Source organism: Argiope bruennichi, chromosome 1 (genome assembly GCF_947563725.1).
Source record: "Argiope bruennichi chromosome 1, qqArgBrue1.1, whole genome shotgun sequence".
In the NCBI taxonomy this organism is placed as follows: domain Eukaryota; kingdom Metazoa; phylum Arthropoda; class Arachnida; order Araneae; family Araneidae; genus Argiope; species Argiope bruennichi.
The window spans coordinates 146232644-146354539 of record NC_079151.1 but is presented as its reverse complement, the minus strand read 5'-3'; the positions used below and the strand labels follow the sequence as shown (position 1 = coordinate 146354539).

Below are 121896 nucleotides of genomic sequence, written 5' to 3'. Positions count from 1 at the left end.
TATTTATACACATAAAAGCTTGCGAACATCGTAGAAGCAAAATAATAATAATAATAATAATAATAGAGTATCATAAATGTGAGTGAAAACTAAGTTTTAAAACAGAAAATACCCTTTTATGATAAAATTATATAAATTATTATAGTAAACTGTTTTAGAGCAATAAATCTTCAATTTTAAAGAATTTTCAATTGAATTTTTTGTTGTTATTATCGTGAATATACTTTTTTTAGATGTAATAATAGTAAAACCATCGAATTAAAACGAAGTTCCTCATTATATAACATTATATAATGAGAATTTAAAATATAAAGAAATTTCCTGCTCCATTTTCCGCATTGAAAATCTCTTCTTTCTTTTGCAAAAATCAAAGCAGTCATTACCTTTTCAGTCACATCGTATTGCCGCATTGAAGAAAGACAGTCATTCTCCATGGCCGAATGGTCATGGCGCTGGTCTCATGATCAAGAGACCTGGGTTCGAATCCGCTACAGGCAATGCGATTAATAGTATATGTAAATACTTAATTCCTTGATTTTATGTTTTCCTTTATTTCATGTTCCATAAGGTACTGGGCATTTCTTTAGTTTACCAGGCAAGTGTTCTGGACTTTTCTTACTGTCTCCAGAAGAGTATGCTGGAACTTTCTCTGCTTGTATAAAAGCAGAAGATTTGTCAGTTACTGTGTTCTGAGTTCAGTTAATAAATTGGTTTAGTTTTACCTCTTGTGCGTGTCATTGAATTCTATACTATAGTTCTGCGTGACATTCTTTGGTGGAGGCGCCGGGTAACGATTCCAGGAAACGAATTTACGACGGAGCGATCGCCTTAAAGGCCTTGAACCAGAATTTGGACTTTAAATCCCACCACCCAGAAAGACAAGGAAAATGCCTGCAGAACAGGAAATTAAACCTGTCATCCTGACATCTGCACAGCCACAATACAGAAATCCATCCGTATTTAAAGGAGACGTGGGACAAGACCCAAGCAAATGGTGGAAGGAATATGACAGAGTATAAAAATTCAACAGATGGGATGACATGACTTTTCTACCAAATGTGTTCTTTTTCCTGGATGGCACAGCAAAGCAATGGTTCGAAAATAATGAAGAGAAATTGATTTCTTGGGATATTTTCAAATCAATGCTAAAAGAGGCTTTTGGAGAAACACAGCACTATGTAAAGAAGGCAGAAGAGGAGATAAAGAGTGGAGCTCAAAAATCTGGCGAAAGCACGCAGTCGTACATCTAAAGCGTGTTAGGGTTATGCCATCAAGTCAAACCAGATATGTCAGAAGGAGAGAAAGTGTCTCATCTTATGAAAGGAGTCGCCGAAGATGTTTACCAGGCACAACTGACGAAAGAAATAACCACTACAGAGGACTTTATTAAATGGTGTAGAAAGATCGAAGAGATACAGCAAAAGAGAATCCGGAGTAAGAAATTTGAAAGGCTTCGATCAAGAACGGAAACCAACTCAATGTTAAACACCGAATAAACACAGGCGACCACTTACCTGTCAGTCAGAGAGCTTACAGAGTGTCCCCATCCGAACGCCGCATTATCAGTGAGGAGGTAACCAAAATGTTAGAGAAAAACATCATTCAACCATCAGAAAGTCCCTGGTCATCTCCAGTCATCTTGGTCAGGAAAAAAGATAGAAACTGGCGTTTTTGTGTTGATTATCGCCGATTCAACAAAATTACCAAGAAAGACTTGTATCCATTGCCACATATTGACGACACCTTGGATTGCCTGAAGGGGGCAAAATATTTTTCGTCTATGGATCTCTACTCCGGTAACTGGCAAATAGAAGTTGATGAAGCCGATTGTGAGAAAACGGCTTTTATTACACCTGAGGGATTATACGAGTTTAAAGTGATGCCATTTGGCTTATGCAATGCTCCTGCAACTTTTGAAAGGATGATGGATAATCTTCTGCGACATTTAAAATGGGCAATGTGCCTTTGCAATTTAGATGACATTGTGGTGTTCTCAGAAACATTCGATGAATATCTTTAGAGTTGAATACCGTCCTTCAGTGTATACAGAACGCAGACCTTATCCTTAATCCTAAAAAGTGTCGCTTTGGAGCACAAGAGATAAAGATCTTGAGACACCTAGTATCCAGTGATGGCGTATGGCCGGACCCAGAAAAAGTAAAGGCCATGAGTGACTTTCCCGTGCCTAAGAAATATTCATGACATAAGAAGCTTTCTGGGACTTTGCTCTTACTATCGCCGATTTATCAAGGACTTTTGCCATAAAGCCGAACCTCTACAGTTGTTACTGAAGGGGGACACAAAATTCTGTTTGGGACCTAAACAAGTGGAAGCTTTTAATACCTTGAAGAAAGATCTTACCTCCGATTCTGTCTTAGGCCTTTATGACGAAACTGCACCAACGGAACTTCACACCGAAGCGAGTGGATACGGAATCGCGCAGTATTAGTCCAAATCCAAGATGGGAAGGAAAAAGTAATAGCTTATGCCTCGAGCACTCTGACGAAGGCTGAGAAAAACTATTCCACAACTGAAAGAGAATGTCTTGCGGCCATATGGGCTATAACTAAGTTTCGGCCATATCTCTTTGGAAAGGATTTCAAGATCGTCACTGACCATCATTCCCTGTGTTGGCTGACAGAACTAAAGGATCCCTCTGGAAGACTCGCTAGATGGGCGCTGCGACTCCAAGAATACGACGTATCAGTGGTGTACAAAAGTGGAAGGAAACCCAAAGATGCTGATAGTCTGTCCAGAAACCCATTAAAAGTCTTTGTTTCATGGTATGGGGACTCCATAGGTGCCACTTTATTCACTAATCTCTCAGAAGAACAGATGAAAGATCCGGTATTGGCCAAAATAATAAGAGACCAACAAAGTACCAAAACAAGTAGGCTGGGAAACTTTGAATTAGTCGAAGGAGTCCTCTACAAGAAGAATTTTGATACGTCCGGGAGGAAATTCCTACCAGTGATCCCGAAGCATTTACGGCTCAGTATTCTAAAATCTCTTCATGACGACCCTGGACATCTAGGATTCACCAGGACATATGACAGAATAAGAAAGCGATTTCATTTGTCAGGTTTGTACAGAAATGTTCGAAGATATGTGATGCACTGCCGAGAATGTCAAAGGAGAAAATCTATTCCTCAGAAGCCACCAGGTCGTCTCGTGCCTATTCCACCTGCTGCTGCTCCTTTCCATCGCATCGGAATCGACCTTCTAGGACGATTTCCAAAATCTGACGACGGCAACAAATGGATTGTAGTATGCACCGATTATTTGACACGGTACGCAGTCACCAGAGCTTTACCTACGGTGGAAGCTACACAAATAGCCAAATTCCTACTAGAGGACATAATCCTGAAACATGGAGCTCCACGAGTTATCATTACAGACCGTGGACAAGTATTCCAGTCCAAGCTGGTGTCCGATATTAATAGACTGTGGAATATCACTCATCGAATGACTACAGCCTATCATCCGCAAACAAATGGCCTCACATAGCGGTTCAACAAAACGCTAGCAGATATGCTTTCTATGTATGTTGATGTCGAACAGAAGAACTGGGACCAGATATTGCCATTCGTCACATTCGCCTATAACTCTGCCAAGCAAGACACGACAGGTTTTACGCCCTTGTACTTACTACATGGACGAGAAGCTGAAACGCCGTTGGGTACGATGTTTCCTCTCTGCCCCAAGGAGTTTAGCCAAGAAGACGATTACGTTAGCCATCTGATTAATAAGGCAGAAGAATCGAGGCAATTAGCTCGTACACGAACTCTCGAGGCTCAGCAGAAAGATCGCCGGCAATTATGACTCCAAACATCGGATGGTGGCATACGAATCAGGGGATTTGGTGTGGATTTTTATTCCAGTTCATAAAAAAGGGCTTTCTGAAAAACTCCTCAAGAGGTACTTCGGCCCTTATCAAGTTTTGAGGCGGTTGTCTGACGTCACTTATGAAGTAGCCGATTTCGATCCTAATTCTAGAAGGCGGAAACCAAAGGAAGTTGTCCACGTTTTACGCATGAAGCCATACCATGACCCAGAAGAACAAGACGACCAACATTCTTGTAAAATAATGGAGGTTCCGGAAAGAGACATTTCTCAAGAGACTACTCATTGTGAAGACACGACAACTTATACTGGCCTTGTGACTCGATCGAGAACTACAGCCACACGATGAAATGTCATAACATCGAGGCGCTGTTCTTCGAAGGAGGGAGCAATGCCGCATTGAAGAAAGACAGTCGAATCTCAATGACCGAATGGTCATAGCACTGGTCTCATGATCAAGAGACCTGGGTTCAAATCCCGTACAGACAATGCGATTAATAGTATATGTAAATACTTGATTTTATGTTTTCCTTTATTTCATGTTCCAGAAGATACTGGCCATTTCTTTAGTTTACTAGACAAGTATTCTGGACTTTTCTTACTGTCTCCAGAAAAGTATTCTGGAACTTTCTCTGCTAGTATAAAAGCAGAAGATTTGTCAGTTACTGTGTTCTGAGTTCAGTTAATAAATTGGTTTAGCTCTACCCCTTGTGTGTGTCATTGAGTTCTATACTATAGTTCTACGTGACAGTATTATACAGTTTTCTACAGACTGAGAAAATTACTAAAAAAATTTTTATGAGAAAGTCCCGCGTGGGGGGGGGGGTACCTTGTAATTGAGGATGAGAAGCTTTCGGGATGGTGATTGGTTCTCGCCACCCTTATGGGTATACGAAAGGGTGGGGGTGGCTACCTCCTATCGATGACAGGTTGTACTTCCCTAAGGGAAGGGTTGTACCGTGTCCAGTGATGGCCCTTAGGACTTAACCACTGCTCCTGCCAGAGTTGCAGTCGCGGCGGTCCGGTCATTCAAATTTTTCCGTGTCTCTTCGGGCGAATCGCAGTGATGTCTCATAATCACTATGATGATTATGAGAAAGTCTACGCCATTTACTAAATGCCACCATTTTAACCTGTCCTTTTTTTCTTTTTTTTGATACGTAGGTGCTATTTTAATTCTACGAATACCTTAACTCCGATGAAGGTTTTTTTTTATATTATCACTACATCTTTTCAAGTATTTAAAAAAATACTTTACGTATCTTTTAAAAAAACGTGCATCAAATTGAATCATTACATTTTTTTTATAAAGAAAGATGGTATAAAAAGTTGTATTTAAAAACAGGAATAGTTTTAAAATTTACATTAATAAAAAAAAAAACTATAGTTGTATTAATATTAATTATAAAAATCCTACAGAATAAAATTGGTTGCTAAAATGGAATAAGGATATTTTTATCTCTTTGGAATAATAATTTTTCCAAACAATTCAGAATAAATTCTCGAAAGTAAAACTACCCTTCAGAGGCCATGAAACCTTCTCCCCATAACATTCATTCTTAAAGCTTCCTACAATTGTGCAATTGAGTCCATTCATGCAAAGTTACAGTGGCATGAATAATTATAATAGTGCGGGTTCTCAAAGGAGTGCTCGCCTTTCGACTTCTGATATATTTACACAATATGGAATATTATACGCTTCGTAGTACAATGAAGACAGCCATTTAAGCATTTTTTTTCGATTCGGAAACAAAATTTTATGCAATACTTGAATTTTGGTAAAATGCAAGATAAAATATATTCAAAAACATTTTAGTAAAACGTATACACTACTACAATTTCGGTAAAATGCAAGATAAAATATATGCAAAAATACGTTAATAAAATGCATGCAGCAATAGAATTTCGGTAAAAAATGAATCAATAGCTGCAATTTTGGCGTTAACTAAGTCTTATTTATCGAGTATAAGTTATTGTGTTAAGCCGACTGCATTTTAAGAATGTTAAAAAAAAAATTATCTGTAGAAGATCTAAAATGGGGAAATGTGTCAAACTCTCGAGAATTGCAATATGTATGTTGCATACTTTACACGCTAGAAAGTAAGAAAAAGAATAGCTTTTGAATTTTTTTAACTCGATTTTGCACCCACTGGAAATGCATGCCGGGCATTTGTTCTACTTACATGTTACTTTAGTAACGTCACTGAACTGAACTGAGAGTCAGTCAGAGTTGGTCAGCCGATTGGACCCATTGGGAACCTAAGTGCATTCTTTTGTGATCTCCACATTATTTATAAATTATTAACTGAACAGTATAATTTTATACTGCCACTGAAGGAGAATGGACGAAACGTATAATCAGTTTTCGGAAAAATTAGAAGTTACAAACCTTATAATTGGCTCAAGGTGGGAACCGACGAAATTTTATCTTTCAAATGAGCTGCAATGAAGGAAATAATGAGTCGGACATGTGCTTTTGTACAAGGTCTGTCATTATAAATTCCACATTAGGAAATCGAAGCACATTTTCAAAAGATACCCAGTGGGTAAGAGATTCAAACTTTGCAAAAGATATTTGACAGATTATTCACATTTGGTTGTTTTCGATAATTTGTTAAAAATTAAATCGTATCTATAACCATCTCCTTTTTCAAACCTCGCTGGAGATATTTTTTCTGACAAGCGTCATTCGTTACTCATTTTTTTAAATGATGGTCAAAATGAACTTCCAATTTTAAATTGAATTGGATTAATGTTTGAAGGCATTTCAATTCATTTTTAATTTCAAAGCTAACACTTTTAATTCAGATCGGATGGATTTTAAGGTTGACACATAGTGACAGTAAATATATGTATGTGTGATAGTAGCTGTTTAATGTGCAGTACACTCCCCAGTATCCGGCATCATACGGCGGAAGGGCAGCCCGGATAGGCCGGAATTCTACGAACTCATCTCTTTGTCTCCCAATATCAGAAGACAAAGTTTTTAAACGAAAACTCACTGTTATAATATATATTTTCTCACTTCTTATTGAGAACTAAGCCCTCCATTTTTCTAAAGCCCCGTAGAATGTGAAGGCGGCCCGGTGAAACATAGAAGCAGTTGCCGGTAACGTGTCGAGTTAAAATAGAAGGCTCTGTACTGGTAGTTTATGCGTGCTTATATAATGCACTGCACATATCAAGAATTTATTAGAGAAAAAGTAAGTTAAATTTATAAACTTTTCACATTTTAACATAAATTCTGTAATTACGATAACTTAATTACGATAAATGAACGATTAATACGATAAAAATACTATTACTGTAACTTAATTACGATAAAAGAAAACTAGGCCGGATAATCGTGAACCGTATACTCAGGAGTATACTGTATATTTATTTATAGTAATATACAATATAAGTAAAAATTTTTAATGAAAGCTCCTTAGATAATTTTTGAGAGACGATTGTAAACTTTAAAAAAAAAAACAACTTAAGAATGAATCGCCTCTTAAATAAACCAATTAATTCATTTAGGAATGCTAAAAAACCTCGATATAAATGTTATCGCAAAATTTTATTTCAAAATTGTTTAGAAAAATCAGATAATGAGACAATGAAAAATAGCATTCAAAGAATTTTTTAAACGTTGTATGAATAGCATGAGACATTTTATCTTGTTTCTACAACAGTGTGCACTCCGCCGAGCTCAGATGTTTGCAGTTTTAAACCAGAAAATCAACTCCTGCTCATCTTTCATAACAACATTATCAGGACCTGAAAATAGAAAAAACAGTCTTAGATTAAATATATTTTCATTCATTTCATTTAAATTTAATTTATAAATTTAATGAATAATAGCTATAATTTCTTTCTTAGGAAAGACTTCGAAAAAGTTAATTATTATAAGATTTTTCTCAAACTTATTCAGCTTTCAGGTGCTACATACTAGATTAATGCCGCATTCTCAATTCACACGAATTCTATATTTAGAAGGCATTGTTGCAATAAGTTGCATTTGATTCTGTATATTTATTAATTTTTTATTAAATAAGATGATTAGCATTACATCATGTTGTTTCTTTTCTAATGTCCTTATTTAATTAAAAAAATAATTTTTTATCGCTTTATATTCGTTTTGAAAAATCCTCTAATTTTTACGAGTAGGGTACAAATTTTCCCAGAGTGCTTGAGTTGTGAATCAGTCTCTGAAATGTGAAACATTTAGCCAAATATTAATCTGTAATCACATTTGAAAATATGCAAAATAACATTCTGAAATTTAAATTCTTGATGATAATTTGAGTAAGATCGCCAAGGTGGTATTTGTAAATTAAATGAAAGCGCAAAACGAGAATATTCCCCTGCTTCCTACTTTGTCTGTTTAATAATTCAACCCTGGATAAGCACACCCCCCCCCGTCGTCAGGGTTCGCATGAGAGATCATGAAGGGTTTAGGTTTAGTTATATTAACGTCCCATTTTAAAGCAAGACTAGGGCTATTTTGGGATGGACCTCGTCATTTTAAACCGCGGTCAGATGACGAGGACGACACCTGAGCTGGCAACCTCCTCTTCAAGCTTCCACATCACACCAACGGGTGGACGTTTGGCCCCTATGGATTTAACGTTCACTAGACCCATTTATACGACAGTTCTTCGATGGAAATGGGTCTCGAAACTGAAATCCCTCCAGTTCCAAAGCCGAGACCAGGTCACCACGGCCTTTGCACGTGTACGAGAAACGATGCGGACTTCCGAAATGACGCCAGTCACAATCAATATTATCAAACTTGCATTACCGCAATTTTGTGCAAGTGCTGTCAATAATGCTGTGATTAAATATGTCGTGTCTGCTTCTGTAGAGTGCTTCTACAATCCTAACTAAATTTTTAAATATCTTGTTGCTTGTGCTCTGTCTTCACTCGAAGCCTGTATTATGAGTTCTGAGTCGACCTGTGTTATTGAGTCGAAACGACGCAATCAAAAATTCTTCTAAAACCTGAATATCACTTACCGGTAGCGAAATGCGTCAAAGTCTCCGTTTCATTGTTTGAGCCCACATACAGCAACCAGAATTTCCCTGTTTCTGGATCATTTGAGATGTTTGCTATCTTGTGCACATACATCTTTCCAAACATTACTTTCCACTCAAATCTGGAGGAAAAGATCCATGAGAATGTATTAGTTACTGCACAAGCGGAATGCTTCAAAATATGAAATTAAATGAATGCATATATTTCTCTGAACGTGTCGCTGTTGTTGTTTTTTAATAAGAAGAAATGCTTATTCGTTTACGATTCATTTTAAAGCGTTTTCAATATTTTACAATTTAAATTATTATCAGAATATCCTGTCAAACTATTAAAAATTCAACGAAGGAAAACTGGAAAATGGATTTCCTTCTAAATCCCTTGATGCACGAATTTATTAGCTGACTCATTAGATAGCACATCCTATATTATGAGCTTTTCGTTATTTCCATCCATATGACAAAATAAAGGACACTCGAGTTACTTAACGAAACACGGTCATTTTTGTCTTTTAAATTTACTTTGAACTTAAATGCAGATTTAAATATGCAATTTTATATATAAATCTGTAATTCTGTCCACTTAAATATAAAAAAAATGCAATAGGTTGTAACATACTCAAATCTATTACACAAATACATTATTTCAACTTATCCAAATAAATTTTTCATAGGTGCCAAATGATTCAGTGTAGTCCCAAATGAAACGAAGACTAAAGCGATAGGATCTGAAATCTGTTTGTCCAAAGCAGAGCTTCGATATGCCGAATGGCACCTGACTTTCTATGGCTGCAGTAAAAATGTTCTGAAAACAGCTGTCGACACTTAAGTATGCTTGAACGTTATTGCAAACAAAGATTGCGTGGGGGATATCTTTTAAAAAATCCCTTTGCAGCCATTTCTTAACATCAGTGCATCGCTTTTAACACAGATCATGCGTTTTTTCATGATTAACTATTACTGGAGATCGGAATAAAAATCTTTTATTAATAAAAAAATTACTTAATTAATTATCACGAAATCTGCTCTAAAATCTTCCTCGTGTTTCAACATTAGTGAGCAAAATTTCAATTACTTAAAGCATAATAAATATTCGAACAATAGTGACGATTATAATTATTATTTTAAATCATTTATTGATGGATGCGTAGTGTAGGTGTCACATGCGAGCAAATAGACGATTGTTTAGAATAGACAGGTAAATGCAATGTGCTCCTAAATAAAGGTTTTTTTTATATTTGTTCATGAAATTTCTTAAATCTTCTATTTGTCTGTAAATTTAATTTAATTATAATAAGAATATCAATTGTACCAAACAATTTTTAAAATTTATAGTTTCCCAAGAATTTGCAACTTGTAAAAGGACTTTTGAATTCCATAATATTAATTATGTTTAATTCAATGAAATATTGCGAGTGACAGGTTGGAAGCAAATAAAAAATATATTCTTATTCTCTCTCCTACTGATATATCTTAATCCAATTTAACCCGAATGAATTTCCTAATTTTTATCTTCATTTAGCCCTTATTAACTTCATTCTAAAATGTTCTCTTATTTCCTAATCCAATTCCACTTTTTTTATTTAATTAATGCGGCCCAGCTCTATAATCTCTCTCTTAAATCGGCAAGTTCCCACACTCCGAATGAAGGGATAAAAATCTGTCGATCTCAACAAATTCTTTTAAAAGATACCTATATTTCCCTTACCTAAATCGACACGTATAAAGATATATCTATCAGAATCTCATAGTATATAATCATCGGGAAAATATTTCGTTCTCTTTCGCTCTTGTTTCGTGCTGTAGATTGACGTATCTCGTCGCTTCTTGCGTGTACATAAATTATGCCTCTCGGGATGGAATAAAGTGAAGTTTAAAAAATTCAAAGTGTCTTTTGTCTCTTCAAATATATATTGTATTATTCATAAAATAGGAATGGCAATCCTTAAGATAAAGCATTTATTCCTGTTTCGGGTAAGGGAATAGATATGAAGTTCATCATCAGGGAACTGATATGAAGTAGCGGCAAAAGACGTCACTGTATTGGCATATATGACATTACTGTTATATAATTGACTGCTACATTTTAGTTTATTCTCATATAATGTGAACTCTGAATTGAAGCCATGATTCTGTGCTATAAATGTTGTTTTCGATTGTTTGTGTATGTATCCTGCTCTAATAAAAATACTTGCATTGAATCCTTTCGACTGTTGCATTCAACAGTCATATGCATAAATCTGATAGGCGTAATTTAATGCTTTTAACAAAAAATTATACATATAACAGCTTATTTAACATTTCTAACAACAATGCATAATGACATAAGTTTCAGTTAATAACAATCATAAATCCGCATGATCCTTCATATCATTGTGTTTATGAACGAAATTCAGAAGAATTTAATCTTCAGTTGCATACAAATTAATTATGAATTTCGTATTTCTCTTAAATGGAATTTTTTGGATACTTTTATAGTCCGAAAATTTCTTATAACCAGAAATGATATTTAAAAAAAGGGAACACATTACTTGTATTTCTGATCTTCAATTTCGGCCAACTGCATGATTTGAAAAGCCGTGTAATTTTCTGGAACTCTCAGCGAAATGGTGTGTACAACATCCTTTTTATCCCCTATGTATAAAGTGTACTGCACGCGCATTTTGGGTCCAAGGAATTCATTCACTGCTGAAACGGGATCTGTAAGGAATTGCAGAAATGTCACGTGGTAGTATCAAACATCTCAGTAGGCTGCTGTGTCTCATTTATTCACCGTTTTAACCTCACCCTATAAGTATAATTACATACAATCTATCCACAATATCATATTAAAAAAAAAGAATGGTGTCCGATATAAATGAAGTCCAATAAAAATCGTCGTTTGGAAAGTGATGGTGACGTTTCTACTCAAAATTTATTATTGTTACTATTTTTAATGCTATTTACGTTTCCTGAAATGCTTACACTAATAGATCCAAGATATTTTGCGTAAAGACATAAACAAAAGTCTTTGAAATTTTTCCCAGAATTATTTAGCTACAATAATCCTTCATTTCAATTTCATGAGCAAAAAAATTAAGATTTAAATTTAATTAAACATTAGCTCCTTCGGTTTAAAGGCTTGATGGAGTTTATGGGCGCAAGAACCATTTTTGATTAAACTGCGTCAAACATATGAGGAGAGTTAATCTTATTTTAAAAGTTTGGGTCTAAATTGAGTTATTTTCCAGGACTTGTCAAATCTGTAAAATCTACTAAAAATAGTAACATGGTACAGTCGAAAAGTTATTTAAGAATCACATGAAAAGTAAAAGCCAATCATTTTTGAAACGGTCAAAAGATGGAGATGGGGAACTTTATGAAGAATACCTTTCATTTGATGTGGGGAGAATGAAAGCAGCGAATGCGTTCATTGTTAAATTGTAGACATTCTAGTAAAATGTGAAGAAGCGTCATAGGACAATGACATACTGTACATCGGGGTGCGTGTTCACCCAGCAGCAAATATTACGTCGAGCCGTGTGCGGCCAATTCTTAATCGGGTAAGAATTGTATTAAGTTTTCTATTAGGCAAACAAGGCCAACAGGTGAATAATTCCTTCGGTGGCTCTCTATTCACCTAACCGTATTAACGACAATAATTTAGTGATGTCAAATAATACTGAAGACCAATCATAACAAAATAAAATTTCATTTTTGATTATACTTGCACAATAAACATACAACATTTTGCACATTGCTTAGCTATGTGCTTGCAAAGAGAAGAAATAAATTAGCGAAATCGGTCCTTTTATTGAAGTGGGACTCTGTTAAAAGTTTTATTTTGCAATATCTCTCAGAAAAAGGGAATGCAGCAAAAGCAGGCGACCAGCGGTGATGAAGGGGTCAGGAGCTTTCATATGAAATAAAAATAAATAAAATTAACGCAGTGCCTGTTGTTAAAGGATTCTTTAAAGATTTTTCTCTATAGAGAATGTACGTTGAAGTAGAGTAGAGAATTCTTGTGAAAATACAATGGAAAGGGCAAGTGACTTTTGATAACCTATCTAAGAATTATAAACTTTCATATGAAATGCAAGTTGGTGACATCGATACAATGGTTGTAGTGAGGGATTCTGTCAAGATTTTGCTCATACAGAATGCATAATGAAGCAGTGTTTATGCGAATTTACTCGAAAATAGGAATGTGGGGGGGGGGGCAGCGACTACTAATGACATGTTATCGGGTCATGAGCTTTCATATAAAATAAAAACTGATAAAATCGTACAGATGATCAGGGCTGGGGTAAGGTTTTTCTGTTTTAACAATCATTTTAACTATATAAATGGAATTATCACAATAATTTTCACAATAATAAATGGAATTATGACAATAATTTAATAATAATAGTACGAATTTTCAAGTCAGAATCATAAATATTTGTTTTTAAAATCTTTAGATAAGGTTTAAGGAAGCCGGATAATCACGAGCAATTCGGATCAATTGGGAGTGTACTGTTTATCAGTATCGCTTCTAATTTGTATTCTAATGCGATATCGGAAAACTCATTGATTAAGATCGTAGTATGAGTGGTCAGCAAACGTTTCCGGTCTCATCATCGTATTTCCTGTCTTGGGTTTTCACATCGAGATGTCTAAAATGTCGCAAATTTAGGTTAATTCGACGAACCGTGAAGTTTGGATTGACCAATGCAAATCTGTCTCATGATTTTTTATTAAAGTCAATCGCAGAAATCATCAAACGATTTCAAAGACTAGAAGATGACGTAAGCTGTGAAGTAGATTTTTAAAATTTTTAAACTTTTATAGTCAAGTTAGCAAAAGTAAAAGTACAGTAAAAGTTTATAAGCCATCAAATTGGTCTGACAGAAAGGATATTATATACGAAACTGAGAAGAGAGAAATATATTATGAAATGGGAAGTAATAATGGAAGAAATCCGACCAGCTCGAAGGTACACAGAAAACCTTGAATGACCGAACCGCCGTTGTAGCAACACTGGCGGGAACTGTGGTTGCTTCCTAAGGGCCATCACCGGCCACGCTACAACCCTTCCCTAAGGAAGTACGTTCCTTCATAGATGGGAGGTAACCACCCACATCCTTTCGTATACCCACAAGGATGACAAGAATCAACCACAAAACCCGAAGCTTCTCATTCTCAACTATGGGGGTTGCCCCCCCCCCCGTGGAACTGAATTGGGAAGTAGAAACTCAATAGATCGGGAGGAAAGAAAAGAGATCCAGTTTTGAAACTGGACTCATTAAAAGTGAGTCCATCTAATCAATGGAGTGGCAAAGGTGAACGGATTTCTCAATCATTTTCAAAAGTAATTTCTTAGACTTCTTTTTCATCGACTTATGATATTTTTTTATAAAAATAAGAAGAAAAAAGTGATGATGGAAAAAATATTCTCTCTTAATATCGTCTTTCAAAACTGGCACCCCAAAAAATTTAACACCCCATCCATCTCCGATCTCCCTCCGACGTTAATGATGGCAAAATTCTAAGTACATAACCCAATGGGGGATTTAAGCATTTTGCGGTTCTAGGCAATACAAATTATGGCTCCCCGTCTTTAATAAAACTTGTTGATTTGATTGCACATTTCAACATATTTTTATCCTAATCAACGAAGTAAGATTTATTTTAAGATATCTCTTTATTTTAGAAATTTTACTGAAATATGCAAGACTTTATTTATTTATTCATTAATTGCTACGACTCATGCATATGTTGCATCCATGTTTGTACGCCATTGTATTTAGACAAGTGCTTAGTATTTATAAATACTTTTATAACTAAGTGACCATAGTGAAAAAGATGAGGAACTCAATCAGTTCTACCTGATAATGTTAATATTATATGATTCAGAATTCCTTATTTCTTATAATTAATAAATTTGTATTTTTTACTACTATTTTTTATTTGATAACTTAAAAAATGACATTTTTTTATTGATCTACTTGTGACTCTCCTCGGACCAATGACCCTAGGCAGTTGCCAAGTCAGATGACAATGTAGCATTTAAGAAAGAATTTGTTCAAGTAATGACTCGATTGGATGACCATTAAAGAAGCATTGTGAACTTCAAATATTAAACAGATTTTACCTATTTTTTATATTTTCTCAAAGTGTTATCAATAAACAAATACTGTATTTTCTCACTCTTTGCGAGACATTGTCCTTAGTAAAGAAAAAGAAATGCATTTTTCTCGATACCTTAAATCAGAAAAATTTGAACTTGAAGTATAATAATATATAAACAAGAAAAAAAAAATCTTCTCAGTATTGAAGCCTCAGTTTGAACGATGAGATACAATTCGAGCAGCATTTTTAGGTTTGGCCATTTCAATATTTTACTTATTGAAGATTTTACTTATAAGTATCAAAAAATCTTAGACAGAGTGAAGCTTTTAAAATTTTGAAATCAAAAGAACAAATAAGAATTACTTCATCAAGTCCGAGACTCGCAATTATTTAAAATTGTCCAGGGCGATTCAATAAACTATGAAAGATTCTGCTGTAAATTTAAAAAATAAATTTAAATTATACACGGTAGAACATTCTAACCACAGAAAAAAGAATTTTTTAAAATTCAATTATCTTTTATTTTTTTTCTTTTTCAAGAAAAAGAACTGGTGCAGAATTTTAAAAAAAATGCAAGCTAAATGTAAATACGTTATATTTGCAAAGTGAATGATACGTTTGTATTTTCTTTTTCTTTTATGATGAGTCGTATCACTGATTCAACGTGATATTAAAATAATTATTCCCCAATCTTTACTGAGAAAATTATAGTTGAATTTAATTGAAATTATCGGAACTACACGCATGGGCGCTCTCATGGCGCAGGAGAAATTCATTCGGTTCCATACACAAATGAATGAATGATGGGTATACGCAAAGACCTGTTATTTCCTTTCTTCTATATAAAAAAGAATTGTTTGCATTCTTCCAAGCATAGCAGTAATAATAATATTTATCCAAATAAAGCTCATGGCCATGGGAAATCGATAAACACAGACATTTCTCTTAAGAAGAAATGAGGTGACTAAATAAATACAAGATGACTAAATTAGAGACCAACATGGCAACGCCTTCAATGTGTACGGGAAAGCAGGATTAATGCAATAGTCTGCCGAGAGAGTAATCTCTCCAACATTTTCTCACGTACTCTCTAATAAAGGTATTACCTTCTAGGAGACACGGCACCGGTGTACAATAATTACGAAATATTAACCTTTCGCGTGAATGGAGCATTTTCACTGAATTTATCGTGGGATTCTTCATGAGTGTTTTGGCGATCCATTCCTGGCAGGCGGTTAAAAGTATCCGAAAATCGAATGTGTGCCTTAGATGCATTTTTCCAAAGCAATTGAAACAATAAGTTGACACAAAACTATATTGTAGTCACAGAATTCCACACGAGATTTGATATATTAATGTCATTGTGCTTTTGATTTATAGCGTTTACATATTTCTGAAAATACAGACAGAAAGACGGTTTATTCCTTGTTGAATTTGGCTCAAACTTTGGTAGGTGTCTGCTCTATAAGTGTTTAATCTGTGAACCGAAATGTATCCTTCTAGCTCTGTTCGTTTTGTAGTTATCGAATCATTTTATATTCGAACAGCCTGGTCGAACATTCGGCAGACTTTCTCAGAACGGATTTTGTCCGAATTTTGATAGAAATTTACAAATTTGAATCAAGACCGTATACCAAATGTCACCCTAACTCAAAAGTTTTTTTTTTTGAGAGAGAGAGAGAGAGAGGAGTTTATTTGGAGAGACAGCAATTTTCCAAAAAATGTGTTTTTCGGATTCAGGGAATTCTGAAATGTGGAAATTCATTAAAATCTCGAATTCGAATTTTTAAATAATTACAATACTTTCTCTATACTTCGCATACAAAGTAGTAAAAATTGACATTTCTCAGGCCTCTAAGGAACCATACCCATTATAGATAGAGAAAACACTCTACCAAAGTAGCGAGATGACGCAATGAATCAGCGTACCAAATTCTTGCATAACTGGGACGCGGATAATTTAAGTGGCGCTTAGCATATATCAGAATATTTTCTGCTCATAGTCGTCAACAAGGGATTAAAAAACATCTATGGCGTCAGGGGGATGATGTTACTCTTTTCTCTCCCTCATTATATTTATTATAAAGAAGTGGTATAATCACTCTAAGGTACTGTTTTATGCCATTCTTTAAGATCAGCACCTGAGGCACGCACAGGGTGATCAAGAAATAACAGGTGGTGTTCGGAACCTTGTAGTGTGTTATGTACTGGATGAAATATAACAAAATTTGACCACCATACACATTAAAGTATGCGATTTCGATTTATCAAAAAAAAAAAAAAAATATTACCAAAAAAACGCCGATAGGGGAAATCCTGGCGCTGCAAGCGCATATTGTGTGGAAAAAGAATACATAACTGCCAATGGAAACAGTAAATAGCAACACACTAAATACCAATGAAAACTTTTATTATAGCAACTTACAAATTTGGCTCAAGATGACCACCAACTTGATGTTTCAATAAGGTATGTGGTACACGAGGATTTCGATAGTGGCCTATATCATATTCGGCATTTATTCGTCTGGCATGTAACGATATTTGATCATTTAAAGTAGCAATGTCAGGAACATGTCCTTCATACACAACGCCTTTAAAGTGTATCAGAACACCCCACAACCAGAAATTGCTAAAATTCAGATCAGTGTCATCAGTCATTGGGTGTTATCTCACATGGATAAAATTTCAGGATCTTACGCAATATCTTCTGCACCGTCGAGAACGGGATATCTGTTTGTCGTGATATTGAACGTGTACTGCTGTTACCCTGCTTATTAGCTATCGCCTGATCCATAATGATAGTTGCACCTTCTTCAACTTGTCCCTGCTTGATACCTTTACGTCCTTGGCTTGAATTCTCGCACACCAAGAATTAATGTTTCAAATCTTTCAACTATTCTTCCTAAGTTAGTTATGGTCATCGGTCTTCTGCGTAACTGTTTTAACCGCCGGTATTCACGAAGGCAGCACTGGCATCTTCATCTCGCTGATAAAATAGCTTGATTAATAAGGCGCATCCACGTAGTGACAACGCAGAATGACATAAATTCCCGCAACACTTCCTTTTATCTTCTATGTCATGTCACAAAGTACCCGTATAAGCAAACTATATAATAAAATTTTTGATCGCAGCTCCAAAATTTCCCCTATTGGCGTTTTCCGGAACTAATTTTTTTTTCTTTGATAAATCGAAATCACATACTATAATGTGTATGATGGCCAAATTTTGTTATGTTTCGTCCAGTACATAACACGTTACATGGCTCCGAACACCTCCTGTTATCTCTTGATCACCCTGTATATTCCCCATAGCCCCTCCACTTCGCTATGCCACTAATGCTAATACAAATTCATAAATAAATGTTCTGTCTCTATAGCGACTGGTAAAGAATTTATAAAATGTTCCATTGTTTATGGAGAAAAGTAACAAAGACCTTCTCCTTTTGTAGAATTTGCATATTAAAAGATTTTAAGTGATCACATTAGACACGTTATTGTTAGTTAGTATTTCTAATAGGAAATCAAATAATTGTTGAATGTCGCATTCAGATAATCATAAACTAGTTCTATCATCATAACACAAAATAAAATCTGAATATCATACCTTCATCGTTCTTCCTGGGATTAGCAGAACAGTTCACCTTGTATACATCCATGAGGCTTTTCCCGTTTAAAATGGGTAAAGTCAAATACACTGACAAGAAATCGACAGACGGAGAATCCAACTCTTTCATCAAGTATTGAATCGTAGCGTTCAACGACCAGTCTTTGCTGCCTTCTAGCCCGCTAGAAATGAGAGCCTGTGATGCGAATAAATTATTTAAAAAAAAATCGAGATCAAGTGAGAAAAATTAGAAACGCAGTGTCAGAGGAAATTGCGAAGAAAGCTCGAAAAATCGTTTCTTATAAGAGCAAGGAAGTTTGCATTAGTGATCACTTTATAAGTTCTTTTGATCTTTTTGAAGATTGCCAGGAAATTTTTCAGGCTTACTACATTCAAAAGTAATGCTCATATGATATTTTAAAGAAAAATGATATTTTATTTATTTATTTATTTCACAGACTGTCAAAATGTGAAATCGATTATGACTAGTAAACCATCGGACTAAAATTTTCATTTGTATATTATATATCAATAACTATTATAATATTATATATCAATAATATTTTTAAGTTATTTGCTTTCTTATGTTTATATTGACGTCTGAAACTACATCATTAACAAGTAATATATAAAAAAAAATTTTAAGTCAATTCCAACTTAGGTCAACATTTTTTTTTTTATTTTAGTTACTTTTTATTAAATAATTACAATTAATATAAATATGTATATACATATGACAGAATTACAATATTAAGAGACAAAATAGAGCTTGGCGACACGGCGATGTATTAGGCGACTTTGGCGGCCAAATAGAAATCACTGGACAAATTTAATCAACTAATGAATATTTGAAAAAAAAAACTGTATTAACATCAAGTGTCATCCACTACAAGTTTAAAAAAAATGTATTTCAACTTGATCGGATGAATAAAAAGCATTTTATTAACGATTGGAAATTTGAACAAGATATATACAGAGAGAGAGAGAGAATGTGAGATAGTAATAGGAATTGAAAAAAAGATTCTTACATTTGGAAAAAGGATTAAAAACAATAGCAATTTCAGACATTAAATCCAAAACTTCTAATAGCATTAACATTGGTAACGACTGCTTCGAAAATACCATCCTGAAATTTTCATGTGACCAATTCAATAAACTATTGGGTCTGAGTGGTAATCGGACAATAAATCAAGGCGTCGGCACCAAATTATTCTAGATTCGAGATATAATTTCGCCAGAAATCGGACACATATATGAGCTTGGCGGGAGCTAAATCTGCAATGGAGTATCAACATCATTCCGCTAGTGTAATGTGAAAGTTTGTACAGGAGATGTCGTCTCAGGGATCGTTTCCGGATTACAACTATTGATTAATATTTCGGAGTCCTTTTCACAATAAAAGACTGTTTTAATCTTGGAAACTACTTTTTTTTTATCGAAAATTTTTTATCAGAATCCGTAAAAAATGTGACTTTTTTTCTTTTTCAGAACAGTGAAAAAGAAAAGTCTGTTATGGAAGGAAACAATTTTTTATTAATACTTTGAGTACTGTGTTAAATAACTAGATAATGTTACCGTGCCATTTTTCATTAGGCTAATAAACTCGAACAAAGGCACCAATTTCGAAAGAATTTTATAGTTTCCGTCTTCTGCATTTAAAAAAATTGTAATATTAACTTAAATCAAATTAAACTAATTAGAAGCAAAACTTTTTATCGTATATTGATTAATTACAACGATAAAAATGCTTTATCTATACGGTTATATAACTATATTCCTTATCAAAAAAATACCATAATGTTTGCATTTGATAATAATAGTAATTCCAGGAACGCCGATGAATGAATGAATATTGATTTTATTAATCAATAAGTGTAACTATGTGTTTCGTTTATTTAAACAAATTTCTTGTTATCTAGCATTCTAAAACAAATGATTGGGTTTAATACTGAGACTCACTTATAACACAAAGTTAATAATAAATTTAATAATTATAACAAAGAATAAATTTATAAATAAGAGAAAAAAATTAATGTTCATTTTGTATGATTATTCTATGGATTCATTATGGCTTTTTTATTTGATCTTAATAGAGGAGAATTTTTAGAAGACTGATGAATATGTGAGATACAAAGAAATTTTTTTATTCTTATTTTTCATTATTATCTATATTTAAAAAGCACTTTTCATGTAAACGATAACTATTTTCCAAAATTTCTAACAAGTTGCTTAATAAATATGTTATGAAAGACCAATTAAAATATATCCTTTTTTTTAATCAACATATTCAAATAGTCATCTTTCTAATTATTTAAAAAGAATGATCTCATTAATGTTTAATTCATTTATTAATGTGAATATGTTGGTATGAACTTTTAACACTTTTATTCATCCAGTTATTGTTTAGCTTTACATAAATAAAAAAATAGAGTTTAATAAAAAGGAAAGAATTTGGGTTTCAAATAAGAAAAATAATTCATCAAAATAGGCTCAAAGCGTAATATTATATCTAATGCTGTGACGTTTTCATTTTTTTAATTATTATTTTTTTATTTTAGTGCGTTGTCAGTGTTTCAAAACTTATAATTTTTTTTAATTATTAGTATTGACATAATGGCATAAGCACGTATCTCTTTAATGAAAAACTAATTATGTTCCTTTTGAAATAAAATGTATCGTTTGTCTTCTGAGGAAAAACAAACCAATTCGCTCATTTTATCGTCAGAAACTGTAATTTTTACTAAATGAATGGTCTTTTTCATTACCACTAGTAGGCAAATATGACAGAATTTCCTGAATACTAATATAACTACAATAAGGAAAAGAGGTTAGTATTCGCAAGATTCATTGTTTCTATTTTACAAAAAATATATTTTAAAAAAAGAAAGAACAAAAAAAGTGTACATATCAAGATACTTGTGGATTTTCTGTTTCTTACTTGAGTGATTAAAGCTGTCGTGTGAAGATTTCCAAAGCTCCCGTCCTGCAGTTGGAAGCCTTTCAGATTTTCAGAAACTTGTTTGTATAGCTTTGAAGTAGTTGAGGTAAAAGAGGCATCCGAGCTGCCAGTGCTGTTAGCTTTGCATGATAGAGCCAGAATAGCCATTGCTTGAAGATCTGTATTGAATTTAAAAAATGTTATTCATCATAATAAAAAAAAATCAAGTACACAAAATAAAATAAAAGTAATTTTTAATTAAGATAATGTCGAAAAATAATTTCCATATATATAAAAGAAAAAACTTCGTAAAAAATAATGGATTGAATAAGAATCTGAACAGAATGCATACATTTTTGAAAGTTGTACAAAAGTGGTGCAATCCTAAAAGTCTCTTCACACTTTCAGAAACTACTCAAAAAAAGTAATTAATGAGAAATGTTGACCAAATTTCTTTTATGTATCGTCACTCTGAAAATTTTACACTCCATTCTAATCATTTGTTGCGGGTAAGATCAGGAATAAGTGTGAACCACTTTAAAAACAAAACAAAGGCTTTTATTTGACATGACGAAATGGGTACTAAAGGTTGTTGCCAATATTAGTTTATATATGTACATAGATATAAATTACGCTTACGGATAGTATATTCGGTTGCCCATATTGTATATGGGCAATAGAAAGCTAGCTGGAGTGTTGATGGATAATCACTAAGATTCGAATCTGCACACACACTCTTATTGTATTTATCCAATCGCATGTAGCTAATGTATTTTTCACTCTCAAATTTAGATCCCTTTAACTTTTATAGATTTCAAATATTTTATTGTGTAAGAGACGGTTGAAGAAACCCTTATAAAATTACCGCTCTTCAATAAAATACAATACAATAGTACAATATGTACTTTTAATCGAGTTATGGTCAATAGGGTTTTCTACATTATGAATAAAGACAATTTCATTTGCAACTAATTTTATAAATTTTATTTTTTTAATAAATATAAACTTATGTTTTCTGAAGATTTCTTGTAACAAGTGTAAATATTATTGATTAAGAACTAAACAAATACAGGAGATGAATCACCATAAGTAAGCATTACATAGGTGTCATTGCCATCAGTGATGAGGTTATGAATGGCAAGAAACCGAACACTCGTTTTGTCTACTTCGGAAAATGAATGGCACCATTGTAAATTTGCTCCAATTTGGCGCAGCCTGAATGATTCAGTGGTAGAATACTATGAGCTGAAAGCGACAGTTCGCAAGTATCTGACTGCAGGCAAATTGCCTGAAAATTGTTTTGTTATTGATTTATTTTCTGTTAATTCTTGTTTGTTCTAGAATGTTCTTGTAATTTCTGTATCTTTCTAAATATGGTAGATTCGAGTCATTTTCGTCTTATTAGGTTAGGTCAGGTGTTATTATGAATATTTGGGAGGTATAGAATGTTTAAAGAAGACATAGAATCCGTAATAGTATCGCTCTTGTGGAAAATCGACAACCATTCATCTAATCATTAACGTGTCAATCAGATCAGAGAATTGGATGCTTTATGATTGTTCTTTAACAACTATAGACATTATTGAACTAGTTCGATATTCACAATAATTAGAGCGAGATAACTTGCCAGTTTTACATCATGATGATTCACCTTCTCACAGCATTATCACTATTCGAGAATATATGAAAAATCAACAAATGCAGATCCAGAAACTCATTAGATATGTTACTGGTTTCTTAATTTCAAGGTTAAAACTGCATTTCGTAGTAGTAGTAGTTTATTCATGTAATAAAAAAAATTTTAATGCATCAATATATTTTAAAACTTTTTCTTGAAAAATTCGGCAGGAATGCACAGCAATCGAAGGAAAATATTCTAAAGACTTTGTAATAAATAATGAACTATAAACTGATATCATTTTTATAACAACATTATCTGTACTTTTGATCATTGCACAGTGTGTTCCAAAAGTTCATAATTTTGGATAAGTGGATTTTTTTTATTTATTTTGGAACTAAAAATATGAGTAACAATTTTTAAAATTATTTTTAATTGTTAGAGTTTTGACTCCCTCCGGTGGAGAAAAGGGGAAATTTTGTTCCCCTAACCAGATGTATTCGAGATACCGACGCGGCGACATGTACATACTCTCTCCCCCGTCTTTTGTGTTGTGATGTGTTTGTGTGGTAGCTTAGAAATGTCCGTGTCCATATATGTGTGAAAATAAGCCTATGAAAGTTCAACTCCTGCTTCGTCATTTATGGAATTGTCATGCACTGACTGAACATTAATTATAGATAATATTAAGACAATAATACTATACAAAAATAATATCACTTAGAATTTGTGATAAAAATTAAAATTTTAACAAAGCAAAAGTTTATAGACAACTCCTTTTTTCTTTTAACGTTCACATTTTTTAGCTGTTTTTCCTAATTACTTCAAAAATTTGATCATGAATATTCAAAATTAAAGCTTTAAAAAATTCTTTGCTTTAGAGAAAACCAATTTCGTTCCATTTGCAGCTTTAAGATCTTGAACTGTCGCAAATTGACGCCCATTTAACATATATATCTCTAATAATATTCTTCAGAAATTCTTTATTGGGTTTAGGCCATTACCTACGGCTGGCCATTTCGTAGCAGTTACCTTGTTTTGCATAAACCATTGCATTGTGGAGTTTGACATGTGAATGGAACAATTGTCTTGCCGATATATCTATTAGTCCCCAACCAGTAGCTCTCCAAATAGAAGTAAGTGCACGTCGAGCATTTTCTGGTAATATTTTAAAAAGCCTTTTAAAAAGCAGTTTCGGTAGTTTCCATTATAAGGAAATTCTCCCCATACCATGAATGAAACCCCCCCTTGTCTGCTGAAACACAATTCGTGGTTGCTTGCGAATATTCTACCACTAATACGCCCAACTGTTCAGAGCCTTCTAATTTGCACTTCTTTTCATCGCTGATCAGAACACTCAACCATTCATCTGTCCAGTTCATATGATTTTGGTCCCCCTGAACACTAGCATCTTTATGCCGTTTTGTCAACGTCGGTGCAATTTATTTATCTGCAGTCGTCGATGCACCATGAATTTTGATACTGGAAAGGTTATATTTCTTGAAATTGACCATACAGACTGCTTCTGAGTTGAAATTATTCTGAAAATCCCTCTGCTTCTCGTTTAGTTGGGGTTTTTTTTCTATTTGTGTTCCCAAGAAAGGATTTTTTTTTTCTCAAAGTTGTCATCTTTTGACAGAATTCTTTAAATATCAACTCTGGAGCGTCCAGATTTTCTTGCAATGTCCACGAGCTTTCAAATGCAGTACATTCTCGAGTATCCGGCCTAATGTGGCGGAAGAACAGGCCAAATAACAAAAAATACCGGATAAATCGGAGTTCTATGAACTCATTTCTTTGCCCACCAACATCAGAAGACAAAATTTTTATACCAAAACTCACTGTTATAGTGCGCATTTTCTCGCTTCTTATTGAGTACTAACCCTCCATTCAACACAAGCCCCGTAGAATGTGAACGCGGCCGCGGGTCGGTGAAACATAGAAGTAGTTGCCGGTAACGTGTCGAATTAAAATAGAAGGTAGTTTATATATGATTATTTACTACATTGCAAGAATTTATTAGAGAAAAATAAGTTAAAGGATATAAATTGTTCACATTTTAACATGAATTCTGTTCACTTCAATGTGGTATATTTAAAAAAAACAATAAGAATATCCAAAGAACAATTTAAGAATCCTGTACGAACTGTGCATTTATAATCAAGAACAGCGGCAACAATTGAGGTCCGTTACACATTGATGAAACAATAAACAACTGACAGAACGCTGCTGTTTTTCTGCAACGTCTGCTACTAATGCCTTAGCAATGTCGCCAATGCAATATTTTGCCTTCCTCAATTGATTCGATAAAGAAAACTAGGCCGGATAGTCGCGAAAAAGGATACTCTTTCACCTTTATCTAAGAAAACCAATGAGTTCCTTAAAATAGGCAAATTTGTCTATCAATACTTAAATGTACTTTTAATACCGACTGTCTATATATTTTGGGGACAGTATACTTTTAAATTTTTAATATCAAATTTATGACTGCTTAAAGGTTTTTGTATTTTTATTAGTTTAATACATATTTGCGTAATTTATTTGGTATTTCTTACACGTTTAGTTAACACCTACACAAAAATGAAAAAACGGTTGTTTTTAAACTTTTGGAGCACATTGTATTATATTTCTTGATCAAAATTATTTGTTGAAGCACTCTTTGCTACCCCTTTAAGTTACTGATTCCTGATACCACAGTGGCTTGGTAGTAAGGTCTGGCTGAGGAACTGAAGGGTTTCAAGTTCCAGACCCGATTTCACCGAAGATCCGTCGTGTAAACAGGTCTAGTGCACGTTAAATCCGTCGGGACAGTTCTTCCGCTGGTGTAAAGTGGAAGTTTGGAGATGGTGGTACCAGCTCAGATGTTGTCCTCGTCCTCTGACCACGATTCAAAATTGCGAGGCCCGTTCAAAATATCCGTAGTGTTGCTTTAAAACGAGACGTTAATATAACTAAACGAAACTAATCATGATTTTTGTTTCCTTCAAGAAATTCTATTTTGAAACAGATAAAATTTAAGGAATTTGTTCAGTGTGTTGTAAAAACTTAAGTAATTTGTGCTTAACACTTAGTAAAAAAATTAATTAATTTGTATTTAATAAAAAATAAACATTTAAATAATTTGCACTTAATAAAAAAACAAACCTTTTACGAAAGGATACTCCAAGCTGCTGTTCAGAATGGATCTTAGATCTGATTCAGCTTTCACAGGCCAGGATTCGCGTGCATTACAAAGAGCTAGATAAGAGATCGGATGAGGAGCTTTTGGCGATTCTTCGACCTGTTCTTTCAGTCGTTTTATCAGGTTGTTGCCGTAGAAATCTCGTGGATTGTGGCATGTTACCAGAAGTGAATGGATGAACATGCTTAATTCACTGTTCGTTAATGCAGGTCTGTAATATAAAAGAACAATAAAACGCAAACGGTAATCTCATTAAAATTTAAAGGAAAGACATTATTTGACTATACATCCCAGATAACCAACTTTCCGTTGGGTCATCGTGAAATATTTCAAGTGCTAAAATAAAATGCAATACATTGTTTTTGTATGTGAGAACTGAAAAATCTTTTCAAAGACACACGAAAAAATTAAACGACTAAGCATATTATGTTTTGAAAAATGAAAATGGAAAACTCTTTGATCTTACAAAATTATATTCTTAATTGATTTAGAAAAACTGTAAAAAAATTAGCACTATACCTTGTCACCTAGTGTATCAGAGACGTATCAAAAGCATTTCTTTCAATAATTTCAAGTTCATTCTTTATATTTTATGAATAATATTTCTTAACTGGAAAAACTCCGTGGTCGCGATAAGGCAAAAAACTACAATTAATTCATATGCTATATAAATTTCATATTTAAATGGCTGTTTCACTCATTTTGATTAATCCTTTCAAAATTACTTTCAATTAATACTCGTTGAAATGTTAAGATAATTTTACTGTTCAGTTACATCTATTACTGACGGGTTTTTTTTTTCGAATATTTAAGGGGTTTTTTTTTGGACACTTTTAAATTTATTTTTTTACTGCAGCCTAATCAGTTTAGTTTCAGTCGAATTTGTTGTGTTAGTATCTTTTGATACTTGTTTTAAAAGCTGTCATCTAAAATTGCTGGTATTTCTTTAACAGTTTAACATAATTCGGTCTCGTATTTCAATAATTTTGAAACTTCAGTGCACCCAATTAGGGAATAATAAATCGTTTTTTTTACGGTTTTTAGCGTGAGTTTATTAAATTCAATTCTATTTAAAAATAAATAACTAAACATGTTTAATTTTTTTAAAAATATATGTCCTTTTATATGTATATTAGCATTCCCATTTCCTACTTGCATCTTACTTTGTGAAAAATTATTTACTTGCCGTTTATATAAATATAATATTTGCTAAAATTATATTTTAGTAGCAGATGATATTAAAATGTCTAATTATTACATTTAAATATATTGTTACACTCATTTTCTTATCCAGTTCATTCCATTAATTCCATCCTTACTGCTGAAGCTTCAACAATCCTTCAAGCCACTGGTGACTTCTCAATTCCAGAAAAGATAAATACTGTTGCTGTTTGGCAATTTTTCTATCCACCAAACTTTAAAAAGTGTGCATTTCAAATTACCGAAAGTTATTCATAGAACAGCTAAAAAAATTTTTAATTAGGGAGACCAAAACGGAAAGATTGCATTGGTTTGAACTCAGAAATTTCAATATTTCTTGGAATGAAAAGTTATATTCTCACACAAAAACGGTCAGTTAATATTTTGAAAGGACTGCAGCTGGCGATATTATCACATATTAACAGAAACGCTAGCTTCAAAATTCAGGGTGATTCAAATTAAAGTATCTATATTTAGAACACCCTGACGAGAGAGCCAGTCGACGTAACGTCTTGTATTTAAAGGATATACCTTTCAGACAATAGAAAATTGATTGGTGCAATAAAATAAAAATTAGTTTTAAAAAAAGTAGCTAGGTGAAATGTGGCGCTGCGATCGTTTAAGGTAATGAATATAAAATATGATACCAACAATTAAAGAAAGACTTTCGTTGCAACAGAAATTTCAATGATAGTAACAAACGAAAGACGGAAAAAACTGCAAACAAGTTTCGCAGATAGTTTTCTATGTAATCATCTTGCTTCAAGGCTAACATGTTACAATATGATTCAAAGCGGCATTTAACAGATTGGGAAATTATAACATGTTAGATGTTGCGTGCGTGCAAGAGGATCTGGTTTTTCAAATCCGCCAGATTCCCTATGTTTTCTCCTTCCCAAAGCCAAAAATCACAAGGCGTTAGGGAAAGGGGAACGTTGAGAGCATCTTATAGGAAATACAAGACTGATAATGCGATCCTCGGTAAAATGATGTCGCAACAATTGTTGAGGAAGTAAAATGATGTCGCAGCACGTGCTATATGAGGAGGAGCACCATCTTGGAATATTGTTGTAGTGAGACATTCACGCTGCTGGAGTTCTAGAATGGCAAAAGTTTGCAACATATCCCGATAACACGCTGCGGTTACAGAGCAGATTGTTGGTCCTTTCGGAGTGATTCCCTCAAAGAAAAATTGCCCAATCAAAAAGGTGAAGCTGTCCAAATAGTAGCATACGGTGAATACAAGGGCATTTGTCGAACCTGGTAAGAATTCGCAGTGGACCATATACGACAGTTTGGGGTGTTCACTGTCTCGCACATGTGAAAGTGACCCTTATCGGTCCATAGGATGTTCCATGGCCAATTCTGTTCCTCCTCCATCCGTGCCAAGATAGTTAAAGCGAACGTTTCACGCGCATCGTTACCGACTGTCTTTAACACTTGTAAGCGATCTTATACGGATCTTATATCCTATACTATCCGCATGCACTTCCAAACTACAGTGTGCAGCAACTCCACTTGCCTTGATACGGCGCAAGCATTAGATGTCCCTGGTGTGTTCTAATTGGCTTGATGAACGAAAGAGGTGGCGAAGTCTTCAATCACCTGCGGTATCCGTGTTTTACGTCCACACTTTGCTTTAACAACATGTTGCCGTTTTCCTTGAAACATTTGACCATTCGCCGCTGAGTGCAAGGTATTATTGGAGCCATACACAAAGATTTCTGCCCTTGGTATATGCGAAGCATTTTGGCCTCATGATTGCTTTTTTTGGTAAAATAACTTAAGTACCAACGCACTCTCCGGCAAAGAGAGGACCATCGTCATGGCCTAAGAATGTTTGGAACCTGTACGCACAGCTTTCTATCTGTTATGAATGACCTTTTGTTCCCCTATTATGCAAATTTCGTTATCCTGTGTAGCTCGCAATATCGAATATTCGAATTTCCATCTAGCTAGCAAAATTTGTGCGTTAGTAATAAAATATTGTTGTGTTGTGGCTTATCCCACCTGGTCGACAGTAACATCAAACCAGGTCCATGAGCCCGAACCCCTTCAAACAATATAGCGCAGCCTCAGTTTTATTGAAGTCGACGAGTTTTGATAAAAAGGCTTAAAATGCAGCTTCAAGAGGTCAAGGACTTAGAGGCACCAAAGGCTGAAGTCTGACTTTGCCTCATGCCCGCATTGCATTTAGCTGAGCATAATGGAATAACCTTCACTCCTTAGGTGACCCTACCAGGAGAATACTCTACCTACGTACTTCGCCATTCCGCCCAGGAACACTCCCCCGCCATGATGAGGCAGCAATACAGGATTTTGGGGGAGAATAATGAAATAATGGAGTTTATTACATTACTTCGTGTTCTGTCCTTTATTTTGGTGTCATGTTTCATATTCATTGTTTTAAACCGATCGTACCGCCACATTTCACCTAGCGGCCATTTTTTAACTAATTTTTTTACTGCACCAATCAATTTGCCATTGCCTGAAATGTATATCCTCCAAATATGAAAGCGTTACATCGATTGGTTCTCTCGCCAGGGCGTCTCAAACAGGGATACTTTAATTTGAATCACCCTATATGAACTGAACTTATTAAAATAGCAAGTACCAAGAAGCACTAGAAAAGATTCCTTCTATTTTATCCTTTACTCTACATTTTAAAAATAAAAAAAAGGGGGTCATAATAACAACAAATTTAACTACCCGATCCTACTAAATTAATTTGAATTGGATGACAATCCTTTGACACTCTTCAATCAAGAAAAGGACTACTGACCATATACTTTTTTAATAAGTTCAACTCATAGAACAATCCTGTGGGGTAAGCATACTCTTATGTACAAATTAACATCGGCTGCCAGAGTTTTTCTCCAAAACACAGTTTTTAATAATTCTTTTCCGATCATTGAATATTTTTGACATACTGTATTGATTTTCATTGCTTGGTATTAGCAAATTGCTTTCTTTTGTTTAAGATTCCAATAGGTACAGTTTTAAAAAAATTATAAATATCTAAAGAGTCTTAAGAAATAAATAGCGGGAGAAGGTACCTTAATCTTTTAAGTATAATTTAATACCTCAAGAGCGATGCTATTAACGTAGAAACACTGTTTCTCCCTTGAACAACTATATGTAATCAGATTCTATAAGGAGATTCAAAGAATTTTTACCTCGAACATAGACACAAAAACAGTTTTTTCTTCCTTCCGGATTCTTTAAAATTGTGATAAATTAAAGTTGAGGTTAAAACCATTCATGGATTGAATATAAAAATTCAGTGACTTAGTAGATGTATTTCGTTTTTTCTTATAAACACATGCACATAAGCAAGCAATTAGATTCAGAGGGAACTGCGGATACGGCGGCAAATAAATATGATAAAAAACAAATAAAATCGCAAAAATTAAAATACATCATAAATATGAGTGCTATTCCAATCTATATAAAATATTAAAGCTCCGCTATTACAATTTTTATTTTTACCTCCAAAATTTTGACAAAATAATTTCAAATTTTATACATCGATTCAGACGTTTTAAAAAAAATTTGTTTGCATTTATTGCACCTATTCCTATTGTACATTCCCATACTTTCTAATTTATTTGTCCTCATAACTGTGCAAATCCTTCGCTTGGACAATCATATTTTTATTGTAGGTAAATATTATACAAAAAAAGGCCGGGATAGCCTAGTTGGTAGGGCGTTGGGTACGCATCACATGGGTTGGGAGCTCGAACCGCGTCGGCCGAAGACTCTCCGTGTATAAGGCAGCAGGTCCACGTATAAATCTGTCGTAGCTACAAAGTCCTCCAAGTCGAGACAGAACTACTAGGGGTAGTGGATCAGAGGTGATCATTCTCTGATTCTGGTGTAAATTAGGATCTGCGTATAAAATGTATGAATGAAGTCCGCCCCGTGAAAAGGGCTGTGATGCATGAGTAGCTAAGCCGTACTCTTGGCCTAGATGGCACTGCTGAAATAAGAGAGGCTAAAACTCGGCATAAAGTGGCTGACTTCGTCATGACAAGTGCATCAAGAAACAAGATTATATGAAAAATAATTTTCTTTTCCGTTATTACCTCAGCAGAGCAACTGCAGTTTTTATTTCTGTTTCTTTTGCCATCAACTCTTCCTCCAAAATCGTCCCATTGAAGGTTACATTTGAAGCTAAATAGAGGGCGACAACACCCCTCGGTGTGTAATCGCGCCAACCCCAAGACGCAAGTCTTTCTTTTCTGAGCCAGGAGATAGCTTTCCTTCGAGCTTCTGCTACGCCTGATAGAGACAAAACTCCAGTTTCTGAAAAAAAAATCACACATATTTTTAATGCATTAGAATAATCTACGATTTGTGGCAAAACTAGCTGCGGTAAAGGCAGGAGGTAGAGACAAAATAAATTTATTTATAAAATGAGGGAAACTACTTGACGTAAATTTATGCAAAACACTAAAACTCTATGATGTTTGCAAGCTTTTTTAAATAGTTGTAATTATAGAAATATATGATAAAAATAATTGTAAAATTGGATAATATTTAGAATTATAAAATTCTTTAACAAGAAAGAGAAATAATGATAAATGGGAGAATTTGAATCCTCGTCTATAATAACCTCAGTTTTATTAAATATATTCTAGTCAATTCTGTATTCTCTATTTTATTTTATATACATTCTCATTTCTATTTTACTTTGTTTTCAATATCCATAATGCCCGAATTCGGTTTAAAAAAGTATCTGAGTTTAAGAGATCTTATGTTAAATAAACATAATTTAATAAATACTAACTGTATATATGCTTGAATAGGAATTAAGTGCAACCGGATAAATTCTGCATCATTGTGAAATCAACATATAATAGGAAAATGATTCATTCTTATCAAAATAGAATGAATAAAATCCTTTTATAATTTAAAATAGCATAAAGCGTCTGTTTAAACAGCTGTGAAATCTATTCACATTCTAAAATTGGCCTTTTGTGCGAACTCAAAATGTAGCAACAGATTTACAAATATAATTTCTCTATCAGGAAACTAAAATACCATTAGAAGCAAAAACAAATCTGCTTTCAGGAAAAAAAATTTAGAATAAAAGCAAATATTCCCTTTTTTCTTTTTATCGTTTTTCAAGCCTTTAAATTCTTTGCACAAACTGAAGATTCAAGGTATCATTTTTTCCAATAATTTAACCTTTGGCTTGCTTGAAAAGTCGTAACTTCTGATTCGGTCCTGTTAAAATTCGATTCTGGAGAAATTAATTTACTTTTCTCCATCCAACTGTTTGTTCCCTCTTATCTTTGCAATCCTTGTGATTGTCATGTGATGCGAATTGACTCGACTGCACTTTTGCAATAGCATGATTCTGCGATGGATCACTGGCGTAACAGTATTGATTTCCAGCATCTATTATTGCAAAGCAGAATGTCGATTTGCCGATTTGAGATACCGGTTAACGGAGTGCATGAACTCAAAGGTTTTTCACTTTCACACCTTTGCCAAAAGAGACTAATATAGCAATTGCAGTGACAAAGTTAAATAAAATATACAATGAAAAATTAAGATAAGAAACAAACATGATCAATTTACGAACAGTAAAAGAGAAAAGGGGGGAGGCAAAAAGAAAAGGAGAAAAATCAATTTTAAATAACAATAATATCGACAAAGTCAATTAAGGCTGAAAATATAATATCAAGCTGCGACGAATAAAGCAAAGTAGAAAGAGTGGAGGAGATACAAGATTGTCATAAAAAAATAAAAAAACATGAAAAGGGCTGGGCGTGAGATGTCGAAATTGTATCTGTGGGTTTTAATACTTTACAATATACATGGTGGTTATAATTAAAGTTCCACTTTGAAATGTTCATAAAAGGAAAACTACAGGACCAAATGTTATCAAACTTGGTAATAATTTAAAGAAGGTCATGGAAATTTCTTTTCCACCAAAAAAATTTTTCAAAAATTCACTACCATGGGGGGAATGGCGCTGTATGCAATACCGTTAAAGAAAATAAGGCATGAAGACATCGGTTTAAAATGTGTTTAATCGTTTCTGAAACGAAACTGTTTGTGGGGTTATGTAAAAGGAAGAAGCAAATGATTTATGCAGATGCGCTTTACACGTCATTTGGTTTTCCAGATAAAAGTGAACCTGTTTGTCAGAGTGTCCATTGTTACGAATCGACAATGTCTCTAACCATGCAAGACCATTCTTTTCTCGTTAAATATTATTATGAATGCTATAGCATTGAATGGTGTGCTTTGCAAAGGTATCATTTAGTAAGAGAATAAGCCGAGGCATATGCTGAGAGCTATTGTTGAGAATGCAGTAATAAGATTTAACTTGCTTTCAGAAAATGATAGATGCCATATTGAACATGCTTTGTAACACATTTCAGAAACGATTAAACACATTTTAAAATAATGTCTTCATATCCTATTTTGTTTAACAATATTGCATACAGCGCCATTTCCCCCCTTGTGGTGAGTGATTGAACTTTTTTAGGGGGAAAAAAATTTCATGATCTCCTTTAAATTATTACCAAGTTTGATAATATTTAGTATAGTAGTTTTCATTTGATGACCATTTCAAAGTGGAACTTTAATTATAATCACTCTGCATTTTAAAAGTTCATTTAATTTACTTTTACTCTACGTTAACCTTCGAAAAATGCAGAGAAGTAGTATACTTGTTATAGTAGACTTGCCCAAGACACAAGCACATATTTTGCTTGCTCGAATATGCAAGCATTTGAAGGTACATTCGCTTTTTGGAACATCATTGGTGCTATATTTACATTCTCGCATAAAGAGTACAGAGAAAATACTGCAACCGCAAAAAAAAAAAAAAAAAAAAAAAAATTGAAATTTTGACGAATCTTTTCGTTTTAAACCTCTATGAGATCGAAAAACACGTTTTTGGAAAATGTTCTGTCTGTGACAAAAATAACTCAAAAACGCTTTGAGCTAGACGGATGAAATTTGATATTTGGTCGTAGATTTGTATGAAAGTTTTAGTTATATATTTTAGGTCTTTGTAGATTTCTATGAAATTTTGAGCGAAATCTATTCAGAAGTCTGTCTGTCCGGTTTTTCGGATATGAGTTAACACGTTAACTGCAAAACGAAGAGAGCAAGATGAATACAATTCGGAACACAGATTTAACGTATATATTGTATACACCTACCAAATTTTGACCCAAATCCAAAAAGGGGGTTGAACGTCTGTCGGTCTGTACTTTCAGAAGCATGAAGATGAGATAACTCAAAAACGCAATGACTCAAATATATCACATTTGCTGTGGGGTTTTTGTGACTACAAACGTAGTTTCGTGTTAAATTTCGGTATCAATCGATTCGGAAAAAATGCGTCTAAATCACCTTTGTTATAGAGTATGCGAGAAAGTTTTGGCGAGACTTCTTCCGATGGTTTTTAAAAGAAATAATGGGAACTTCTCTTTATCTGCATATAAACTTTGAGTCAAATCCTGGCATTCAAGAGTTCCACCAAAGACAGAATTTTTTTACTTTTATATTCACAATCATCTAAAAGAAAGTATAACGGTGCATCCACAATGCAAAGTAGCTTAATAAGCATAAGGGGAACAAAATAAAACAATCATAAACCGAAAAACATTATTTGCTTTGTTTAATTTCATTAAAGCTGTAAAGATATCTACTTCGATTACTGAAATTTACTTACTTTGATTACTCATGCAAATGAAAAATTATAATTGGGAATATCAGGTTAAGGGATCAAAATCATTCCATAATGTATATGAGTAGAATCCATCTCAATAATACATTCATTCCTTTTTGCGCCTTATCTTGAACTCAACAATGCAAGTTTCTAAATAAACTGTTGCGATTATTTCAAATCTTCTTTTTATGGATTTCTTAATGAGTTAAACAAATAACCCATTTGCTTTTTTTTTTAAATAAACAAATCTTTCCCTTTCTTTCTGTAATTTTTATCTGAAGGATTTTCCTATCACATTCAGTCATGTGTGTATTTCGAGCAATGAAAGGGCTGATGTTGCAGCTAAATCTGCATCAACATCTCTGACACAGTCACTCCCATATCGTGACGCTAAAAGGTCATTTCTTTGTCAACGCTTTACCACTTGTAAAAAAACATGGGATCTGCAGTTTCAGATTCAATTTCAATGCAGAAACTACGTTCAATAAAACAAATAAATGGTTTGTTGTTTGTTTTAGATATACGAGAGGTTGATGTCAAATTGACTCGCCTTCGTATAATTCATACTCTTTTTCACTCACCGTCATCTACTTTTTGGTGAGAGAGCGCCAACTTGTCCCACCCGTCACGGGAATTTTAGTGTGAAGGATATTCTTGTTGAATGTCCTTCTTTTAATTATCATCATCGTCATTACCATTTTAATTCAACTTCTCTTAACTGGAAAGACTTTATTTGTGAGAAACACCATCCAAATGTTTTTAACTTTTTAAAATCAATGGATTTTTTTATAAGTATTAAGTTCCTTCCCCCCTTTTTTTATTCACATTTGTTTCGTAACCGCTCTAGTGTTTTAAAATTCTTTATCGTTTTTAATTTGAATTGAACGAAAGCTTGGCGCAATTTGCCCAAGAATGACTCTTGCGCCAGTACAACACAAAAACCAAACCAAACCAAACCTACCACATCCAACTTCATCAGCTCCGTTTTCACAGTCCTTTATGCCGTCGCAGACTTCAGCTTGCGGGATGCAGGAAGTATTGCTGCATCTGAAGCTGCCTTTATTAACGCACTCGATGTCTCCTGAAAGATTCATCCACAATTTCATGCGATTAATAACTTATAAATAAAGATACGAAAGGCAGTATTGAGGAGAAATTAAAAAAAAAAATAACAAATCTTTAGTTAGAAATAGGGTAGCATGATAATATTTTGACTAATCTTTTTTTTAATTTTAATTTTATAAATTTATTCTTGACTAGCTGGCACCCAGCGTATTGCTGCAGCAGAAGAAATAATTTTGGAAATATCGTTTGAAATTTGAAATAGCTATCTTGTTTAATTAGAAATGATAGAAAGAAAAATATTTATTCTCTTGTCAACAGTGAATACATTCAAATACATTCATTGAAATTGAATGATACATAAATATATATTCTATTCGATAAAAATACTTATTCTATTTTTTACGTTATTATTCAATTGCTTTAGGAAAAATAATATATATATATATATATATATATATATATATATATATATATATATATATATATATATATATATATATATATATATATATATCTACAAAAAAAAACAAATAAATTTCTTGGCTATCCGACTCGTAAGCATGCAGCATACAACTGGCCATGTGAAAAACATGGATTTTCCAGGTTTAATCCACTCTTGATCCTTGCGCCTTGTTGATGATCATCGATAATGCAAGTCGAATGGGGAACTGCAGTCGTTTGAAATTAAAAGGCATGTCGGTGGGAATAATGGGAATACGTGGAATTAACACATCTTTTCTATTTGACTTTCCGTTAAGAATAGTTGCCCCGATTCTTGCCGCATGTTGATCATGAGTTTCTGAAGCACTTGAATTTGCAATTCGTAAACGATCTGCTTCATTGCTCGCTTGTCGTTCCTCATTTATTTGAGAAGCTCGAATTCGCTTATTTCTACATGCTAAGTGACGGACGTTTAAGAGGCACATATTTTGACGAAGCAATTACGCTAGTATAACCGAAATATCGTTTGTCGATTCATTGAATAAATAGAAAAATGGCTGTTTGCACTGGAAAATTATATGTAACTTGATCGGCATCGATAATAATAATTCTATTTTGTATGTTTGAGATACACTTTGAATAACATGTGTGGTTCCTCGCAGCCAAAATAGTGAGCATATTGGATAACAATATCTTATGTAGATGACTATTCATTAAGAAAAAGAAAAAAAAAATAGCTCTTACACTAAATATTTTAGATATATTTTCACTCATATTGAATGGCATCGATGATAATAATTTTATTTTTTTGATAAATGTGTGAATAACTCCGAATGACGCCTGCCATTTCGCTTTCACTGTTTGGCTTTTATTAAGTGTCAATTTTAAAATAATGTAGAATAATATAAACGTATGAAACGATTTGTTTGTAAAGTTTATTGTGTTCAAAATATTTGCTAGTCATTGTACTCTGCCTGTAAGCTTCGCGCAAGTGCAAGTAATAAGTTGGCAAAGTTTTATAGGCAATCAGAAAAACGGTACGGCAGTGCATAAAATACGAACAAACAAAAACTCATTTTTTATATATTAGATTATGGAAGAACAATAATGTGCGCACAAAAAATGCATTTAATATCGCCTCAATACGCATGCGTATGAAAAAGTATGTTTTAAACTATATGTAAAGTTATTATTTAATTTCTTAAAATGAGAGAAAAAAATGCACAGAAATGCAACTGGTGTCCTGAAACTCTCATTTTAACTTTATTCCGAAAAACTATAATTTTTTATAGTTTTGTAGTCTCAAGGAAAATGTAAACGTTTTGATTAATTCTTATCTTAAAATCTAATAACAACCTTGAAAAGCTTTTCCTTGAAGATCACGTATTACGCACGTATTTGTGTCCTATTTGGCCATTTGGACTGTCTTTCAGAGTGTTTTGAATGATTTTAGAATCATACAGGGCGCGTCACACAGATAGTATTTAGCCAAAGTGCGTTATCAAGTTAAAATTAATAATTATAATCAAAAATTTCACTTCTATAATCATGGAAGTTACTTACTAATAATATATTCTAAACGAAAACCAGATATTCTCCCATAGTCATAAAATGTGTCCACTGCACTTTCTTTGTACATTATAGTAACATTGCTCAGTAGTGTAACAGAATTTGACGAAAATTGACAAAATTTATATTTTTCTTCTTTTTCGGCAGAGGAAATTTCCACATAATTCGAGAAACAATCTCGCTGTAAGAAGATTTAAATATTATTTTATTTTTGTTCGAATAATCAAGATACAGACAATACCGACAGGATGAAAATGAAACATAGTAAGATATTCTAATTCTTAAAAAGATTTAATTAAGGAGTTGACATGTTTTCATTGAAACATACATTTTATTACTTTCTTGTATATGAGATATACTTAGAAAAGCATTGTAACCAATTGAAATATTTCACTTAAATTGTTTGATGTATTCATTATTTGAGACCTCGTTCAACATAATTATTAATAAAGAACTAGTTCCCTTTATTAGCAAGAAAATGCCGTCATGCCAGGGATATTTGAGTGCTGCTGATTGAACTCCCTGGATAATCATTTATCATATAACGCGATTAAAAAGTCGCAGAGAATTGCACTTTTATTGACCTAAATAGTTTAATTATTCCTTCAGTGAAGAAATATTTTATTTGTTTCAAATAATACAATTATTATTATTATTATTATTATTAGGAAAAAATTAAAATTGTTATCATTATTTTTTTACAAATCACTAAATTTACCATTTCTCATTTTTTTTTCTTTTTAGACAACCGTTCTGTTTTTGTTTTCCCCTCTTCTCAGATGGTCTCCCGCACGAACATTATAGTTCATTTCACATCTAGTGAAATGTTCATGTACAACATTCTACGATATTTTTTTGTAATGCTGACTTTCTTAGCACTAATAGATAGAAAAAATTTCTGGAAATAGTTCTTTCTTACATCTGCCAACCTCCCGCTGGAGTGGTGCGGAAATTTGGAGAGGAGGTGCCAGCTCAGGTGTCGTCCTCGTTATCTGACCGTGATTCAAAATGGCGAGGTCCGTTCCAAAATAGCCCTAGTGTTGCTTTAATGTAATAATATATACGTTAATATAATTAAAATAAACTTTACATCTGTCTCTGTGTGACGGCGTAGCGAGGGTCAAAGACATCTGAATCATAATACGATTTTTCTTTGCTCCTTTTCGTCACCTGTGGTTTATTAAACGCAAAAAGCAAGATGGGTATAGCATTACTTCTTTCGTTTCTTCTGGAAATTTTACTTGAAAAAATGACACAAACACACAATTGTTTTGTCCCCAAGGCCCCCGAGTATATCTGCCTTGCTCCCCGTTGCTACGCCAACGCCAGTATTATGTAAAACCGCAACAAACTCTTTGGATGAAATATAGCATAAGGTTCTTAAAAGAAATTTGTAGATATAATTGTAAATGATATTTCAGAAAAAAAAATCGATTATATGGTTCAAACAACTCAATATAATATATTTTATATTATATATGAATTTATTATTTAATTACTTAGCTAAAAATATTTCTTACGTGCTAGTTGCTATTTACTTTGAATTAAAATGTATTACATTAATATTTAAATTATATAGATATTTATTTACCTGCATATAAGAAAACATTCTGAATATTTTTTTTTTATCATCACCATTATTTTTTACTAATCAAGTCCAAGAATACAAAGAGCAAGTAGTCTAAAAAAGAAAAATTCTAGTCCCCAAATTCTAACGAATAACTCCATATTTTAACTTCCTGGGTTAGAGAAAAGTATATTTAGATATATGTCTATCAATGCGTGGACGAGATAATAATAAAGAATTAGATGGATGGAATTTGTATGCTGTCTTAATCGCGAATTTCCATCAAACGCTCGGACGAAATTCATCTCTGGAAAGTCTATGCATCCATCTGCCTAGGCGCATGTGGGCACAATAAATAAAAACGCAACGAGACTGGTGAGTGAAATTTGGCATATAAATGAATTATGAAGTAGATGTATAGAGATGAAGAAGAAGATAAATATATATCAGGTATTAACCGATATCTTTCAATAGATTTATTGTTCATTGATTTATCTATTGTATGTGAATGAGATAACACGAAAACAAAAAACAAAACAAAAAAAATGTATTTTTGCCAACAAATGTATTTCTACTGTTGTAGTAAAGTAGTAGATTTATATCAAATTTTGAACCTAACTGTTCAGTGTCGTAAGGGCTGAAATGCTTACCAGTTCACTTTACCATACAATGAAGCTAAATACATTCGCTCCGTATATGAAAAAGTCGACGGAAAGACACTTGATGGGTTTAAAGAAAATTTGGATATTTTTATGAATCCCATCAACAAAGATATTGTTTATATTGTTACGATTCAAGTACGTTTTAGCTTTGTGAATATGAAAATATATATTTAAGAATTATTAAAATCCTTGTGAAAGATCCGAAGGTTTGGTTTAGTTTAGTTATATTAACGTCCGTTTTAAAGCAACACTATTGCTATTTTGGGATGGATCTCGTCAGTTTGAACCGTGGTCAGATGGCAAGGACGACAACTGAGCTGGCACCCTCTCTTCAAATTTCCATACCACACCAGTGGCAGGACAAAAGATCCGAAGGATAAAGATGAAGAAGAGAAGTAGCTCTACATAGACATGAGTATGTTCCTTTCAATTTTCTCGTATACTTTCACATTTCGGTGCCTTCTGGATATTGAAAAAAGAGTGTGCATTTGGGATCTATTTCAAAATGGGGCATGAATTTAAAATTCGAAATATTTTTTTAATGTTTCGGTTCATACTTGCAGATAAGTGAAACAAAAAAAAAATCTTCACAAACTCAAAAATTCAACAGAAGATAGTCATTCACCAATAAACTTAAAATTTGACATACATCTACAAACTTTTGCTAATATCTTTCGGTTTTGGAGGATGCCATTAATGAAAAAGACTAATATCTAATTTTATTATCCTCACTTTTATCCAATTTTTGATAGCAATCCACTTTTGTGTTGTGGCGATAAAATTTCATCCATATGATGTTTTTCTTCAGAGATTTATTCACCGACAGACAAAAATAAGAAAATTAAACAAGAAAAAAATTTTTTAAGAAAACACTTTGACATCCGCAGAAGCTGATACTGGAAAAGAAAAAACTTTTTACGACCCCCACAGAATAAAATTGTCAATGAGAAGAATATTCCTATTATACTCCTCTTATCTATCTATAAGTATTCCTGTATAGGGATGACGAATATTTTACGAGTGGTTATTACGTAACCAATATCAAAAAGTCACAAATACAAGTGATCAATACTTTTCAAAGAGGGGTGTGATTCAAATCCTTGATACGATCTTACTGGCTATATTTCGATTACAGGTTTTGGATCACGATAGAAAGTAACAATCGATACGATATCACTGAAATTTGCCGGAGCGGTGACTTCACTGGAAAGTACCAATCGATACGATCTGTCCAATGGAAGCTCTCGAAAGAAATCTGTGAATGGATTGAAAAGTGAACGGACCGGTTATTGATATTACCGTATCATTGAATTGCATATCACTGAAATTTATCCGAGCGGTGATTTCACCGGAAAATGCGAGGCTTCACTGGAAAGTACGAAGTCACTGCTCCACTTTACGGGAGTGACTTTTGATATTCGCATTTGATGATGCACTATTCCACACAGATCATTTTTAATTGCTCGTGACATGATTGACTTTGATTACATATATTCAGTTTACTGCTTGTGCCATCTATTGGTAGAATATAGAACTAAAGTAAACATTTTAAAGAAATTACATATATTTTTAATTCACCTTTTCCAGAAAATGGTTCATTCCAATAAATAAATTAAATAAACAGTTTTGAGAAAAAAATTAAATTTAAGAAGTGAGCTGAAACAGATAAATTAATTCAATCACACGTTACTTAAATTAGTAAATTAAGTATTAACTACAATTAATAAATTTTGTATTTAATATTAAGTAATAATTTTTAATTAATAATATGATTGAAATAATAGATATTTGGAACACATATTTAAAAATAACAATAGCAATATTATGTGTTATTCAAAAAATCGTGGATTATACATCTCTATTCCTGTATACCTATAGTATCTATCTATGTATAAAATAACATTAAATCATTAAGAATAAAAATTATATCTATCAGTACAAAAAAGTTCATGCTTCAACTGAAAAATTTGATGAGATATAAAAATGTAAATTTATTGATTTATACTTCTTTTTATTATCTCAGACTCATGTGTTTGTACGAATCTTTCATAACACATTTGAGGAGAAATACATATTAACAATAGGTTATTAAAAGTTTGGAATTCGGGAAATAATACTGCCTTTAATAACTCTTATTAAATTTTGAAAAATTATTAAATATTGAATTAATTGAAAGGTTACGAAACAAAATGAACATCTTTCACACCTATAAAATTGCATTCTTCTACCAATATCCGCGCATACAGGAACCAACTCATCACTTGTGGCATTAAGACTGGCTTCTTGCATTCGTTTACCAAGACAGCTATGTTTTCTTCTCATGGTTTCCTGATAGCTTGATGGTAGACATTGGATTCGCATCTTTTGGGTTCTGAGTTCGAACCCCGCCGGTCGTAGACTCACTGCATACCATATTACTGGGGATACGGGATCAGAGGTGATCGTTCCCTGATTCAGGTCTCAGTTACGATCCATCAATGAAATGTATGAATGAAGTCTACCACGTGAAAAGGGCTGTGACGCATGAGTAGCTAAGGCGCACTCTTGGCCCTAGATGGTGCTAATGAATCAAGAGACTCTAAAACTAGGCTTAGAATCGCTGACTTCATTAGCGGATTTGTCTATGACAAGTGCCATAAGCGACAACAAGAACTGCTACGTACTCATAGGAGACCGTAAACGATCTCATATATAAACGTGAAGTGGCATCAAGTCAGGTCGTCTATGAAGAAATTCAACAGGTCCTTGTATGCCGACTAATCAATAAAAAAATTCAGCCACCGTCTTACAGCTGACTTGGGGTCGGCATCATCGAATTTCAACCACGCCAAATTCTGCCAAAGGCAATTCAACTGTTGATTCAGACGCCAAATCAAAGAAAAATGAACATAACGATAATCATGCAGCGTATTGCTTTACAAAATGGGACCAACTAATGAATTTCTAAAAATGTTACACCACACGTCTATAGAAATTGCCATTGACGATGAACCTCTCGTGCTAAAAATGGATTTTCACCGCTCCAAAGTGAGAATTAATATCTCTATTTCGATTAAAGCAACATCTGTCCAAATGTCCAAATAATATTTCTCAAAAAAGAAATATTTGAATTTTACATGAAGTAGAGACTAACTGTAAACTTCAAGATGTCGCTCTTGTTCTGACTGCAAATGTCCAAAAAGTCTACGAAGACTGTATGGATGCTAGTACACTGAAGTATTTATTCTTTGTACTGTAGTTTTTTTAGTATCCAAAATTTTAAACTGTTCATATCTAGTATTTCTCTGAAATACCTTAGAAATTCAACAAAAGACGTGATTAGCAAATTTCTTTCAAATCAGGAAAATTGTATGATGCATTATTAGACAAATATTTTCATGTAGCATTTTTTCCTATATTGAATAATTTTGCATTTTTAAAATGAATATGTTAAATTTGTGATAAGCCTCTTCAAATTTAGAAATAGCATATCTCTGTGATTATTTTTAATAGAAGTTTGAAACTCTGTGTAGAAATATTTTTCTGACATATTTTTGTTCTATGAAAAACGTACAAAAATTTAATTTTTAACACTTTTTTTTAATAATCAATTTCCATAGAATCCAAAGTGTTTTCATACAATGGCCCACCTTTTTTAAGGGAATTTTGTAAGTGGAAGTATATGTCTAGATTTAATATATAAGAAAATAAATGAGTGTTCCAGTTTTTGAGAAATTCTGTAGAAATGTAAAGGTTAAACAAACTTGCATTTCTAGAAAAACAGTTAAATTTGTTAATAAAAAAAACTTAGAATATATTAGATAAAGTTTTTAAGGGTTTTAACAAGAGATAAAGTTTGATTAAAATATGCAAATATTATCAAATTATAAACCCTATGATAATAAACACTATATATATGTTCACAATGATTTAATAATTTATTTTATGCAATAATGTTCACCTGTAATGTCAAGTTATTCATTTTAATTTCAATATACTTTCCAGTAGAAACAGGTATGATCCAACAAAAATTAAATTCATGGTCCAGAGCTACGAATTCAGAAATGATTCCAACAGGAGAATGTACTATTCGGCATCCCATGTGACTATTTCCTGTAGGCAGGGAATGGAAACAGGCTGCAATGAAAATAATTAGCAAATCAAAAAAGTCAGAATGCAACTTCGTTTGTTTCTCTATGTATGCAATATAAAAAAAGAAGAAAAATGGGGAATTTTTTTTAACGGCAGTTGTCTTACTCAACTTAAGAATGCCATTTTTTTTTTTTTTGTAATTATTCTCTACTTTTTAGTTTTCATTTATAATTCATTATTGAGCATGTTATGGAATTTTAAAATCCTTCTTTCTCTACTTCACAATTTCAATAATGGATATCGTTACAGATATGAGGACAAAATTCAATCAGGTTAATCGATTAACTAGTGGTTAAATTCCATAATATTAGAAAACGCTTTTGTTATCAAAAACATGAAAATACATAAAATTTCAAAAAATAAAATCATAAAATTTATAAATACATAAAATTTCAAAATTATAATACATCGGAGAGTGTCTGAAAACTGAATTATAAAATTCAATCGCTACTAATAAAATATATCAAATATCAAAAAATAATAAATCTTTGTTTAAAGGTTTATTTGTTAAAAAGAATTTGCAAAAATGAAAAAAACATTTCAATTTTTTAAATCAGCTTTATCAAAGTCTATCAGGGACTAGTAGAAACATAAGATAATGCTGCAAGGTAGTAAATTTCATTTTGATAAAAGGCAATTTATTAAGGTGATATCAGGGGTGTAGCGAGAGTAAGTAACGCCCGTTGCATAATTTATTTGCCCAATTAGTAGCGGTAGCTTAGCAAGAGTAAATGGCGCCCCAAGCATGCCATTGTTCTTTTACCTCCCCGTTTTATAAAAAACACCAAAAGGGTGCATAAAAGCACTAATATTTTGTCTTCAAGAGGACCCCTAAACCTGATACCCGGGAGCATTTATATCCCCTTAATCTCTGATCGCTATGCCAATGGATGTTGTAGTGGTGTTCCTGTGATTATGAGTGTATCGGAAACTGATATTGTAAACCAAAACACCGAACAATGCAAAATGAAATTTGCACAATTTGAAATTTTGAACTAAATTTTATAGGCTGGTTACAGCAAAGTTGAGCACGTTGAGTCAAATTTACAGTGATGTGACAATGGACTGTGAGCACGCAGAATTTTCCCATCAGGTTTTTATAGCACCTGTTGCATTGATCGTCTCGAATTTGTCTTATGGTATGACACTGCTTCCAAGAGGATTTATTGCAAAGTTTTGCTACATTTGTGAAAAAACATTCGATTAAAATGGTTTGACCTGTGACACCAGAAGAGTTAGAATGATCTATGATGACGATTCATCCTGTGAGGAAGAACTTGTATTTTACTGCAATTGCAATACTCTAATTCATATTGGCTGCTTTCTTTCGTAAAGTATTAGCATTTATTTAGCACAGCCAAAATCCAGAGCAAAGAAACACAAAAGTCATCGACTGCTTTACAAATAAGTGTCATTCATTTCCGGAAAAAAAAGCTGCAACCGATGAATTACTGTACTTATACATATTTTTTATTAAAAAAGCTAGCTCTAGAACTGTCTTCATACATATGAACGACGATCTTTTCTACATAATCTAAATCTTCCAAACTATTTACGATAATATTTTCAGTAAAACTGTTACAGTCAAAAATTATTTGATATGTTTTTTTTTTAAATCTTGGTATTTTTATTAAAAAATGATATGAAGTATTCTTCCGCTAAATTTGTAATAAAAAATCTTAGAGCGTATACATTTTTAACTTTACTCCAGTATATAGTCATAATAAATATTAGATACAATAATACTAGATACTAGGAAATAATCGTCACTAATTTTTTTTTACTTCAGCAATCATCCAAAAGAATCAAGTACAGCAAAAATGAAATTCAGATATGTTTTTTGCAAGTCCTGCAAAAATAATCCATATTCCTAATTTTCATACCTATGATTTGTATAGAATCTTGAAATGTCGAACGATTCTTTCAATTTACGAAACGAATCAGTATATTTTCAGTATAAATAATAATAAGTTCGCTAATCAGTATGAAGATTAATAGTGTAGCTAAATGCTAAAATATTTTAGACACCGTTAAAAAAACTGAAAGCGATTGTATTTTGAGTATGACAGTGGTTCTTAAATAAAAATTACAGCATAATTATTAATAGGCTAGATGGATCGATAAGTATTTTAGAGTTCTTTAATATAAAGTACAAACTTTTGCTCTTCAAATGACTGTTTCCAGTGGTGAATTAGAAACATCAGCGAAATAGTGGTACATTTAGTATTAATTACCATAGTAAATCATCAAAACAATATTTCAAGAAGTTAACAAAAAATTAAATTATTCAGTAAAGAAAAAGTTATTTTAAAAGTTTCGTCATGCACAAGTTATTTTTAACTTACATAAATGACATCCCAATAAGAGGAAAATGACCGTAATGCGTTTCATTCCTTCGATTACTTGTTCAGTACCATTGAAAAATCAAACCTCCCAATGAATAAGTTTTCACAAACTATATGATGCCAAGACATCAATAATCATACGATACGCAGCTGTCTGAGCGGAGATGGGCATGAGAGTTTAGCTGATAAAAATGTTTCTTAAAATAAAATTCCGGAAACAACCGATAAAAACATTTCTAAGAATTTTATTATGAGGCATCGGTTTTAAGTCTTCATTGGACCGCTTGTTTCATCTCGACTTTCCATAGTATTGATTTAGTTTATAAAAGGAGATGTGACGTCGTTTCAAATAATCTTGAATTCAAAAATTTAGTCTAAAATACATTTCGATAATATTAAAAAACTTAGTTTTTTAGAACAGAGATTGTTGCCCGCGTCTCTTTTTAATTGAAAATTTTTCAAAACCCCCAAGACTTTAAAATATATTTTTAAAAAATAGTGTTTTTTGGATACATCTGTGTAAACATCCACTATTTATAACGGCCAAAAGTAATTTTTTTTTCGTATTATTATGCAACCACACACATTTGACTACCATCGATAAAATTCCATTAAAAATATCGAAACTCATCTTTCTCAATGACAGTTTGATATTTGTTTACTGACGACGTAATTTTGATCTTTTATATCGACTATTTAAAAAATATTATCAGTACAATCAAGAAAGCTCTTCTCTCTATTTTCTTGTATATTTCAGTATGCGAAAAGCTCCGAGCTTAAAAGAAAATGTGGTGCGCATTTCTGTTCGATTCTTGAGTTGATGAATTGGGTCCAAAGTTGATATATAGTAACAATTTTGATGTTAAGACGGCGATCAAATTTCTATTTTTGCTTGAGTTATCGTGTTTATATCAGGAACGGACAAACATTTTAAGGGAGGAAGAATGTCAAGAATATAGTCTTGAGTACGGAAATTTTCTGCGGGGGGGGGGGGGGGGTAAGGTCAATGAAAGTCCCAAACCAGGAATAACACGTTTGGAACTAAGTTTTGCGTTATACGCTGTATGATTTTATTTTAAACACCAAATTATGAGCTAATATTTCCAAATTTTAGTTGATTAATTTTGTAGGAAATGAAAGAGAAACCTTAGAAACCTCCTAAAACCTTAGAACAACCTCCTAACATGGAACACTCAATAATACTAATTCATTACAATATCACATCGTTCATCGGTAATGTATTGCAGTTAGAGATTGTAAATGTTCTTGTAAATTATTTCGCTTGCTATTATATATAACAAAAAGACATATAAATAAAAAATTGGCAATTTTTTGTCATCCTTCAGAAATGTACGTGGTGTGTGCCGCATACTTACGACATTGACTTCTAAGTCTTTTTCCAAGATAGTTAAACGGAGAAGAGCAGCAAAACGATGCACTTTAATCAATGTGGATAAAATCAGTCTATTTTTACTATTTATTCATCCAGCTAATCATTCGCAATTAAAAATTGTCACACTGCATCTGTTTCAACAGAGGTACAACTTCAATTCTTAAACTTTAGAGCATTTTTGTGAATTAAAAATATGGCACTTGGTTTATTTCCTGTCTGAAAATATAATTTTCAGACATAAGTGAATTAAAATGAAATACTTAGACGCTATTTGCAACCAAAAACCACAGCTTGTACAATTTCAGTGTTATAGTATTTCTTTGTCCCCCCCCCCCCCTGCTCTTCTCCAAATTTAAAGGCTTCAGCGCGAAAAATTATATATTTTTATATATAAATGGTATATATTTTTCAATCTTTTTCTGTTGCATGCAAATACGAAAACGCCTGTGCTCAAATAGAACTTGACATTCGAAAAATCGGTTGTTGTTTTTTTCTTTTTCCCTCGTTTTACCTTATTGAACAATATTCGCATTAAGAAGACAGACTATCTGGTACATTTGCGAATTATTCATTTAGAGTTATGAAATTTGTTTATACTTATGTGTTAAAATACAAATACAACATTTTTAAAAAAAAAATGTTCAAACGAAATTTATTATTTTTAAAAAATTAAAAGATATATATATTTTTTAAATTTCAAAATATTCCAAGCGATTTAAATTTTAATTTTTCGTATTATTTTTTAATTGTAGCCAAATATAAATTTATTTAGAACAAAATTGTGAATGATTTTGCAATTCCATAAATGCCAATTTTTTAGAAATATTTTTATCCATACTTACTGAATTTTCGTATGATTTTTTTTTTCAAAAACTAAAATTGACTTTTAACTATCTAGAAAAGCTCGAAATATAAAATGCACTCCCTATTTTCTTTTCATGTTTGACCGAAATATTTATCATCAATTCTATTTAATTTCCTCAAAAAATCAAGACGCCTGAAACATTTCAAAGATATTTAAATCTGATTACAATATCATTTTGAGAAAACTTGATAAAATGTACTTTTTTTCCCTCTAGACCTTTCAAATATTCATTTTATGACACTATTTTAGTTGGATATAAATATATATTTTGGTGATGAAAGGATAAAAATAAAATTTCATGACTTCGCCTATTTTTATTAAGTCCATTTTCCCCTTAACATAAAACTGTTCCAACGAATTTTTGAAATAAAATCTCTAAGAAAATGAATTATTAAACTATTATTTGAGTTGAAAATTTTAACTAACATTTTCGATCCTTTTAGAAGTATTGGTGACATGCATTCATATTATTGCACTTTTATGTTTTGCAATATTGTGCTGCTACCATAAAGCTGAGATACTGATAGGAGTGCAACCCTACTTTGGTGTAGGACAAGATAAAATCACGTGACTTGTGGACAGAATTTGTGTTATATTTCAATGGCAGATTTTTTCTCGCTTTTAACTGTTGGATTTTAAAACTTATTTAAGCCATGGTTAACTATTGCTGTGCAATTGGATGCAAAGAAAAAGCTTCTAAGGATACTCCTGTATCATTTCACGGGTATGTACAATAAACATATTCTGTTTATATCCATTTTAAGTCAATTCAAAATTTCGTAACCTCCACCACTCACTGATTTTGGTGTTAAAACTGAATAATATTTCATAGTTTGGTTTAGTTATTGTATTAAATTTATTTAATTTGTCATTAAGCTTCATTTAAACTGATGTAACTGCATTATATTTTGTTACTTGCTTTATTTTAATCTCGAATGTGTTGCAAGTGCTTGGCTGCATGGCGTGATTTTTTCTCGCCAATACAAGTGTTTACGTAAGCATTATTGGCCGATTAATAATTGTGTATTTATTTTAGTGCAAATAAAGTTCCTTATTATTTCCAATATGTTGTTTCTTTTTTATCATAAATATTCGAATCGTATTATGAACCGTGAAAGATATTAAATCATCATTGTGAATGGAATAGTGAAATTAAAACGAATGTTTTATTGAAAATATTATATAGTAAAATTTCCTAAATGTGCTAGCAGTAATTCCTGTTTTTATAAATTTTAATTAAGATCTAAAAAGAAACTAGTGGATATTCTAAAGATAAACTATTAAAGAAAAAAATGCTATCTTTACAGATAAAAATTTTGTCTGAATGTTAACATGTATTAATAACTTGCGATATGCACATACCCTAAAATCACCGTTTTCGTAAGAATTTCTTTATTATTTTGTATTAAATAGACACATTTAAGATTCCAAAAATGATTTAATTTTGTTTCTGCGGAAGTTAGAAGCAAAGTTACCGCCAACACTATAAACCAGAAGCGAAATATTTAAAACTGATATTAACAAGGAGAAAGCACGAGGTTTAAAACTGAGTTCAGAATGAGATTTTGTATAATGATAGTATACAGTTAGAATGTTTATTAATGAAAATATTAAGACTCAATAGTCAACCTTAAAACTTTCAAATTAGCTTATATACTAATAATGTGTTACCCGTACGAGCGCTCGAATAGTGTAGTGGTTAAGACACTGGCGTAGCGTTTATAATATTTGCGTTCGAATCTGAGCTAGTGTTTTCTTTCCTTTCCTTCTTTTTTTCTAAACTATTTCAAAATAATTTAACAGTTTTAATTAATATCTTTTTCATTTTTTATGCAAAAATAAATATTATTCAGAATATTCAAGAAAAAAAAAGACTTGGGCCACTTTTATAATCTGCTTTTATTATAAAAAGTTTTTTTTTATCTGTATGAGATAATGATAAAACATGTAATGTAAAATTAAAAGATGTTTTTAGGGAAAGAAAAGAAATAAAATGTTTACTTAAAGAAGAAAAATACTCACTTTTAATTAATGCACAAAAACAAAGCAAAAAAGTAAACATTATTTTCGAAACCAGTTTGCTGAGTTTTCAAAAATATATATATATATATATATATATATATATATATATATATATATATATATATATATATATATATATATATATATATATATATATATATTATTTAGGAAATGTTAACCGGAAATGAAAACCGACCAGACCCAATGCCAGGAAACAAAACGTTGCGCGGCAGTTTTTGATATGGCACATTTGCGATATGGCACCAAAAAAGGCCAGATTTCTCACAAGTCACATGGCTCATGTTGCGTACACTTGTTGAGACTAGAAACAAGCGACTAGCTTCCTTCCATTTATATCAGCTCTATGGCTACTACTCGGTTATATTTGTATTGCGGTCAGTTAGCACTTCCTGCTCTATATTTTTGTGAGTCATTACCATCAGCTTTCATCTTTTTACATCATGCATACGTAAACATGCGTATTTTCTAAACATTACATGCTTTCAGTTTAATATTTTTTAAGGAAAAATAGTTAACATGAAACTTATATTTTTAAAAATTAATTTTAAATGTGTAAAAAATTAACTTTAAATGTATATTTGTTTAAATTTTAATATTTAATTCTGTAACACTGCAGAAACATAACCTCTTCTTTTGTAAAATAATTTTTTCGCTTTGACAAAAGAATAAAAATAAAAAAAAACTAGCATTACCAAAAAAGTTAAGTCAATTTTTAACAAAAGAAAAAAAAATATCGTATCTTTTTCAACATTTCTTAAAGTTAACAAATAAGTTACTAATTTAGATGGATATACCATTTCTGAAAATGCTGACATTGATATATAAGCATATGTTTTGGGATTTCTAGGCCCCAAATTCAAATTTATTGAAATGTAAGAAAAATTTCTCTCTTACCATGTTAGTCCGGGATCTTTTATATGATATAGAACTGAGGTATTCCAAGGTGAATTAGATCACATAATTCATGAAATCATTAATCCAAGAGTTCTCATTTTTTGTCATCTTTTTTATTTGCAGGACGAGAACACAGGCACAGATAATTATATACAAAATATTTACATATATTTCTTTTTACATGCACGAATTCTTTACACAGCACAAAACCATCTTTGGTTCCATTATACACTTCATCCATCCAAACTTAAAATCTCTTACTCCATGGGATCATGGGAAATTTTTTTCCTGGCGTCACCAGCGCGCATGCGCTATAGGGTTACATGCAATTAGGGTAGGGTTAAGCCAGGAATCCCAACATCCTCCCACCTTTGAGTTTTTATTACAGAAAACTCAAACACAATTATTAAATTAATACAAAAAATTCAAAATTATCAAATACAAATATCAAAATAACTGAATTAAAAAATGCTTATACTATCAGATATAACTCAACAAAACATTTCAGCTATAAAGTTAAAAAAAAAAGCATTTCAAATATTAAAATACATCAAAGTAGCATTCAACTATCAAAATGTATCGATGTTACAAAAATACTTCATATATAAAAATAAATCAAATCATCATTCAACTATTAAAATATATCATAGATACAAATTTTCAATTCTCTATTAAAGTTCTTAAGATATGAAGTAGATAATAAAAAGTTCAAAGGATAAGAGTTCTTGTAATAAAGAAAAGTTCAGTTTTCACATTAAGTCTCTTTACCTTTCTTAACCTCCTGTCATACCTAGAGGTTGATTCATCAGGCACAGGTTTGTCCAGTGAATCACCTGCAGCTGCACTGGAATCATCACAGGTAGATTTTACAGGTGGTTCACACTTTTAGAAAAGTTCATTGTCTTGCTCACAAACTTCCAAAGGATACAGTCTTAGAGTTGGATGTAAGATTTCTCCACTTTTGGTTTTCAATTTCACAAGTCTGAGGTTTCCATCTGACGATGTGAAGACTTCGATGACTTTGCCCAAAGGCCAGTCCATTCTTTTCATATTGTCACTGGAAATCAGAAAAATGTCTCCGATCTTGATGGATGGCGAGCTTCGTATCTTTCTTTAAAATTGTCTGAGCTGCCCCTAATACTCAGAGCGAAAGCGCTTTCTTAAGTCTTGCTGTAATTTTTGGCGATAAGCAAATCTTTTATTTAGAGATTTACTATCTAGGAGATCAAGATCAGGTATTCCAACCTCTCTGACTTCTTGCAAGAACATATTGGGAGTAAGAGGTTCTTGGTCACTTGAATCATCACTTACATAAGTTAGAGGCCGTCCATTGATGACACTTTCACAGTCACATAAGACAGTGCTTAATTCCTCAAAATTTAGAAATGTTTGTCCTAGAACTTTACGGAGGATTCGTTTAACAGTACCAATTAAACGTTCCCAAAAGCCACTCCACCATGGTGCAGACGGGGGAATGAACTTCCAGTCAATTTTGTTCACAGTACTGTATTTGGTCATGGTCTCCCAGTTAATTTTTTTGATGAGGTTGTTCGCTACGACTAAGTTTGTTCCATTGTTCGAATAGACGACAGCTGGTCTACCTCGACGAGCCACGTATCTACGGAATGACTGCAGGAAGCTTTCTGTTGATAATGAAGTGGTCAATTCTAGGTGCACTGCTCTAAATACTGCACAAGTATAAATAACAATCCAGGACTTCTGATTTCCGTTTAGATAGAGAGGTCCAGCAAAATCAACTTCTATAATTTCAAATACAGAAGCCACTCTAAGCCGATCGACATGCAATGGAGCTATTGGAGTTTCTATTGCTCGTGCATCATATCTTTTACAAGTCACACAGTTCTCGACTACTTTGCGAACAGTTTTACGATATTTCAGTATCCAGAACTCTTCTCTGAGGTTGGTCATCACTATTTGGACACCTTCATGACCTAGAGAGCAGTGTTTCCTCCTTCAATGACAGTCTTGTTTTAATTCGGAAAAGTCCATTCTCATCTGTAAATATTTGGAGTTTCTGGAGCCGCTTATCTTGTGGCCCTGTGAAAGATTCATTTTCTTCAAAAGGGGTATTCTCCCACCCTCGTAAGTTGAACTTTGCAGGTTTAAGAATCTATTCAGATTCATGAATGAATTTCATTAACTCCTCTTCATTTTCAACACTATGGGGACAGTTGTCCACATAAAAAGCCTTCAAACGATTTCGAGCCGTTTCGTTGTTATCAGGGGGGGCATTATTCAGATGATAATCAAGAGTTGCTCCCAGTAAGAAAGGGCTGGAGGTTATTCCAAAAACTACTCTTCGGTGCTGAAAAATTTTTAAGCTTTCTTTCTGCCCATCCTGACACCACAAAAACTTCAAATAAGGCCTATCATCTTCATGGAGTTCTATCTGCAAAAATGTCTTTTCAATATCGGCAATAACTCCATATTTTCCTATTCTAAACCTCTTTAAAACAGAAGGAATCAATTCAACCAAATTGGGCCCCTTTTCTATGCAATCATTTATTGATGGTGAATTTTTGTCTCGGGCGGATCCATCGAAGACGGGCCTGATCTTCGTTGTGGAGTTTTCTGTGAAAACAGGGCAATGAGGTAAGTAGTGCTCAGGTTCTGAAGTATCTACCTCCTCAATAATTCCCTGATCCAACCAGTCCTTAAAAGTGTTTTCATATTCCTCTATTTTTTCTAATTTCTTTAGAGATTTAATGAAATTTGCAAGTCCTTTTTCAGAAATACCTTTGCAGTTTGTTAAGGGGGATGTCCTTCCACCCAAGGTAATCGTACTTGGTACCTCCCTTCTTCATTTCTAGTTACAGTTCGAAAAAAATGCTCCTTAGCTGATTATTCCAATTCTTCCCTAGTTCTGTTTTCACTTGGATCACAAATTCCAAGTGTGTCTAATCGCCATAAATCTGAGATGACTGCATCATTAGCGTGACAGGAAAGAACAATAGACGTACTGTCACTCTTTTCTATTTCATTTGTCTTTCCTATCAGCGTCCAACCTAATTTAGTTCCTACACATACTACTCCTGAACTAAGTTGCCTTACCTCTCCTGTGAGCAGTTTACCAGCAACGTCAGCCCCAATCAACAAACGAATTTCTAATGGAGAATAATTGTTCATCATAAGCATGCACTACATCAGTTAAAAATATTCTATTAGATTTAATTTCTCTCATATAGGGAGACAGTTTTACTCTAGAAATATCGGAACAAATCTTTTCCTGATCTAACACCTCAATCCTGATCATTCCACATCAGTTAAAAGTATTCTATTAGATTTAATTTCTCTCATATAGGGAGACAGTTTTACTCTAGAAATATCGGAACAAATCTTTTCCTGATCTAACACCTCAAAATTACAAAGGTAACTATTATCGACATTACTTAAGCGTACCCGATACTTTTTATGGTTTTCACTTTTTCAACCCCGCTAAATAAAGAATGCAAAACAGATTCCACACTGATAACTTCATAATTCATTCTTTCTGCGGCGTATTTTGATACGTAGGATCTTTGAGACCCTGTATCATAAAGACAACGAATTAATTTAGTTTCTCCGTTCCCACGAATTTTAACTACTAATGTTGATAATTAAACTTGATATAAGGATGTTTTATTAGTTAAAGAGCTGTCTGTAACAATTTTTTCTTCCGAACTTTTGTCTTTATTTTTATTACTCTCACATTCATCATTAGCATTACACATGATCGGTAAATGTTTCCCATTGCATTTAGAACAATTAATTGTTTTCTTACAGAAACGAGCAATATGTCTAGATTTATAATTTAAGCATCGAAAACAAATTCCACGGTTTAAAAGAATTTCCTTTTTTTCATCGTATGTTAAACCCTTCGCAAATCTACAATCTTGAGTCATATGCGATTTATCACAAAAAGCGCATTCCTTATTTTTTAAATCAATCGGATACGAATTTTTTCTCGAATTATTAAATAAACCAAAATCAGATGGCCTATTTACTTTTTCACAAATATGATGATTCAGCATTTTTTTTTATTGTGTTTTTCTAAATAGAAAGGAGAACGCGCAATAATCAATTTTTGTTCCGATTCGATTTCCTTTTTATGAAAGTTTAAGAGATGAGTCAGCCTATCACTCCCTGAATATTCTGCTGTAATTAATTTAGTTTGATTTCGTTCGTAAACTCTCAATAAATCACTTGGTAAACATGATTCAACAAGAGGATATAGCAATATATTCGAAAAGTTATCTTCATCAACTCCTAACGAGTTTAATACTCTGAGCTGCCCTTCCAAAGTATCATACAGTTTAACTAGAGAATACTTTTGACCTTGAGGATTCGCGTTATTTATGACAACTGAAATAACTCCCTAATGTAAACTTCCATCAGCAAATCATCTCTTCCGAAGCGCCTTTTTAAACATTTAGCAGCTTCCTCATTATTTTCTCCTGTTGGCGGCGAACCTTTTGTGTTGATTGCAACAAATGCTGAAATTTGTCATCATCTACAATATCTACATCTTCATGAATCTTTTTAAACTGCCCGCACCATTGGAGCCATTCTTTAATGTTTCCATTAAATTGTTTTAATTCTAGTTCTGGAAGTCTAAATTTACGGTTAGTATTATCGACAGATTCTTTCATTACAATAATATCTTGTTTAGGTTTTTCTAAAGCGTTTAATCTTCTCTGTAGTTTCGTTTTCGTTTCTAAAAGCCTATCGGCATAAGCAGTAATTGCTTCATATTCTAGATCAAAATTTTCTTGAGTGCAAGTGGCATCGCCTTGCAAAATAGCTAAAATCTTTGTATCTAAATCATTCAATTCATTATATATTTTTTTTTCTAACAGAACTATCTGCTCCGCCAAGGTATCTGTGTCCTCTACTTTGTTTTCTAAAATTTCACAAGCTTTATTTAATGATCTCGTAAAATGACTCCTAGTAGGAGTTCTTAACTTTTTAATGCTTTCGATATCCATTTCTCATAATTCCTCAATTCTAATTCTAAATACCTCGAATTCTATATCTATTTACGATAATTTTATATACGTAAATCCCGGCAGGGATGCCAGATTTTGGGATTTCTAGGCCCCAAATTCAAATTTATTGAAATGTACGAAAAATTTCTCTCTTACCTTGTCATTCCGGGATCTTCTGTATGATATAGAACTGAGGTATTCCAAGGTGAATTAGATCACATAATTCATGAAATTATTAATCCAAGTGCTCTCATTTTTTGTCATCATTTTTATTTGCAGGACGAGGACACAGGCACAGATAATTATATACAAAATATTTACATATATTTCATTTTACATGCACGAATTCTTTACACAGCACAAAACCATCTATGGTTCCATCATACACTTCATCCATCCAAACTTAAATCTCAACTGAACATCTCTTACTCCATGGGATCATGGAATTTTTTCCTGACGTCACCAACGCGCATGCGCTAAAGGGTTACATGCAATTAGGGTTATACCAGGAATCCCAATAATATGGATCATCCAAAATCTCACCAAAAAGCATACGATTAAAAATTTTGCATTTGACTTTAATATAAGCAGCAACAAATAAAAGCCCTAATATATAAAAGTTTCGAAAAACGTTTTTTCTTCTTCTTTAAAAATTTTAAATACCGGCTGGATATATATAACTAAAATTTGTCGGGATTCGTCCAAAAAGTAAAAAATTTGAAATAGTTGGAGACTAAAAAAAAAAAAAAAGGACAAAGAAATCACGATAATTGAAAACCTACGGACTCACGTTAAAATATCATCGTACTAGATTTTACGCAATCGACTGACGTAATTTCACACAGCAAAGATAAATTCTTCATCTTTGAATCCCAGTTTTTGAGTCGCAAGCAATATGACATAGCACGTACTATGCACTGTCCCTTTCAGTTTATCTTCCCAATATTTCAATAAACAATAATATACATTGTTGAAAAGGAATTGGGAAAAAAAATCATTAATTTTTTTTTTCATTTTTCAAGAAAATTAAACATTTTTTAAGGGCAGTTTTATAAAATTAAGCTCCATTAAGTTGCTTAGTAATGTCTTTCAACTTAATCACTTTTCATGAAACTACACGCACCCGGGATCAATTTCTCCTCGGATTTGGCTCAAATTTTGGTAAGTGTCTATATTATAAATGTTAAATCTCTGTTCCGAATCGTATCCATTTAGACCTTTTCATTTTGTAATTATCGTATTAAATCATATTTGAAAAGCCAGCCAGACTTCCTCAGAATGAATTTTGCTCAACATTTCATAGAAATCTACAAATTGGAATAAAGATTATATACCAAACTTCATCCATCTAGATCAAATATTTTTAAGCTTCACTTTTGAGTTATCTTTATCACAGACAGGCAGCCGGACATTTTTCCAAAAGCGTGTTTTTCGAACTCAGAGTGGTCTATCTCAAATTCAATTTTTTTTTGACAATTGTAATATTTTCTCTATACTATGTATACAAAAAGCAATATCTTTTTATTCTTATATTTCAATAATGGAATAAAATCAAACGATTAAATATCCTGAAAAAACGAAAGCAAACTTTGCGTAGGAGTCAGCAAAGGGTAGGATAATCTGGTCTAAAATTGAAAGAAAAGTTTGTTTTGATTTTCCGACAAATTACTCACTTTTGGATGAGTAATTTGAACCTTTCTCCATGAAATTTAGTTCATCAATTCACCTTCATGAACTAAATTTTTCTCTTGCCTATTATTTCATTTTTTTTTTTTCATTTTGAAACAAACGCATTAATCTTTATTATAAGTAAAGATAAATATTTTCAAAGATTGATTAACATTCACAGATTAGGAGAAAGTAATAAGCAATATCTTTTTTTCCTTAGCTTTCAATATTGGAATAAAATCAAACGATTAACTATAGATGAAAGAATGAAAATAGAATAGAAATGAAAATGACTAGAAAAAAAATAGAAATGAATTTTATTATAACAATTAATACAGCTGTCAAAGTTTAACAAAGAATTCTTTTTTTAAATCCAGGGTTATGTCATTAAAAAAATAATTTTTTGAAATTTAAAATGATATAAAAATTTCAAACAATCCCATTTGTAGAGCATTCCATCTCTCCCTTCTACATTTGTTTATCACAAGCTGAAATAGTGTGGCCTTCGGGGGCCAACAGACGCGCGCTCATTTCTTTACACTGATGCACTTATAAAGAGTATTTCCGTATTTATTGCGAGTCCCCTTCGTGAGAATATCAAATTGCATGTCTATACACAAGCAAGGATAAACAAAATTCATTCCTGCTTTTCCAGAATTAATTTTGATTTATAGATAGGACACTTCCACAATTTTAGTTTTAAAACCTCGAAAAGAATTGCATTCACCTCATTTGTTCATCTAGATCAGGGGTGGGCAGACTTTTTCAGGGTACGGGCTACTTCTAATTTTTTCAAGGTTTTGCTGTCCTGTCCACCCAGTGGCGTAGGTCGACACTATTCATTATAATTTAATAATACACACGGAATATGTACTTACCTATATAACTACAAGCATAATAACAATTGCACAAATATAATAAAATAATACATTAAAATAAAATAATAAAAATTCAAAATGCATTAAATTATTTCATCTATGCTCAGTTAATTCTTATAGTTATAGTTAGTAGAAGACTTTGGCTACATACTGTCTGCCAAAATCTCGGTATATAATTAAAGACTGTTAATCTTACACAAGGATTCCAAGAGGTCGTCTGTGAGACGGGAATGATATGTTGTCTTAATTATATTGATCGTTGAAAATACAGATTCATACAAATAGATAGGACCAAAAAACGATGTTAATGATATGCAATTTTTAAAAAATTAGGATACTTTACTTCGCCCATTAGATTCCACAAGTTATTCTTGCGTTCATAATAGGTGCTTTTAAAATTATGCCATTTTGAAGGAGAAAAACTTCGTTTTCCTCAATAGATAAACAGAATACAATGTTCCATAAATATGTTTCTTTTAGTATGGGCACCGTAGGTCTTAGTAAAGGCGGTCACCCCAAAATATCTTGGTGGTCCACCCGGTCGATCGCGATCGACTTAATGCCCACCCCTGATCTAGATAGTTAACTTTACTCGATGTAGAAGGAGAGAGAAACTGGGCACATATAAATATAAAAGCATTTCTATTATTATTGATCGAAATTTAAGCAAATACAATATTTCTTCTCTGTATGTTACTTTTTTTTTCTTTTTGACAACTTCTATACTACTACTTTAAAACAGGAAGATTAACGAATTTAAATTTTGTTACCAATGAAATAATTTAATAGCGTTAGAATTTGTTATAGAAATGAATATTTTTGTCACCACTGAAAATAAAAATCTTTGTTGCTGAAAATCCCCAAAATTATTTTACTTTTAATAATAACAGTATTTTTATATTATGAAAAAAGTTTTATTGTAAACAAAACCATGTAAAAAATGCAATTTTTAGATACATTCAATGAAAAAGAATTCACAAAAAAAAGGGGGGTGATATTTTTTAACATCAATATGACGAAACAAATCGACAAAATGGTTAATAAAATTCTTAACACATCGAAAGGCGCGCACATTTAAATACAGAAACAAAAAATAGGCAAAATCATTTTTTCCACATAAAATTCTTCATTTAAACTTTTTATTGGACATAATCCAATCGGATAACAGAAGATTTGGAATATTAGAATATAGATGTTTTTCACTCGCAATGTAATTTGCAGATGGATATGAAAGCTTATTACGCAATTTATATAGCGATTTCTTCAACAAAAAACTTAAAAGGAACCTGTAAATTATTTCTTGAGAAACTAAAAACTTAATTTTCATCATCAACACAACATATAAACAGCTACTAGTTCGTATCTTTGTGAAGGTCACACATTGATTTCTCCACAAAAGATGGGAATTTCTTTCTCATGTATTCCTCATAAACTTGTGCATGCGTGGGTACTTCTTCGCTGCTGTCCGACAGTGTGATGACATCGACATCGGCTAAAGACGGTTCCGGTACGGATGGATTTCTTGTCTCATCTACATGAACCTCTTCAACATCAGCGGATGCGCCATCTCCTTCAGGTTGAGCTCCATCATTTCCATTATTGTTATCGACTGTTTCAGTGTTACTGCTTCTATTGAGTCTGCCTTTTTTATAACGCCGATGCGATGCGCCGTCTCCTTCAGGTTGAGCTCCATCATTTCCATTATTGTTATCGACTGTTTCAGTGTTACTGCTTCTATTGAGTCTGCCTTTTTTATAACGCCGATGGGATGCGCCGTCTCCTTCAGGTTGAGCTCCATCATTTCCATTATTGTTATCGACTGTTTCAGTGTTACTGCTTCTATTGAGTCTGCCTTTTTTATAACGCCGATGGGATGCGCCGTCTCCTTCAGGTTGAGCTCCATCATTTCCATTATTGTTATCGACTGTTTCAGTGTTACTGCTTCTATTGAGTCTGCCTTTTTTATAACGCCGATGGGATGCGCCGTCTCCTTCAGATTGAGCTCCATCATTTCCATTATTGTTATCGACTGTTTCAGTGTTACTGCTTCTATTGAGTCTGCCTTTTTTATAACGCCGATGGGATGCGCCATCTCCTTCAGGTTGAGCTCCATCATTTCCATTATTGTTATCGACTGTTTCAGTGTTACTGCTTCTATTGAGTCTGCCTTTTTTATAACGCCGATGGGATGCGCCGTCTCCTTCAGGTTGAGCTCCATCATTTCCATTTATGTTATCGACTGTTTCAGTGTTACTGCTTCTATTGAGTCTGCCTTTTTTATAACGCTGATGACCTTTCCTACCAGTACTTCTGATGACGGCTAACACGCAGCCTGCTACTCTGTGGTTTACAGATAATTGCTGATCGTTTCCGCATGCAGACTCTTCCTCAATTTTATTATACTTTTCTTCCACCTCACTTTGGCATGCAGATCGATGGTTAGCCTTTTCAACCATCCACTCGCTCCCGTCCTCAGTTTCCTCGTTGGATTCCCGAGCTCTTTTCCGAATACGTAGTATACGTGTTTGGCAATGATATCTGGCATCAGGCTGATTCTTGTTGTTGCTACAAGATTTCTTACCTTTGAGAAAAAGAAAAAAATTAAAGAGATCCTAACCTCCAGTCTGAAATATCAGCATGATAATACTTAAAACTAATTCATGTAACTTCATATTATTTTTTAAAAATTTAATTTTTAGCATTGATAGTGCGTGCACAAAATTATTGATTATCGTTGCGTTAGGCATTGTACTACTATGAACAAAAAGTATTTCTAATGATGATATGAAACAGAAGGAATCCATTTATTACATTTCCTTCAATCTATGTCGAATGCATTGCATTATTTACCAATATTTTTCCCAATCATTAAAATAAGTCTTACAGTCGTTTTTATAAAACCCCTTCATAGTTCGTATTGCATTTTCTTTTAGCTTTAATAGACTCAAAACGGAGATCATGAAAACATAATTTCAAATATGGAAAAAAAGAAAAGACATACGGTTCTATTTCAAATGAAAGAAGAGCTTTTACAGCCATACTTAATAATTTTTTTCCAAATGTTCGCGAATAATAATAATAATAAAGAAGCACTATGGATTTGGGAAGCCCATGAGTTATTCTTCCACATATTGTGTTGCTTCCAACATTTTCCATACAGGAACTGATTCGGTGATGTCTCTTATTGTTAAATGGAGATTATTAATCGCCATTTGTCAAATTCGATCGACAGGTTATAAAACAAAATAAAAGTCTACAAGAGCATGATTCTCGGAATCTCTATATTCTTAAAACATTTTATTCCCCTCAAACATTCTTGTTTCTGATAAGAACTTGCCTTTAAAGACGTTGGGCAACATTTCAAATTGCAAGAATTGCTTTGCGAAAACAAATTTTAATGCATATTCTTTACTCAATTACATTAGTCATTTTGGAAATTCGACCAAAATTTAAATTCCCATCGCATTAAAAAAGACATTTATTTTTAGATCATAAAATATAATGAATTCTTGACTGTAGCCAGATGCTTATAATTGAAAAAAATGTTTGATGTATGCAGATGATTTTTACTATCTATGTATTTTAAATTAACACTATGAAAACCACTTGATCACAGTAAAACGATAAGTAGGTACTATTCTAAAATATGCTTAAAAATGTATTATAAAATTTGTTAAAAAGTGACATAGAAATAAAATCAGTGTCAGTGAAAGGTTAAAATTTGAAATTTCAAAACAGCGTAAACATTTTTAGTGCAATAATTTGTTCTGGAAAAACTAAGAAAAAACCTTAAGATTCAATCAATCCTTAACCAATTTAAAAAAATGAAAGCCCTTTCTTCCCGAATATTTATTAGCCATGAACTATCTACGTGCCAAATTCAGTACTTCAGTGTCAAAAGTCTGGATATAGAGCGTTACAAACGATTCTTAAATCATGCAATTTGCAGATATTATTCATATTTGTCAAACGGATAGATAAGTAAAAAGAACATTCATAATTTTGAAGCGGTGAACATTTTGTGATCTTATTTAAATCAGAAACTTATTGGGAGGTTTCGTCAAGATATCTTTTCTAAAAAAACATAAGATATATTTCATTAGAAAGCAAAATTAATCTCTAATACAAAAAAAAGTAACTAAGATTATAAGAAAGAATACACAGAATCAAAAATCATGGGATAAACTTTCAGAGTAAAACAGGCAAACAGAAGAAAGATATTTTTGCAATAAAGCATAGGAGTTCTAAACAAAAAGAGGCTTTCTGTCTGTGAATCAAATAAGATATACAATAAATAAAGTATACTACACAAGATTAATTAAACTTTGCAACACCCCATATCAATTGCATTAATAACAAAATGTATTGCAAATACAAATTAGAATGTCAAATCTTTGAGACATTCTTAAGTACATCACGGATTTGTTACTAAATTCAAAGAAAAATTTTCTTTGTGGTCCGCCTTTAAATGTTCAAGCCCTTGTTTTATTGCATACATGATTTGTTTCTGTATGCCTGATCTACTTTTAAAAATGTGTCCCGAGATTTACGAATACCCCTCTAGACTTTTTTTTCAATTATATATATTAAATATGAAGGAACTAATTTTACTTTTATCCTTTATCTTCTCCAATTGTTCAATGTATCTTACAGCAAACTTGTATTTTTCTAGACGCTCCTGTAATAAAAAAGATTTCAGAATTAAAAATTTCTATGTTAATATTTAATAACAATTGCAACATGGCATGCATACTGAAAATAATAAAAACAAAATGACTAGGGAAGCACTTCAACAAATCGAAGACTAACCTTCTGTCATATTCATTGACTTTTAAGAGAGAAAATACATAAGAAAAATATCACTAATTAAAAAACATTAAATTTTAAAGAATAATTAATTATTTTAAATTGAATTTGAGCCTTTCATTAACAATAATGAAGCTTCCATTGTTTTTTGCTATAGTCACGAATGAAGATTCCTGATGGGGGTGGGGGGTCGATATATAAATCATAACGAAATTCGATACATAAACAATTTTGATGCATGGAGATTTGAATTTATTATCCTGATTTGATTTTGTGAGAGGAATAACTTTTAAAAAATATTAAAAATTTAAATAATGTAGATTTTAAGAATTTTTTAAATCAAATTTTCATTTCTGATCACAACAAATACTGAAAAATATAAGAAGCATTACAATAAAAATGTCATTTTGGATAATGTCAAAATCATATGTCACAATATAGTAGATATTGAAAAAAAATTAAATGGAAAAATAATACTTTGATGGGCAATTTTGCGGCCTCTTCTGCCTGCTCAATGGATTTCTTAAGCGTCGGCGAATGTTTGGACGGCTTGTTTGGAGTTTTCTGAAAAATATGGATTTCTCATAGATTCTTACATGTATAAAGTATTTAAAGAATTCAGATTACAGTACATTCCCGAGTATCCGGTTCACGACTATCCGGTCTAATTTTCTTTTATCGTAATTAAATGAGGAAGGCAAGGCCTCTACTAAGTCATCTATTAAAGACTTTTTCAAAACCTAAAAACTGTAAGTTTTGACTCTTGTGTTAGGGTTACCATTTTATACCTGTGTAATCATTTATCAATAAAAAATAAAATCAGTTTGAGCCAATTTTCTTAAGAATTAGACCTACAATTTACGTTAATTTTTTTATGTTTTCTGCATTTTAAGCTAGACATTACAGAATTTATATAAAAATGTGAACAATTAATATCCTTTAACTTACTTTTTCTCTAATAAATTTTTGAAACGTACAGTGCAGTATATAAACTACCAGTACAGAGCCTTCTATTTAAACTAACAAGTCATCGGTAATTGCTTCTATGAGTCACTGGGCCGCAGGTGCGTTCACATTGAGATAAATGGAGGCTTAGTACTTAATAAGAAGTGAGGAAACATGTGTTATAACAACGAGTTTTGGTATAAAAACTTTGTCTTCTAGCATTGGTGGGCAAAGAAATTAATTCATAGAACTCCGGCCTATCCGTCCAGTCCTTAGGTCACATTAGGCCGGATACTTGGGAGTTTATTACAATTTATTTGTCCATGGAAAACAACCACAGAGGTAATGAATTGGCTTGTCAGATGCTACCTGTAAAGAATCACCGACATGGATAACCAGCAAGCAACAAATTCGTGGTTTCGTGGGTTTACACATGCCCCCCCCCCTCAGATATTATCGTAAATACACAAGGAAAACCTGAAACTGTCAAAAGATAAACAAATACTGCCTGGCTCTGATGAGAAAGCGACTAAAAGTTCATGGAATACAAGATAATTCTATTTTATTAAATTAAAAGACATCATCACAGTTAAATTTATTACAAACCTATTTATTACTCTCACACGATTAACTCCTCATTCCGTATTTCTCCCCTCACAGCAAATGAATCCGTCTGTTTGAGAACCGACGGTCTGTCATTGGAGAATAGCAGAAGCAAGGTCTTGACAAAACCGTGTTCAGCACAGAATCTCAAAGATACGGTCAATCATAAATATTCCGAATGAAAGTACCATTGCGTTTGATAAAAGTGTTAACTTAAATTATATTCCTGGCAATGGGTTTGATATTTTTTTCTTAATTATTAAGTTACATTTCAATAAAATTCAGCAGGGTTTCTTTCTTTGCATTTGGAGCTTAATCTATTGCATAATATTACAAACTAATTTTACTTCCCACACGAATAGTGTCATCATAAGAAAGACCGTTTTACAGTCATCTGTATTGGATGTTGTCGGATGCCGAGCCAGTGGTCCCAAAGCTTGGCGACGAATTTGGCGGCAAAATGGATAATGCTTGAAACTTTGAGAATTTTGTCGATTCGTCCATTATGAACCGAGATACGCTTGACTGGTCTAGAAGCTTCTAGGACCGCCTCCCGGGAACTATAAAAGGCCGCACTCTCAAGCTGTGGTGAGTCGGCGAGAGTCGTCGTTGTGAATTGAGGTGTTGTCGGAGTCGCCGACAAGTAACGAGTCTTCGAGAGAATAATGAAGCAACGGCGTTGTGTGGAACGAGTGCTGAACTACTGTGTGCCGAATACTGTTGTCTACTGTGGAAGCAGCGTCGTATCTTTTATGTAGTAGCCTGTTGTGAGAAGTAATGAGTCGGCAGCTAAAGCGAGAAGAGACAGCGAGAAGTTCAGCCATGGAGAGACCGTAGAGCGAAGCTCAGAGGATCTCCTCTCCTGCTGGATTCTGTCTGGCCGCTACTACGATTACTACTTTGAGAGCTACTGTCGTCTGTATTGCGTTACTGTGTGCTGTCCTGTGTTAGTCTCGGCTGTAAATATTTGTCGTCTGCGTATTCGTCGTCTTTGTGTACTCGTGCTCTTCGTGTAAATAAACGTCGTTGTTTCCTAACTGAGGCCTGCTGATTGTGTTCTCATACCATACACCCACTAATCAAAAAATTCCGGCGGTGAGGAAAACCCGTAATAATAATTTTTCATTAGGTCATATATAATTTTGATATTAGTATTCTTTACAATGCGTTAGAAGATAGTGTGATATTCTAAGTGATTATAGGTCAATCAACGGTTTTTGTGGAAGCTCTATTAACTGATCAGTGATATTTCTCAAAAGATCCATTAAAATAGTCTTAAGTCGTCAAATGCAAAGCCGATTAAAACGCCGATTTTGGTCATAGATATGTCGGAAAAATTTTTGAATATCAAGTTTAAAGTACTAAATATGTTTAATAAGAACAAGAAATTACGAAAAAATATTAATTTCATAATTTTTCCAGCAATACATATATTGATCTAGATTTTAAAAAAAATTCTTTATCCATTTTTCCCTAACAGGATGTACGACCATTCAACAGTTCGAAAATTAATTTTGGGGTGCACTCTATACATTAAATAATGTTTATGCACTAAAATGAGCATCAAATACATGCAAGCTCATGTAGCATGCGGAAACATACTGTGGCGCACAAAATTATGAATATGGTAAACTAGTCAACAGAAAGCGGCAGTGAAGTAAACTTATTTCCAAGTAAGTTTATTTAGAAAGACTAAAGAGATGTCACACATTCGTATTATTAGTGTTACAGACCGAGATAGGCTAGATGGTAGGGCATTGGATTCGCATCCCGTGGGATGTAAGTTCGAACCACGCCGGCCAAAGACTCTCTGTGTACATGGTGGCTGGTGTAAGTATAAATCAGTCGTAGCCACAAAGTCCTCCAAGTCGAGACAATATCACTGGGGGTTCTGGATCAGAGGTCATCGCTCCCTGCTTCAGGTGTAAATTACGATCAGAAGAGTGAATGAAATATATGAAGGATGCTCGCCCCATAAAAAGGGCTGTGACGCATGAGTAGCAAAGACATACTCTTGGTCCTAGATGGCGCTACTGCAACAAGAAACGCTAAAACTCGGCTTAAAAGGGCTTGTCCACGACAAGTGCCATAAGCAAGCAACAACAGAACCTTGTTATTTCTCCATAACCGTTTGTATTTCTAGCTGCCAACAATTGCATTCATGTATATGAAATTTAAATTCACCATTCTGGATGCACTATACACTTCTTAAAAATATTTTACAATTTTCAGTATCTTTGCACTATTATTTTGTGTATATGATGCTTCTGCTCAGATTTGATTTCATCAATAGTGCAAATTGTAACAGGAATTTTTTTTTCACGCGCAACAGTTTTGCAGTTTATCCAGCTTAACCCTTTATTTATCGAATTATTTTGCTATAAATTTTTCAACTTTATTTTTGCGCCAGTAGTTACGTTTTCTGGCAGAATAATCCCAGGGAATCCGAGGAAAAAATTTAATTAATCGAAATATCTTAATTAATTCAATTAATAATTAAATATCTTTAATTTCTACTTTTAGTTTATATTAGCTACTTGCTATATGAGTAACATTCTGCGTGTCCCTTTGAATACCATCAGAAAAAATAATCATATTACGAAGACATAAGCCAAAATTAAATGTTACTTCTAAGTACCGTCAATAAATAAAAGGTTAAAATCTTATAAATGAAGAAGAAATACATACCACTGCAGGTGAGTGAAATTCCTTGATTTTCGATACATTGATCCAGCTTCTTTTGGGTTTCTCGCCAAAAAAGTTAACATGATACTTCTGTAAATGGCATGTTAAAATTTGAAACTACTTTTAGAAACATTTATTCTATAGTAAAAAGAAATCATAAAATGTACAAATATATTACTATAATAAAAAACATTTTTCATAAACCAGCAAACACGAAAGGTTCGTACCGTTAAAAGAAGTCTTGAATCGTCTCAACGCTATAGTTTGAGATCGGTAATTCAAAATTTCCTAAGTCTGGATTGAACATTTTTAACGTCGCAATCATTTGAGATAAGAAAATGATGGCAATTAGTTTCTCATGCCAAAATTATTTACGTTTTTGTACGGCATATCAAAACTCGACTGACATCCATTTTTAATCCTGAAAATTATTATCAGAAGGACATAATTTTTACTTTAACTTAAAATTCAAAAAATCAATTTAATCACTAATATGCATTTCTCGGATTTAAAGATTTTTTTTTCGTAATTTTTTCTGTTGAGCTGCTCAAACAGAGAAGTCAAATCGATTAACTTCCGTTTCTTTAAAATGTGTTTATTCTTATGTCAAACTTGATAAACTTCTAATTTTTTATATTGACAACACTAATTAATAAAAAAATGGCAAACAGAAAAGTAGATTATTTCCAATACTATTAACTCTTAGATAAATTTTCTAACATTTACTGCAGCATGCAATGCATTCCAATCTGTGCCATAATGCCATTTTGCTGGCAAGTATCCTGTAGACGCAGATAAATTTTATTTCATTAGAAGAATTAAAGTTACAGTTATTTATACAGTTCAACTGTCTCAGAAATTAGTACACTTGTAAATTATTAAACAATTATTTTAATTGTTTTCCGAAAAGAAAAGTTGTACCGCTATATTAAGATGCATAAGACTGTAAATAAGTATTTGGATGTGGCAAATTATGAATGTTTAAATCTTATGCTACTGCTTTTTTTTTCTTTTTTTGCTTGCCAAATGTATATTTACACCATATGTCATGCCAAAATTTTAATGATAATAAGATCATTCTAAAATAAAGCAATTTTATAATTCGTTAAACAAAGCGATATCCACAATAATTTATTCTATATTCATTTGAATTTCTATATTAAGTTAATCAATTTGATAAGTGAGTGTTAAATATATGTTGAACATTTTGATTTGAAGAAGCACCCGTACAATTTTTTAAAATTTTTATTAGTTTCTCAAGATCAACTTTAGTTACGATAAAAAACTGTATTTATTACAGAGTGCGGCAAAAACACTCAGACAAAGTTATTACGTCATAGATTAATATCTTTTTAATTTTTGTTTTCTTTGTGTCTACCACTTCAATGATAACATTTTTTATAATTATTGTTTAGTTTAAGTATTGTTTTTTTTTTCCTTTTTATAATGCCAAGCAAAAAGATATGCTATTTTAAAGTTGTTTAAGCAAGGAAAACGATAGCATGAAGTCGTTCGTTTGTTTAATGTGCCTCAGTAAATAGTATCTAATGCAATATATCGTTTCAAAGAGTTTGCCAATGATGGTTCAAATGCAGGAAGTGAACGAAAACGTATGATGAACACGTTCAATGCCTGCAAGGCTATCAAAAAAGCGAGTTCAATGAAATTCGAGGGTTTCCATGAGAAAGATAGCTTATGAACTGGGAATAAGGGACCGATCAGTGCAACAAATGGTAAAAATAGAGCTTGCATTGAACCTTTACAAGTTCCAAAAAGTTCAGCTTCTCACTGAAAAAAACAAACTTCTGCGGCTATACAGACGTCGAAAACTTTTGAAACGGGCAGCAAGTCAGCGCTGAGAGAGATTCCTTTTCACTAATGAGAAGCTCTTTACCGTTCAACAAGCTCATAATTTCTAGAACTAAAGGATCTGGTCTGAAGACGCTCCAAGCACTTCAGAAATTGCTGAACATTGCAAAAATACAAAGTCTGTCATGGTCTGGGGTGGAATTTGCGCAAGCAGCAAAACATCTCTGATTTTTGTGGATGAGGGCGTTAAAATAAATCAAAAAGGACATTCTAGAAACTGTTGTATTTCCGTGAACCAAAACGGACTTCGGCAATGTAAAGTGGGAGTTTCAACAAAATTCCGCACCAGCTCAAAAGGCTAAAAAGACAGAAGAGTGGTGCAATTCACATTTTCCGGACGTGATATCATCTGGAGAGTGGGCTCGAAACTCGCCGAATCTCAATCCCATGATTACAGTGTATGGTCCATTTTGGAGTCTAAGGTTTGCACCAAACGACATAAAAGTTTGGATTCACTAAAGCAATGGCTTCCGTGGAAATGGGATTCAATAAGCGTTTGCGCCTTTGTATCACTGTAAAAGGCGGAAACTTTGAAACAAATTAAGTTTATTTATTAATTTATTATAAGTCTACTCTTATTATTATTTGTTATATTTTGTAAATTTATTTAATTTTAATCAAGTTATATTCAAAATTGTTTGTCCGGGTTTCTCTGCCGCACCCTGTATCACTGTAATGAAATTCAAACTAGTTTTATTGTTTCATAAAATCTTTCACATCTGTACTTTTGCCAATTTTAACGTTAAGATGGAAAAAAAGCTATCTTTGCACATTCACTTCAGCAAAATCTTTACTTCGGTTTCATTAAAATATTTGTTCTTAGTTACCAATTTTTTCTACAAATTGGGGGTGTAAAGATCATCAAGTTCAAAATTCTGCGGCTGATGCATCAAGTTACACACAGAAAAAATACAGACATCAAACAAGTCTAAGACTTTTATCCCACTACAAATGTTAAAAAGTTTCGAATCTCCTGAAATTTTCGAATTTTTCAGTGATCACTACATAGTGAATATATACGCAAAAATGACCTCAGCTTATAAGATACTGCCTATTTCGAGATATAAATTAAAATGATACTCGAAAAATTTTATAATGACGAAACGTTCACAATTAGAGCCGTCATAATTATATCCGAATAATTCAAATGGACTGCCTGTTAAAAACCAGCAGCGGCTAAAGAAGTATCAGTCACTTTAAAAAACTCGTGTCCAATTAAACTCTTTTATAAACAGTGATGTCCAAAACTATTTTATAAACAGGACTACCAAAAGGTAAAAATGAAGAAACGCCACAAAACAACATTCGAAGAAAAAACCTGCAAAAAGTATGAATTGGCACTTTCTTTATCATGATAGTGATTCCTACCACTAATAAAATGCTTACTTTCTATGCTACCTCATAATTGTAGAAGAGAAGAAAATATATAATTACACTGTAGGTGTAAATCATAGGAGATTCACATACCTAGATATAAACGAAACATAGCCGTGTTCTACTAGCATCAAATTCTACATTGAATGAGAACTTGTATTCTCACCCAAATATGAGGGACACGATACTCGACAAGTAATACAAAAAAAAAAAAAAAAAAAAAAAAATCAAAACGACAACCTTATTGGCTTTCATGTTCTTTTCAAAATAAAGTTAGAATAAGAAAAAGAGTAAGAAACCAACAGTACAACATTTTCCCCAAAGCAAGTACTTTATCATTAACCTATTTTAGCAAGCATTTCTTTAATGATCGGAGAAACCTATGTGGCATATGTCGGACACATTACTGGACTGTTTTTTACAGGTCTATCATTGATATAACTGAATAGGCATTTCAGAGTTTGCTTTTGAACTTCAGTCACATTGACACCAGAAGCATCTTCATTCTGTGTAATATGATTCAGATTTGAAAGGAATTAAGAGAGCCCGAGACATATTTAACGAAGAATATTTCTCAGCAGTTCGGAAGCTTTGCTAGATATTCTCTTTTCAGCAACCTTTGACACAGGCTTTTTCCTAGGCTTGAATTATTTGTTACTGACATTTTTATTTAATTACTAAGAATAAGCTCGCGCGTTGCTGCCGCAGAGGAAATAATTTTGGAAATATCGTTTGAAATAGCTATCTTGTTTAATTAGGAATGATAGAAAGAATGATATTTAATTTCTTGTCGACACTGAATACTTTCACTGAAATTGAATGATATATAAAGGAAAAGTATAAATACTATTTATTCTATTTTATTTACTTCAGATATAATAAATGTACTGTGCCTATAATCTTCGCGCAAGTACAAGCAATAAGTTAGCAAACATTTATCGAAATCGGATGAACGGTACCGGCAGCGCATAAAATACGAAAATACAAAATTTCATTTTTATATATTAGATTTCCGATCTGTGTGATCCTTGATGCCGAATTTCTATTTTACAGAGATTCTGAACTGCAGATTCAATGCCTTTCCAATTGAACTGCAGATTTCTTAAATAACAGGAACAGATTTTAAAAACCCAAAAGAAAAAGTGAAAACCGTGGAAGAATCATAACCTCGTTTCATTTTTACAATTCCTTTTTATTATCAGGCTAATAGGAATACAAATGTGGATAACACTTCACTCGTACATAAAGAGAAACCATTACAATTTCAAAGACTCGAGATCGATAATGTCTGAAACAACTCATTTCAAATACAGAAGCTACATAAATGAAATCTGACATGTGATTTTATCCTAAGACGTAGATCTATGTCCAATTTTGAAAAAAAAAAAAAAAAAAAAAAAAAAAGAGGCCAAATGATTGCTTGATTATCCATCTGTAATCGTTTTCACGAAAATATAATCATTCTGAAACGCAATATCTACATAAATAAAATTTGTTGTGTGATTTGGCACCAAAATTATAAACTTTGTAACGATCAGCGCCGTCTATCGGTAGAACAAGAACTATACGACTTCCTGTTTAGTTTTAGAAGAGACAGAAAGGAAAATGACCACTTAGAGCGATAGAAAGACAGACGAATCCAGAATGATGCCTAAATTTTGTTAGCTGAATATTAATAATCTTTTAAAATTAGGGTTTTGTGATGTGTGTGTAAATAGTAATAAATTAATGATTTTCACTAAAAATATTATTAATATTTAGTGCAAATATTAATTGTAATCTTGCTCATACGCTACAACCTCCATCCATTTTTAAGACGCAATCGATTAAGGAAGAAATAGAAAATGCCTACTCCATTTTCTTCATCGTAGTGAGAAATGAGTCACAAAACGCATTAAAAGGAGTGAAGAAGTCATTTTCAGGTTTTAGTTCAATTTAAAAAATTCGCAATAAGTTTACTGAAATACGTTCAAATAAGTTTTTAAAATACGTTCCTATTAATCTAGTGAGAAATATTAATTGGCATTAAGTTTCATCTATTAAAAAAAACTGCGTTAATTAATTTATTTCCGAAACAGATTTACTAAAAGTTTAGCAAACAGTTTTTAACCGCTTCAGAAATGTTTTATCCTTAACCTACTGACCTTTTTTTATTACCAACTATTATTCACATCAAGATAATATGAAATAATCTTGTTCACTTACTACTTCACCTTTTTCATTAACCACAAAAAATTGTTGACTATCTGGGCTGTCTTCAATCATCCCAGGCCACCTAAAAGAATTGCATTTTCATCAAGAATGTTTATTCTTTGACTCTCGCGAGAAAGCAGCAAACCTTCGAACTCGTGCATTCGGGGAGAGGGAGAAAAATATAATTTGCTCTCTCTGTGATCGATGAGAACAGATCAGACTTTTCACAATCAGTTCGAGTTAGAAGTTCAGCCGCCTTCTTATGAGGGCCATGGAATATCCTTAAATCCTGTTCCGACGACCTGTGCCCACCGTAAGTCGGGCACATTTTGCCCTCTTTTGTGGTTTTCTGGGGTACTTTGATGTCCGTTCATTTTACCGACAATTTGCGGGAAGGTCCCGATCGCCGTGCACAGGCAGGGGTGGTCCAATAATGGGTCAGTTGGCAGCTCTATGACCAAATCCGTAAGGCCACAGGTCGTCGGAACGGGGTTTTAGAAGGATAGTATTAAATTCAAGATATTCACTTCTTCATGCTTCCATAAATAAAAACCATTACACATAAACAGAACACTTTAATTAATAAGGTAAAAAAGTTTTGTATCAGCTCTCTTAAACTTTAATACTTTAAACTGTAAGTCAGAAAAATGTTCTGAAAAACTATGATACACTAAATTAAATAATAACTTTAATTTACCTTTTTTAATCCTTTCCAGAAGGTATTTTGCTACTATGCAAAACATAGAAAGACAAAAGTAAACAACTCCTATAGGAGTAATCTACACAAGTTTTGCATACAGCAGCATTTAGTTCCTTTTTAACATTTTTAACTAAAGGTTAGAACTAAAAAAAAAGCGTTTAGTTTCTGTTTTAATTATTAAATTACTTATTCGATGATGATGATGTCGTGTCTGCGTTACAACGGAAAGAGGGGTGCAGTAGCCTTGAGCACCCGAGGACAGAAGTCTGACTTCTAGCTCATTCTTACTTGATGATATCTAAATATACCTACTTGCTCCAAACAATCATAATTCTTTCTCTAACCATAATTTTATGAAGCACATTTACATCACTACAAAGTAATTTATCTATTTTCCGGCCGAAGTATTTACTAAAATTGCCGATATAATTTCGGTAATTCTCTTCTATTGATTTTTCATACAAAATCTGATAAAAATGAATTTACATTTCACAATTCCGGAAATTTTGGATTTAACCTCTTCGTCGTCCTTAACGCGTCTAGCGCGTTCAAATGAAACTTCTGCAGGGCGGCAGTAACACTCTTCAAACGTTCTTCTACATTTTTAAACTTTTAAAGGTTTAAAACGCTTTCTAAATGTTTACTTGTTTGAGTTTTTTTTTGTTGTTGTTGTTCTAATGCTGCGATAAACAGAGGAAAAACAGAAATTTTAGCGGACAGGAGAGGACGGCGAATGGGTTAAGGAAGTAAACATCTATGGAAGTTAATTGACTCGAACACACACAGATCTGCCATTTCAATGAAATGAGTGCAAAATATTGTTTCTACGTCCTCATTTCATTATATTGAAAATCATGTTTCCGCCTTGCAATCAGGACTGTCGATAAGTTAAGACTTAAACTATCTTTTTGAAAAGCTAAGCCATTTTATTTTATTCGTCGCTTCTTGCACCCACTACGGTACAGTTGCAGACTGAATATATTTTTTACAACTACCGAAACATGAATGGCGTGACAGACACATCATGAATTAAACACTACAAAGGATTAATCAATTAACTTTGCTTCGTTGTATTTACAGATTTACAGGATTTATTATGTATTTATAGGATAATCCGTAAAGTCGGTGAGACGTTTAAATTCAAAATGCCGTTTCATATGGCCAGAGAAGGAACGTGTACCTATAGTAATGTGACTATGCTGAATTTATTGAGACAGGTTATAGGACCTCTAGCAGAGAAATAAGGAAGTTACAAAAAAAAAAAAAAATAACTGAAATAGTAAAGGAGATTGGCAAAAAAGTCCAATTAGAAAGATGTACGCTACATCATAATAAAAACACAGGAAAAGGTTTCAAGCATATGCCTTTAAAATTGACGGAGATATTTGCAATTAAAATTTTGAATTTGCCATCACTTGAAAAATGGTTCGTTCTATAATTAAAAAATATTTAATTACTCCCCCATCACTACGAAACGCCGTTTTGAATTTAACGCTTCAAAGGACTTTAAATATCATTTTGTAAATAATTGCATACTCCAAATCAATAAGTTAAGCAAACAACATTGATTATCAATCAATCATACAAACCAATATCTAAGCAACGTTAACTACAGCTCTAATCAGGACGGCTTTTGACACCTCGCTCTCTTAAGCAATGCACATTATGAGACCCCTGTTTTAGTAACTAGTCGGCTTAGCTACACATTTCAACCTAATTTTTTTAATTTATTATTTCATTCACATATTTTTGCTTCGTTGTTTATATTAAAAACTTAATGAAAAATGTTTTAATTATTTATTTTTACATGTATGACATTGAAAAAATAGGTAATAAAAATCTTGAAAAATGCACCCCAAATATTAGTTAAGGATAGCCTTAATTACTTACTAATATAAGTTTCAGTAATAAAACAATGCTTTACTTATAAACTTACTAATAAAATAATGACATTTAAATATTATGACAATTATAAAGAAAAACCTTGAAGCAAATATAAAATTAAAAAATTATTTTACAGCATTTTTCAAGTAAAATATAGCGTACAGTAAAATTATTAATATTAAAATTATTACAAATAAGTAACGAACAAAATTTATTTAAAAATGGATTTAATGATCTAATGCAATCAAAGTCCAGATATTTTATAATCTTTACTAGTTTGACAGCAACGATCCCCTTTTATCCCCGAAGTTACTACCCTGGGTAGCTGCTGCCCACTTAAGATTTTTAATTATTTCAATCAGATTCAGTTTAAGAGGCAACTATGTATAAGTGGTTCCCATTTTTTTTTAAAGATCGATATTAACACAAAAAGAAAGCTGTACATTTTAGATGTATTTGAGAAATTACCAGGGAAATCCGGCAATTTTTGCCCAAACCAAAGTTCCAGGTGGATAGCCTCTCTCAGCAAATTCTACTTCAATCGACTTCGAAGGATTGGTGCAATTTCCTATTTCTCCCTTATCTGGAAATCAACAGAAAATAACTTCTTTTAGTGCCACAAATACGAGAGGTGGGAATTTAATAGTGGCTATCCTGCAATTTCACAATTGATGCAACATCTGTACTTGCATGAAATGTTTCTAGTTCTTCGATGTCTTCACTAGTGCTCTGTACAACCTGTTTCCAGAAATGCAAAAGCCGTTGAATATCTAATTCATAGGGTCATCCGATTTGGATGGACGCTTTAAAGATCTCTCAATAATTTCGGTGATGAATGGCACGAAATGGTACCTTCGAATGTTAGATCAAATCATTTTTGCATTTCTATCCTGAGTAGAGACATAATCGCTCCTCAATTTTGTCCTTTCAGAATAAGAACATAATCTTAGGTTATATCGTTACTGTGTAACTTAACTCAAGTATTTGAGGTTAGATTTAGATGAAGACGCTTATTCCATTTCATACGATTTTACTACTAAAAAGCCACTATTAAATATCCAACTCTCCATTTTTTCACAAAGGATAAGCATAATTTTCGTCAAATGGTATATGTATATATATATATATATAACCAATAAATAAATTAAAACGAGAAATATTTTTCATTTCATTTTTCGGTTTGAGAAATAATAATTGAGATAACAATTGCAGCTTAACTTAACGAAATTTGTCTTCATTTGCAGATGTCTAGTCAGCCGCCTTTGGTGGTCGAAATATTGGTTTATCTGGAATAATTTTTAAGTTTAATTCTAATCAAATTTATTAAACATAACTTGGTATTGATGGTATATATACTCAGCAATGTTTAATACCATCAAATTTCCATAACATTTTAGGCTATTTTTTTAGCATCCTTCCGCTATTGCGTCCTTATTGTGTGCATGAACCATTCATGAAAAACATTCATTTATATGATCTAATTCTAATTCTAAGTTGTTTTAATTAGTTTTGTGATTCACATTACTTATGTAAAATGAGTGATTAATTTCGACAATTGGTTGTTCTATACGCAATATTTTCTTCCGGGGAGATTAGCACTTTCATCGCAGCAATTGCACACTCTCTGTGCGAAGATATATATATATATATATATATATATATATATATATATATATATATATAAGATGCGCTGCAATAATATAGAAAAACCTTGAGCAGAGGACGAGTTGTCTCATCCCTCGCGCATAGCGAATATTCCTGGAAGACGCGTTATCTCGTCCCTCGCGATGAAAATGTTAGTTGACAAAATTGGAGGAAATGAAACTACAATTAGAAGAAACAGTCACTACAGAAATATAATTTCGGTTGCACGTAACTGTTAATCCGTCATTCATGTAGTCAGTGCTCCAAATTACTGATAAAAATTGAAATATTGTTCTCTAAAATAAAGGGATTTCAATTTATACAATTTTTTCGTTTCATTTTAGGTGGTAACTTTCAATAAGAGAATTTTTTTCTTTCACAGAATAGTGATATTGACCAATATTATCATTTAGAAGACGGAAATTTTTAATGAATTATATTAAACGCAAATCTTATATTATAGTTTATTAACCATTTTCGAGTATTCACGATATTAATAATATGAATGTAATAATGTCAAACAACTTTTATTAACTATATCTTATCACATAGAATAAAGTGATATTTTAAATTATATTTGCGCCAAAAATAGCGCATTCTGATTGATCAGCTATGTACACAAATTAGTGAGTTTCATTGACGAGTGAAAGTGATAAAATCAGCCGATGAGTTATTGAGGTTTCGAGAGCGCCGAAGTTTTGCTTTGTAATATCTCTATTAAATAAAGGGGTACGAAGGCCTGGCGATAAGGTCGCGAAATCTGGACCAAAAGTTATCAGGTTCCAGATCCGAATCCAACAAACAACAGCCACCTAAGCTTATTTTGTTCATATTAAATCCGTCGCGCTCAACTGACCTCTGGTGTGGTGTGGAAGTGTGGATGTCAACTCAAATGTCATCCTACTCATCTGACAGAGGTTCAAAATTACTAATTCCCTCTTAAAATAATGTTGATGTTGCTTTAAACTGAGATGATAATGATATAATTAAACTCCAGAAAATGCAGGGCGCAGGGGGCAAACGAACACTGATAAATGTTTTAGGGTGGCCGGAATTTCTACTGTTTGATTTCAAGGTTTTATAAAAAATTTCACTGACTTCTTTCAGAAATATCAAAAAACTTCAGAATGGTATAGATTTTTTTTTCCTTTCATGTACGGCACAGATATTTCAGAATGGTATAGATTTTTTTTCCTTTCATGTACGGCACAGATATTTCAGAATGGTATAGATTTTTTTTTCCTTTTCATGTACGGCACAGATATTTCAGAATGGTATAGATTTTTTTTCCTTTCATGTACGGCACAGATATTTCAGAATGGTATAGATTTTTTTTTCCTTTTCATGTACGGCATAGATATTTCAGAATGGTATAGATTTTTTTTTCCTTTTCATGTACGGCATAGATATTTCAGAATGGTATAGATTTTTTTTCCCCTTTCATGTACGGCACAGATATTTCAGAATGGTATAGATTTTTTTTCCCCTTTCATGTACGGCATAGATATTTCAGAATGGTATAGATTTTTTTTTCCTTTCATGTAAGGCACAGTATATAGTATGCAAAAAATAGTCTACTACTATGAAAATCAATTTATAATAAAAATTTAATCTTTAGAAAAAAACAAAATTTTATTTTCAAACATTAGTTTTAAAATAAAAGCATAACTTTTATAAAGATTTACTCAATTTCTGCAAACATATTACTCAACGTATACAACTAACTTGCTCGTCCAGATGGACTTTTCTAAGAATTGAATATTCAAATATATTCATGAAAGGTGTAATACAAGATCACTTGCACATTGGCAGAGTACTTAAGGATGACGTAATCTATTTTCTTTTAGTAACAGCCAAATCAGGACTGAATAATAATACCATATAATGATAACAGAAAAGTTATCATTTACTTACTCAAAATAAAAAAAAACCAACAAGAAAATATTGGCAATAATATATACTTTTAAACTAAAAGATAGTATTGCATCAAAATAAAAGAAACTATTCAGTGACAGCAGAAATTCATTAACTTTTAGATCACCAAACAGTAAAAAATCATCTGCACATGACTAAAATAATTAACCAATTTATATTATACAAGAAAAATTTTGCTATTATCATTAAATTTTACTTTACAGTATAAAAAAATTATTTCCATTAAAATGTTAAAAAAGATTGAACGAATGAGTTCGGTAAATTTTTATCAGTTTCATATACTCTATTTTCAGATACTGAAAACATCTGCGCTAATGCCTTTGTGCCAGAATTTTTATTTATTTTACCTAAATAGGGACCAGATGAAAAATGGGAAAATAAGATGTTTATTTTCTATAAAGAAAATTTTGATTATCAGTGAGATTAGAAAGAAAGGAAGAGAAAGAGTAATAGAATTACAAAGGAATAAACCACAAAAATGAGCTAGGCAAATTAAGAACAAATGGCTTCGAACTAAAATAGTGCAGATCAAAATGACAAGAAGAGAAAAAAAATGTCAGAAATGTATCTGATGGAACAAAGGAAAGGTCCAGCATTCAGGGCCGGCCTTCTCTATAAAGGGTCCTGGGTGCAAGAAACAACTTGGGGCCCTGAATTTCTTGTAAAGTAAAAAAAATAGTACAAATACGAACATATATCACTATTGTAAACTTTATTTTTGCTATTAATTATTTCAGAAAACTTAATTTTTTCATATTATAATTCTTTTTATCAATTTCCTTTTCGCTGCTTAATATAGCAAGTGTATTTAAGCCTTCTGTACACAATGCTTGACGGAAGACAATTCTTTATTAATTTTTAATTTGCTAAAAGAGCGTTCAGCACTCGCTCTTATGACTGAAATAATTAATTTAGATATATATGAATTAATTTGAAATACTCTTAAATCTATCTTTTATTTGTGCAATAACGGTATCAATTATACTGTTAAAAAACAGCATCTAAATCCCCCTATCTTCAGGATTCTTCGCAAAACATTCTTTGGGTAATACAGGTCCGGTTTTAACACAACATTCTGAAACTTATTCGTTATAATAGTACTTGGTCATGAATAAGGATCACTTATATTCACTTGATGAAATATGTTATCGTTATTTTCTGATTCGATCATATTGGTATAAATATATAGTTCTTAAACGAATTTTATAGTTTCTGTGTTTCCTTTACAAGATTGTGTAGTTAGTGCAGATCTTTCTTCTCCAGTTGGAGCTCGAATTGTAATTTCTGAGGTCGAAGTATTTTCATTGCCAGAATTACTTGTAAACAAAAAAACATATCTTCTTGTTACTTCTTTTTTTTTCTCTCTCTCCTTTTATGTTTTTTTTTGACACCCCGAGGAATATGTTTTTGCCATGAACATAAGATCTAACTATAATATATTCGTATATTTCCAATTTTTAAAGTTAAATTTCTTTCTCCGCTTTCTATTCCGCTATTATAGCTCAGAATATTATTTTAGTTCTTGATCATTTTGGGGCCCTGGTGCATAGCATCCGCCCCACCCCCCAAAAGGCCGGCCCCTGTCTAGCATAGAAGTATAAAAACGGGCTAATATTAATCACTCGTCAAAAAGGAATAGTCTCTGGTTTCTGAGACAATCAATATATCAAACCGTATACGATATATCGTATATGTTAAGATATGTTTTTTTTATAGTTTGGGAAAATGAAAATTATTGAAGAAATATATATTTGCATAATATATCAAATAACTGTAGCTCTAGAAATATGATAGGATAAATATTGCTCTAGTAATATTTCATTCAAAATAGCTTTATTTAATGTAGGAAGCGTTTTAAAAATATGCAGAAAAGTAATAATAAAAGGAAAGACATTAGCAATAGCGTTCGTACGGTACTCTGAAGATCCGACGATTTAGCAAATGCATTGAATTGTTTCCCAATACTCAGGAGAAAAAAAAAAAGTGCACACAAAAAAAAATGCTTAAAAGAATTTAAGCACTACCCCTGATACTTACTAATTCAATAAAAAGTTTGTCGAGAAATGGAAAAATTAATTAATTATAAAATCTAACATATTTACTTATTATAAACTAGTCTTTCACATATAATTTAAATAACTTTGGATATAATCAATACGAAAATCATACTTTCGCAACTCGTAGCATGATTGACTTGACATAGGAAATGAACCGGATCTCCCACAACTCACTCACATAGACCAAATTTGTTAGAAATTCAGAAATCTGGTGAAAAGACTGCATGCAATATTTCATCCATCTGGCTTAGAGCGTTTTTGAGGTGACGTATGCACAGGCAGACCGACATCATTCCAAAAGCATGTTTTAAAAACTCATAGAGGTCAGGAAGGTAAGATAAAATTTATCTTATAAAATTTCTTCCATCATTTATCTGATAAATGATGGAAGAAATCGAGATGAAAGAGTTCATTTTTTAAAACAAAACAATATAATTCATATAACATAGAATATAAGACAAGTAATGAGCAAAGTGGTTTCACATGCATTCGGAGAAGAAACGGAATCCATCATAAATCAGGTATATATACTTCAAAATTGAAAGCCCTTATGAAGATGCCGATCCTACTCAAAAGAAAATCCCGGTCCCCTGGAAATTATAATGTCCAAGTCCCACCGCCAGGCGTGGGTGTAGAAACGCCGATGGCCTCCATCTCTGACTTCAGTACATAACGGTCACTGGTTGTCAATGATGTTTCATTCTACTTATGAAAAATGATCAGCTAATAGTTGATTATATCATTTTTAATAATTATCATTAAAAATGTAATAATTATCATTTTTTTAAATTCAAGTTTTAAAATAAATTATGCTTGACTTTCCCCCGATTTTTCCCGATTTCTTCGAATTACCTAACAATTCTTGGTTTTCCCTGCTTCTTGGTCGTCTGGCCACTAGTTATCTTTACGTCATGAGCTTTCAAATGAAAAAAAAAAATAACGAAATCGGAATAGTGTTTTGGATGGGCGAATTGGCTTACCTAATTATGATAAATATACAGATTATTATTAATGTGGATTTTTTTATTATTTCTATTAACTTTTTTAAAATATTGATTAGTTTTTAAATTTATATGAATTTTTATGTTGCACACAATAAAATTCAAAAATAAATAATTTTTTTTTTCAAATCAATATAAATGAAACGCTTTTTTAATGAATTTTCAAGCCGATGTCTTCAACTGGAAACATCGGTCCGTAAAAAAATTAAATGCACAACTTTTTTTTTTTCAACGGAGAAATTAAAAAAAAAAAAAATTAAAAAAAAAAGCGAATTTACCTAAATTTTAATAAAATGAAATCATCTAAATTATTCATATATATTCTTAAACTTTTATTTCCCGAAATCTTTATTAATGTTATAATTCAAATTCTCCGGTAGCAAATTTTCGATACAAATGCACGATGCTCATTCAATACTTAGTTTAAAAAATTAATAAGAAATTGTACGATGACTGTAGATTTCAACAGCTATCTCTTTAAGTTAGCAATCCGCTACATTGCAATTAGCATTTCTTTTTAATTCGTAACGAAATTCAATGCACTATGTGGTCATTATAAGCATGATTTCTGAAGATACAAATAAAGGGCGGAATTAAAAAAAAATATTTAAATCATTTGTACTCCTATCACTAATATTGAGGATTTGATGTTCTTTAATTACTACTGATCAACAAAAAAGAATCCACATACCTTTCTGCTGAACAAAGTTCGAACCAAAGTGTCCGGGATAGAGCTTGCCTATACTAAAAATATCCACTAACTTCTCTACTGAACACATGACAAAAGCAGTGAGGACGTTTTCTTTAACATTTTTAATGCAAATTATTAAAATACAAGCACTCCTTTAGGAGTTCTAACCGACAACTAGTTAATTCCAAAAAAAAAAAAAGAACCAATATAATAATGATCCCTTCTGGCGCCACCAGACCGGAAATGAACAGATGCATCATATAAAAAAATAAAAGAAATAAAAAAAGGAATTACAGGAAACTACGAAAAAAAAATCAAGTTTGTTCGTTTCCCGTTGCAACAACTAATATACTTCAGAATTAGAAATTTACTATTTTATATCTGACGGCGTACTTAATTCAGTTGCAACCCAACAACTGCTATGTAAAATTGTAACTGCATTTTAAATTATAAATTAGTTTAGTTATGCTAACGTTCCATTTTAAAGCAACACTAGGGCTATTTTGGGACGGACTTCGTCATTTGAACCGTGATCAGATGACGAGGTCAACACCTGAGCTGGCATCCCCAGCCCCAAGATTCCACACCACACCAGCGGCCCCGACGGATTTAACGTGCATAGACCCGCTTACACGACGTTTCTTCGGTGGAATCGGGTATCGAAACAGAAACCCTCCGGTTCCGAAGCCGGGAACTTAACACCATTCCACCGTGACCTCTTAAATTGTAAGATATCTCAGTATTATAATAAACAGCTATGTAAAAAAAACATTTTGTTTAAGAAACAATACTAATATTTAAAAAATGCAACCAACAGAATCTTTATGTATTCCTCCAATAAAACCAAAGGAAGGTGATTCCTCCAAAACTTTTCTCTTAGTCTCTAATAAAATTATAATCCCCCCCCCTCCGTCCGCATAATATGATGGACCTTGGTCAATGCCCGTGAACGTGACGAATGCTCAGAGTTTTACTTTCACAATGAGAGTTGTATGCTTCGTAATATATAAGAAAACCAATATCTATGGATTAACTGCATGCCATCGGCGAACAAATTACGAAAGATTAATTTCTGGAATGATTTTCACTGAATCTAGTAAGCGATCTTAAATGATTTTTAGAGAACGATTAATCGCTGACACGAAGTTAACAGAAAATTAACAAAAAAATGGAATGATATTCAGTACTATTTTTCAGACCGATTGAAACTAAAATTTCACGTTGAACTACAACTGCAGTCACAATATCACGTACCAAATTTCAATTATTTGAACAATTAAATATTTGAGCAATCGCGTTTCGAAGCACGAGAAAATATAGATCAATAGAAGATCAAAACTTGGTCAGATTCGTTTCAAAATTCGACAAAAATCTACAGTTTTAGTATCTAAAGCTGTAAACCTAATTTCATGTACATAATTTATTATTTATGCACAGGTACAAACCGACAGGTGGGTATCCTCACGAAGGTTTAGTTTGCAAATATGTTACAGATCAACATTATAAATGACGTCTACTCATTTTTATCTACATGGCTCGTAACATTTTGTAGATACTCTGTTCACTTGCACTGGAACAACTTTCTCTCCATGGAATTGGTTCAAAATTTGACGAAGGTCTACAAATTTGGTGTAAAAATGACACACCAAATTCCATTTATTTAATCAAAGTGTTTCTGAATTATCATATTTATGGACAAACGGAATTATGTCCAAAAATGCGGAGGGGGGGGTCAAATTCAGGGAGAGTTGAAACATAGAGTTGCGCCAAAAATTCATGTTCATATTTTTTTTAATGATTGTAATATTTTGTACACAAGAAAGCCATGAATGATTCAAAATAGTGCAGAATCTTACCTCCATCCGTCATCCGTTGACTATTCATCTGAAACAAAACATTTCTGTTTTAAAAATCATGCATTTAATGTCAGTTTAATACACGAGAATGAAAAGAAATCCATGCAATTACAAGAAACCACATGATAAATGAAAATTCAAAGAGAGTAATAGTATAAACAAGATCTTTCATATTTCAGTAATTACAAAAATAGGCTCAGTTAATAGAATATTAAATTGTTGGGTACTATTGTCGTATTAATAGAAATGAACAGGGGTATACCCCCTTTTTTGGAGGGGTAGAATTTTTTTTTTATTCAGCACAAAATTATAAAATTAGTTTGAGTCTTTAAATATAAAATAATAAACATCATTTAAAAAATTAATAAATACTAAAGCAAATAATTTAACCTGTAACAGCCTTTTCAGTAGTTCTTAATAATCTTGTTCGAACTCAGATACATTGAGTTCTTAATTATTTTTTAAAGGCTATTTTTTAATTATTTTTGAAGCGAACCGAACGGAATTTTTCAGTAGGCCACAGCTTTCACATCACTACTCTGAACGCATCATTAATACTCATATATATATATATATATATATATATATATATATATATATATATATATATATATATATATATATATATATATATATATATATATATATATATATATATATATATATATATATATATATATATATATTGCACTGATTTTTTGTGAAAAAAATCTTATTTTATTTCATACAGAACAATATAAAATTCCACCGTCCAAAATATGTAAGTGCTCTAACAGTGAGTAGAGAGGCAAAACACACATTCATCTATGTTATTAATAGGAATGGAACCTGTTATAGGAAAATATACTCAGAACACTTTTCAGAATTGATTAAGAATAGAAAAAAATTTATCCAGCAAAATAATATCATTGAAAATATATTTATTTTTGAAATTTTAAGATTAAGCAAAAATCATTTGTGTTGTAATAATGACGGCAGTTACCTCAGAAAAACGGTAAATTTTCGATCAGTATTTAATCAAGATTCAAAATAATTTTAAAAAAAACGTTATTCATCCTCCAAATAAAATCCTAAACAAAAATTTGGTAGCTCAGCATTAAATGGTGAGACCTGCAGAGCATTCATCTATTTTATAAGCTATTTATTGTCAATGGCGGCCGTATTGATTATTATTAATTTCAGATGAATCGTTCGGATATACTTTTATGTGCATGATTCCCACAAATTTTTAAACATTAAACTATGATTGAGTCAGTTGAGTTAAAAGCGTTATTTTGTCTTACATTCAGTTTATTGTGCATACGAAATTATCTAATTGAGATCAGTCCCAAAATTGAAAATGTAAATGTCAGTTTCATCCATTTTTCTAAACTCTACGGTATTGTAACTCCACTGTTTTTACTAGGCTTATAAACGAGAAGCGATATTAAACAGAATTCTTCATCTTTAATGTTCAACATAAGGAAAAAAATCGAATATTAGATATTTGATGAAATAATAGAAAAGACTTGAATTTCAAGGTAACAATGTAATCAATCGTTGGAAAATAAACAAGACAACATTTTTAAAAAATTATCAAATTTCTGGAAAAATATACGCGATTATTAAATTGGTGTCATTTTTTTTAAACTTAGGAAACAGAAATTTATTTTTTAACTGTTATCGCGGAAAATATCAAAATTCAACTTAATTAAAATTTCAAACAAAAAAATATCGGTCTAAGTTTTTTGGTAAGGTTAAGGTCAAATTTGTTAGCTCCAGTCAAGCGGGCTGGCCTTAAGGGCGCTAACATACACACACACGTGTTCATCTTTATTAGCAGTATAAACAGAGACTCATTTTCAATTGTGAGAGATTACTCATCAGAATAGAAAGGTATATGGGTATTTTTCTACATATCTATTCCTTTGAAAAGTTTTACGAGGGATCAATTTATTAAAGTAAAAAATGATGAGCATTCTAAAACATTTATTGTACATTTTGTATAATAATCATTTTCTAACAAATATTATACTTATTGAGATGACTGGATGAAGATGGGAACTTATAAGGGGAGTGAAGCTCTAATACTTTTATCTGTTTACTGTCAACATTTACAAAATTTTATACTGACAAAACTACAAGAAATTCATGTCATATACTGATCCAATATGTCTTCTCTCTAGAGAGTCCTTTGTTGTTTGTAAGGATCCAATGTCATCAAGTGTAGTTTGTTCCTTTGTGCAAGGCGGGGTGTTTTTCGAAGGCCCCATCAAGTTTCTTACATGCCTACGTCGAGGAAAATTTAGCTTGCATATCATATATTGATTATTTCAAATTGCAACAAACTTCATATGTGGATTTGAAATTTAAAAAAACCTCCACTTATGGGTAAAGTGTCTTTTTTTAAATTGCAATCTCTTGATAAATATTTTTTGCAGCTCTGCTAAGCTAAATTTTTAGTGAGCGGGGGTTCTTCTCTCATTACATCTTTCAATAACATCATAAAAGGAAAACTTGCATGTTGTTGGATTATCAAAAATTTTTATTAAAAAAATTTACCATGAGTTTACGCATGAATTCTTAAATGGTAGGGTGATGTTCAGAGCATATCTTATCACTGCATTGAGCGGGGGTTATAATTTTCAGTAATAATCTTGTTCAGAAATGTTTGACTGAATCTTCAACATATTCTTCCTTTACATGTCCAAACTGGACATACATGAGGATGAATGGAGTGAAGATAGAATCCTATAGATTGGTGAATATTGGTCTCTGAATATAGGAATAGAAATTAAACTGCTAGCGAAAAAAATTTAAGCCTCGGCCAGTTGGGGAGGGGGAGAGGGGAATAAAGAAGATTTTTTCGATTTTTCTGCTTTCAGTTTTATGATATACCTAGTCAATCACAATTCTAGGTTCTTAATATAAGTTTGAAATAAAAGCCATCATTCGATAATATACTGTAGACTTCGACTGATTATCGATTTCAACACTTTTTGTAAACAGATAATCCATTGTTCAGTAACTGAATTTCACCAACTTGTCAATAGCCTATAGAACCTTTATTCTAATATGATCCGTGAATTTTTTTAAAAACTGTTTCTATCATACTTTTATAACAGTTACGTATATTTCAGCTTCAAATATTTATTATAAATGAATTACAGAACACTTCAGGATCAATTCGTATAATGCATCTGATCATCATTTGTTATATGACAATCTGGAGTATCTGCTACATATTTCAATCAAAACATTTGGCAAGTATTATAAACAGACATTTATTAAACTCCTTCTACAGACTCAAATCACGCTTAAGGAAAGGAGCAACTACAGAAAATATAAAATTAAGACAAGAATTTATGCATTTACACGAATTTAGGATTATGTATGTAAACTCTTTTCCCCTCACTTTAAGAGCAATTCAAAAAACAAATTTTGAATTATATTTACTTTTTTTTCTGGTTCGCAAACTTCTTACTATAATCAAAAAATTATTTTCCTAACAAAATTAAGCCTATAATTTGGGTAAATGATCTTTATAAATAAAAAGTTTTTAAGTATCTACAAAAAAAACTACCAGCAATATCTACGTACACACTCCATGCAATTTTTCAATTTTAATGCTGTTCGTAAAAAATAATAAAAATTATTACGAAATTAAATCTTATGTTCTTCCAAACTACAGAATGTAATCGGGTCGAATAAATCGCGCGAAAATAATCCATCTTAGGAACTGGAAATAGATTCATAAATAAAAAATACTGTAAAAAATGAAGCCAGTGAAAGGCAAAACAGTATTTAGAATACATGAAAGAGCAGCAGTGTTCGTTTTAGAAAAGAGTCATTAAGACAGTCCTGGTTCAATTGAAAATATTACATATAAATGGATCTATCATTCAACATAGGCATTAAAACTATCTAAAGGCAAAAGATATTGAAGCGAAAACATTTTAACGACCACGCCAAAAGAAGTGAACCACTTCACAAGCACCTTTATATGTAATCGGAATAGCAAATTAAACTTATTTACGGAACAAATCTGAACACCTAATATAATGACAATAAATTTTAAACTAAAGAAATATCGGTACTTACTTCGTATTCAAGCATCTCAGTACTACTTCAAAACTGGAAATGGGTAAAATCATGTCTCGTATACCGCGAATACATCAGCCAATTAAAATCGTCTGTTCAAGATTACTGCGTATGCTACTACGAAATCGTCGATCACCGTTTTGTTGGGGGGAGGGGAATGGGGAGGATACAGTAGGCATAATTCTAGGAAAGAACGGATCATTTTATTCCAAGAGAGATTTATTCCCAAATATAAAAAAGCAGTTCAAGATGATGAAGATATCCTTCTTAGAAAAAAGAAAGAAAGAAAAAAAAGAGGTATTTTTCATGTTTGTAGAAAGAGTGGCAAGAAGTAATTTTTAGTTAGCTTCATTCTTTATTTGAAGAATCTTTCGGAACAGCTTTGGAATTAAAGTGTAGTCTGCATTGCATGTTATTAATGGCGGGAGATTTCGCATCGAAAATTGTGATATTCGTTTCTTTTATTAAGGCTAAATTCGGGCGTTCGTTTTTGTTCTAAAGAATTTTTATTTTCAAAATTGTGTCGTTATTTGATGTCTTTATTCCAGTTATTATATAGCGCAGTGACAATACAAAAATAATCTAATTAAATTTTCATGTTTTTCTGTATAATAAGAAAGCGGTACTTTTCTTATCTTAAAAAATATTCGAAACTGAATTTGTGAAAGTTTAATTTCATATGCATAATAAAAAGTTTAATTAAAAATGTAAAGGATGTTATATATGTCATGACGTCATAAAATATTATAAGCAAGATTTCAAAGATAGGTGAAATATTACAAAGCAAAAACTTTTCACTTCATACAAATCTATATAAATTAGTTAAAAAAATAAAATATTTTTATGAATATTTGTAAAATTTTATATATATAAAATTATTTATATATATAAAATTTATTTTGCATTATTCAGGAATTTTATATATATATAATCTCCATGGCTTAAATTTTATCAAAATTATCTCCTTATAACATTAATTGTTGAACCATTCTTTATTAAACAGAACTTTTTTTCTTGAAATCAAACAGTTAACAAGTAAAATGTCTCATAATCAAATACTGTTAACATTATCCGAAAAAAGAAGAAATTTTATAAATAACAGGCATATTAACAAAATTCGATGCGCTTCCTTTCCAAAATAATCGTCTGGTTACTGTAAAGCAGTTGCGAAAAATGTTGTTCTCAAAAGAAAAATTAGAACCTTGTCTAAAAAATTTTCTCCCTTTTCACGGTCTAAAAACATCAATGAATAAAACAAATGCATAGAGAAATAAGATGATCTAGTTTGATTGGTTACTTCTGAGTAGATTCTATATGAAATGACATTAGCAGAAATCGATAGCATTTCCTTAATGACTTATCCATTGCACTTAATCTGTTAATTGCTTTCATAAGTATGTTTCCTACAAAAAAGTTTTTTTAAGAAGAATTTATTGTCACATTGATATCAAATACAAGGCTGTTCAAATTGGATCAAAGAGATTCAATATAAATACGACATCAAAGCCTATCCTTTTGTCATAGATTTGCGTGCATAAAAAGAGAGCATTTTGTGAATCTTGCTGCCAGAAGACGCCACAATCCCTTTGACGGATTGTTTAACATATGGATTGATATTGCCATCGCCAAAGTGCTCAGATACAGCATTCCTATATTTACAAACACAAGTTTGTCAGAAATGGAAAAATTACTTGACACTGTAAATTATTTAATTAAAATATAACATTTAAAACACTATGAACCTAGAATCTCCATGTTTCTTCCATGGCCAATTACACATAGCCAAATTCTAGAGGGGGTAACTCAAATCTTTGCAAGATATTTCAAACACTGACACTAAAAATGTTTTTATCCGGACACTTTAATGTAGAATTAGTCAGAGAGATGAAGTTTAAACCTTTTTTTGCTTTGAATATAAAAAAAATGTACGACTTTGATGTTTTACAAGGATGTGACTGACCAAAAGACATAATAGTCAGGAAATCCGACATGAGACAACACATGGAGTATAAAACATGAAAAAAGTATGAATTAAATAGTCAATTCCCAGAAAAATTTATTCAAACTATAACCCAATTTGTTTTATATTCATTTGAAAATATTTATAAAATTAAGAAATCAATAGTATAAGATTTACTCAGAGATATTTTAAGAAATATGTATGTCCTGGACACATGTAATCGCCTATAGAACAACAACTATAAGGGGAAACTAATACTTTATTGTAAATATCCCTCAGAGCATAATTTAGTAAATATTTCTACAAAGCTCAATATTCCATTGCGATATATCCCGAACACATTACAGGTCTTTTTTAGAGGTTTTTTCATTGACATAATTCAACTGGTGTTTCATAGTTTACTTTTTAGCATCCGTCACAATGGTACAACAATTAGTTTCATTCTGTTCACAAGATTTAAATGTGGAAGAAATTTCTGAGACTTGGGACTTTATTTTTTCAGATAAGTATTTCTCCGCAATTTGATAGTTTTTACAGATATTTTCTTTCACAATTTAACAGATATTTTCTTTTTAGCTTCTTTTGACTCTATTTTTCCTTTGGACTTGACTATTTTTCACACATATATATATATTTTTTAAATTTTTTCTGAAAAAAAATTATTTAAAATAAAATAATATTTAATTATTTTATAATATTTAAATAATATTAATTAATAAAAAATATTTGAATAATATGTAAATTTCAAAAAATATTTCTAAAAACATAAGTTTTAAAAAAGAATGCTTTTTTTTCACATTTTTTAAGGTCTGAAGCTCCTTGCTGCTGAATTCATGTTTTTACAGAGATTTTTGTTCACTTTAAATAGTTCTTTTTATACAACTAAACAGCAGATTTTTTAGACATATTACCATTATTCACCGTCTCAATGGCAAAAGGTTCTGCCCTTAGTCTATTTATTTAAGAAGTGGCGATCGAATTCATGATACTAAAACTCGCCTCAACTTCAGGTCCACGAAACAGATAAACATGGCTCATGTCCTTTTTGACATAAGTGGAAAATGTCTAAAATTTTCAATTTCCATCCACCAATTATCCACTGGATCCTTCTATTGTGATTGCCATAAACTAGCAGCAAGATTCTTGCACACCTTCAAATCATAAGCATCTCTTTCTGAAACACTAATGACATGAGTCGCGCGATCAGAAAACAATTGCATTATTGTCAAAGAAAGAGAATGCCTCCGACAAGTAGGATCCATTGCTGACGCAGATTGCAATAGTAAATATCTAAGTGCATCTTCTTCTGCAAGTAATTTATATATTTAGAAATTATCGTAAAAAAATGTTAGAAATTCAGATTAATTTTTAATAAATTAAAATTCTGACCCAAATTTCAAAAATCTCATTCCTAGGTGCACATTCCTACCCTCCAAAGTATATATGTGCCAAGCATGGTTTCTCTAGACCATATGGTCTGTAATGTAGACATACGTATTTCTCTTTATTATTAGTTACTTCAGATGACCAGCTCATTTGCCTCGAATATTGGCTATATTTCATTTCAGATTTATCGTTTAGATATAACTTCATGTCTGTGATTCCGACAATCTGTCTGTCATTTATACTATATTACTCGCATTTTAACTTGTCTTATTTAAGCTCTGTTTTTTATGTACATGAACTTTTCTAATGGAGAACAGTCCCTTGATATCATGTGCAGTTAAAAATATAAATTTCGTGATATTGCAAGTTAACCTTTTTACCCATCTCATAAAGTACAGAGATATTAAAGAAAACCCTATGTAAATTTTCAATAATAAAAAAAAATCATACGATTTGATAATTGATGAAACAATGGTCTGAACTCAGGGGGAACAGTGCAATCTGCTGTTGGAAATTATGACAATATTTTTTTCAAAAATGACTAAAATTCTGGAAAAGTTTGCACGACTATAAAATTTGTATTATTAAAAAGATACTTTTTTTTATTTTGACGCGGTATAAAAAATTTTTATGCAATAATATTTATGAAATTATCGCGAAAAAATACCAAAATTCAACTTTATTAAAATTCTGATAAAAATTTCAAAAGACTATCGCTTCGAAGTGCACAATCCTACTTCGTGACATCCAATATATATATATATATATATATATATATATATATATATATATATATATATATATATATATATATATATATATATATATATATATATATATATATATATATATATATATATATTTAGGAAAAAAGACAAAGTAGGATACATTTTTAAAGATTTCCTTTGTAGACTCAAATAATGTTTTTTTAAAGAATTACCCTAATTTGTCTCAAGGAATTGTCTTTTTTAATTTCCTTGATAATTTTATTGTTTACCTTTCTTTACTTGTTCTGCCAATAAAATAAGCCGTTCAGTAATTTGGGATAAAAAAATAATTAGCTGTGAAATTCCAGCTCGAAGTTCGGAAAGAATACAAAACGTTCATTCAATACTTCTGTATCGATATAAATTCATCACTATTTTAATTTAAAAATAAAAAAGCTATTTTTGATAGCACTTCAGTTTTTTTTTATTAAATTGCCTTTTTATTAAATTTAAATAAAACATAACAGAAATAATATATTTATTACTAGAAAATTCTAAAACTTTCTTTCCCTCTTTAATACAAAATTATTTTCGATTAAATACGAAATAAATTATTTTAACTATTTTTAACTATAAATAAAACAATATTTGTAAAATATTTTTAAAGCATACTTATATCGAAAATGTTCAGCACGAAAAAATATTTGCATACCTCCAGCATAACAACACGAAAAAAAATCTAAGATGAAATATCTGTTGCAATGAAGAAAACGCTTCGAGTTTTATTACAATAATGGGAAAAATCTGGTAATAAAATAAATTTTAAAGAATATTTTAATAATTAATTAAAAACAGGAAAAAAAGTATACGATAATTTAATTGGCATTTTTAGAAAGAATCTTTTAGATGTTGCAAAATGTATCTTTATACTATAATATCTTCGGGAATCTCAATTTGTAATCAATCAAAATTCTATTTAAAATTTCAAAAAACACTCCTTGTACATCTAGATTAAACAGACAGTTCAATAGAACATACACAGCTCTCTAAATTATAGCTAAATATTAAACATAAATATTTTTTATTAACGAAAATGTTCAAAAGTGTTGAGTTTGTGTATTTATATTTCAACATGCGCATGTTCTATTCAAACTGTTTTTCCAAGTCTTTTAGCAATATTTCATGTGTATGAAAACGTTATTTTTATAAAAAACGAAAAGTTTTCTGGTTGTACATTTAAATTGTATTGAGAAATTCGGTAATCATTTTAAATAATTCCAATAAGTATCAATTTTCAGCTTAAAAAATCTGGATCATGATCAGCCTTAAAAAATCAGAAATATTGCTTTTGAAAAATTATTCGGCCCATTTTTTCATTCCTAATCAAACTAGCATCATAAAAAAAATATTTATAAATATTATAAAATGGAAAACCAAAATAGATCATTAAAAAAAATCTTTAAAAGCGCAAAAAAGGTTTTAACAAATTAATACTATAATTTATAATAATTAAACCAACTCTTTCGAATTTTATGGCTTAATGAATATTATACAGAAAGTAATAGCTATTTATTGAACAGCAAAAAGCAATCCCGGAACAATTTTGTCATTTCTCTTTTAAAGAATCTTTAAGTTCTTTCGATTATACTAATTAATATACCTATAATAATTCAGTGATCTAAATTATTAACAGAGATTAATAAAAAATAATAAAATTATATAATACGGCGATTATAAAGCATTGTTAGTAAAATGTAATTAATTGGGATTCCTCACTAAATATTAATGTGTCAAATTATATAATGAGCAGACATTTTGGATTAATTGGGATAATACCAACGTATAGTTTTCTCTAGAAAAGAATTATTCAAAGTGTTTCAGATTTGCGTACATATGTCTTCTTTCATATTAGCATATATAAAAAAATTGAAATGTTTGGAAGTTAAAATGATTGAATCAAGTACTGCGAAGAAACCGCTACTTGATTTTTTAGTCCCAAAGTTCCATACAATTTTTCACTTTTTCTTTATTATTATTCATTACCTACTATTTATTATACACTTCTTTGCCTACCAAAGTTCTCAGAATGAAATGAAACTGGGAAAAAAACAGAAATATCTCAAAGACAATTTTAAAAAACGACATATGCATAATAACAGAATAACATACATTCCAAATTGTTTCTACAAGTACTTGCTCTGTTCTGTTAAAATTGTTTGAGTGATAATGCTACTTGAACAGCAATGGAAAGAGGTAGCTAACTTATACTTATTTACATTTTTAAGATCCTAGATTTAAAGAGATTGATTTCTAATATAGTTACTTAAACGTAAGATTGCAACACAAATGTCATTTAATTATATGGCACTTTAAGATACTTTAAAGTAAGCATATAATAATATTAATTGCCCTATTTACTGCAACTTACCTTTTTTGTCGAAATTAAAATTCACAGAATAGTCACCGCAGATTTAGAAAAACACAAGTTCTGCTATTGGGTTTGAAACTAAATAAGAAGAAACGACTCGAAAATAAGCCATTCATATCATAGCTCTGATTGACTGAAAGGAAGTTTCCAAAGAATGATCAAAATGACGAAATCGTTCTTATTCTGCAAGATGAATCGTTTCGAATAGGAAATCATTCAATACAAAAGCGCATTCCGGAGAGTAAAAGAAAACATCAAGAATAATTACCATCGCATAATCAAACCAAATCATTGCATAACTAAAGGTTTTTAACAATCTATGCATCTTAACACGCTATGCATGTAAAGATTTAAATTCAATGTCTGTAAATGAAAATTTTTTTAACGCTACTTACTTTTCAAATTATATCTTATAAATGCCATTCAATTGAACTAACATTAAATTTTATGATGTAAAAAGGTTTGCAATTTTAACACAAGTTTTCAGAACTACAAGAAAAGAATACCCATGATCATTTAACCAATATTTAAAATAATACACTATATAGGCAATTCTGTCAAACACTTCGCAAGTTCAGAAAAAAAATCATGTGCTATATTGAAAGGGGCTCGTGAAATTGATTACACTTCAAAAAAACTCAATTGCAAATAGTGCATTAAAATATCAAATAAAATTAAGGTAATGGCTTTATTAATTGGACAAACATATGAAAAGAAATCATCTAATCCCCAAATTTCTTTTAGATACAGCTGCTATCCCGAAACACTCTACAGAAGAAAAAAAATTGGTATGGTATGCTTCCAAGATTAATTACTACATTATAAATAGCTTTATTGCAGTTAATTTAATTATCTCTCCAAATTAAATATAACTAAATACCGTGTCCGAAAATGAGTATAAAATCAATGGCATGAGAGTTGGTTCGGACTGCAAAATAAACTAATCATAGTAAAGAATCTTTAAAACCAGTTTGATATACAATATACAAACCACCGATTTGAAAAGAGGTAAAAGACAACGTTTGATGAATTTTTTAAATTCGAGAAATGAATAGGTCTAATAAATGCTTATTACTGATATCTACAAGATAACAGTGAAAAGTATAAACAATATACAGATAAATACATAGAATAATATATTATCAAATTTTTATACCTCTGAGACATGCAACTGCCTTTCATGTACATATCTCCCTTTCAGAATATAAATCATACGCTTTATCATATTTTGTTTATTAAAAAAAAAATCTGCCATTAGGAAGGGAAAAGTTTGGAAGTGGAGCGCACTGATTAGGGTTTATAAAAAAAAAAAAAAAACCGACTTTTTGAAAAAATGATTTTCGAATTTAATATTTCCAAAAACCCGGTTTTAGCCGGTTTTCGAATTTTTGTCAAAAAAAATAGAATAGACAAAAATATTTAATTTATATAAAATAACAAAAAACAAAATCAATATTTATATTAAAAATATATTTAAACACTATACAAATATATATAAAATATACAAAATATATTTAAAAAAATTAAGGATTATATATACTTATTACTTGAAACAAAATAACGAAAACAAACAAAAATTTCAAATAATATTTATATTATTTTCACTAATTTTAATTTCTACTAAGAAAATCGATTTTAAAAAACATAAAATATCCATTGAACAGTGCCTAAGTCTGGTTCTTATTCTGGTCACAACATTGCCTGAAATTGAAAATACTCAATCTCTAGCTACTGAGCTTGGTTTAATAGTTTTCAGGGCATCATCTAAATTCTTTTTTGCTCTTTTATTCGTTGCCTCAAATAGTGAAAATTCACCTTTCAGTGTCTTTGCATTTGTAAATTTTTCTCCAGGGTCTTCAAGAAACTTATGGATTAATTTTTTCATGGCTTTAAAAAAAAAAAAAAAAAAAAAAAACATTACTTTGATGAGTAGTTTCTTCTATTTGCTTTTCATCAGAATCGGTTTCCACATAATAATTTCTAAATATTCTAGACAATATCTTTCCAAATAACTTAATAATTTTGTTTTTTGAAGCTAAAGAGAGTACACTAAATTTCTTCGCTGAGCTAGAAATGCTTTGTGGATTTTGCAAATACAACAAAACAGTTGCTATTTCTACCTGTCTTCTTTCTTGAATTCATTCTTCTAAAGCATATAATAATTTCAAACTTATTTCAGTGCTTAAATTTTTTAATTCATTTGACAGAAATTAAGATATACCTTCAATTGTTAATAAATTGGCCTCTCGTCGCCCTAAGCATTCAGCTGCTGGACGAATCGGTCCCAAGACTTTATGAACTTCTAAAAGTTCAGGATATTCAGCTTCATTCCACATAAAAGGAGAACCAATAACATTCAATACTAAAAAACATTCTTTTACTGCCAGAAATCTTCCAGTATGTCCTCCATCATGCCCATCACATTTGAAAGCAATTTTTAAACATGATTTTTAAATGGAAACTCTGGGACATATCTATTATAAAAAATATTAAGTTCAATGGTTGCACAATGAACAAGATTTTCTTTTTTTTTTCTTTCAAAAACATAACATGAAAAACATGAACTGATTTCTGCTAGACAAGTATTGTAAGACATATATTGCTGCTATTTCATACATTTGCACAAAATGAACAAGAACACCCTACAATTTACTTATAAAAGATTGCAAAAATAAAAAAAAACCCTTCATTGCCCATGTTTTTATTATAAGTACCTAATAGGGTGGTTTCAATTAGCTTCTTGCATCCTTTCGTTTTTTGTTTGTTTGTTTTTTTGGTGGGAAGGGGATAAGTATGAAAAATATATACATACGTAGTTTAATAGGTATGAAAAAAAATACACAGAACTTTATTAATTTCATTAACATTTGTCATTTTGCCTTTTGAAAATACAATGCTGTTACATCTACCTTAAAAGTTGAAATAATGAAAATGTATACATGTATTATATAAAAAATGGTTAGCATTTTTATATCACCATATTCTATAATTAATAAAAAAAAAACTAATCGAAATAGCATAATTTTTTTGTTTTTTTTGACAAGTTTTCGTAAAAATTGAAAAATAAAACTATGCTTGGAAAACTTATATACACACACACACACACACACACACACACACACACACACACATATATATATATATATATATATAATTTCTCTTTTTTATTTATTTATTTATTTATTTTTTTTACAAAATTTAACTTCAAACATTCAAAGCAAAAACTTTAAATTCAGATTGAATAACTAGCAAGAAGTGGAAGAGATGGACCAATTATTTTCCTTCCATTTAAAGGTTTTTAAGAAACCTATTTGATTGTCTTAAATGTATGTATTGTCTTGCATTTCAGAAACATTATTTTATTATATTAAAAAACTCTGAATAAGTTAATAAAAGCAATTATATGAATATTTTTTCTTATAATCTCCTTTTCTATATACTCAACTAAGATGTGATTTAGAAATCGCAATTATTGCGAGCATTTCCCCTGATGAGAAAATACCGTTCTTGAACAATGAAAATTAAATATTAAAAGAGTAAGTTTTAAATACTTATAAAATAGATGTTTTGAAGAATTCACACAAACTATTAATTGTCCGATATTCTTATTTCATATTAATAAGTTATACATTATATAAGCAGAGGAAATTTAAAATATAATAAAAAATGCAATCCTAAATTTCAATAAAACTTCAGCTCCAAACTAAACAACCCTGATGTTATGATTAAAGAAAATTAAAAATCTAGTATAATAAAGTGCGTCTCAAAAGTATATGGACATACGATTTTTTGAAGTAACCGTTGAAAGAATAAAGCAATGGTCACGAAAAAAATAATTAGCATATGGAATCATAAAATACGTATATTACAATACAGAAATATTATACTTGTATCACAGATTGTGTGTAAAAAAATAAAATTCAAAATATGATGTACCAAAAATATATGGACAATGAAAAAAAAATCGCTTTTATTTTTTCTGTACCAAAAAATTTGCATATTCTGCGGTCTATACATCTGACGTAACAACTTCGGAGTATAAAATCGCAGCTCGCTCTTCAATTCTCGAGTAGTTGAAAAATATGTCTCAACGTTCAATTCTCTGTTGCTGATATAGCTAAAATTTGGCGTTTAAAAGCTCAAAATGTTAAAGTTTCTGATATTGCTAAACAAATGAAGCGTAGCAGATCTGGAATTTATGAAAATTTGTCGAAAGATGCAAATTCTATTGTAAAAAAGCGTTCAGAAAGACCAATAAAAACATCCCAGCGACAAGACGGAGATTTTGCGCGCAGTTTCAACTCAGAAGAAGTCGATTCTTGAAATTACGAGGACTTTAGCGTTTCCAATTTCAAGATCTACTGTTCATCGTCGCATACAATTAAGCAAATTTCATAGATATTGCAGAATGCGTCGGACGCCTATGCTGAAATTGAACCACAGGAACGCACGCTTCCTTTGGGCTAAAAAGTACATGCATTGGACGGATGAATGGTTAAATGTTTTCTTCAGTAACGAAAAAAAAAATTTTCAATTTAGATGGCCCTGATGGCTGGGCATACTACTGGCATGATTTACGACGAGAACCTCGTGAGTTCTTTAGTCGACAACAAGGAAGGGGTTCTCTCATGGTGTGGGGCGCGTTCTGCTTCAACGGAACAACCGATATTGCTTTTCTTGATGGTCGACAGACCTCTGAAGATTATCAAAATGTCCTCAAAAGCAATCTACTTCCAATTGGAAATATCTTAGGAGGGAAAAACTGGAAATTCCAACAGAATTCACACCTCGCACTCAACAACAGCTTCGTTTACTCAGAATCAAGTGACTGTTATAGACTGGCCAGCTATTAGCCCAGACCTGAATCCCATGGAAAACCTTTGAGGAGTACTTGCACGGGATGTGTATGCTCATGGTGGTCAGTTCTCGACTATTCAGGAATTAAAGCAACAAGTAGAGCAGAGTTGGTTCTCTTTAGAGCCGCACTTTCTTCAAAATTTAGTTCGAAGCATGCCTGATAGGATTTTCAATATAATTAAAATCAATGGATCCAAAATTTGAATTTAAATACAAAATATTTGAAAAGTCCATATATTTTTGGAACAGCCAATTTTTATTATTTTTTACACATATTCTATAAAAACTATACTGTATTTCTTTGTTGTAATAAACTTATATTATGATTACAGATGCTTATTATTTTTTTCATGATAATTGCTTCATTTTTTTTAACCATTACTTCAAAAAATCGCCTGTCCATATACTTTTGAGACGCGCTTTATGAGCCTATTAAACGAGATAATCCTACAGTTTACATTAAAAAGCAAAATTGCTAAATTAAAAAAAAAGTGATAAATACTGTCAAAAATTTTAAAATTTATTAAATTAAAATGATCTGCATGAATAGAAAATGAAAATTTCAAAGGAATGAAAAAAAAAGTTAATATACAAGAATGTACAGTAAGAGTCAAAAGAAAGTAAACCCATGATTGACATAGAAAATGTTTTATTTCAAATATATTATGGACTTAAAATATAAAATAGATATATATAATTAGTAACTTATTCATGTAGACTATAACAGCTTATAAACGTTTAATTAAATCAAAATGCAAAAAGAAATAATTCAACAAAAACCAACAAACAAAGAAAACCCATCAGAATTCACACGCCAAAAAAAAGTAAACAAAAAACATGATACCTACAAAAACAATGAAAGCTGTAGTACACTGACGGAAAAAAAATCACAACACCAAGAAAAAATTATTGTAGAGTATTGAAATTTGGATAATGTATTTGTCTAGTTAAAATGTTTAATTGGTTAAATTTTCAAGATCACAGGTTAATTTAAACTCAAGAAAATGCATCTAAAATGTGAAATGCTGTTACATTAATAACCGGTATATATCCTCCAGAATTTTGAATGCAAGCCTGCAAAAATTCATGCATTGTGTCGTACATGTGCCAAATGTCGCTTTATGGTATGGAATTCTATGCTTGTTGTACTTGTTCTGTCAATACTGGGACGGTCAGTGCTGGCTGTGGATGATGCTGGAGATGTCGTCCAATGATATCCCATACGTGCTCAATTGGAGACAGATCTGATGATCTTGCAGGCCAAGGTAACATGTAGACACTCTGTAGAGTACGTTGCATTACAACAGCGGTATGAGGGTGAGCGTTATAATGTTGGACAACTCCCCCTTGAATGCTGTTCATAAATCGAGATGCATAATCCACGATTTTTTGAATAACAAATAATTTTTGCTACTGTTATTTTTAAATATTCGTTCCAAATATATGTTATTTCAATCATATTATTAATTCAAAATTATTAATTATTATTAAATATAAAATTTATTAATTGCAATTAATACTAAATTTACTATTTTAAGTAACGTGTGATTGAATTAATTTATCTAGCTCAGCTTACTTTTTAATTTTAATCTTTTTCAAGACTATTAATTTAATTTATTTATTGGAGTAAACCATTTTCTGAAAAGTTGATTAAAAAAAAAATAATTTCTTTAAAATGTTCACTTTAGTTCTATATTCTGCCAATAGATGGCGTCTGTGGAGTGAAAGGAATGTATGCTATAAGACAGTCGTGTCACAGCAATTAGAAATGATCTTCATGGAATAACGCATTGTCAAATGCAAATATCGGAAAGACATGCGGAGCAGTTATCATAGCGGAGCGGTGACTTCACAATTATGAACAATTTCCTGTGATACCTCCACTTTGAGTGATATGCGATTCAATGATACGATAATTCTAAGAATAACCGGTCCGTTCACTTTTCAACCCATTCACAGACTGCATGATTGTTGTTTCGGAGCTCCCATTGGACAGATCGTATCGATTGTTCCGTTCTATCGTGATCCAAGACCTTTAATCGAAATATCACCAGGAAGATCATGTCACGGATTTGAATCACACCCCTTTTTGAAAAGTATTGATCACTGGTATTTGAGACTTTTTGATATTGGTTACGTAATAACCGCTCTTAAAATATTCGTAATCCCTAGCTTACACATCACACTCGTTGTTGTAGATGACGCTGCTGCAACAGCGCTTGTCATTGGTTACGGAACAATATATAAGTTAAATATTCATAACACAACACTATCCGATATTAAGTAAAATCTAAAGTCGTATTATTACATCCGTTTTTGGCAATACACTTATGTATAAAACAAAAGGCAATACGTAAAATATGAATTCTAAAACGTTTCATTTCATATGTAAAAAAGGCGTAATACTACAATTAATAATCTAATACTATATCACACAGTAATCAGTAATGATTTGAAACTCCTGGATTTCCACCCCCTACCCTTCTTTTAAATGTTGGCTATAATTATCCATACAATGACCTTAATTATAATGCCATATATATATTTTTTTTCATAATGAAGGGGAGAGGGGGTGGAATTATGTTTCATTAGATACATGGAGGAACAACAAATCTATTGCTGTATGATACTCCTTTATAAACTTGAAATTATTATAAATTCTTTATGTCTATAAATCATTTTACGCGAAAAAAAAATTTACATTTGAATTTAAGGCAAAATATTTATTAAATCTTCAAATTAACAATTCTGAGAACAAATAATGCATAGTTAAATAAATGAAGAAACGCATACTGAAAAATAAAGCATGATCATCTAACATTTTTATTCAAATCAGATTTTAGCATTTTAATAACCATAACTGTAATTTGGATATGGATAAACTGCATGTGATGCTAAATTTAATATATGAAAATTTTTCATTGATTATGAAATTCATACTGTATTCTTTCTGGGATCGAATTAACTAAAAAAAATTTGTATGGAAATTAAATGCTAAAAATTTAATATGATATATTATATGAATGCAAATTCCAAACTAATTAGTTCATGCTATTTATTGAAATGACAGTTTCATGAGAATGATTTCTACTCTGATTGAGCATATAAGCTGCTGATGGTCGGCATAATCGCAAAGTATAATAGCAAAATTAGGAATGACAAAATAGACTGAAATTTCTTTGGGTTCTTAATTTATAAAGCAAATGTTTCTAATTCTTGTACAAAAAAAATTACTACCATTTCCAAGCTCTTTTTATTTTATTTTAATTTCAAAATTTGCTGTTAAATACTATAATTTTCACAAATTTTTAGAAGCATTGAAAAATTTTAGTAAACTACCCTATAATTAAAACTTTTTATTACAGTGTTGAATAAAAATGAATATTTTATAAAATACTTATTTTTTCAGTTTAGAAAAATAATTTTGTCAGAAAAAAGTTTCCTTCTTTGATAATCTGAAACATCAAAACTTCATTTTATCTCATAAGTTTATATTTCTTTATTAATTTTATGATCAATTTACCACTTTAAAAGATGAAACTGAATTGTAAGTCAGCCACGGAGAACTTTTACAAATAAGCAATAAGATTTTGTGATGCAATTAATATTTTAGCAACAACATTCTATTTAAAAATTTAATAAAATAAATTTTCAATCCTAAATTTATTTTATAACTGCCTATATTATTTCTATTATTTATTTTGAAATAAATTTAATAGTTCTAGTTTAACTCTAACTTAGCAGGTTTCAAATAAGTATTTCACAATATGAAAAGAATCTAAATAAATTAACAGATGAACATGAATCAAAGTTAACAGAATTTAATTGCATTTCTTTAGTTCATAATATAGGTTTGAAAGCATAATGATAATGAGAAGAGGTAAAAATAGGTGGTAAATTTTTCCTTTATCATATATATTGCATCTCTATTATTTATCTGTAATTCCCTTTCTATTTCATGCTTTTATTTTTTTTCAGCAAAGGTATTTGTTTGAGATCAAAAGTTTGCCCCCAACTTATCATATTATATTTCTCATATTAATAATAATGATTATTTTATTTGGCTTTCAGCTTTTAATATATTGAAGAATTATTCTTGAAATATTTTAATACTATAAACTATATTAATTGGTCAGTAAAAATCAATATATAAACTGATCAATTAATAAATCTTATGAAAGTTTCCTGCAAACGTTAGCAATAAAGAAACTTGACACATTAATTGACAACAAGTTAACTTTTCAACTGTATTATTTTCAAAAACTGCTTCCATGCTTATAAATTCCATTTTGTTTAGCTAAAGATATTATCTTTGTAAAATACAAAAAAAAGTTCAAATAATTTTTATTGTAATGTCTAAATAACTATTTAAGAAAACTAATGAAATAAATCACATAAATTCATACACTGTCTTAAAATTATAAAGTAAGACTCAAAACACGAGGTTATAAGAGAATAAATAAAAGCAAAATTTTACTTGTCAATATTCATTTCAAAATTTTTTATGTGATCTAAACTTTTGCAATTCTTTATTTTACAGATGAAATAAATTTCATAGCTTCAATGTCATTCTTAAAAGAATAAACTAATATGATATTATCAATTTCAATACTAAATATTTTATACAAATTGAAAATTTTTAAGAATGCAAGTGATTCTAAATAATCAAATAAAACTATTCAATATTCATGAAACAAATATTATCGATCCTATCGGTAACTTTGATTAAACTCAACTAAAAAAAATTACACAATATAACTTTTTTTTAAAAAAAATTATGATTTTTTTTTTCAAAAAAAATTATTTGTTGTTGTTCTTAAAACTAAAATTGCCATATTTAGCAATTTCAGATCTAAATAATGTCCAAGAAATTAATGATCAAAAGAATTTCAAAAGTTGCTACAATATTATTCTAGCTAGATTTTTAAAGACAGATAAAATATAACAACATATTTATGACTCTATCTTTAATGCTTTCAGATTCCCATAAGATTTTCAACAACACAAATAGTCTCTTACTATCTGCACTTTAATTCATAGCATTGCAGATTAATATTTTTACAATCAGTTGTATGTTTTGAATTCAAAAAATAAATTCAAAATTTACAAAGGTAAAGTAAAAAACTGGAATAAAGAAGATTAAAAATAATAATTATTTCAAGTAAGCTAGTAAATGAAAATAATTAAGATGTACTAAAAATACATCAGAATCTTAGAATAAGTATTCACTTATTCTGAGTCAAGGCCTCAAAATATAATTTTTTCCAAGATATTTCCCAATTTTTTTAATCTAATGCACTGTTTAGAAGCCACAATAAAACTGTTTTGGAATAAATGTTTAACTGCAAACAGTATTTAGATTACACTTTCCAAAATTTAATAATAGTCATGTAGTCATTAATAATAGTCATTTAATAATGTAAGAATTAAAAGATTTTAACATCATAATTAGGGAATTGAAGCCTTTTAAGCAGAATTATGCTTTTAAAAAAACTGTTTTTACATTAAATAAATGTTATTACATTAACTATGCATATAAATACATAGCGATTGGAGGAAAAAGAGGTCAAGGAATGTTGTTGTTGACCATCAGTCTTACTGAGTAACAGTACTGATAAAAAAGGAATTAGCTCATTCATATTATTTTAAATGTCAAATGCAATAAAGAACAAAAAAGTAACACCATGCCCAAATGTCACTCCTAAACAACAATAATAAAACAATCACATTGTGCTTTGGTTATTTACTCTCACTATACTATTGCCTTAATAAGTTAAAAAAATTAAAGCAAACTAACTCCAACTTCAAGAGCCTCACAGAATGAATTAAGGCCTAAATGCAACACCTCATAAAAGCTTTTGTGAGATTATAAATCGAAGCCCATAAAATATAATAAAAAACATATAAATGCAAACAACAAATACATGAAGTTATTTTTCATATTACTTATTTACATTAGATAAGAATGATTTTAAAAAAATTGTAAATTATTTTTATCTTGCATCTTTGATTAGTATTTGTCATGTTTATAACATTTCATGATATACAACCAGATAATAAATAAATCTTTCCCATTTTGTCTTGCAGCCCAATTAAATAACATTTCATACACATTTTACAAAATTGTTTTTCACATATCTTTAAACGAAGCAAATAAAGACTAATGCATTCTAGTTTTAAGAATAGAAAATGCAATAATTGAACTATTTCTGAAATACTGACTGCTTTGATAACAAAATTAGCTAGCATAATACAATAACCAATAAAATCCTAGTTACTCAGTTCAACTAATTTTTCATTTGAGCAGGAAGCCATTTCCATAAAAAAACTTTTCAATGATGCAAATGTTCTGTCAGTGCCACATATATCTGAATTGTAGATATTGCCACATATATTTTGAATGTAGATATTTTGTAGTATTCTTGATCATAATATTTTTGATTATACCAATTACCAGACATAGGATTATTGAATTCTTATAGACTAATCAAATAATTACAGGATATCCACAAAACGAATGACAAATCTCAAAAATTCCATTAGAATAGTAAAATAATATTAAAATGAAAAACAGGGTGAAATAAAGCCAAACAATTCAAAAGCTGGTGCAGTTGTTCTTAGTTTCTGTGTTTGATAAAATTCATAAACAAATGATTTTAATTAATCTGTCATAATTCGCTAAGGATTGCAAAAGGATAAACGTTTTATGTTCATAATTCACTTTAAAAATAACACCGAATGTTTTATTAGTAGTGCTTTCAATTATAAAACAAAATTTAATTAAATTTTTAATGGATGTTTATTAGTCGGTTATTTATAATTTTCATTTCTTACAGCTGCTGATGTACAACCAAAACAAAATGTAGGCAAATTAGTATTAGGGTTACTAGAAAAATTATTTGGCTTGCTTCTTTGGTTACCATATTGGCGCAAACTCGAGGGGGGGGGGGAGGTGCACTAAAGTAGGATTAAACCCAATAACCAACAAAGAAAGAATTTCTTTCTAGAATTTGAATTTATAGCCAGGCAGTTTATTTATTACATGTTTTGCAATTCTCGCCTCCTCCCTGTAAAGATAGTACTGTAGTTGCTAAATTAAAAAAAAAAAATTGAGCTGAAACATTTCAAATACTAAATTGTAATTTAAATCATTAAATGCAATAACAAAACATTTGGGAATAACATACTAATAGTAATAATAAAATGACAGCTATTTTTTCCTTCAAAACTTTCAATCATTTCAAACATCTATTATTTAAAATCGTAAATGACTACAGTCATGAAATATTTTTTATGACTTATGGGCTTTTAGGCTACAAAGAATATCATGTTACGAACAATGGAATAATTTTGTTTCATGGAAATACTTTAAAAAATATTAATGAAACAAACGAAAACGAATTTGAATTCACATTCACTTCAATTTTTTCTTGAGTAATCGTAATAAACAATTCTCATCGCAGATTGTTTATAAACAAGAAAATACACAGTTATAGTTAAGGATGGTAAAGATTGAAGAATAATAATAATAAAAAAAAATGCTTTTATATTTGTAATTTTTATCCAAAATATCACTCCAAAAGAGTGATAAAAAACATGAAAATAATAAATTACGATCAAAGAAAAAGAGTATGTGATGAAGTGTAAAAGTGTATGTGATGTTCTGATTAGAGAGGCATTATCCCCGATTTTTGAAAAAAAAATAATTTTGCTATTGCTTAGAGATAACGAATATTTTACGAGCGGTTATTACGTAACCAATATCATAAAGTCACAAATATCAATGATCAATAGTTTTCAAAGAGATCGTATCAAATCCTTGATACGATCTCACTGGTGATATTTCGATTACAGGTTTTGGATCACGATAGAAAATGTCAATCGATACGATATCACTGAAATTTACCGGAGCGGTGAATTCACTGGGAAATAACAATCGATACGATTTGTCCAATGGAAACTCTCGAACAAAACATAAAAGGAGAAATCTGTGAATGGATTGAAAAGTGAACGAACCGGTTATTCTTGGAATTATCGCATCATTGAATTGCATGTCACTGAAATTTATCGGAGCTGTGACTTCACTGGAAAGTGTGAAGTCGTCGCTGTATTTCATGAGAGTAACCTTGATTTTCCGATATTCGCATTTGATGATGCACTATTCCATACAAATCCTTTTTAATTGCTTGTGACTTGACTTTGCATATATTCCGTTTACTACTGGCGCCATCTATTGGTAGAATATAGAATTAAAGTAAACATTTTGAAAAAATGACATATATATATATATATATATATATATAATTCAAATTTTTCAGAAAATGGTTTACTCCAATAAAGAAATTAAATAAATAGTTTTGAAAAAAATCAAACTTAAGAAGTATGCTGAAATAGATAAATTAATTCAATCACACGTTACTTAAATTAGTATATTAAGTATTAATTACAATTAATAAATTTTATATTTAATATTAAGTAATAATTTTTAATTAATAATATGAATGAAATAACAGATATTTTGAACAAATATTTAAAAACAACAATAGCTAAATTATTTATTATTCAAAAAATCGTGGATTACGCATCTCTACTATTGTTATTTTTAAATATTTGTTCCAAATATCTGTTATTTCAATCATTATTATTTAAAAATTATTACTTAATAATTATATTATTAATTAAAAATTATTACTTAGTATTAAATATAAAATTTATTAATTGTGATTAATACTTAATTTACTAATTTAAGTAACGTGTGTTGAATTAATTTATTATTTCAACTCACTTCTTAAATTTGATTTTTTTTCAAAACTATTTATTTAATTTCTTTATTGGAGTAAACCATTTTCTGAAAAATTTGAATTAAATATATATATATATGTCATTTTTTCAAAATGTTTACTTTAATTCTATATTCTACCAATAGATGGCGCCAGTAGTAAACGGAATATATGCAAAGTCAAGTCACAAGCAATTAAAAAGGATTTGTATGGAATAGTGCATCATCAAATGCGAATATCGGAAAATCAAGGTTACTCTCATGAAATACAGCGACGACTTCACACTTTCTAGTGAAGTCACCGCTCCGATAAATTTCAGTGACATGCAATTCAATGATGCGATAATTCCAAGAATAACCGGTCCGTTCACTTTACAACCCATTCACAGATTTATCCTTTCCTGTTTTGTTCGAGAGCTTCCATTGGACAGATCATATCGATTGTTACTTTCTATCGTGATCCAAAACCTGTAATCGAAATATCAGCAGTAAGATATTAACAAGGATTTAAATTCCACCCCTCTTTGAAAAGTATTGATCACTGATATTTGTGACTTAATGATATTGGTTACGTAAAAACCGCTCATAAAATATTCGTCATCCCTAGTCCTGATGAGGGGTATGTCGCATGTGCTCTATGAACCGACCTTTACCAGATTTGACAGATAGGACTTATGCTCTGTAGTCAGAGACATACCTATAAAATAGCGCCACATTCCAATTTTTTAAACTACAATCCTCATATTCCTCCTCTCTTAAAAAAAATTATGCTGAAATTGGACTTGAAGTTGAGTCTAAATATTTATACATAAAACTTTTCAGCTAAAATTGCTTATCAATTCGTAATCTATTAAATATTTCAAAACATTTTTTTTATTGCAGATTGATAATGTTTGGTGAATAGAAATATGGCCTTGCACTCTTATTTATATTAAGCCTGATTTCACGTTCAATTTAATTATTAATTAAAAGAGTATTTTCATAATTTCGCTATTCTCTTGCAATTGGCAAAAATTCTGCTTGAGTAGGGGATTTAAGTAATGTTTTGAATTTGGTAATTAATCAAAGAAATTAAATATATAAAAAATTAAAATTGGCAGAATCTAATTTTTTGTTTTGGTTTTTAAGAAGTTTTATTTTAGTCACGGAGAAAAAAAATAAAAAACAGTACTTTTTATTAAATAACTATTTTAATTCAGAATTTCGTGCTCCTTAATAATGAAGGCTTTCCTTGTCTGCCACCGTTTAGAATGTAAAAATGGGCATTTAATTTTTTTAAAGTTTTAAATAAAAAGAAACAAAATCGACATTTTTTTCACCTTAACTTTCCGAAAATATTACAGCACGAATATACTTTTTATCTGATCTTAAAATTCTAAATAATGATATAAATTTCTGCCGTATTTTTTTCCTATTTATAATAAACTTATAAATTTTAAGCGTACATATTTTGACCAATGCATTTCACAGTTAAAGCGAGATTAAAATTGTTAATATAGCTATAAATGATATTTCACTTTGGTAAGTACGTACCAGGTGTTCAATGCGAGTTTTTAATATAAATTCTGTTGTACTTAAAATTTAGGTTTAACTTTTAAACTAAATAATAGTGAAACATTTTTTTAAAGTGTGTCCGTTTTTTAAACATTGTTGCTTTTTCTCGCTTTATAATTAGTTATAAAAAATAACGAAATGCATAGCACAATGAACTCTTTAAGTACTCTAAAATTGTACAAATTGTACATTTATCAAAATTGCAAATAAAAAATATTTTGCTGAGGATGCTTTTAAGATCAAGGCATGCAAAATATTTAATTGAAATTTTCCGAAATCTTTAATTTTGACGAACCAACCTAAAAAGGGTGGATAGTAACATATAAATACAATTTTTAAAAACATCTTTAATAAGTATGCTGAAAATAATTCTTTGTTTCAATTACTTTATCTCTTTTAATCATTTAAAATCTTCAAATCTGATTTTTTTTTCAAATTTATTTCCAAGTGCTATCATTGTTATGAAATCAAAATGTGCATATATTTATCGATTAATTAATGATTAAATTCTCATTGTTAAAATTGTGTATTCTCATTTAGATCACACAAATTTTCTAAATTATAACACATTAGGAAGCGAGTGAAAAAAATCGATCACAAAATTCAGTGTTTAAGGGCATCAAACATATCAAATAGAATAAAAATGCATTAAAAAAGCAATAGAACAAACATAATATATTACATTTTTTAAAGAAAAAACGGAAGAACGATCAAAACGAAATATACATGTTATGTTTTATACAATATATGAAGAAAATGTTATATGTTAAACAGTAAATTTATTTAGAAATTTCAGTTTTTAAGTTTTTGGCTTTCATACAGCGTACTGTCAGACTTTTATTTATTATCTATTATAACAGGAACTTTCTATAACTTTATCTGTTATAACACTAACTTTTTACAACTTTATCTGTTATAACATCAACTTTTTACATCTTTATTTATTATAACATGAATTATTATAAGTAAACCTTCTTCAAAACTTTACGAAGTCATGAAATAGTGATGATGCATATCAAACTGGGATGACTAGGCAGCCAAATTGCCTATACAAATTTATAAATACAAATTTTTATGGCCATACAAATTTATAAATACAAATTTTTTGACTATACAAATTTATAAGCATAATAATTTATAAAAGATACAAATTCTATGAATTATAAATTATTAGAACTAAGGTGCATGTTTATATTGAATTTTTAAAACCATTGAAATGAAAAGAAAACCTTCTTCGAGTTCATAACTTCTTATAGAGTCGCTTATTGATATTTTTATTAAAAATACCCCAAAAGCGCTCCATACCCTTTTAGAACATTTTTTGCGATTATTTTCGCCTAGAAGAAGCATCTTGACTTTCAATTTAAAATCAAAACTGAGTGACTTTAGTTTTTCTGCATTATATCTAACATTCTCAAAATGCATGTATGTGTGTACCGACCATTTACTTGAATTCCAAGTTATTATCAATCGCCCATAAACTTTTTCTCTCCCCTAAAGAATTATTTGTTCTTGACATTAATTTAATCGTGCCGTGGATCCTTTTTTTCAATGACTTTAAACCCAACACTTTTTCTAATTGCTTTAATTCTTGTAAAGTAAGAATCGGTATGACATTTACTTCACACATGCCTTCTGAAATTTTATTCGCATGGGACAGGACTGCTCTTTCATTAACATACTGTATCATATTTTTATGAATAAATGTTTCAGTTGCTTTTCTTTTCGAAAAAAAAACAAAAAACACCCCTTCATTTGAAACAATTTTTTTTAATATCATGCTTCTTGTGCCTGATTTCTTTGTTTATTTTCAATCAATTCCTTCATAGAAAGATTTTTTTCTTTTTGTTATTCGTGCGAATCAGTTGAGATTAGAAAGTTTGATTTATTCTGCCTTGCAGTACGATATACGAATGCACTTAGCTATTCGTATTCTGAATGTTGGACGATATCCTGAGGATATCGTCACAATGTTGTTAGACATGTGAGTAATTAGGATGGTGCACGCCTAAGTATAATAAACTGGCACTTCCTTTTGAATCAATTTAAAATGAAAGTACTGTTTAAAATGGGCGAATTTTCTTTTTCATTCATTTGAGATAATACAACATTTCCATGCTTATTATTGATTTATGGTATAATGCTTTATCAATAGGAATCTTCATAAATTTAACACTGTTTACAGACAGACTTCCTCTGAATAGATTTTGCACAAAATTTGATGGGAATCTACAAATGCTAAATGATGTAAAGACCGTACACCAAATTTCATCCTCCTAGTTCGAAACGTTTTTGAGTAATCCTTGTCTCAAATAGACCGAAATTTTCCAAAAATGCATTTTTCGAACTCAGGGAGATTTAAAACGTGGAGATTTGTCAAAATTATAAATTCGAATTTTTTGACGATTCCAATATTTTCTTTATACTTCACATACGAGAAAGTAAAAGAGCTTACTTACTCATTCTAGGAAAAACAAATTGAATTTTAATGGTTATTCAGAAATGTACGTTAAACAATTGTAAATGTTATTCAATAATAATATCTTACTTGACGATGAGTTTTCTATTTCAATTTCTTTTCTATAGATGGCAGCACAATCTAAGTGATAATTTTTTTTCCCCAAATTGGTTTAAAAGATTGTGTTTTATTTTCGAATCACGGTAATCTTTCATTAAACAAAAGAACTTTATTATATACATCTATACATCTATTTGTTGAAAATTAAAGGAGCTTATTATCTGTTTACATAAAAAAAAAAAAAAAACGGGAGGAAAAATTACATTACCAACTATGACGTATGGAATTTGAAAAGAATTACTCATATACATCCGTTTTTAATGACATTATGTTGTCAAGCGACTCGACTCCATTATTAAAGTTCATCCACAAAACAAAATGAATATGTGTAACGCTATCGAAATAACGTAGTGTTAATATCTGACACAATATGATGCTTAAAAATGTTTTACGAAGAGAATCATGAACAACGCAACATATATTTAATTCTAAGTAAATATAACCAATATTTCTGTCAAATCAAGCAGTCGCAAGAGGCTCGAAAATAAAAAATATAATGCGAATCATTGTCATCAGAATCAGAAAAATAAATCAGTGATACATTTTAAGACTAAATATTTATTTTTATATAGGGGGTACCATTTTGATTGGACGAATTCCTGATATTTTCTTTCACATAGCATCACATTGCAATATATTATTATACAATATTACACTAATAACATCGTGTACACGAATAACTGTGCAAATAAAATATCACATAACAAAGTAGTGCATAGTAAATTAGAGTTTTTAAGAACATGTTAAGTGTTAAAAAAAAAAAAAAAAGGAAGAAGGTAGAAGATAAAAGTAAAAAGAAAAGATTACAAGAGTAAAATAATTCCATAGGAAATATAAATGAAGTGGTGAAATTATAAAAAAAAAGGTTAAGTTTAAAGTACTTAAAGGGTTGGGAAGGGTTAGATTATAGGCTGATTGCCCATGCTCTCCATTAAAAACTACTATTCTGGTCGTGTACACGAAAATATCAGGAATTGATTTATTTATATTTGTTATATAAATTGCAAATTATTATTATTATAAATATAATAAAAAATTAAGTATCTTACGAGTATAATATAAATAGAGGTGATAAATATTATTTCGTTATATCCATATGCAGAATATTTTTCCAAAATTTTCATATCTCTCCTGTTCCTGGAATACCAAAATAAAATAATTAAAAATTGCTCTTGTTACTTAAAAATATCGAAGTAACCACATAAAAAGTAATATAGAAAATCTTAATTTGTTTCCAAGAGAAATATCAAATAATCATTATAAATCCTATTTTTCCTTTCTTTTTTAATTAACTTTTATTTTGAAATCTTCTTCGGTCCAAACGGATGAAAAAAAAAAGCGTGAAAATATCTGTTCTATTAACTGCTCTAACTCTTCAAATTTCTTAATCTAAAGAACAACAATTTTATAAAAAATCTTGAAGATATGCATACAAATAGAATAAAGGGGGGGGAAGAATCTTTAACAGCTTATCAGCAAATCAAATGATCTCAAACGATTCCAGAGAAGTTCTTTTCTTTCTCTTCATTCCTAGCCATTGTCCTTGCACACAATGCAAGTGGCGCACAATAACCCACTCGATGATGATCTCGGCAACTATCCAAGGACGCAGCCACAAAAGGTGTTTTTGCTGCCTTTCTTGCCCAGTCTGCACAAAGCAGACAAGGGAGCTGGGGAAGATTTAGGCCAGTGGTCTACATTTCGTAAACTTGCTATGCGTTTGCTTTCTATGGTAAAGTCTTACATGTCCAAGTCTTGAATTGGAAGTTGCTCCAAGGAAAATATATATATATATATATATATATATATATATATATATATGGTACAGGTTTATTTTGATTTGCGAATATTGTAAAGCGATAAATATCTACTCTCAGGTATGAGCATCTAATTATATTTTATCGTCCCTTTTTCTTACTTGGGGACTTAATATTGTAATTTGAAGAACAAACAGACATAAAATTAAAATAAGTTTCATTTAATAAAATCTAAACATTTAGGATCTTTGAATAGTTATGTAAATTATTTGACGACTATGTGAATGGTCAAAAGGTTAGGATCTGTGATGACTACGAGTATTTTATTAACCATAAGCCATAAGCTTTTTCTATAGTTTAAATATTTTTTTGAAAAAAAAAAAGCAGGGAAAGAAATGGAAGTTAAAAGTTAAAGTTTGAATTTTCAGTGAATGCTTAAAAAATATTTTTGTCAAGATTTTTTATTCGACATCTTCAAAAAACTGTTAACAAACATTTCTGATTTAGAAACGGATGATTTGAAAAAAAATTAACTGTAATAGTCATTCTTTTATTCATGTCATGGAAAAATGGAAGACATCCTATGGAATTTTTTTAATATCAACATTAAAAAATCATTTTTTACATGGATTAATTTTTAATGGTTTTAGCACTCAGGGTCAAAGCAAAATGGACAACATTTTCTATTTCGTAACTGTATTTGCATTTAATAATATATTCCCAACTTAGATGATACCTCAAGAATAAATTTTCAGTATTTTCTAAAATTCTGCTTGACAGTGTAAAAGACATAGAAAATAGTTCGAAATCGTCTCACATCGATATAAAAAATTATATATATGCATTTTTTTTTTAAATATTGGGAATAGAATATCTAAAATGAATGAACTTGAAAAAATCAAATCTGATTATCTGATTTTGCTCTGAAATTGTAAAAAGGCTTTTAAAAATACTTTTTTCAATAAGATTTGTTTGACTGAAACTAATAAAATATTTTACCTTTATACGATCAGAAATTCCTTTAAAACTCCTATCTTTAAATTTTTTATATTAACTTGTAAAAGATATCTTTTTTTTTTCACAGCATTGAAACGATGACTAATCGATAAAATAACTTAATTTTAATTGTAAAAAAAACATTTGTACAACAAATATAATCAAACTTAGTCTATTCTAACTATGGAACCTTCATTAATTTCATTTTATTTATTAAAAGATCTAATTTTAAAGCGTCGTACATGTAAGTGGCTTAATAAATTCATGGGAAGAATGAGAGAAAGCACAATTTCCATTAAAAGTTTTATCTCATGATTTTTTGATACATTCGGTTCATTGGATAATACGAAAGAGTTACTCCTTCCCTGTCGTAGTATTTGGGTTATGCTGAATAATCCACAATGTCCGGCGAGATCTTTGGTCAAGGTTAAAAGGACATACCAATATTTTTATCTGGAGACTGTAGTCAGAAAATGTTATGAATGTAATTCTCACATGATTCGAATCAATTGCCTTCTACGCCCCCTTCACTTTGATTTTGAAATCCAATTCACGTTTTGAAAACTAAAATTCTCTGCTCTCCCATCATAGTATAAAAGTGAATATTTATACTCATTTAATGGAGAATCTATTTGCAAGGAATTTCAATGGTTTAGGCAGAGTCACGTAATGAATAGCCAACTTGAAAATGCAGATTTTGAATTAGGCTTATTTTTGTAATGCATTACAGAAAAGATTCGGATTTTTCATTTGTGTCATCAAAGATAATACACAGTATAGAAGATTGGAATTGGTTCAGTTTCGTACCTCAGTACAATTTACAATAATGTACCTGGATTTCATAAAATAGCAATTGATACCAGCCTATGTAACAGCGACTAATTAATCATGTTTACAAAAATTTGTACAAAGTCAAAAAATATATTTTTAAATTAACTTCCGCACTTTTTTTAGCTGTAACCAAAACTGACACAATAATTTTTTTCTCTTTGTTGCTGAAATGTGCGATTTTTAAAACTCTACCAGTCGCGCTTTCCAACGAGATGGCGAAACTGAATTCAAAGTAGAAAGTAGGCTCAACTGCTTCCCAACAATTGGTTGAAGAAAGTTTTTTTGAGCTCGGATCTAACGAGCTCATCTCGGCTCAAAATAATAATTGTTTTCAGAAAAGATATTAGAAGCATGTAAATGTATCTCATCTTTCGATTCATCCATGACCCGATTCCTCTTTTTTTCTTTCTTGTTCGCAGGTAATGAATAAGATATTTCGTTCGTGCTCTGGTGTAGGTCCCTGGCGCGAGATTTTCCACAGAGATTTCACTCGCATTGTTTATTTTACTGAGTGGCGATTCTTTCTTTTTCTCGCCAACAAAGCGGAGGTGCCTCTAAGCGCCTTAACGAGTCTGAGAAAAGGAGATGCTCCGGCGATTAGCTTCGTTTGCTCACGAAGAGATCGCTTCACTCGAGATAAGGAAGAGTGATCTTTCGCAAGGATTTATTTTGGCATTTGGAAGATTTTAAAGCTATTTCTGAGTGGGCTCATGGCTTTGTGAATTTCCCCGGAAAAATCTATAGATTTCATGGAAGATTTCCTAAGATTCTTTAAAATCTTGCACTCAAATATTTGTGATTAATGAATTTTTCTAGGAAAAAGATTATAGAAGGAGAAATGACTCATTCATAAGGTTACTAATTATACTGTAGTAATTAGTAACCTTATAGTTCCACAGAGTTTAAACTGAGATTGAAACGGTAAAAATGCCTAAAGGAAGCTTAGTTGAATCTAAACCTTTATTATACATGGAACATGATAACCCAAATTCGGTGAATGATGACAGCTGTTAATCCTTTGATTGTCAACCCAAGAAAAATTTTTTGATAGGTAGATTTTTTTCAAAATACTTTTGGCAATTCCAGTATGTTCTTAAGTTTCGATATATTTATTAGTTTCATACTTTAGCCAGGACAGTTTCTGTTTTCTACTAGTGTGATGCTCTCAACCCCTGAATGCCTGAACCGCCCTACAATGAAGTTCAGAAATTCTTATTATTATAATGCCGACCAGGGCTTCAGAATGGATCTCGACCCTTCATGGAATAGAATAAATGAATTTCGACATCGGGAAAAAGAAATGAAAGGCAGAATTCCTGTCTGTCTTCAGCGTCAATACGGCAAAATAATTTAGAAAGGCATTATGATTTGAAAATTCACATTAAAATATTATAAATAAATATATTATTTAATCAATTTTCTTTGTGTATCGATAGTTAATCTTTATTTTTCCTATTTTGTTTTCCATGAAATGAGAGCCTGGAATTGCGAATCATCTTTTATTTATAATTTATATACGTATGTTTTATCCCGAGCTCAGACTGTCCCACAATATTGTGCGATATTACATGATATTAACCAATATTTCACAATATTGATCAATATCATAGAATATTGCACAGTATTTGTGTTCTGCTAGGGATTGTGACGTAGGACATCTTTATCACCGATTAGGCCAGGAGAAACAAAAATTCACGAAACCAGATTCCACCCAATTTTATGTATAATCGATATGCCAGATGATTGCTTTTCTCTGCACGGCAAGAATTCATACCAATAGGACTATCAGTAATAATAGAAATGGCATCCTTTTAACTCAGTAAATTGCAGCTGTCATGTGATGTGAGGCCATAATTGTTGACTGTACCTGCTTGTGACGAATGTCAGGAAAATGAATCAAATCCAGTCCGGTGTATAACCGACAGTTTATCATACAGCACCCATTTCCGAAAAAGAAAAATTTCGAATTGTGCCTTCAATGTTTTGTGAAAAAAGTTGTTTTAAAATGTGCATTTTGGAGAAGATTTTTCAACCAATAACTAACTCTAATTCGGAACTCAATCAGCAGAGTAATAATTTATTGAAATTTGATCCTACTCTTGCTTTTTATTTTATTTTTTTTATCCATTCTTATAAAACCCAGGGGTCTTCAGTTCAATAAGTCCGCCAAAATGAATAGCCAATAAATCTACAGTTTTAGATTATAAAAACTACTCGAGAATTTCATATTCAAAGCATAGAAAATATATCCTTACAAATATAAGCGTTTTGATTGAAAAAAATGAATTGAACAAAAGTAGTGGCTATTTGTTTCTTTTCATGACTAGTTGTATAAAACTCCTTTATTTTTCAAGATTATACTATAAGTAGCTTCGACACTTTGAATTATCGGTAAGTATCCAAGTATTTGAAACTTTATCACACATAATAATACCTGCATACTAAAGTCAAAGAGCAGAAAATACTCATAATCTAATCAGTCCAAAGAAAGAGGTAATTTACATTTAGAATTAAAAACATCATAAATATATCATCAATGCTCTGTAATTCATCCTTTCATTTCTTGTTAATCAAAATGTGTGTACATACTACCATATACAGAGAGTATGCAGATGCGAAAATTGTTATTGATATATTGTTATTAAATTTGAACATTTCGAAATATCGAACAAAAGACACACATAACTACATCGGAAGTCGCAAAAAAAAAAAAAAAAAAAAAAAAAAAAAAAAAAAACGTGTCGGTTTTGCAACTGCCACAAGAAGTTCATGCGGCGAGGGGATCGGGGAGAGGCCAATGTCCGATCTGGCACGGAGAGCGCAATTAGCGAAAGAAGAGTAACGAAAGTTGGGAAAGACAAGAAGAATGGACCAGAGGAAAGTAGTCTGACACGATTTGCAGCAACGCGATATCGAACACACGCGCGTGCAATTCGATCCACGTGAAAACTCATCATGGCAATCTCCGTTTCTTCAGCTCATTTTCTTTGATTAGAACAGGGGTACTTCGATCGAAACTGCAACTGTATGACCAGATGAACTTGCAATTGTATCACACAAAAAATTGGCATAAAAAGTGAGGAAACCAATTTGTTACATTCAGGCACAATTATGCATTTGGAAATCAGTAACCATTTTGAGAATTCAATTTAAAATAATGAAAATTGCATAAAGAGCATCAATTTTTGCTCAAAGTGGCACATTTCCAATCCACAGCACAATAGATATTTTGCAAAAATTAATTTTGAAAAGAAAAACGTATTATTAAATTATTAACATTCTAAAGCTTTCAGGCTGAGATATTTTCTGAAAATTTCATAGAATTGCGGTATTAAATGCAAAGCAATAAATTGGTCCTAGAATTTAAAAAAATCGACACATAGTTACTTCTTAAATAATAGATATTTCCCAAGAATTTTTTGAAAATTTAAATTAATTTAAAGGAGATTTAATATTTCCCCGCAATCAGCAAGAAGTATATAATCACACAAATATTATATTTACATTATCTTAAAATTCAATAAATTAGCTTTTTAATGACAATAATTCGCTAAAATTTTCTCTAGTTTTAGTGAATTTTGCAATAAAAATTTTAAGTAACATTTTTAAATCTAGTTTAATATTGTTATAATGAAATTCCCATCCATATCATTGTTCCTTCAATTCTTTCATTCGCGTGCTTTTGCCAGTGTTATAATAATAATAAAAAGAATAATTTCTTTCAACACTCATTTTCAAGAAGAATATTTATTTTCGATTTCATTATCATGCCAAGACAGGCCTTCTTTCTGTAAACTGTGTCATGTAAAAAATGTTGGAAGCAAAATCCAACAACTTTATCAGTTATGACTAGCGAAAAAAGTCTAAAAAATTATCATCCTACAATATATATATATATATATATATATATATATATATGTAATGATATTTTAAACTTTAATTTCAACTTAATTAATTTCCAAAGTTTTATCTTAATCTAGCCCATAATAAGTTCATTCTCTTATTTCGTGATCCAATTCCACTGTCTCTACTTAATTAATTCAAGAGAAGC

The 121896-nt window shown here is 31.1% G+C and overlaps 3 protein-coding genes across 3 annotated transcripts; all 3 read right to left on the bottom strand.

Moving 5' to 3' along the window:
* Positions 1-7383: 7383 nt before the first annotated feature.
* On the bottom strand, positions 7384-47123 carry LOC129965925 (uncharacterized). The gene is made up of 11 exons (XM_056080216.1): positions 46964-47123; positions 44428-44603; positions 38253-38439; positions 36145-36264; positions 31573-31792; positions 26251-26498; positions 21489-21667; positions 18551-18746; positions 11388-11556; positions 8842-8981; positions 7384-7602 (listed from the first exon to the last, which is right to left on the bottom strand). Exons 1-11 carry the CDS (start codon positions 47007-47009, stop codon positions 7535-7537), a joined length of 1749 nt encoding a protein of 582 aa, XP_055936191.1. The 5' UTR covers positions 47010-47123; the 3' UTR covers positions 7384-7534.
* Positions 47124-54289: 7166 nt separating this feature from the next.
* Positions 54290-55305, bottom strand: LOC129975439 (uncharacterized). Its single transcript, XM_056088504.1, has 2 exons — positions 55231-55305; positions 54290-54871 (listed from the first exon to the last, which is right to left on the bottom strand). The coding sequence occupies exons 1-2, from the start codon at positions 55303-55305 to the stop codon at positions 54290-54292; spliced, it is 657 nt and encodes a 218-aa protein (XP_055944479.1).
* Positions 55306-60656: 5351 nt separating this feature from the next.
* On the bottom strand, positions 60657-90189 carry LOC129968743 (general transcriptional corepressor trfA-like). The gene is made up of 8 exons (XM_056082952.1): positions 90013-90189; positions 85933-85960; positions 77217-77331; positions 74177-74246; positions 68732-68818; positions 64973-65059; positions 64301-64367; positions 60657-62270 (listed from the first exon to the last, which is right to left on the bottom strand). The coding sequence occupies exons 1-8, from the start codon at positions 90025-90027 to the stop codon at positions 61042-61044; spliced, it is 1698 nt and encodes a 565-aa protein (XP_055938927.1). The 5' UTR covers positions 90028-90189; the 3' UTR covers positions 60657-61041.
* Between the last annotated feature and the right edge of the window lie 31707 nt (positions 90190-121896).

Bases quoted from the DNA above. Each gene is read 5' to 3' on its own strand.
- LOC129965925 (XM_056080216.1), bottom strand. From the start codon at position 47,009: ATGAAACGCATTACGGTCATTTTCCTCTTATTGGGATGTCATTTAT. The intron at 11,557-18,550 runs GTATGATATTCA...AATTCCTTACAG, and splicing joins TCCCAGGAAGAACGATGAAG to ATCCCGTTTCAGCAGTGAAT. The intron at 8,982-11,387 runs GTAATGTGTTCC...CTTTTCCTCCAG, and splicing joins ATTGAAGATCAGAAATACAA to ATTTGAGTGGAAAGTAATGT.
- LOC129975439 (XM_056088504.1), bottom strand. From the start codon at position 55,305: ATGAACAATTATTCTCCATTAGAAATTCGTTTGTTGATTGGGGCTGAC. The intron at 54,872-55,230 runs GTAAGGCAACTT...AAATCTCTAAAG, and splicing joins GTAAACTGCTCACAGGAGAG to AAATTAGAAAAAATAGAGGA.
- LOC129968743 (XM_056082952.1), bottom strand. The intron at 74,247-77,216 runs GTAATTTCTCAA...CAATTCTTTTAG, and splicing joins AAAATTGCCGGATTTCCCTG to GTGGCCTGGGATGATTGAAG. The intron at 65,060-68,731 runs GTATGTATTTCT...CATATTTTTCAG, and splicing joins AATTTCACTCACCTGCAGTG to AAAACTCCAAACAAGCCGTC.